Genomic DNA, 144,179 nt, shown 5'->3' with positions numbered 1-144,179 from the left:
TGTCGGACGAATACAGTACCTCAAAGTCCAAATATGGTCAAATATTTTTTTTCCCGCAAATCGATACTAATGGTCTGTCCCTACTTCTGTCTGTATTTTTTATGTAAGGCAGTGGAATTAGCAAATACTCAAATAATGTCATTACAGTACATATATACACTTTTTGTGATGAAAAAAATACATACACTAACAGTTACAATTGTTGCTAACTAACTATTAAAACTCTTTTTGTAATGAAATACAGTAACTTTAAAGTCTTTTTTAAAAACACGTTTTAGGCATTGAAATCTATGAATGTTCAACAGCATATTGTAACGAATTGGGTTATTTGTGTTGTGGTCGGATTTGTGTTTTGCTGAGTAGTGATGTTTGCGAGGTTCATGAATGCATCATACGGAAAGCAAGAGGAGCAGGGGAGAACGAAGAAGAGCGCGAGCAGTAGTACTTGGATTAAGAAAAACATGACAATTAAACTACGTCTGACAGCGTGTTCCTGGAAGACGCTACAATATGATAAATCTCGCTATTTACGTTTGACCTTTTTTGGCTAAAAAGACTGCTTTCTTCCTCGTCTAAGAAACATTCAAAGTCGGATGATGCCGTGCATGTTAGACGTGCTACCTGAAACATAGCCACCGATCTCATGTAGTAATGTTGGCACACAACTTTCGGACTAACCCACGTACCTTTCCCCATCGGTGATTTTAACAGGAAGGACAGAATGTTCCCAAACAGGAGACCGCAGTGTACGGGGACCTTGGAGCTCTGGCTTGTTTGCGTATGCCATAATAAGCCATTTATCCATGCATATATGATTTATCACGGCATCTTCATTTCAGATTTCAAAAAGTGTTTGCGGCTCCCAGTGTTTTCTTTTCTGCGGAAACCAGGTAGAAATGGCTCTTTGAGTGTTAAAGGTTGCCCACCCCTGCACTACACACTTTACAATAACCACAACTTGAAACATGAATTGCCAGAGACCATGTTAACTGCTGATAAACTGTGTAAACACGCACGTTCTGATTAGATTAATAGAAAAAAAAATGTAATGTATTTTGTTACCCAGCAACTGTCCAATCTCCCGTATTCCCTGCTTCCGTTGAGTCCTGGGAGTATAGCCTACGAGTGGTGTATGTTAATTAAGCAGCATTTATTCATGAATCTAATGCATTGGCATTGCTGAGATCAGTGGCCTCTATCCGTAGTGATAAACTGCAAAGCTCATGCGGTTGCACGTAAATAAAGTAGAGCAATTTTCTCATTTCCACATGTGAGAGACAGGGGCGGAGCCACATGGCTAATGGGTGGGCCTGGAAAAATCAGTGTGGGCCTGAATATTTCTCTCACTGGGCACAGTCCTCCTGTCCCGACACATCGCATATTAAAAAAAAAAACGACAAACTGAATAATATGAAGTTCGGATATTCCTAAGACAACCACAATTATGCCATTTTTAATAAAATAAAAAATAAATAAATAAATTCAATAAAATAAAAAACACAATGAAACACTCATTCAAAAATAATTCAATAATAATTTACTAACGATTTAAAAGTATATCTTTTTTCATGAATCCCACAGGGTGGGCAGTCTGTCAATTTGTGTGGGCCTGTGCACACCCACGCCCACCCATGGCTCCGCCCCTGGTGAGAGATCAACACAACATCATATTCTTGCATATAAACACACATTTCAAACTTTCATTACGACTAAGATAGAGTTGGTCTGTCAGGGGGATTTCATAATAATGACCTTCGCTTCCCTCAGACTGCCTGTGTGTAAATAAATAGCGTTAATACTACCTAAATAAATTAAGAAGTGCACAACCTTGGCTTTTTAACACTGAATATTTAAAATGTTCTCTGTCAAGCGCTTGGATGAAGTAACCTTGGGATTTCCAACCATAACAATTTGTCCTTGAACAAAATCACCAAGTGCGATGTAAGAGGTAGACAAGCACCATGAAGAGCAACACAACCGCGAATGAAAAGAAACAATGAAACTGTCAAGGAGATTTGTTCTCCATGTGAAGGCCACACTGTCACGTTCCGTCATTGTCGCAATCGTCGGCGGCATTATCGAGATTAAGCTCTTATTTTGCTAACAAGTAATCACTACTACCACATGAAACAATGAAACATTTACATCAACCCGCAATGCTGACATTTGAGACTGAATTGTGGTGTTTTGGTCTGAGTGTTACACAGAATGTCATACTGCTTCAATGTGACACTCTTGTTGAGAAAGCATTTCTTTAATGACATGACAACGCACTAAAAATTGCACTACTTTTCTATTTGGTCAGTGTTTTTACTAGCAAGATGATGTTTGTCATACAATACAATGGTCCACAGACAGAACAGAATTACACGAAGATAAAATTGTTAATGAAGGATTAAAAATAGAGAAACATAGTGATCAGTGAAATAACTGGAAACTCAAAGTTATTGCACACATTGTGTGACGAATTTAGAGATTGCCTCACCTGTTGTAGCGAAACAACAGTTTGACAATGTAATGTGTAAAATACTTTGATATACTGTAACTCAAAAAGAGCTGGATATCAACAATGCGGTCAAATTTGACAAGTGATTGACAAATGATTGTATCTGGATTAAAAAAGTAAACAAAACCGAATTTTGACTGTACTGTTTTACATGCTCTTTGTTCCGATAATCAACAAGAAACTGATTCTGTATTTGAAAGGATCAATCAATCTCATAACCATCAAGGTCATTTCGACCGCAACCCAGCATTTTACATTTTATAGCCAAAGATCTTTGGAATTATATAGTTTACTTGGACACCAAGTGCATCGTAATGCAAATGTGAAGAAAAGAAGATTGACGGAAAGGAAATGTCTTGCATAACAAACAGTGTTTTAAAATTCCGTAGGATGCTTTCAAGATTCATTTGTACACTCAAACAATAATTGCATTGCCTTTTTTTTATTTTGCCATGCATCTCGAGGGTTTTAAGCTTCTGACAAGTGAAGTGAAGTGGCAATAGACATGTCCATCACATATTTGAAAAAGAAGTCCTTGCCACAGCAAATTATGAAACATAAAATGATCACAGCTTGAAAAGCTTGAATTAAAGTATTGATAGAAGTTGCAACCGCTCACAGTATGAGTGTTTCGTTTCTCCAGTGTGGATCAATGAAGACAAAAGAGCCGGGCGAAATGAAGCCCAGAGTCTGAGGTTGGGGGGGGGGGGGGTGGGGTGTGATAGGATCGTTTTTGCTGGGACACGTCCTCGAACGTATACACCCACTACATTTCCAATAAACAACAACCCAATCCACAACAATGACTAATAACTGATTGTGTATGATGGAGTATGAAAGTACCACCAAACGTGATGTGCATTTCGATGAACATCGCTAAATCCCAGCTGCTTTGATTCCTCCAATGCCCCTCAAGGTCCAGCTGACTGATCGTCAACTCTCAGATGCCAGCTCCTTCATTATTATTATTATGCAGCATCTGTGGAAATTTGATGGAAAATGAACCATTGCTTATAAGGTTCCAGGCCAGTCACCCACACTTGAATAAAAATGTCACGCGTGATCATTTTTCACTCCATACAGGAGCTCGTCTCACCTGCAGCTGGCGGCAATGGTTTGTGCCCCATGTGAGGGATTTGATTCAATGTTCCGTGCAGTGGAACTGACCGCTCTGTTCACAGTGGGTAGCGAAAAGGACGACTTTAAATGAAAAATGAATTCTGTGTTGCGATCAGCTCTTCCACCTGGAGTCATGTAGAGACACCCCTGAGCAGTCTGGACAGGTGGCCAGGCATAGGCATGAAGCTTTCATGGGATAGGAAATGCTTAATTTAGTTACTTCTCACAGTGTTTAACTGCGGTCAAGCCATCACACTTGTTTTTCTGTAGTCAAATTTTTAGTATTCTTAACCTGACGGTAAGCAATTTCCCGCATGTCATAACTGTAAAAACTCTGATTACATGAATGAAGATCTAAAAAAAAGTAGAACATATTTCCGATTGATTCGTGTTCCCGGAGAGGAATAGTATCATCGTGTGAAGTTTGTACTCATATTACTCTACAGTTTTTCCAAAAATTAAAGTCAAAGCCTGCGCAAAATACAGTACATCGTTCATAATTTCTTTCATGTGTGAACTGCCATAAGAAAAGATTCCTCAAATAAGTAGAAAATAATGACAATGGCTTATTGTTCCCGAAGAGCAATACTATCTCCATGTGATGTTTGGACTCATATTACTGTACAGTTTTTCAAAAAATTAAAGACAAAGTCTGCGCAAAATACAGTACACCATTCATCATTTCTCTCATGTGTGAACTGCCATAAGGAACATTCCTCAACTAAGTAGAAAATAATCACAATGGCTTATTGTTCCTGAAGAGCAATACTATCATCATGTGATGTTTGGACTCATATTACTGTACAGTTTTCCCAAAAATTAAAGGCAAAGTCCGCACAAAATACAGTACACCATTCATCAATTCCAGAGTTGGGCATTCCCTCCCAGGAACGGAACGGTCCGTCCGCCCGTCCACAAAGTGGGACTCCATCCGGGACGGACGGACGGACCGTTCCGGAGGACAAGAAGTCTTTTAAAAAGGACAGACTAAGCAAGGCCGGAAGTGTTTTTTTTGTCCGTCCCTAACTGGGTCAAGTACCGACAGAACAGGACAGTGTTGTGTTGTTGTTTTTTTTAAAAAAGCAAGATCACTGTTCTCTTCTGCGATACCGTGGAGCCGCCTTCAAAAATTGCCTGCACAACACTTAATGAGCGCTCCCTTCAGTAACATTGCACAGGTGTCATCTGCCCTCTAGTGGTTCAACACATGTAATACCATGGATTATGACACAGGAGTCAGGAGGCCATTTCACTAACTGACAGAGACACGCCCAGCCTGTCATGTGGGTGAAATCCAGGAGAAGGTATGTATAGAGTGTTTTTATGTATGTCCCACGATCCCATGCGATCATCCAATTTGGATGGCCACCCCTCCTTTTCCTTGGGAACGCATATGCTGGTCACTTGGACTGTTTTAGGTGACGTTTTTGTGTATTTAAACCGTCTGTTGCGATGGATAAATAGACAACTTTGAGCGGGCAAGCGAGTGTGCGGTATGCCGACAACTTACGTTTTTCTGCGATTTTGACCCATACAAACGTTAGAGGTTGCTATAATCTGTGAGTCTGGCTCTCAGGTATAATGTTCAATGTTTATTCATATCCCCTGGCAAAATTCCCATAACTACACTGCTTTAAATAAAACTGGAATTGTGGCTTGTCAAGAGTTTACTGTGCATCACAAATCAAGGTCATCACAAATGAATAGCTTTTTATTTGAATGTTTGTGAGGGTTTCAGTGATTTTATAGAGTTGCCTCAAGCAATGTGTAAAAAAAATAATCTTATAAATCATGTTCGACAACATGATTTGCATTTATGGGTGCTGTCTTATTTTGTAACTGAGAAATTACACAAGATCTTATTCAATATCAATGAATAACATGCCACATACACATACACATACATACATGTGCACTCGTATCTGAAATTGTGCTCGTATCGCGAGGAAAAATAAATAGTCAAGAGATGGCTTGTATCGAAAACGTTGTAGGTCGAGGCATTTTTATCTCAAGGCACCGCTCTAGCAAATATAATAAATAACTTGAAATTAATTTGCCCAATGCTGATAAGATGGCACAGTCCTGCAATTCCAATGATATTAGCAAGTGTTGCCATACCGTACTGCACTTCCCTCAGTACTAATTAGTATCAGAGTTGAGCAGGTTTACTGTCTGGCCCTGACAGCGTCAAGCCTGTCTGTGTAAGTAACTGGGACAAGACGGAATGGTTCATCGGCCTTCCGCTACCCCTGAGACACCATGTAACATCTGCTGCCCCGAGCTGAAGCACTCATAACACACAACTCGAGTGCGTGTGGCAGCATGAGCAATGTAGATGCGTACATATCTGGGAATAAAAGAACCGGCAGGTTTAGGTTTTGTTGGCGGAGTGTGGAGAGATGTGTCAGATTGCTTGTTAATGTCATTTTACACAAATCGAAAAAAGCTCATCATTGTACCTTAAAGGCGGAGATTTCTGTGTTAAAACTGTCAACAAGTTTTGAATGTAGACTCACTTAACCAATCCTTGCCTCACTAAAAAACAAGTGTAAATAGTCCGTGTTACGCCTCTCTGGGCATTCTGGCGCACAGAGTTGCTTCGCCCCCGACTCATCCAACAATTTGATAACAGAGAGTAGTCTGCACTCTGCATAAAAACGAGTGCATTGTCATTTTCGTGCCGGGGCAATGGTCTAGTTCAGCATGTTTGTGAATTTGGTAGATGCACTACACCTCACTGGGCGTTCCTGCCTCACCCCCCTGTGCATCTGCAAATTTGATTACAAAGAGTAGACAAAATTTCAAACTGGTTAAAAGGAAGTCTATTTTGCGTCGCAGGTGGTCTAATGCGATTTTGGTGTATTTGATCGAGGCGCAAACATACAAATTCGGCAACTCACTGACGTGGATGGTGGGCGTCATGGTCTGGCCAAAAGCAGCAGACGTGCAAACAACTTCTTCTATCCCACCATTAACTCCCTTAACAGTTGACACAAACTCTACAGTGGCACTTTGCAATGTTTGCCAATTTTGCACAGCCCTGTGGGACAGTATTACCGCACGGATCATTGTAGCTTCAGCTCTCTACATACTTGAACAATTGTCATTGACCAATATTCCACAGCACAAGACACTTTAAAGCACTCAAGGACATTCTGCATAATTGCAAACCAAAGTTGCATTACGTGTTCTGCTTCTGGTCACTTAAAAATGGTGCAAACATCTGCATCATCTGCACAACCGTCATAGTAATGTAAGCACCGCACCAGTGATCACATTATCTCTGCTCTTATGACTCTTCACTAGTCCCGACTAGTCGAAATAGTCGACCTCACAGATGACATAAATACATTGGCCCGCACAACATACTGTCGACGTCGAGTGTCGATGACGTAAATACGCCGGCGCGCACATACCGTCGAGTGTCAATGACGTAAATGCGTCAACACGTGCGAACAAATGGCTGTGTTCCGGGCGGGTAAGAGGAGAGCGGTACTATGAATCAATTAAAAAAGCGGACAAGAAAGTCCAAAGTATGGACATATTTCAAGAAAAAGTCAAACGAGTTGGTCGTCTGTAGCCTTTGTAAAGCCAAGTTGGTGTACCACATTCGCGATGAACGAACACCTGAAGCAACGTCACCCAGGTGCTGCTGGAAGACGACAGAATGCAAAAAGATGAAGGATCGTAAGTCCATCTAACTAACTACTAATATTACCTGGTTTTACTGAAGTTGCTGTTATGTGCGACATTTTAACGTGCATCGTTAAGTTTCAGAGCTGAGTCAAATATAACACAGAGATCTTTTGTTAAATCACTTTGAGTAATAGCACATTTATCGAGTGGTGTCCTTAAATAGGTGCCGATGACGAGCAGGGCCAATAATCAACATCTCGGTTTTATCTGAGTTAAAACTAAAAATAAATTGAGGGACATCCATTGTTTGATCTCAGCAAGGCACGTCTCTAGATTACAGCAATTAGCCGGGTTTGTTATCTCCAGCGGCATATGTAATTGAGTACTATCAGCATAACAATGAAAACTAATGTTATATTTACGTATAATACAACCAAGCGGAAGCATGTAGACGCTAAATAATAGGGGTCCAAGTACGGATCCCTGCGGGACTCCATATGTAACATTACAAAACTCAGAAGTCGTATTACCATGAATTACACGGTTCGTCCTCTCTGAGAGGTAAGAGTTAAACCAAGAAAGTGCTAAACCTGAGATACCAACACACGCTTCAAGGCGTTCGAATAGTATGTTATGATCGATGGTGTCAAAAGCAGCGCTAAGATCGAGTAAGAGTACTACTCGATGAGGTGTCGGCATCCATAGCTAGGAGAAGATCATTAGTCACTTAAACAAGGGCTGTCTGAGTAGAGTGATCGGCTTTAAATCCTGACTGAAGAGTTTTGAATTCATGGTGATGGCATATCCGCTGTTGTTTAACAGTGACCACTCCAGCTGCACGTCTCTCCTGCATATGAATTACTAAAGCAGAAATTGTCTGCATTCCCCATGTGGCTGATTTGCATTTGATATTGTCGGCTGGATATATTGGCAGTGTTTTGAATTCAGCGCCATCAATGAGACCTCTTTCACATGAGCGCGCACACAGTGATGATGATGATCACACTGTAACTACAGCTCATTCACACACTAATGGCAGAGCATGGGAAGCAATTAGGGGATTCCATATGCGGCTTGGAGACATTTGGAAATTTGAAGTCACTAGAGGATCAAACCAGAAATCTTTTAATTGCAAGACCGCTGCTACATCAAGGCTTTTGCTTTCCTAACTACTCGTTCTACTGAGCCGATTTCAGATGAAGTGAATTGCGATCAATATCTGTATTATGACGGACGACATTCTCATTCCTCCAGGCACAGAATTTTCAGTGGTACCAACAAGTACCCCACCCTTTGAACTGGTATTTGCATCACACAAAGTAGACAGCACAGGATCATTATCAGGTTTCTGCAAAGCTTGCAGATGAGCTGAACATTTGACTCAGGTGTGTTGGAGGAGGGGAAACATCTCAAACATGCAGGATAGTGGCCCTTGAGGACCGGAGTTTGATACCTGTGAGGTAGAAGCTGCCTAGAACTGAAGGAATTTACAGTATTCATTCAGGGCAAGGTATCGTGTCAAATAATCCACCCTGAATTTATGCATTGCAAAACTATCCTGAAGTTTGGACATGATAATGGCTGTTTCTCTTTTTCATGTGTGTGCGTGTGCCTGTGTGCGTGTGTGTGTCACGGGCTGATAAGAGTTGCTTGGACGTGTCCTCTGAATGTCACAATACCCTGTGGGAGAAGGTGTCACAGAGGGGGATATCAGGCAGGACAAGGACGGCTCCGCTCTGTGATTGGTGTGGGGGGCCTTTCCCTTCCCCACTCCGCTGTTTATTACAGTGCCCCAGAACTGACAGTACACATTACTTGCATTGGTTTCTATTTCATTCATATTTACATGTTTGGTATGTTATGGTCATTTATTTACTGTACTCTGAGTTTCGAATTAAATTTTAATTTCTTCAGTCGCGTTATATGATATGAACAATATTGATCTTAATTACACACGTTTTACCGGTTTAAAAAAACACATTTTATTTTAACATCTCACCAATGTTAAAATGTTCATTAGTGTTCTTGCACTGCCATTCAATCAGCCAAACTCGTTTCCACAAAATTAGTAGTGAAGAAATGATTCATCCAATCACATGCATAAACTTGCTCATCCAATCACATTCAAACACCTACACTGCCTCACAGACGGAAATGGTAAAAAAGTAACACCCATTTAAGTACAGTAATCCCTCGCCACTTCGCGGCACGAGCTTCGCGGCCTCCGTGCATGGCGGTTTTTCAAAAAATATTCATTCTGGTCAACATTAACTGCGATGATTGAGGGATCACTGAAATACAACTGCAGAGTCACTACTCTCTACAGTACTAAAATGACAGGAGGAGACAATGCTTTGTATTAATGTATTGTAGTGACACAGCTACGGACAGTGTTGCATTGATTCTTATCAGAGTTATATAAATGAATACTGTGTGGCATTAAAGCTGTCCGTACCGCATTTGTGATTGGATGAGTCAGTCTGGGAATGGGTGACTGGAAGGAGGAAGACGAGCATGTGTGTCTGCAGGGTGAAGGCTTGAGTGAAACACTAATGTTTTGTTTTTGCCGTACTTAGAGCCAACGTTCACCATTCAATCGATCAATCAATCAAATTGTATTCATGTAGCACTTTTCATACAAACAAATGCAACCCAAAGTGCTGTGCAATATAGACATCCAAAATACAATATAAAAAGAAGACCTGCTCCCTCCCTCCCAACATACACAAAGACACATATCCACCAGCACACTTGCACTCTCACACACACAAAACACACACGTACACTCAACCTGATAAACGATGCTAAACAAGACATGGCAAGGCACAGAGAAACCATATGAGGAAAGAGTAGCCAAGGGGAGCTCATCCACGCTGAGAGGAATGACAGTCCACAGCCACAGGGTGCGCCACTATCCCAGAGACCCCCGGCTTAGATTAACCGGGGTAGACCCTACACATTCTGCCGAGGCCCCCGGTCACCCGGGCCTAATGAGTCTCCAGGAGGATGGCCCTCATGGGAAGGCCAGCCACACCTCCCAGCCCCCAGGCCCCTCATGAGGAAACACTGGAGCTAAAAGCTGAAAAAGTGAAAACAACAGAAGACAATGAAGTTAAAAGACAAAACCATAAAAGAAGCTAAGAACTAAAAAACAGTAAGATTGGATTAAAAAATAAATAAATAAATAGATAAATAAAACGAATAAGAACAATTGTTTAAAAGCCAAACTAAAAAGGTATGTCTTGAGCCTCACTTTAAAAATATCAATGGTCTCTGCGGAGCTGATGTCCTCTGGCAGACTATTCACAGGCCAGGGACCACAAAGGCTGAATGCAGACTAACCGTGTGTTCTGGTTCTCACCCTAGGAATAATAAAAGGCCGGTGCCAGAGGACCTCAGGTTCCGTGAGGGATGATATGACAAAAGCAGGTCTGATAAATAAGATGGCCCAAGACTTTTAAGACATTTAAAAGCTAATAAAAACACCTTAAAATCAATCCTCACTTGACCCGGTTAGGGACAAATAGACGGACGGACGAAAACCCACTTCCGTCCTTGCTTTTTAAAAGACTTCTCGACCTCTGAGAGTTCCGTACCTGGGAGGGGATGCCCATCTCTGATCATTTGTCATAGCTTTATGGCATTTAAATAAAAAATACATATTATATCTCTATACCTTCCCCCAGTATTTTTCCCAGTGATGTATTTTTGAATCAAACCATACATGAAAAAAAGCAGCATGTGAATCTCTCGTAATTTCTCAGCCCATCACCAAGCTCCCCTACTTTCATCTCCTCCCCTTCCCCTGATGAAGGACTAGTGATTTTCACCTCATGCTACAGTATAAGAAATCCCCTCAAGGCTGTGTTCAAAGACTTTAGAGAGGGAGAAAAATATATAGATACTGTAAATGTAACAGGAAGGAGGATAAAAACGGGATAAAAATGACCAAGCCATTAATCTGTTGAGTAACCTCTGAAATGTTTCTCCAAATGTTGTTTTCCTCTGATGTCATTTTTTTACGTTTTCTAATTGGTCCATGTGCTTCTTTGAAGAACATCAGGGGTTGCCCTTCACTGATTGAGTCGAGGGAAAACGATGGATCAGTTAGTTTTCTCAAGGATAAAAAAGGAATTTATAAATACAAGTGAGAATAATTCTGTTCAAGTGTGATTTGAATATATCAATTGCAACAAGTGTCTTTCAACCACACTGCAGTAAGGCCGTAACTTCAGCTGATCCAGCTTTTAAACGGCACGACAGCACTAGGAAGCTCAAACTTCCAAAGACGTGCTGCCAAGTTCATATCCTCGTAAAAAAAGTTACATTAAAAGTTCTTTTCACTTTATGTACTGTTTACACGAAGTGCTTTTAAGCACACTTACAAAGGTTCAAAGGAGGTAATACTTTGTGGACTATGCATCGCCGTATGTTGCCTGAAAAGGTTCTAATTTCACCAAATACGTTTGAGATTTTCCATTAAATGTCAAAGACAGCTTTACCGGTAAGTAGATGTTGAGCTGTTAGAAATGCATGTAGGTCAAGTTCACACATTTGAGAAAAAAAGTAATTGAAAGAAGACATCGCACATGCAAAAAGCAAAATATGTGAGCTTGCTGACACGGTGGAGAAATTTCAAGGTGGACATTTTTGGCTACTGTTAGGATTTAATAAGCACATTATGGACCTTCACTAAGTGGCATTATTTAGTTAGCAAGCAGACAGTAATCTAATGTACTGGGTTTAAAATACAAACTTCAAATTTCTGAAAGGTCGTTATATCAATTTATAATTTACCATGACAGAGTGGAAATGTTAAGCTTGACAACATCCAACTACACACAGTGTCATGAAAAATATGAAATGCAGATGTAGAATGCATTTATTCTATAACCATCCACTGTTTCAGCCTCACTGAAGAAAGACAAAATGGTCGTAATGTCACTGGAAGGAATGGAGTGCGGCCGCTGTATTGGTGCCGCCAGAACAGGAAATGAGGGCGGCTGCCGAGAAGTAGTCGGAGGGCAGCTGCAGCTGTCGAGGAGCCAACAGAAGACCACATCAGCGGCCAAGGAGCAGCCAGAAAGAATGGAGGGCGGCCGCTGCGCTGGCTCTGCCGGAACAGGAACGGAGGGTAGCTACTGCGCTGGTGCTGCCGGAACAGGAACGGAGGGCAGCTGCTGCGCTGGCGCCGCTGGAACAGGAACGGAAGGCAGCTGCTGAGAAGTTGTCGGAGGACGGCTGCAGCTGTCAAGGAGCTGCCGGAAAACCGCATCAGCGGCCGAGGAACCGCCGGAAGGAACGGAGGGCGACCACTGCTGTGGCGCCGCCGAGACAGAAACGGAGGACAGCTGCTGAGAAGTTGTCATAGAGTGGCGGTAGCTGTCGAGGAGTCTTTGGTAGGCGGCTTCAGCTGCTGCGGAGTCATCAGGGGACCGGTGGTAGCGGTTGAGGAGTAGTTGGAGGGCCAATTCATCTGTCGAGGAGTTGTCGTAGGTCTGCAGCCGACAAGAATCCGGCTGAGACAGGGACTACAGCCGACAAGGATCCGTTACCGCGGGGGACTGCAGCTGACAAGAATCTGGCTCGGACGGGTCTGCAGCCGACAATATACCACCTTCGCTGCCTTAATCTTCTTTCAAGTACAAGAGCGAGGCTTGACATTTTAAGTATTTCACAATACCGTGTCAAGAGCGTAAGGGTTTCCCTCGTGTGGGGAGTTCATCGTGAGCGAAGAATATAGCTGAATGCATTGTTTACGTTTTTATAATCCACCCCCGGCCAATAGCTTTCTGGTTGGATTTTTCTCACAATGAGAAATAGTGACCACTGCCGCCGATGGTATGGAAGGTTATTACATATCACGCATGCGCAGAAGGTACTTAAATAGTCAGTGTCGCTGTCTGACGCGGTGTATTTTTCCAACGTGACGTGCCAACAGCCGGCCCGACGCTAAAGGGGGTAAGCGTCTGTCACTGTTGGCCAACGTCGGATTGGTCTATTTATTCTAGGCCTTTATTACTCCATATATACTCCATTAATGGAATGTTCATTGAGTAACACTGTACAGCTGGCAACATCTTGCAGCCTATAAACAGTACTTTCCATGCAAGCCTGACTATTACTATAAAGTAATCCCTCATTAATTTGCGGTTCAAGTTTCGGGGCCTCAATGCATCGCGGGTTTTCAAAAAGTACTCATCAAAAAATAAAAATGAAAAAATACAGCCATATTGGCAGCCATATTGTTGTTTCAAATACATAGTTGACTGAGACTTTCTGCATACCCACGGGCAGTACAAGGCACGTGATTAGTTCCCGGCACGAGAGTGACGAGAGCACGGGTGGATTTATCCTGAGCTGGTTGGCTGCGCATCATTGCAGCCTCACCCGGGATTTCCCTTGTTGTGTCTCGCCAGTCTCGTCCACGCTGAATAAACAAACTGCATTTGTTTTAACAACGCTCTATTTGAAAACTCATAACGTTATTCAAATGTGCAATTTAGTTAGAGTAAAGCCGGATAAGCGGATAGTAAAAAGCTGTGTTGTTGTGAGCAGAGCACGCTCAGTCACCGACAAGCATGAGGATGACAAAACTTCGGCAAATTAAATGTTCAAGTGTTTGTTCAAATTTGTTTTAAAACATCAACATCAACAAGGGAGAAGTCAAGTCTGTAAACCAAACAGTCTGTCAGCAAGTCATTTTACCAACCAGCTAGTGACTAGCCTTTCACCTTTCGCCCTGGTATTACTTAAACATAAATCAATAATTAGTGCAAAACTGTCACTCTATAATACATTGCACTGTCAAGCTTAAGTACGAATGCATAGTCCAGCTGGACCAGTGGTCCGTTGTAGAGGAGAAAAAAAAGGGACGACTTTAAGACGTTGCTCACGGGTTGACGGCATTATCGCATGCCATTATGAATGGCCATGTTTTAGAATCATGATCATGCAGGTTAGTGAGGGGGCGTGGCATTGGTTAAAGACACAAGGGGGGAGTTATTAATGAAGTTACATAATGTAAATGACATTCAAATCTTGCTAGCAGTTTTAACACAGCAGTTTGAATAATAATAATACAAACAGGAATCTGTCGTTTGTTTATTATGTTGCCCTTGTGAGAACTTGCCAATCAGTCCATGGAAGACGAAGAAGGGCTACAATCCCTCCAGAGAGATTGCTGACCACCTCCCGTCGCAGCCTTTCAGAGGGGAGAAACTTGCTGATTGCACTGCTTGTAGTGTGTTCCCGGACTCATTTTGTTAAGTGAACCAAGTGAATAAAATGCTGAGTGGTTTCGCTGCAAACTGTGTAAAAATAAACCTGAAACTAACAGAGCCTTAAGAGACTGTTGAATGGATGATATGCTTCATTATATTCCAAGCACAACTTTGCTCAATGTTAGATGAATTCAAATGAAGGTGAAACAAAAGTCCATAAAAGTATTTCGTATTTGTGTATTTAACCAAACAAACTTCATAGCTTCAATTTGAGTAGATCAGATGGCCTGTCCATTGGTGCGCATCCCCCGTGGGTTTCACTGTAATGACTGCATTCTGTCCTGTATCTATGTAATTAACATAGGCCTATCATAATTACATGCACACACAAGATGTAGTGTGAGATGTAACTTGTAACTACTGCACTCCCAGATCAGCAAATGTAAATTTGAGTTAATCAGATTATTATTTGCATAAATAATATCATGTCCTTTCCACGTCACACTGCAACCGTTGAGGCGTAAAGCTGCCTTGAACCTTGATCTTGGAAGGATTCTGTTCGACCTGCCCGGAAACAGACCAGATGTTCCGGAAAATCAACAAATTTTTCTGAAATTGACGATGGCCAGCTCGCTGCCCCTGGCTAGAATATCCTCAGAGTGGTTCTGGAAACGTCACTACTTCATGATCGGATGGAAGGACCGCTATGTTTTACCGTAAACATGCGTCAGTTCATATTGTCTTCAATGTACAGCTGGTGTTGTACAGACATGGTACAACTAATGAGTGGGAAGTGTACTATATTTAAAAAATGGAGTGCTCTGAGAAGAGGCATTTGATACAATCCAAGAATGTTTTGTAGACGTTGTGCTGTCATTGACTGTCTCCTCGCAGTGATTGGCCTCCCAGCATAGATTGCCTGACAAGATTCTATTGGGGCTGCGGGCGATAACCATGCAGGCGGAATTAGTATGCATGCTGAGTGCAAAGGGGTAATCGAGATGGAGAAAATAAAGTAAAGAAAACGTGTGAGGGTCGTATGCAGACATTCCATAAGTGATGGTACGAGAGTTGATGAAAAACATTTTGTAGATTAAGGTTCAGTGGCCTCTTTTTCTTTTGTGTAAAAACATTTTGTGTTGAATACGAGGATTGGTGATATGGCTACTTCATAACTCCCCTCCAAGCATGATACAGTAGCTATTTCTTTCCTTTCACTTTAGAAACGGCCTACCTTGTCCACTGAGTGACCTCCCGTCTGAAGTGAAGGTTTCAAGTAATACTAAGATATGTGGTTGAAATACCATGTTTCATTTGAGACTCCAGACGCCCTAGGCCCAATTGAATAATACGCTCTTTTAATTAACACCATCCGCTTCTGTACTCAAATGCACACCAAAGTCACATTGATGATATCACTCCCCATCCTTGCAAAGACATCTCTTTAAAGGGTTGGAAATCATTTTTGTTTTTGTAAAATTGCTTGTATAGATTCTTTCCACATTCATATTTTTAAGGTAGTAATATAATGTACAAGAATGGATGCTTCGTTATTAGGCGGAAACAACAGGGAAAACATTTTTATGTATTACCATTTTCTTGAATTAGCCTACTGAAAATACTTTTTACCCACTGTATGTGTACGTGTATGTCAATATGCACATTAAAAGATAGACTATTGTTAATTATATTTTTGATGGCTGTGCTCTCAGGTTGTGTTTGTGTCTTTTCAGAACCAGAGAGAGTGTTGGTGGTACACTTCCGTCCTCATCCCTCTGTCCTTCATGAAAATAATCGTCCTCCAACCCTCTCCGTCCTCATCCTTTCAAAGTGCTTCCGTCCTTACATTCCGTCAATCCGTCCCACAAAAACAAAAAGCGTCCATGCATGATGCCGTGGGAGAGATGCTAACGGTAGAAGTTTCATAATTCATAAACATATTTAAAGATCATTAGCTGGTTTATTTCCTATTCACATCCATTTACCAGCTGGGAGTATCATGGATGGATTGAATTGTTTACAACTGTTTAAGTGTCAACCAACATAGCATTTAGCTGCCAGCACAACCACCGTCGGTCAACAGACTACGAAGCCCATACTTCTAGTAGCAGCCCATACTGCGAGTATCAGCCCATACTTTTACCTTTCCTATCCTGAAATTTCTAGAGGCAATATTTTCCTGTTGATACGTTTCATAACTTGAAAAGTTCGTATGAAGAGACATTTGTAAGTAGAGGTACCACTGTATAGAGATATATGTCAGTCTTTTTTTTTTTTTTTGATAATTAGATGTCGTGAATTGGGGTGCATATTCACTTGAATTCAGCACAGAATCCCCTACAACCTCACCACATGCATGCAGTGCAAAAACGAGGCTTTCTGTAATTAATTATTGATTTTTTAAAAATTATTACCAATTTTTCCCATTATGTTAAACAGCAGCATACTGTAGATGATGTGGGACTGGTGGGTTTTGTAAATCCATGGGCCCCCCTGGTAAAACGTTATTAATTCATTGCTCTTTCTTTCGTGAAACTAAAATGCAGTTGATAGACTGTAACAAATGTTTTTAATCATCCTCGATATTTTGGTCGTGTCAAATATCCAGGTCAGTATCAGGTTTATTTAATTATTTCTGTATTTATCTACAATTTATAAAAAAATGTGCACCCAGTTGTTCTGCAGCGTAGCCTCAATCCTCGTGAGAAGTACTGTACCAATTCTGCAGCATACGTAAATACTGTAAAATAGTTTACAAGCTAGAGTGCCAAAATTAAATAAACATGTCATTGAGTATTTAATTGATTTGCGTGCGAGAGAGAGGGAGAGCGGAGCATACAGTATAGCATCGATCCACAGTGATGTGAACAACATAAAAGTTAGTTTCTACATGAGGTGGTGTTTTGATTTTTTAATTAAAAAGAAAGTCACAAATATAAAAAGCTCTGGTAAGTGACACCAGACATGGGAATTGAACCAAGGTGCCCACGTCGGAAGCGCAAAGCGCTAAACAGTGAGCTAAAAGTGTCGGATAATGCCATTACTCAACACAGTATTACCTTACCATACCTTAGTCCTTCCAGCATCTGGCTCATTGGGCAGCTCGTTTTCTCCATTCCATCCTAATTATTGCAACAGATTGCATGTCATCCCAACACAGTATTGAAAGGTATGGAAAGTGGACATTATACAGGTCTGCCTTTTGCTGCAAGCCGCAGTCAGCCACATCGAGAAAGCTGCGAAATTCACGAGCAGCTGTGTGCTTTTCGAGGGTCTGGTATAGCTGGTGGGACTTCTGGGACAACACGAATAAAGCAGCCACAGCTGCTATGTTGTCCATAGTGCTTAGGAAATGAAGAAAGTAGTTATTATCCACTTATTTTAATGCCACGTCTGTTCTCTGATACATGTGGTGCAAGGGACATGCGAATGCACAAATGAACACCCACGATCAGTCTCGCGTGAGGCACGCCACGTCACAGGTCATGTGGCGGCCAGTGTTAACATATCGTTGGCGGTAAACGGGTACTTCAGAAGAAAACTGAAGGTGAGCTATGAACACACTGAACAAGACATCTGTGTGGTGAACAATTGATCAATATCCCTGTTAGGGCTTCCAGCCATTAAAGCTTTGACTCTTGTGAAGCGAATGCACACAGTTCAAGTGGGAGATGTCATAAAGTGTTACCCCACAGTGTTCAAAGGACTGGGGAAACTGACAACTCCATACAAGAACTAAGAGCAGATGCCACACCAGATGCTTTGTCCCCATGTCGAGTTCCCCTCCCCTTGCGTGATAAGGTGAAGGCAGAACTGGACCGGATGGAGGACATGGGAGTGATATCAAAGATCACACAACCCACTTCATGGTGCGCTGGCCTGGTCGTGGTGCCAAAACAAAGGTTAAAAGAAAGACTGTGTGCGGACATGACACACCTGAATGAGTGGGTGCAAAGGGAGAGACATATTATGAAAAACATGGATCACTCATGGCGATGATGACGGGAGCAAAAACCTTCACGAAATTGGATGCCACGTCAGGTTTTTGGCAGATTCCACTGACTGAAGACAGCGCTCTCCTGACAACTTTCATCACTTCATTCGGTCGCTATTTTTTTCAACAGGCTGCCGTTTGGAATATCCTCAGCCCCAGTACATTTCCCTCGAAGGATGACACAAATTCTGATGGGCTGTGACGGCGTGGTGTGCCATGCTGACAACATCTTAGTGTATGGGAAAGACCAGGCTGAACATGATACCAGACTACACCGGGTGCTGAGGAGGCGCTAACTTTGAAGAAGGACAAGTGTGAATTTGCCAAAAGCAAACAAAGGTTTCTTTGACACAGCCTCTTGACAGAAGGTGGTAAGCCCGACCCAGGCAAAATCAAAGCCATAACGGCGATGCCAGAGCCCATCTGCTAATGTCAGGCGAGTGATGGGCATGGCTAACTACCTGGGCAAGTTCCTGTTTAACCTCTCTTCATGTGCACCGCCCCTAACAGTCCTTCAGTCAGAGAAGAGAGAATGGTGCTGGGGTACATCACAGAAAGAAGCTTTTCGGAAGCTAAAATCAGAACTGACTTCACCCAGAGTCCTGGCTGTATGCTCGCCTGATGCAGAGACGCGTGTATCAGCTGATGTATCATTGTTCGGAATTAGAGCAGTCCTGATCCTGAAACAGCTATAGAATGAGGACTGGAAACCAGTTGTGTCCATCTACAGAAAGCTATCTGATGCTGAGAATCAAGAAGGAGGTGCTAGCTGATACTCAAATAAAGAAGGAGGTGCTAGCGGGCATGTGAACGCCTGCAGTCATACTTGTTAGGGATTAACTTCACAATTGGGACTGATAACAAACCGTTGGTCCCTTTGCTGGGTTCCAAAGTGCTGGATAAACTTCCTCACCGGGTCTTGAGATTTTGACTGTTAAAGTTCACCAACAACATTGTCTGCGTGCCAGGAAAGCAACTCACCATGGTAGACACACTGTCACGAGCGCCAGTGAGTCACTTAGCCACACAGGAAGAGAATGATCTGGAGGCCAGATCCAGTCTGCAGTACATTGAGACAGTACAGTCAAAGTGGCCAGACAGAGCTCACTTGCCAGTTGATATCAAGCTGGTAAGCGAGAAATTACCTTTCCATGTCAGGGGACCTGCTCCTGAATGAACTAAGGATTGTTATTACCAGCTCCTTGAGAGATGACATGCTTGACATCATCCATCAGTTTCATCAAGGGGTAGGAAAGTGCAGAGCCAGGGCCCGTCAGTCAGTCTGGTGGCCAGGGCTCTCACCTGAAATTAAAAACAAAGTGGGAAACTGTCCCACATGTATCAAACACAGCCCCACACAGTGGGAGCTCTTGTTAACCCCTATACCTGAGAGACCGAGACAAGGTGTTGGAGCTGATCTGTTCATATGGAAAGAGAAAACCTATGTGGTAGTGATAGATTATTTCTCTCGCTACCTTGAAGTGGCACACATCCATGTCGCATCGGCTGAAATGGTCACTGCAGCTCTAAAGAACATCTTTGCTCGGCATGGAGTTCCTGTGGTCCTCATGTCGGACAAAGGGCCGCAGTTTGCTGCTTCCCTCTTTAAGGATTTTGGAAGAGAGTACGGCTTTACTCACATGACCAGCAGCTCATGACACCCACAAGCCGAAGGTGAGGCTGAGTGGGCGGTGGCCACTGTCAAAGGATTATGGACAAAAGGAAGAGACTATGCAAAAGCGTTGCTTATTTATGAGCTACCGCTCTAGGTAACTGTTACTGTTACTCTCCAGCCCACCTACTCATGGGAAGACAGGACCAAACTCCCACAAGTGCCCAAAACACTGTGTCCACGCTGGCCAAACATCAAACAGTTCAAGAGCACAGCGACACAAGGAAAATGAAAACAAGTTAAATATTACAACAGACGCCACAGAACACACAGTCAAGCGGAGTTGCATCCAGAGCATATGGATCACTACAGAGAGCACTCATGGGACAGTTGAACGGCAGACAGATACCCCCAGATCATACCTCGTCACAACAAAGGATGGACTGTTGAGGAGAAACCGTGCAAACTTGCGAGCAACTCAGCGTTTACCATCTGTTCTGACCAACAGGGAGGGAACTGACTTACATAACGTGAATCAACTAGCAGCAGAGCCATATGCTGCTTATTTTACAAGCTCAGGCAGTCATTAACATCTGCCTAAAAGACGTATGATTTGACTGTATTAAAACAGTTCCATTGGCTGGCAAACAATTCGGGGTGTCCCCCGCCTATTGCCCAAAGACAGCTGGGATAGGCTCCAGCACGCCCTTGTGAGGATAAGCGGATTGGATAATGGATGGATAAAACAGTTCCTGACTGTCAATATCAATGTTTTGTTTGTTGTTTAACGAAATAATTATGTGTCTTACTTAAAAGGGTATGTAAATTTTAATCTAACCTATTACATGTATTGATTGATGTTGATATCTCAGGCAATCAGATGGCTAGTTGGAGAGATGTCCTCAGTGGTGTTCTGGTGCGAGTCTTATAACTGTCTAGTAAAATTTCTAAGCAAGTCACTCCCTCTCTTTCGTTATTTCCTGATAGAATAATGTAACAAGTACGAGCTGGCATCCGTTAGAGACGTGTAAATTGCGCTAACTTTAAATTAGGAAACTATGTTCCCAGGTTGGGTTTTCCTGGAATAGTCCTTAAATTGGCTAACTAGCAAGCTAATTGGCTGACAAATTAGCCAATAAGCTAACAAACTAAACCAGCTAGCTAGCTTGGAAGCTCAAATCTAACATGACCATTGTCCGCAGACATTGTAAACAAGTTTCATTAATTGCTTCAGTGAATGGCAGAGAAAAAAAAACAAAAAAAATGAAAATCTGTATCAGTGTGTTTCAGTGATAATAGCTAAATGGCTAGCTACATTGTTAGTCCAATTTACCAACGAGACGCGACAATATAAGATACTTCGATAGCTAATGAAAAACAGAATATGTAAATTAGATGCATGGTGTTCACCAGAGGTGGGTAGTAACGAGTTACATTTACTTGAGTAAGTTTTGGGAAATTTTGTACTTCTAGGAGTAGTTTTAAATCACTATACGTTTTACTTTTACTTGAGAAGATTCGCGAAGAAGAAACGGTACTCTTACTCCGCTACATTAGGTTACATTGAACCCGTTACTTAAATCCCCTCCCCGTACATCTCTCTCTCTCTCTATCTCTCTCTCTCTCTCTCTCTCTCTCTCTCTCTCTCTCTCTCAGAGAAAGGCACATTTATTTTGTCAGAGACCTGCGCCAGGCTCCAGTCCATGTAACTGTGTTTCACCAATCAAAGGTAGCCGTATGGCCGTATAGCCCTGCAGTTTTGTCACGTGACCATATTCTGGGGGAAAGAATTGTTTTCGGATGAAACGGATGGAAAAATGTCATGCAGCAATGCTGACTAACCAGACACAGAAGAGGAGATTCTTTGGGAAAAATGTTTGTTTTTGCATGTTTTGTCACATACTGAAACACACACTTAAACAGGCTGAAGCGGACAAGAGCATGAATGCGCACACGAACCCTGACTTGTTATATTTCGGACATTTAGCGACGCTAAACTCGTGTCAACTGTCAGGAGGCAGACGGCGACTGGCAGCGGGCAAGCAATCAGGCAAGCATGGATCTTTATTTTCCCACACCTCATCCAAATAAATGTGCACGTCCACTCATTCCCACTTCAGTCTCTGTAAATATCCTGACTGGCGTTAAATGCCTCGGCCGTCCTAAGGGTAAAGTTATCCTAGTGGTAACGTGCCCTCACGGAGGCTGGGCTGGCCAGGTGTTGAGATTTAACTTGACCGGATGGATGGAAGTCTGTCGGTGTTATTTGAAGCAAAACAACCCATCTGCTGAGTCACTGCCAGATACAAATAACCCACACAGTTTAAAACATGTTATGCCCCAGTGGTTGAGTAGATCAAATAATTCATGTTGGATTGAGAGCTATTGCCCGAACTAAAAAATAACCCCAAATGGATAAACATTTCATAACCCTGCAGTTAGGTAGATAAAACAACCCAGCAGCTTTTAGTGTGTGTTAGCTTTCAGATTGATCATCGTTGATCATCTACATAGATGAATCTACTTTGATACCTAATCAGGTAACGTTGTTGCGTAAAATGTGCAACAGTTAAGGTCCTAGAAGATGAAGCATTTGATCTATCAAAGTGACCGCATTATAATGATGTGTTTAATCTTGGTGAAGGCTAATGCATGTTGATCAATGAATAATTATCATGTGCTGGCTCATATCTCGTGATTCCATTCACTCTGTTACTCACACACTCCGGAGCTGCCCATGCTGTATTTTTACATTTCGTATCTTGAAATTTCTTTCAATATTTTCCTGTTGAGGTGTTTCGTAACTTGAACATTTTGTATGAAGAGACGTTCGTAAGTAGAGGTACCACTGTATTGATAAAGGTAGAGTGGTATGCCTTCTTTGTAATAAGGACTTTGCTTTCCAAAGGAGCATCAAGCTTACCACATAAATGGTAAAAGCCGCAACTAAATGCACAGCTAACAATTGCAATGAAGATGCTAATGTAGCGAGCCACAGCAAAGCTCTTCGCCAAGCTAAACATGAGAACAGCCTGCATAGTTGAAGACAAGGGATGATTGAGGTGTTTCAAACAGCGTCTAATGACCCATCATACAAACCACCGCGCAGGGCTGCAGTGATGACTAAAATCAGCAAGATGTATGACAGTGAAAAGAAAAGCAAACTTGACGTTTTGGTGGCCGATTCGGACAAATGCATTGCTGTAACCGCAGGTCACTGGACCCTAACTGGCAACCGTGGTTTTTTGGGGGTGACCGGACACTTTATTGATGGCGAGTGAAACTTCAACTCATTGCACTGATCTTCTGAAAGCAGAAACCAGGCGCTTGGCTGATAAATGTGCTGACAGTTAAGGTGGCAAATGATTGGGTAATTGAACACAAGATATCCACCGATATAGATAGATAGATACATACATGCATACATACATAGATACATACATACACACATATATACATACATACATACATACATACATACATACATACATATGGGGACTTTGGGACTTTTCGCAGCAATTTTTAAGTGAGATTAAACAGATTAATTAGATCAATTAATCATTCCTCATTTTTTAAATCTCTTGACAGCACTACTAAATATATTACATATTATATTGTTGTTATTATTATTATTAAAACCTGATGTGTTAGAAAAAAAACAAGGACAGATTCAGAATCAGTGCAAATAACGTAATCTAGAAAAGGTTGCATGCATCTCTGATTAAAAAAAAAATTGTAAAAATGTGTGGATCAGTGTAATCTATCAGATAGTCACTAAGAATTAGTGATATACTGCCCCACTCCAAGGCCACTTTGGTCCTGTGACCTCTCCGCTGAGCGAGAAGGCCATAGAGTTTCTGGAACACATTTATCAAATCTTTCACCATGACCTGTAGTCGGCTGGCTCACTGCTGTGTGGCTTATTTCTTCAATTCATTTATATCACTGACACCCACACACGCTTGAACTCCCAAGCATGAACCCACGTGCTGCTTCTAAGCGTGGCTAGACAACTGCGTGAGTCCATCTGAGGGAGTATGGAGGGCAGGCAAGCGGAGGTGACGATGCCTAAAAATGCCATGAACCAATGGTGAAACTTGACAAAGGACAAGGCTAATGCTTTAGCATAAAAAGCACCTCACCATTTTTTATCTGGCTGTGATATGACAGGCAGGTGCATTGCGTGACTGATTGGATGGTCGATTCTCCAATGAGGGTGACCAATCACAAACAAGCAGTGCAAGTGAGAGCACTATATAAGCAGTGTGTAAGTGCTCCCAGTCAGACAAGCGGTTCATCGAAGGCACACAACAATATTTCCATATTCCAGTCAGACAAGTGGAGCGCTTGTTGAAGACACACAACTACATTTCCAGATTGTGGTACACGGTGCACACATCTTGCGTGGAGGGAGGGGTTTGATTATTATTATAATTATTATTATTATTTTTCATAGTTAAGAAACGCTGTGGGAAGCCCATTTAAAATCACAGGCGGACTGGCCTATTGGTGAGTCCTATTTTTCCCCCCGGAAAAAAATGCGATTGACGGACGACCAAAGGGTACCCACGCTGCAGACGGATGACGAATAACGGATGCTCGTTTTTTAGTAAAATGCTCAGCTCTGCAGTTTTCATAATATTTTGCAAATGCCTGTGATATTCCTTGTGGATGTATCTCCATTTGATTATTTTCTAAGAGTCTGATTTTAGGGACTATCCAATTAGATTGCGCCTTTCAAAGTTGGAAGGTCCAATAATCTACTTGCCTTAATTCCCATTTTATAATATTTTATATTTGAAAACCTGAGGGCCCCCTCGGCTTTATATGTCAACTAGGGCAGTCAGTTTAGCGCGCTATTCTCTGCGTTAATCCAACCCCCTTTTGACGCCGTAAATTTTTTTGATCGCGTTATTAAGGTTTCCATAGCAACCAGCGGCTGCATTGATCAAGGCTGCTGGTCACGACGATCTCTACAGGTATATTAAAAAAGAAAAGGCTTTAGAGTAGAGGAGGTGTTACACGTGCTTCAAAATATTGACGATGATGATGAATTGCTCGGCAGACACATGCACGGCTGTGTCCCCCCTTAGGGGGGGCACCCGAAAACACGGAATCGAGTGGAATCGGTTCCATCATTACGGTTCGCCCGGAACCGTTCACATTTTAGAATGTCGGTGCAAAATTTCGATTCCTAGTTAGCCGTGTGGAAGAGTTACTAACGAAGTACGACCGATTTAAAAAAAAAAAAAAGTGTGTGCGCAGCCTCGGGCTCCTGCCACCGAAGCTGCGTAGCAATAGCACGTTAGCTCATCCCCACTCACGCTCAGCTCCTCGGGTCGCTTCGTCCCGGCCGGCAAGCGTGGGCAGGGGCGGCGACTCTGAGCGTGCGCCGGGCCCTTCCCACGGATTTCAACAGCTGCAGCAGCCGCTGGACATTGGGGTGGCAGCAGTCGCCTTTCACGGGGTCGGTGATCCGGCCCGGCCGGCTCATTCGGCCGATGTCGAGCCATAGAATGACGCGATGCAGCTCATGACCCAAAGTCATAATCGGCTAAGTACGTCTAATTGCAACATTGTACCAACAAGTTCAACACACAAATGCACATATCCAGCTAATATTTAGCTTACGTAGCTGCAGCATATACAGTACATAAATACTGTACATGCAGATACATCCTATGGTTACATAGACATCTTAGATTGGATAGACTTTCCTTGCTTGCCCTTAAAATGCAAGGTTGTGTTATGTCATATATATTTTCTTTCTAAAGCAAGACAAGGTTAGCCAATCAATTGGTGTTCAGTAGCATGCTTTTAGTAACAGCTGAAAGACGCGCGTATGCGTGTGTGTGAGTGTATGTGTGTGTGTGTGTGTTTGAAAAGGGCTGAGGGGCTGTTTGCGTGAGTTGAATCCAATGCTTGTTTTTTCAACTGAAGAGAAAGTCAACCCAAACATTTTTTTCTTTCAAGAATATGTTCTATTCTAGTTCAAACAAGGCATTCTCCAGGCATTACCCCTCCAAGGCACTCTGACAGCACTCCACAGCTCCTTCAGTGACAAACTGTTACACCCTCGCTGTGCAAAGGAGAGATTCCGCCACTCCTTCTTTCCTGCTGCTGTCAGACTGTTTAACAAGAACATCGGGTAGTCTCTATAATCTGGCGGACATTAGTGCAGTTGGGCAGTCCTGCACCTGACCTTATATTGCGCAATACTCAACATTCCCCACTACTGTATTTTTATTCTTATCCAATGCTGTTCCTTATATTTCACTGCAGCACTGTCACTTAAAGTATTTTTTTCCTCTGCCCTATGTACAGGCTAAATAAGTGTTTTTTTATACTTTATATGTAGATGTATGTTGGTGTGTATATACTTGTGTAAATACACATGGTTACTGCATATATTTACATTGGTTTTTGATTGATTAACTACGATTACAATTTTTAACTGCTTGACAACACTGTCAACATCTCATCCAACTTCAACCAAGCCTCTTTCAACTTTTTCTCCTCCGTCTCCTCTTTGTTTTTCCTTTTGTGTTCTTTCCCCAATTGCTAAAATTAATTGTACAATTCAAGTTGTTTAACTAGCTTCTGTTGCTTGAGTCGGGATCCCAGTGGTATAATCTTCCCTCTCATGGCCTTTCCCACATCCCATAGCACTGAGGTGGAAACAGTATCATTGTCATTTATGGCAATATACTCAGCCAGGGCCAATCGAATTTCCTGTTTTATAGGAATATCTGTTAGCAAAGAAACATTAAGTCTCCAATATTTAAAAGTACTATCAGCATTTAAATTAATTTCCATAATAAGTGGGCTATAATCTGAATTTGTTTTTGATCCAATTGTACTGCTTCTTACCCTGTATGTATGGGGTTTTGAAGTAGTCCATTCGTGAGTAACTTGTGACATGAATGTGAAATCTTTATCACTTGAATGGAAATCCAACTTTCCCATAACATTTAAACATTTTTTTGGACATTCTAGATTGGGTTTTTGTCATTGAAGGTAATCTGTCTAATGTGTTATTTAGTGTACAAATTGAAATCTCCTCCAATAAGAATGATAACATCTCCTTCTGCCAAAAAGGGATAAAGTGTGGGCAATCTTCATTTGGTCCGCATACATTAAGGATAGTTATTTTCTGTCCTGCAATTGTTCCAACCACCATCGCATAACAGCCCTCTGTGTCTCAAAAGATTTTTTCATAAGTACAATATACAGATTTGGCGGCACGGTGGTCGACTGGTTAGCACGTCCGCCTCACAGTTTAGAGGTTGTGGGTTCGATCCCGGCCCCGGCCTCCCTGTGTGGAGTTTGCATGTTCTCCCCGTGCCTGCGTGGGTTTTCTCCGGGTACTCCAGTTTCCTCCCACATTCCAAAAACATGCATGCATGGTGAATTGATTGGACACTCTAAATTGCCCCTGGGTGTGATTGTGAGTGCGGTCGTTTGTTTGTCTCTGTGTGCCCTGCAATTGGCTGGCAACCAAAGCTAACGCTGGCTGGATTCGGTGGTCTCCGTTGTTTGTCGTATTTTTCTTTTAAGACCTCTTGTTGGCTTGAGCCTCTGAGTCTCGTAGACTGCATTGTGTATTTCATAGAAATGGTCGGCAGAAATCAATATCACTGACTTTTTATGTATGATCTGCCTGACGGAGCTTGGCGGCTATGCTGCTGTTCCCCTCATGACTTCACCGGAAGTCCGATTTGAGTCATTTTTGACAGATAAACGTTGGTTTTCATCAATAAAGTCATAACTTTTCCAGAAGATAATATAATTGTTGATGATCAAAAATGTTTACCACTGTAAATTGCATTGACTATTTATAAAAATGAACGAAAATGCATGAGCTAAATATTTTAGGACATGGTATAGTGATACATTAGTAGTGTTTGATTACCTAAAAATGCAGTGCAATTAACCACTGCTGTAAAGGATCACTGCACATGACCATTATCTTTTGTAACACTTAACAAACCTAAGAAAACAGAGGATGCCAATGATATGATCAATGAACACATTTCCCCTTAAAACAGTTTGAAAATAATTTGGATGGTGTATGCATTGCCCTTACAAATCTGCTAGCATTGCTAACATAATAGTTCAAAGTTGAATGAGGTGATTATGATTGAACACTTTGATAAACAGTGTAATGCCAGCAAATTCCTATAGTTCAAGCCTTTTGACTCTCACATTGAAGTCATCAGTCAATTTACTAAAATTTCCGTCCATTTATCGCCTTCCGCCTGGGTAACCTACCCCATCTATCCGCCTTTTTGTCAGGCCGGACCAAATAGTAATCACCTATAGGCCGGTCTGCCTATTATTTTAAGTGGGCGTCCATTAGCGTTTTACCAACTTCAACCAACTTCCACTAGTTTTGTCAAATTTGTCGAGTTTTTTTTCTTAGTTGTAATTAATTGAATAATCATGTTTTTAAACAATATTAATAATTTCCATTCCTTTGCTGAAGCAGACTGTTTCCTGGTTTACCTTTCTCACCTCTCAAATGAAATGTGTCTCTGGTGGACAACAGCCACATGTGGCACAGGTATATTTAGGTAACTGTTGTTGTTGATGTCACATTTTGACTGATACATTCCATGAAGCGTGAATTCAGTTTATGCAGCATTACATTTTCTTAGGGGAAAAATAGCTGGTCTAAACTGAAGCTTATAACGCTGAGTAGAGCTGTGTTGAGCCATTTCGTTATTGTGCAGTAGGAAAGTGACATAGATGTGTACACAGTAATCCACACAGTAGGTGGAAAAAATAAAATAAGTCGAGTCGCCACCAAATTTCAAGCAAGTTAAGTTGTTACTTGGCTCAAACAAGTCCTAAATCAAGTCATAAATTCTTGCTCAGTCACAACATATGTTGGAATGATTTTTTTTCACTAATCATACTTCAAAAGTACATTATCTCTAAAAAACAAATGAACATTTACATTACTAAAAATGAAATGGAAAAAAAAACTTATAAAGCTTATAAAATGAATGTCTCTACCTAAATTATTTAGAAGAATGCATGTTATTATTTCATACTAATGTTTATCTGCGTGATAACGTATAATCATCAGATTTAAAAACTACATACAGGTATGTTTTTTTGTGGTCTGTTACCCAAATCTAATTATTGTGTGTAAATGGGTGAACGAAAAAGGCATTCACTTTGTGCACTTTGTAGGTTGTCACTTTTTGAAGTTGAGTGGAGTTGATGTTTTGTTTAGGGGGGGAGCTGCCAAATCAAAAATGGTGGACACGCTCACGACCAGAAAAGTACTCTGCATGGACTCTATTTAATGATATAGTGCTCTATCAATGTCTAAAACAGCCTGTGGCTGTTTCCTCATGATGAGGCGACAGATAGTAGGGGGTGGCTGCCCTTCCTGCGGGGGGCGTCATCGCAGGGGCTCCTTAGGCCCGGGTGACCGGGGGCCTCTGCACTATGCGCAGGGCCTACCCAGTTAATCTGGGCCGGGGGTCTCTGTGATGGTGGCGCTCCCTGTGGTTGTGGGATGTCATTCCTCTCAGCGTAGATGAGCTCCCCTTGAGGACCCTTTCCTCATATGGTTTCTCTGTGCCTTGTCATGTCTTCTTAACACAGTTTATCAGGTTGTGTGCATGTGTGTGTTTGTGTGTGTGAATGCTGATGTGCTTGTGGGTGTATGTATTTGTGTATGTTTGGGAGGGAGGGAGCGGGTCTTCTTTTTATGTTGTATTTTGGATGTTTTTACTGAACAGCGCTTCCAGATGCATTTTCATGTATGAAAAGTGCCATATAAATAAAATGTGATTGATTGATTGATTGATTGATTGATTGATTGATTGATAGTAGCGTAAGTCCGAGGGTTATTGAGTGCATGTAAACATAGTTGCTGGGGAAATACCATTATTTTGAGGGTAATGGCTCGCAGCAAAAAAAAACCCCAACAACTATGAACTAGTTCCTTGTAGAATTTATGAACTGAACTTTCAATTAGTTTGCGTAGAAAATGACCTTTCCCAACACTGGCTGCGCGAATGCCGTTATTTCACGCTACAGTCTAGAGCAAGGGTGGGTATTTGATTTTGCAAAGGGGCCACACTACATGAGCAACTCGAACAACAGGGCCGAGCCAACTTGCTAACCTCAACTTCGTCTATATTATTTCTTATGTATTCAGAAAAAAAGCATATTGTCTTGTTTCAGAAAAATATTGCATGTTTAGATATAGTATATTGTTATAATTAGGAAATCATTAGGCAGTCATTAAATTACATCTTTACATATTGTGAGCATCAACTGCTAACTCATATTAGCCGTTCCTAGTAAGGACTCCCAAATCTATAGATAAGTGGGCGGTATACAGCAATATTATTGACAGTGATGAATAATAATACAGTGATGACTGACAATGCACTCAGTACATACAGCATGAAACTGTATAATTGCGCAGAGTCCCTCTTCCCCCCACTGTGCAAGAAATAAAAATGGTGCTACCATAAGGACTGTTATAATTTTTGCTCGTCTAAATTATGAAAAAATAGTTGCTAGGGGGGTCAGAAAAGTCGCTAAATAAAGCGAAAACATAGCCTCACTGCAGAAGTAAATTGTATCTCTTGCTTGCTATCTCATTTGTAGTAGTGCCCACACAAAAAAAGCACAACTTTCAAAATAAAAGCACCACATATTTTACGTTTTATTTTGACTTTGCTAGAGGGCCATTACGTAACTAAAGAAAAACAAACAAAAACAATTCTATTTGGTTTTGTAACTTTAGAAAGTCACCTGCAGCCACATTGGCTGATGATCAAAAAAGTGCATTTAGAATCTTGCTTGCAAAATGTATGATGACGGACCTACCACCCAAATGGGCTCAGCAGCTGTTGGTTCAGGCACAGCAACAGCATGATGGCTAAACAGGCCGCAGGATGTACAGCAGGTCTCGGCGTGTTGACCCCTGCCATTCAAAAATGGCTTCATGGCTGAATGGCTAACACCCAGGTGGGGAAGCAGCCTGAGACAGAGAGTGGGTACCAATTAAACAAGATTCGCTTTCCCTATCCACTGTAATTGCTGTTGAATCAAACACCTTAGGCGGAACTGCGCCACGTTTCCATCATAATTGAATGAAGCTGCTGTACTGACCACTTTAGCTGCAAGGACTGAAACTCTCTATTTTTACATAGCTGCTCTCTTTTTCTTTTTCTCTTGGTCCAGCTACACAACCGCCAGGCATGAATTTGACAAAAATTACAGAGGATTGGTTAAGAAAATAAATAAATAAATAAATACAACATCTTCTTGAGGCAATGTGGTAGGAACACACAAACAGACATTTATTTTAGGTAACACAATACCTAAAATCAATACCAATAGAGCAAAAAGTTTCAACCACACCTTGTCTCAGAAGGCATGGACATAATTGGAAAAACTTTGCATAATTAAATGAAGAATTCATCATCAAAGCTGTGATAAAGCACGGCAAGACAAGGCAAGGCAGCTTTATATATATTGCGCATTTCATAGACAAGGTAACTCGATGCGCTTCACATAATTAAAAGGATGTTATATAGTGCCCATGACTATTTGCAGTTCTTGTTTCCACAAAGTGAAAGTCCTCTCACCTTCTGCAGTATCTGCTGGTGATCGTGGCATCAGACGTCACATTTGCACCCAAACTGCGAATGTAAAAGTTCTGAAAAAACAACCAATGGAACAGCAACACAAACAACGTGATCAGGTCATTTGATTTGCATGATGCTCATGACTTGTCCCTCTGAGGGCATGTAGATCTGATGATTAATCTAATAAATTAGGCCCTGCAGGCATCCTGGCGTAATGGCTCTGCTGTTCATTTTCCTTGAAAAATGGTCAATGATGATGACAAGCTTTATTCTTAAAAACAAGAGAATGGAGAGTACTGTTTGTCCTTTTTGCACTGTGCAACATAAGTTGCAAGTGTACATATGGCGCATAATAACTTGGCTGTAAGTGTCATCGTGTGCTTGTGAATCTGTTTATTGTTTTCCTAAGGAGTGAGCCTGGGATTTTCTTTTTCCATGTAATCACACTGGCTTGCAAGACACAGCGAGATGGCTAGAGGGGTGTGTGAACAGTATGGTCCGTCTCAGTTGGATTCCTCTTCACAGTGCTCTTCACAGTGCTCAAAGGTACGCAGCAAAGCCACAACATCGGTATGTGAAGGCAAACAAGCAGATCTGGGCATTCCGTTTATCCGTTTGGTTTTTGACCCGTTTTGCCGTTGGTTGACGAATGACGGGAAACATTTTAAAATAGATGGACTAAGCATAGTTGGAAGCCCATATTTAATCCATCTTTCGTCTATTTTTCGCTTAGAGGTTTCGATGGCCGCGGCGAGCGCGGCCATAGGAACAATGGTGAGTTGTTGTTGCTTGGGGGACAGATTTGAGGGACCCTGCTGTGAATCGGCTTCCATGGCGCAGTGAGTCACTTTCTTTTCAAATATGGGGCAGCGGAGGGGGTGCTATTGAAGTTTACAATTGGAATTGTTGATGGAAGTCCGTTTAAAATCAGAGGCGGACCGGCCTATAGGTGGGTACTATTTTTTCCCCCCTGAAAAAAAAGGTGAATGATCGACCACCCAATCAGTGCGCACTGTGTGCGGAAGCCCTCCCATCAGCGCACTGATTGGATGGCCTATTCTACAACGAGGGCCACCAATCAGGAACACGGTGAGAGCTCTATATAAGCAGCATGTCGGCATGAAGTGCTCCCAGTCAGACAAGTGGCTCATGGAAGGCACACAACATTTCCAGAGTCCAGTCAGACAAGCGGAGCGCTTATTGAATTTGAACAGAAAGAGTGACAAGTGAAAGTTTAGTCAGACTCGCCAATGGATGGCCATTTAAAATTAGAGCCTATAGATGGGTACTATTTTTTCCTCCCCAGAAAAAAAAGATGGAAGACGGAAGGGTACTCACACTGCAGACAGATGACGGATAACGTACACTCAATTTTTAGTAAAATGCCCAGCTCTGTTTATTTATATAGCGCGTTTCATAACAGCTGCAGCTGTAACAGAGCACTTTAAATTCAACAAAAAAAGCAATGACACAACAACAAAGACATTAAAATACATTAAAACACCAATTAATGATACTATAACATATACAGTATACACCGGAAAGCAGCAGAAAAGTGTCAGTCTCACATCGGGTCAAAAATGGAAGAATAAAAATGTGTCTTCAAATGAGTTTTAAAAATGGACAGAGAGGGACTAAACCGACATAGGAGGTCATGAAGCGTTGTGGCGTCTGAATGCGCCGTCTGATTGCTGTAGTGGCCACCGTCGTAGTGTCGTAACAGTAAGCGTCTGGAGGGCGTTTACGCATGTTGAATCGGTGTTGCCAGTCGTGACATTTGATCACTCTGATTGGCTGTTAGCTAGCAAATCAGCACTCTGAGCACAAACGGGAAGTGACAAATGTGGATAAACAGTGAGAACGCCTTCGCTGCCTTAATCTTCTTACAAGTGCAAGAGCGGGGGTTGACAATTTAAGTATTTCAGAATACCGTGTCAAGAACATGAGGATTTACTTCATGTGGGAGTTCATCGTGAGCGAAGAATACAGCTGAATGCATTGTTTACATTTTTATAATTCGCCCCCGGCCAACAGCTTTCCGGTTGGATTTTTGTAACAATGAGAACTAGTGACTACCGCCGCCGATGGTATGGAAGGGTATTACATCTTATGCATGCACAGAAGGTACTTTAACGGTCAGCTTTGCTGTTTGTCGTTGGTGTGTATTTTTCCAGCGTGACACAGGGGGTAAGCGTCTGTCACTGTTGGCCAATGTCGTTTTGGTCTATCTAGGCCTTTAGTTGCTGTCTGCTAGCATAATCTTGAGTAAAGGCCAGCACATGATTGATGTAGTTTCTCCAAGTCTGGCCCTGTGGAATTTGCATCATGATTGTTGAGAGATACTGTGCAAAGCTTTTGACTGCAGCCTCCTGACTCGATAGTCTTGGGTTTTGTGAGATTCTCTGCTCAATCAGCCTTGGTCAAAAGTTATAACACAGACAATTTTAAGAAATGGCTGGACTAAGCATGGCCGGAAGTGGATTTTAGTCCGGCCCACTAATCGGCCCTCATACGTTTGACGTGGTCGCAGGGCGGCCAAATTTAATCTCAGCCTACTCAGTGAAAGGCTTGTTTTTAGCCTTCTTTCTACTCCCGCGTCGGCGCGAGAGACAACTGCCGCATTGATTCACGTGGCCGACGCATTGTGCTGTTGGTGACAGGTCTGCAATACATGCCACGCACGGAATTGTTGCTGCTCTAATCGATCCATTATGTCACATGTTGCGATGGCATACAGTTTCCCACACGGAGAGGAGGGAGGATGCAGTACGCAGCTTGTTGCTGCTGCAAAAGCAAACTAGTTTGTGAATAAAATTAAATGCATAGTCTAGTCATCATGGTCCCTTTATGGTTGTAGCAGGTACGATATCCATTGTTGTCGCTGTCTTTTTGAAGCGACGCCCCCCGACTTGGAACTTAACGGTTTCAAAACAACTTGTGTCCGGGAGTATATTAAGCTGCGCACAGCACTCAAGTATGACGCTGCCACATCAAGGTAGAGTTCATGCACTTCTTCTGGCGTCTTCTACTTCCGGAAATACGCCGTAGCAAACCTGCTGTGTATAGTGGTTTTCTGGTATGCTTTTATTTTGAAGGCCGTGAACGAAGGGAAGAGTGGAAAATAAATAACTTGTTGAATGTGACTTCTGGCCGTAATAATTATACAATACGACAAAACCAACCCCGGGGCTCACAATGGAAGTAAGTTGGGTAAGTAGTCAAGTACTAGTGGCGCATTTTGAAGCTTGTCCACAGCGGGTTCGAATAGTAAATTAGCCAGCTAATGATCCTTATAAAGCTTCTGCCGTTAGCATCCCTACCGCGGCGGTGTCAATCATGGACACTTTTTGGGGGGGGTGCAGGGGGCGGATCGGGGCGGGCATCGACAATGTTTATGAATAAGGGCGGGGGGTCGCGGTCGGAAGGGTACCCAGGTCAAGGGTGGAGGGTCACGGCCGGACCGGCAAAAAAGGTTCAAGTGCCCAGCTCTGGAATTCAGCACTTAGGTACAGTATTTTGCAGGTATTTTTTGTTGTTCTGGACTTTTGTTTTTCATCAACTTCCAAGTGAAAATAACAATTGATCTTATCTTATTCATTAGGTGTTTTCAACCACTGGAGCCACGCTGACGACATATGTAGCAAAACGGAAAAAGACTGTCTACATTCTTAGCAGCATTGACAGCGTGACTGAGACATACGAGACCACTAAGAAGCCAAGCACAGTCACCCAATACAACACAACACAACGCAATACAGCTAGTGTACTTTGTGTTGCATGTTATAAATACACATGTGGCCAATGCAGACAGATGCCATGGCAATGTCAGATATGTTGTGATCATGCAAATGCTGAGTGAGGGTCCCTGAAATGCCAGTGACACAAAGAAGGGCATGCCACAATCTCAACACAGATTTAGGGACGCTGATACATTGTTTTTTGCACCCATTGAGCCATTTTTCACACATTCTGTATATTTTGTATGTATGATACAATGCCTGTACTTGTAATTCTGTTCTTAGTGTATTCACAAAAAGAAATAAAAATGTAATTGATGCTCTTCAATCTCCTTTCCTTTGTATATTCTGTACCTGTCAGTCACAGGTGCTTTTAGCTCATAAATAAATATAAACTAAACAAGAATAAAAAAATACGTGTTGATCTCATCTAATTTACTCAGTGGCTCAATTCATGTCGTGATTCATAACACAACAGTTTCTTCCAAATGGGTGTGTCTGTGCCCCCCCCCCCCCAACCACACCCCCGACGGTGCACCACATTTTTAGAACAAAAGCGTCTGAGCACCCTCCTATGTAGATTGTTAAGTAAAAGCCTTGTGTAAATTGGAGACCCTGTGGGGGTCTGTGTGTGTGGGGGGGAAACGTAAATTGGTGGAACCTTGGTACATGGCTGCCTGCACCCAGCAAATTAGTCATTAACCAAATCAATTGACCAAACAAACTAGCTTGAAAGATCCTATTCTTTTTAAAGTACCCAAGAACTTTACATTCAACAACATTTTCAAGACGTGATTTTATTGATTTATAAAATAAGCTACATACCAATTGCTTTCAGAGGAGATGGCAGCATATTATTTCTTCAGAAGAATGTAATTGTGGTTTGATGAATCTGCTGTACATTATATACTGTAGTATTCAATGAAGCTATCTAATATTTATTTATTTATTAACTATATCTTTAAAGCTTTAGCCTGCAACAAAAGTAGTTTTCTTCTGGGCGCTGAGGTATTCATGTAAGCAGAAAGCTAGCCATCCGAGACATGAGCAGATGGGGCAGTGCAAGCAAAGGATGCCACACAATAGCAGCGCAGAGAGAGAATTCAAAGGAAGAATTTGATTCATCATATCGTCGCTGTCCTGTGAAAAACACGTGTCCATTTTTTTTTCATTTTTCACCTTAATGCGATGTCTGTAACGCAGAAACACTTCACATAAAAAAAAAGAAAAATGAAAAAATGGACATAAGTGTTTTTCACAGGACAGCGACGATATGCTTCTCACATACGTTTAGATTGTCCAGAGAGGGGGAGAAAAACAAAAGATGTGCTGAAACGTGATTTGATTTGATTAAATTCTTATTGGAGAGCTCCAAAACTCTAAGGATGATTTAACTTGCCATGAGCTACAAAAGCATCATGTACAATTATTGAATTTATTACATTTGAAAGTATTGTGGAAAATTGAGGAAAATAAAGGAAATTGCTTAGAGATTAATTTGATCTCTGGGTTTATTTTGCACAATACCACCCCGACTTGAGTTTTTCTGCCAATTCTGTCATTTTTCTTTAACTGTGAAAAAGCATATGTCTCCATTAAATAAATATGCAACTAAAAGGTGCATCAACAAAAACTTGACATGGTAAAAAAAATACTGCAGATGTTAAAATAAAACTAAAGATACTAACAATACGTTAGAAAAGAAAGTAAAAAAAAGATGAATGAAGTACTTATATTCAGAAACAGACAAACAAATGAAAAGCACAACAGGACAGGAGTTGCTCTAGCCATTGAGAAAGGCAAATGGAACAAGCAATAAAACAATCAAGCACCATCCTCCTGCCTCTGCTGCACCTTAAAGTGACACTTGGGTGATCTTAACATTGGCACTTATATAATAGGTTTGCATGTAAAAATGACATCAGTACTAAAGTGCCCCCCTAAAAGACTGTCGTGATTTAATGTATTTTTTTTTTGTCATTAGATTTACGACAAATTGCCCCGCCCCCTTTTGGGGCGTGGCTTATGTTATGTTTTCGGTCTCAGCGGTCTACGTCACGGGAGGGAGCCAAGAGTGGTAATATTGCTCACGGCGACTGGCAGTGGGCAAGCAATCAGGCAAGCATGGATCTTTATTTCTCCACCCCCCTTTCCCTCCCCGGCTAACAGTAGAATAACGGTACAGCTAATAGCAACAACTAGCTTCAGGCCGTTAAAACAAAAGGCGTTAGCACAACAACATCTTACTGTCCGCGCAGCGTGTGGAAGTGATCATGAGCCTGCGTCTTCATGTCGCGGGGTTGCCTCCCAAGCAGTCACGTGCGTTGTCCGACACCGCTTGCAGCTGCGAGAGTGAAGCGGCGTCACAGTGAGCGTCATCGAACACCAGGAGTGTCTTGAACGTTCGAATCCGACTCCACAGTCAAGTGTGGCATGCACCATTTCGGCTGTTACGTTCCATTGTACGGCGTGTTGTTGGTCGAAAAACTGGGGGCATTCCTCATCCAAATAAATGTGCGCATCCACTCAATCCCACTTCAGTCTCTGTAAATATCCTGACTGGCGTTAAATGCCTCGGCCGTCCTAACTGTGATCAGCAAAGAAGCAGTGTTTTTTTTTGTTTTTTGTTTTTTTAGCAAAGAAGCAGTGTGCGCTCGTCACAGCATAAATATAGCTCTGCTCACTTCCACATTTCCTCATCCTCATATAAATCAGCCACGGCGAGGTTAATCCTTTTGATATGTTGAAGTGGTCATTATTAGGATCCATCCATCCATTATCTATACCGCTTATCCCCACAAGGGTCGCGGGCGTGCTGGAGCCTATCCCAGCTGTCATAAGGCAGTAGGCAGGGGACACCCCGAACTGGTTGCCAGCTAATCACAGGGCACACAGAGACAAAGAAACACACACACTCACAATCACACCTAGGGGCAATTTAGAGTGTCCAATCAACTTACCATGCATGGTTTTGGAATCTGGGAGGAAACTGGAGTACCCAGAGAAAACCCACGCAGGCACGGGGAGAACATGCAAACTCCACACAGGGAGGCCGGGATCGAACCCACTACCTCTGAACTGTGAGGCGGACGTGCTAACCAGTTGATCACCGTGCCGTGCCGCTCGATTAGTAAGGATGTCCAAATAAATTTTGGTGCCAATTGATCACCGTTTTTGGACGTTATAAGCAATGAACGTACAATGATTTCCAATGGAGAATTTGTAATCGGTTCCCCCAGTGACTCAGACCGAACAAGGATAGAACGGTAGGTGGCGCGGACATTCTCCTCATTAACAAGAGGCGTTATTCATGGAGTCACTTATTTCCTAATCCCTCCCAATTTATTGATAAAATAGAGAATGACAACTGTTTTCATTTTCCTGATCAAAACATATATAAAATGAACTTGTTAGTGAAAACATGGCCATCCCGGCCCCACCGTCCCTTTAATCCTCAATCAATTCTCATAGACCGCAGGTGTGATGCAGGAGGCTCTGCCCGTCAACGATCACAAAGCAACTGTGGAAAAATAGAACCTATGGCTTCAGAAAAGGACCATAAATCACCTTCACTGTTATGAGTTTGGCTTAGGACCTAAGCCTTAGGGTAACTTAACCCATAAATTATTCAGCATAAAAATCTATTTACAAATATGACAAATTGCAATAATTTGGATTTTAATGACTTTAAATGTGACAATATCAAATATTTTACATCTGTGATACTGTCAGTTAGTCTTTAAAATACGGTCTGAATGATTTTAATTCTGTGAAATGTACCATTTCTTTTCCTACACATCTTACGCTCATGATTCATCAATTAATTCCCTTTGACATACTGTATATTGCAACAGCTTGACTCATTCACTGCCATGAACGTTTCAGTTTGTCAACTGGAATTGTAACCGTCCACTGACAAAAATTCCCAGTCTGTTTATCGCCTTCCGCCTACAGCTGGGGTACACTTCCGCCGTCCGTTTATTCATCATTTTGTCCGGCCGGACCAAATTAATAAACGCCTATAGGCCAGTCCGATTATCATTTTAAACGGGCTTCCGTTAGTGTTTCCATCTTCGACAAACTACGACTACCACATTTTTTCAACGGGTAGGCGTGGGAAAGTGTCTCACACGGTCTGTGGAATTCAGGTTTGGTGTGTTGACTCACAGTTCACTGTAAATAACAATATTGCACCACTGAGATCAGCACTGCTTTTGAGTGGAAGATAAAGATTAGGTGGTGCTGAATCTCGGCTTGTCACATCAAAAAGATGACCCAGTTCATGGAGGGAATTGTGAAGACAATGTAAAAGAGCCACTAACAGTCCACATAAGCCATGCAATGAATCAGCATTGCTCATAGTGCAATTCGTAGTCATATATCTGTAAAAAACAATAATAATATTAATTTGCCATCAAAACCCATTTCTCTCGTTTTTGATGTTTTATAGTTTGAGGTGTCACAAAAGCGAAACATAATTGGTGACAGCTAGCAAAGTCACTATTCAGCTTGACGTGTATCCATATTATAGTGTTTTACTGTTGTTTACTAACAAACGTGTTGCAACTCCGAGACACTTAGAGCTGCAGTGTTGCCTTTTACACAGAACTTTTATTTTCCAAACTCACAAGCAATGTCTTTCTTCCACACCGTGCCTCCACTGCTCGAGAGCAGTTGAAAGCCCACCTCAGCAAAATATAAATCAGTGAAAAGCCAGTAAAGAATTAGATAAATAAATTACATGGGAGTATTTGTGAACCAATAGCAAAGCAATCAATTATTTTAACATCATCATGAACACAATTCTGAACCAATCTAGTCTCCCACAAACCAAAAAAAACACCTTTCTGGTGAATGGAAAAGAGTCTCTTTCTCTTTCTTTTGGTAGTTTGGTGCTTATATTGCCGCAGGACACAATCTTGTGTGGGTCTTGAAAGATCAGCCAACCTGCTCTTAGTACCTGGTAATATGGGGACCTCTGCTTTGAATGTATTTTAATGTATGTTAATGAGGTCCTCCTGGAAAACAGAGAATTGTTGTGCATTCAAAGACATGTACCGGTATGCATTGGGCTTTATATTATCTCAAATGAATTTTAGCCTTAAAGGTCACACAGTCATTCACTTTCCTCCTTGCAGCACGGGAACAAGTCTTTTGTTTCGCTTTTTCTTTTATGAATTGTGCTCGCAGTCAGGTCCTCTGGAGTTTTCAAAAATTGCATTTGAATCCAGAATGGCACATGCGAATGTAGAAACACACACAAGCGTGCCATCGCCACTGGCAACTAGTATCTGGGCTCACTAGCTAACATGCATGACATTTCACTTGCACATCAAAGCAAAGCCGTGTCACCCACCCTGCAGGAACCCTCATGCGAGCAGGTTGGGAATTTTGTCATCATCCTGTATCTCTTTTGTGTTATCTCTTTGAGTAGTCCTTGGATTTTCCCATGTGTAAAATTTGAACATAATAACAGAACATATATTTTTTTTAATCGATAAACTCTGGATGTGATATCGGACTCCAATGAAAGACAATTGCGATCGCGGGCAAAGCATCCTCAGTAAGAGGAGTGTGTGTGTGCACGTGAGCCAGAAAGAGAGAGGGAGTGGAGATGCAGTGTTGGAAATCCATGTGTGTACAAGGAAGGGCTTTAAGTAGAGAGGGGGAAAGCAGAGCAGCAGAGATCCGGAGAGTCAGTGCGAGCTGCAGGATCGAGGAGAGAGAGCAGCAGCAGCCCGTCTCTTTCCTTCTGCCGCTTCTCGGATCTCCCCGAGCTGAGCGCAGCTGTGGAGCTGCTGCTGCTGCTGCTGCTGCTGCTGCTGCTGCTGTTGCTTGCTGACGGCGGGTGGATTCTGTGGCTCAGCCCACTTTGCCTAGTGTCTCTGTACACAGAGTCCAGAGATCCTCTTCTCATCTGCTTCCTTTACTGCCACACAAGGTTGAAGGTTTGATGCGTTTGCTCTCGACTTGAAAAACCAATGATCCCTAGGCAGCGCACCCTCTCACTAAGGTAGGCACACAGTGCTTTGTCAATCAACTTTGTCTTAGAAGTGACTGTTTGACTTGCCTTGCATGTCTGTTTCAATCTTCACTGTTTTTACAAACCCCTTCTATCTTAATTAAAGGCCAATGTGATTTAAACCATTTAAACTTACGCTGAATATTTTTGCCTCACTCTGCCTCTACAACTCTGTGGCGTGTTCCCAAGGATTAACATGACGAGGTATCATGGTACCTCAAGTTCTGTCGATTAAATAAACATTCTATGAAATGGGAGGGGGGACGCTTTGCCACGTGAGCACTGCACAGCATAAGTGACGAGGTGACAGCCATTTGGAATTTGTCATGTTGAGCCTCGGATCTCTTAATGTTCTCTTAGTAGCATGTTGAGGTGGCTGTTGAACACATTTGTGATGCCCAGCGAATAGTCGCGCTCAGCTTGTACACATTCCTTAAGGTGGAGATCAACGGACAACAACGTGCTATGCGACTGCTGTTCCGCTTGTAATTGAGACGCACTCCCACAAATACGGACAATCTTAAACGGACATGTTGGCTTTTGAAAACTGAACTATTACATTTCACCTGGATTTGTACTGCAAACACATTTGTCTTGTATGTGTGTGGCCAAAATGGGGCTTCCTTTTCCATCCAAGTTATAATGAATTTGAGAAGCACGCATGACTTCTGACACCGCCTTGTATTTGTGTGTGTTAATATGAAGGTTGGCACAGCATTGCCAGTCTTGGAGGGCTTCTTAGTCTCAATGCTTGCCACTATTTCAACAGACATAAAAGCAAACACAAACGCATAGTTCCTCACATACCTCTGGTGCTAATTTATTTCCACTGAGGCCAAAGATCACAGATTTGTACAGGTCCAGAACAGATTTGGTACAAACATACAGACACGATGGAATGACAACACCAGTCAACAAAGAGCATCAGGTCTATCATTATTTTGAAAGGGTATTTGTCTCTATAGGTTGAGAAAGACACACTCAAGCATTTTACAAGCCGCAGTATAATGATGAAAGCCCATACCGAATATTCCTCATGAAAGACAAAAAAATTGTCAGTCACGCTGCCAGTATAAAAATATGTGCGCTGCCAACTTTTGTTTGCCAAATGTAGTCTCAATTCCCATAATGAAGACCACAAAAGCCCCTTATACTAAAAGTGCTAACTGGACTTCAATTGCATATTTCTCAGCAAAGTAGGCTTCAGAGTTCTTTGTTGGCACTGGAAACCACACACAAGACAAGCAAAATCTCTCTGAGTACATTCCAAGAATGGACATTGGATCTTTGTACATACATTTAAAAATAAGACATTTCCAAGTTTCGAAGATACACTGTTTGAAAAGATCTACAACTTCTTCTTACTACTAGAAATAATAATTCAGTCACGGGTAAAGGATGGAGTGCCCTTTCCGAATCAGGGAGGAAATCCTGCTACAAAAGAGGAGATCAATTATCTTGGGGTCTTATTCATGAGTGAGGTGAGAATGGAGCGGAATACCGACAGGCGGATCGGCGAAGCGTCTGCAGTGATGTTGACTCTGTATCGGTCTGTTATGGTGAAGAGGGAGTTGTACCGAAAGGCGGTACACTTTATGAATGATGTTCCCACCTTCATCTATGGCCACAAGCTGTGTGTCCTGAGCGAAAAAATAAAATCGCAGAAACAAGCGAATCGACCAAAAGTGAGTGAGTCATTTAGAGATGGGGAAGAAGCTGGGTCATCCAACAGGGGCTTAGATTAGAGTCGCTGCTCCTTTGCATCGAGACAAGCCAGATGAGGTGGGTCGGGCATCTGGTAAGGTTGCTGCCTGAACAATTGCGTGGTCAGGTATTTCTGGCACACTCCACATTCCCTACTGGCCCTTGACCCAACCTGATAAGTGGAAGAAAATGGATGGATGGATAGATTGATGGATGGATCATGGATAGTGGAGTTAGAAAAAAGCAAACAATTTGATAACATCCAATTACACAATTTTCTGCAGATGTTTTGTGTGTGTGTGTGTGTGGGGGGGGGTGAATCAACCAAATGATAATGCAATTGGTGGTGACACAATTCATTTCGCAAGTCTACACCTGTGCACTCTTGTTACGCTTCAACTGCATCTGGCTGTGTTACATTTATGCAACCTAGTTATTACTACTGTGCAAATGCATTGGCAACAGTTTCCACATCTGTGTGGCAGAGATGACAAAGCAAGGTCACGCTTCTGTGCATGTGCTGCTTTCTGGCTCTCTAGTGGTCGTATTTCCCTGGACAAAACGCCTTCGCCTGCTCCCTGTTAAGGCACTTGCTGTGTTGATGTCATGTTTCAAAGAAAGGTTGAAGATCAAGGCAGGTGCGATTAATCTTCATGTGCAGTTACAGAATTCAACAACCTGATAAGACGTTTCTATCCAATTGTTTCACCTCTTAGCTTGCTCAGCATCAACAGCAACAAAGGCATGGGTTTTAATATTTATCTACAATAGATTATGGTCTTTTATGGAGCTTTGGGCTACTCTGGCCAATGTTATAAACAATTTGCAGGAACATGTCACAAGCGCGTCTCCCTCTCTACCTCTCTTTTGACTCTCCTCCGTGTTTGTGTACTCAAACGGCATACATGTGCAATTAAGTAGCCCAACGCTACGCATTAATTTCTGATGTCAGTCTGTCAAAAGGTCATCAAAGCAGAATGGGGGTAATTGGTGTCAAATGTTGCACTAAACAGCATTATTGGATAAATTGGCAGCTCAGTATCAAGGTGTCTCTTTTCACTTGGATGAATGCACTTAACCCTTTTTTGCCGGTCAGTTCCCCGCCCTCCGGTCGCGACCTGGGTAGCACCCTTCCGGCCTCGACCCACTGGCCTTCCTCGCATGACGCCGTGGGAGAGATAATTGTATGTGTGTAAGGAGACGAAGTGAGCGAGTCGAGAGCTGTAAAGTAACTGCTTGCTTTACTTGACAGTGCCCATTATTTATATGTCAATGCAGCGGATGTGAAATAGGTCAGTGTTAAGACTTCTGAATTAATGAACAAATGTATGTAGCTGTTGGGCAAAATAATTTGACGTATCCTCAACGTGATCAATTATTTGCTATTCTTTTATATGGCTCTGTGAATGTCCGTGGTTTCGGTGCAAAGGTTACAAATACCAGCTGATTGTCATCTGTCATTTTACCTGAACCGTCCATCAGGAGGAGCACACAGTCCGTTGGTATGTCGCGATCTTGTAAGCAGCGTATTGTTATTATATTGTTATTATTGTAGTTGTTGACAGACGGCAGAGAGCCGGTGTGCGCAGGAGCCAGTAGCAATATGCATTATGAGTGATGTAGTTGCCCAGAAGTCAGGACAAACACTTTTTTATTCTGTGATGGAGCAAGAGAAAACATGTCACATTCACACTGGTAATGGAGCATTCTCCCCCCGTACAGAAGCTGTCTCTGCTTTGCCGGGAAAGCGCAGCTACGTCACACAAGTGTGTCTCATTAATAAATGTCCTCCTTGTTACAACAGACAATGCAGAACCAACAAGCATCTTTTTTATTTGTATTATTTTTGAGAACGTTCACAAAATTAAAATAGCAAAATTGTTTAATGTTTAAAACAAAATATTCACTGGGCTACATATGACGCGGCCAGCTACAAATACTGGTACAAGAAAAAAAGAGACCGGGCTTGGAGAACCATGAGCGAGGATCTTATACCTGCACTGTAAAAAATGTTTATGAAATTAACATTAATATGCTGTAAAATCATGACATCAAAAAATCTGTAATATGAATAACAATGAATCGGTGTGTATTTTAAGGCAACATATGGTAGAAAAACAGAAAAATTATTAAGTGTTAATTTTACACTTAATATTTGTGGAAAGGAACATATTTCATTGTAGAATTGGTATATTACTTTATTTTAAACATTGAAAATGTGTTTTACTTGAACCAATGCAATACAGTTAAAAATACAATATTGCTTGGTTTAAAGAGCTGAAATAAATGAAAATAAACACCATTTTACAAATTCATCTAGCTCATGCACTGATTTGCATTTCCTGGCTGACAGCCAATCAGAGTGATTGTCACTGACACCACTTTGCAGACGGACGTTGCTGACTTATTAATTTAATTCATATCTAAAAAGCACCATGACACAAAATATATGAATTTGCCACAATTCTAAACACTACTTTTTTAATTTTGATTTGTTCCCACTTCCACTATGAATATGGTGAGCAAAATTCTGGACACATATGCGTTCTACTTTATGAAACCATGGCTGAGGACTGCACAACAAACAATGACCTCCCTGCCTTGTTAACATATGCATGTAAAGGTAAAGCTTTTGTCATGTTGTGAAGAAGGGTTATTGTAATCTTGGAGTGTAGCAGGAAAACTGACACCGCAACTATATGTCCTTTAAAGTTTGGTGTGCAGTTGGATAATTAATGATTAGTTTGAAATGTTCAAATGGATTTTTTATTGTTTGCCTATATCACCGAGTAGGTTGACATGAACTTTGGTCGCCTTGCGACCATGTCACAAGCGCGCGGGGCGATTAGTGGGCCGGACTAAAATCGACCTCTGTCCTTGCTTAGTCCGCCCCTTTTTTGAAACGGGTCACCTTCCGCACCAAAAATGGGTGTCCGGCCGGAGTGTTCCAGCCCCGGGACGGACTGCCCAGCTCTGGAAACCAGAATTAAAAAAAAAAAAAAAAGTTATGGACTGATATAAGAGGATTAGAGCATTTACAAGTAGGCCCACAGTGAATGCTGGTGCAGAGCATTATACGCATTCTCATTTCAATGCTTTCCTCAATTTAATTCTTTCAGCTGGCAGCTCTGCAATTTCTATCGTGGGTCAAGTTACCATATGTCAGATGGAAGTGATGGGGATGCCAAAGGAAGGATTTCACCCTGGCTAATCAGCTTTACCTTATTTTGATTATGGCGATAAATAAGTACTGATGATTTACCAGGTCAAGTTCCTTTCAAATCTAGCCCCATCGTCCCCTAGACTTATCTCATACTACTCACACCGATATGGGCATGTAAATTAAGAGATGACATCAGTGGTATGTCTAGCAATAATGACATTGACCTCACTGGCATGGGATTCATGCGGCCAGCATAATGTTCTAGTATGAAAAAGGCTAAAAATAGAGGAGTTAACAAGTTAGCATTTGTATGGGCATACAGTATAAATTCAAAGTAATGCAGTATAAACAATTAGAAATGTTGAAAGAATAAAGGTTTTTATGGGGTTTGTTTATACATACAGTATCTAAATGTTTCGTACTATTTCGTGCATAACAAAAGCAAGACCACTTAAAGAGATGTGGACAGACAAAACTAACAGTATGGTCATTATTATCTTAATCAGGAATCATTGCTGTCCACTTATTATACATTTGAACAAGGTTAAGATCTTAATGCTCATGTCAGTGTTCTTCCAGGTATGGTACCACCTTAGGTTTACTGAAGAAATGACACATAAACTAACAAAAGAGAAACACACATTGAGATAAATACAGAACAATAAAATCAGAGGTGAGTAAATAATGTAAGCTATCTTAACTTGGCTGTGTTGTGACACAGCCATATCACCCACCACTCATATGCACTCCAGTTTTCTTTTGGTCTGGTTTAAAAATATCAAAGTGATTACAGCAGGAAGCCACACGGGCAGCTGCCACCTACTTGTGACTGTGAAGTTCTCATACTGTGATGCACTTTGTGTTGTATTGTGTGCCATGCTCACCCGTTTTTGTAGTGTATATCTATCAGTTTATGGTGGGGGTAGTTGCTAGGTATAAAGCTCTACTGGGTCACAGCCTCCCTACTACAATGGTCCACCAACCACCAGTCAGGAGCACGGTTAAGGTTTGCGATCCACACAGATATATTAACCCATTAAAGTCTAACGCGCCTGGCTCAACAGCTCCCCAAAACCTAAGGTCGTCTTTGGAATTACCCTTGAAAAACCCGGAAATTCAACAAATATTATATTATTAATATTCAACAAAATAATTAATATCTCAGCCCCTGTAGCAGATAGAAACATAATTCCAATAGAATTTGAGACCTTAGATATGAGGCTTTCACACTGGCCCGAGTTTATTAATCTTTACTGTTTCATTCGATCGGGGAAACCTTCAAAATAAGGCTCCCCGACCTGATCAAGGCTGCGCTCCAACCCCCTGCCGCCATTGGATGATGTTGTCCCAGGTGTGTGGGAGCATGGAGGCCTCTTCGTCTCTGTTGATGGTTCCATCTCCACGTCTCCTTAGTTCAATAGCCTCCTTGATCCATCTTTTCAATTTATTGGTTTCCGATGTTATAACTCTGCCCTTACCCCAGTCCATGGTCTGTTTATTTCTTCTGCAGTGGTCTGTTATGGCTGATTTCTTGTTTTCTTGTTCAGCTTTTTGTTTTGGGGTTCTGGTGTAATGTCCTGTTGTTTCTTTTTCACATTCTGTTTGATGTTCTTTTTTGCGGGTGCTGAAATTCCGACCAGTTCCTCCAATGTATGTTTTATTGCATGATTTGCATGGAATTTCGTAAATTATGTTGCATTTTTTGTCGGGTGTTATGGTATGTTTTGCTCGCACAAGTTGTTGTCGTAGCTTTTGATGTGGTTTTTCTGCAGTATGTATTTGTTGTTTTCTCATGATGCGTTGGATGGGTTCTGTAATTCCTCTGACATATGGAAGTGTTAATGATGTCCTTATTTTCACTGTCAATGCAGTTTTGTCTTTCTTGCTTTTTTTCGCTGTTGGTTCAGTCTGGCTTATGTTTTCCTTTGTTGATGGCCTATTTGGGGTATGGCAGAGTGTGAGTGCGTTTTATATGTGGTTTTCTTCCATCATAACAGTCTTTATTGTCTGTTATGATGCTAATTCTTACTACAGAGAGTTTGTGTGCTGTGGGATGTTCTGATGTCCAGAGGAGGTGTTGGTCCCTATGTGTGGCGTTCCTGTATATTGTGATTTTTATACTGCCGCCTTCCTTGTGGTGAATATTTGAGTCCAGAAATGATATGGTCCGGTGTGATTCTTCTTCATGTGTAAATTGTATGTTTCCGGTGTTGTCAATGGTGTTGAGATGATATCGGAATTCTTGTGCGTGTCCCGTCTTTGTTATTTCCAATATGTTGTCAAGGTATGGCTTCCAGAGTGTGGGTTTGTATTGTAGCGTTACAGTTTGAATGGCTTTGGTTTCCAGATCCTCCATGAAGAAACTGCTCACAATTGCAGATAGTGGGTCTCCCATTGTGAAGCCTTCTTTTTGTTTCTCGAATCTTGTCCTGTATTGAAAGTAGGTGGATTTGGCAACTAAATGTAATAGTGCTGAAATGTCGGTGACGGTCAGGTTTGTGCGTGCTTTGAGTGCTTGATTATTTTGAAAGTTCCCCCGACCTGGTCAGATGTTTTTAGACATGTCACGAGAAAGCAGTGACATCTCAGGGCAAAGCTGCAGTGACAGCCGGAACTGTCAGCTACTTAAGAGAGTTTTCTCTTCACTACAATAAGAAGATCATTGTCGGAAAGAAAGAACCTCAAACCTACCCTCCATTGTCTGTATACATATATATGTATTTATGGTGTTTATCTTTTTTTCAATTAACCATTCATTTGCCACCTTGGGCAACTGTTTTTCGCAATTATCAGCCAATTGCCTGTTTTTGTTTTCACAACGATCAATGTAAAATGAGTTGAAGTTCCACTCACAATCAATAAAGTGTCAAGTCAGCCTCCAAATAACCGTGGTTGCAAGTTGAGGGCCAGTGATCTGCAGTTATAGCAAATTTGTCAGAATCCCCCATCAAAACATCAAGCTTGCTTTTCTTTTCACCGTATTTTTTCTTCTAGTTGAATTTAGTCATCACTGCAGTCCTGCACTGTGGTTTGTATGACGGGTCATTGGGCGCTGTTTGAAACACCTCAATAAATCCCTTGTCCTCAACTATGTTCATCGGCCTGCAGTTCATCGCTATTCACTTGGCAAGAACATTTGTCACTCCGTCGGTGGCGGACTTGCTCATACGCGGCTGTTCTTGAGTTTAGTTTGGTGAAGAGAGTTGCAATGGCTCGCTACATTAACATCTTCGTTGCTATCATTAGCTGTGGCTTTAGTCGCGGCTGGTTACTTTGCATATACGTATGTGGTAGGCTTGGACTGCTTCTTTGGTAAGCAAAGCCCTTTTTACAAAGAAGGCATATCACTCTGCCTATTAAAAATTAGATTAATGCGATTAAAAAATTAACGCTTTAACTGTGGCTGTAATTAATTGAACGCAATTAATGCACTAATTTGACACCTCTAGTTACGACGGTGTTCGCTACATCAATCTGACGGCGTAATCTGACGCTTCCCGACGTCCGACATCAGTTTGGTCTATCCAGGCCTTAACGGCACTGTCTATTTTGGGCACTGACTAATTCCCGGAATTTTGACGACGCAAACACGGCAATACTCACGAAGAAAGTTGCATGAACACATACTCGTAATAGACAGCTGGGCTTACCGCCTATGTGATGGACTGGTCCGCCTATCCGTCCGTCTATGGCGGACGCCCATTTAGTTTGTATGCATTTTACAAAACATGTTTGAAAAAGCATCAGATATTTACAAATGTGTATATTCTTTATTGAAAAAGGATGTTTAGCACACACCTCCTCTCAGCCCCTGGAATTAAATCAAATATGATGGCAACAGTCTTTTTCTCAATGTGGATCCTCAGTGCTTCTTCTTTCTGGTGGACTGCAGCTACATAATATTTATTTTGAAGCTGACAATAACCAGCTCCTCCATTGACTTTCTCTCTCGGTGATCTTCTCATAGCTGGATGGTCACTAACAGACAGTGGTACGTTGATAGCTTCACAGATCTGACAAGAAAGTGAAAACTTTTAGCACTCTTAAAACTTTTTCCCCCCAACCGCGTGCCTTGATAAAATGTAATATCACATCATCAGCCTGTACTGTGAAATAACTACAGGTGGGCAAAAAATCTAAATTTCAAAACAATTTGTGAATTTTGTTAGGAGCATGTGAAAACATGTCATTTTACAATCATTTTTAGTGTGATTATAATAATTTAAGGTTTTGTACACAAGTTACATTTGTACACAAGGGAGTATGTGATACTTTTTCACTATTTCAAATTTATCTGATGATTAAACTTCAACTAACACATTTAAAGACAGGATTAATGATTGATTTACATCAACATATTGCCAACTCTATATAACTACGTTTCTCACCTTAATTTGTTTGCTTCCATTGACTCCGTGAGGATTTCTAGAGAGTGCATGTTTCTTTCAAAACTTCTCACATATAATTAGATACAGTTGTGAAGTGCTTGTCGATGGATGACTTTCTTTTATAATCTAATTTTACATTACACTAATTTAGAACAAAGTAGTTTACCCCTGTTTTCGTGCACGAGGTCCAAATATTGGTTTATACGGTCCAATGCCGTGTTTTTAGTTGGTAAATGCTTTATGCTTGTCAAGATACACTAATATTAAACCCCAAAGCTACCAAGTGAGTAAAAGAAAAACACAAGCAAACAAAAACAAAAACAGACATACTTGGAAAGAGCCTAAGCCCAAGATGAAAAAGAAAGGTGCATTTCACAGACAATATCACCAGGTCAAATATGGATTAATCACGACAGGTGATTCTCACGCACCAACCCCGCTCTTCACAATATGCAGCCAGCAGCTTCTCGAATGAATCAATGACACTCAACAAAACTCGTTTGTCAACAAATGTCATACTTGGTGGCTAACTGAATTGCTAAGGCTAAAACGTCATTCAATATTGGTGGAAAAAAATAACGTGGGTTTTATTGTTGTAGCATTGCATTTTTGTGCACAAAGAAGTACATTTATCATGTACCGCTTCAACTCGTGTTGAAATTTGTTTTCAAACTTTCTTTTGATACTGTAGTGTGGAGGCGGTGATTTCATGAAACACGTCATTCAGCATCTAAATGAAACAAGGTCATGTCATCTTCCAAACCGCTTATCCTATATAGGGTATGAAACAAGGTGAAGTGCAACATTTCTTTATGGCTGTGCCATACTTAAAGTAAAAGATTATTATGAGAACTGTGCTTTAGCTGGAGCAGGCTGCTTTGCATGGAACAATGATGTCTCTTCAGAAGTGGACCACACAGCTCGGTCTGGTTTGATGAGTGAGTCAGGCTAATTGTGTAGGACTGATGCTGGGAGTTGGGCATCATTTGAAAGCGTGTGTTTCTACACACTCTCACTGTAATTACAATGTCTAAACTCATCAAAGATCCGCTTTCCCTCCTACTTTAAAGTCTAACAATTACTGACATTTCAGCTCCTGTTAGTTTCTAAAATGATTAAGATTGAGTATACTTTATTCCCAGGGGCCTTTCTCACACACCAAAAAGCCAATTTATATCCTAAATTTCCACCCTAAAAATGACCTAATTCTTTACTATTTTAACGAAATAAAGACAAGCACTGGATGGAATCCTGTAGACGTTTTGGTGAAGTACAGTGGTGTGTTGAGGTCAGAGGTGTATTTGTTCTTTGACCACGTGAGTAACTAAAAAAACACTTGGATCCCAAATCATCTTTCATTGGAACGAATGCATATGCCATTAATCCGCTTTACCCACCACTCAAAAATCAACCCAAAAATTCTAGTGTTTTTAAATGAGAAAAATAGCATTCTATAATGTTATTCTTATATAATAAATATACATTAATGACATATTTAAATATAATTAAAAAGAATTACGGAGTTTTTGTAATATGTTCTCCTAGACTTGTGCTGCTCATTCTGGCGTGCACGTCTTGGCCACCTTGGGGCAGTATAAAACATACAAATGGATATATTGTACTGGAGGCTCAGCTCCTTTCTCGGCCTCTCAGTATAGCAATCATAGTTGTTCTTCACAGAGGATAAATAATTTAAAACCCGTGGGTATTGTTAAATGGTCTGTCAACATGTGTTACAATATTGCTTGTGTTCAGAAATCCATTGCTTTAAAGCAGGGGTCACCAAGTCCAGTCCTCAAGGGCACCTATCCTGCATGTTTTCCATCTCTCCCTGATGCAACACACCTGTTTCAAATGATCTGTATCATTATCAGGCTTCGGAAAAGCTTGCTGATGAGCTGACCATTTCAATGTCCCCTGAAAAAAGAGGCTTTCACAGAGGAGCACAACTTTACACCAGCTTTGCTCCATTCAAACTCCGTGTGGCCATTAACAGTGGCTAGGGATGGGCGATACCACAATTTACAGATTCGATACGATACCAATAGTTTTTCTGGCAATACAATCAATACCGATATGATACGTTTGCCATGCCTTACACGTCTCTTCTCTGTATATGAAACCGCCTTAGTGAAACATGTCATGTCATGTCATCTTCCAAACCGCTTATCCTATACAGGGTCGCGGGGAATTGCTGGAGCCTATCCCAGCCGTCAATGGGCGAAGGCAGACTACACCCCGAACTGGTCGCCAGCCAGTCGCAGGGCACACATAGACACTGTCACTGAGCGGGAATCGATCCCACGCTGCCCGCACACAACTCAGGCGTGTGTACCACTACACTATCAGTGGACTAGTGAAACATATGTTGTTTATCAATGAGTCGCATTTGCATAGAGGTGGGCAAATTCTTTTTAGGTTAGCGCCACGCAAAAGGCACGCAATCCTTTACAGAATTTGGCCCTGAGTGCTTGTAGTGAGATTGCTATGCAATGGGTTGGAGACCAGTCCATGATGTGTCCATGTATTTCTCCCGAGAATACAGCCACAAGTCTGCTGCCATCTGGTGGATAAACATTTTTTTTTTTACAAGTGTATTTTGTACTGTGGTCAACACCACTGTCGGGCCACTCGTTATTCATTTTATGCCAAAGGCTGCGGGCCGGTAGAAATATGAACACGGGCCACATTTGGCCCCCGGGCTAGACTTTGGACACACCTCATGTAGAGTAATTATTATTGTTGTCTATAGTGTTGTTATTAATTAATGTACTATTACCTTTTTTTTAGGGCTGGGGGGGTGCAAGTGTTTTAATGCATTGAAGTCAAATGTGATATTATAATGATATATGATGTAAAATGTGTTTGGGCAATGCAGAGATAGTGTTTATAGATAGTGTAAATTTCAATGAAGTGACAGTAGCTTTATAATGTAATGTATAACACATCCTTTTTATTATTCTGTTAGCCCAAATATAAAAATAGTCCAACCTGCCTGCCTGATCATCTCGCTGCACAGATGTTTTGCAGTAATTATATTGATATTGATGTCACAACAACAGTTGAAAGCCCATATATTCTAACAACTCCAAAGGCAGTATGGCAGTTCGGGAGGAGCAGTTGGTGAATTTATTAAAAGTAAAAGCTGGCTAAAGCTCCCTGTACATCAGAAGACTTGGGAATATATCATCTCACACCTGCTCATATTTTAATACAAGTTGAAACATGAAACATGTTTGTTATTGTCATAAGGCCAAGCCTAAGAAAAGACTGATAGACTAAGACAAACAAAAATTGGAGACCGCCTTGCACCGACAATTGTGCGTCTGTGTGTGACACCACCCAATCCCCGCAATAGCGATGGGGGTGCTATCAAAATATTTTTGTAAACAATAATGACTATAATCCATTTCAACTAATCGATTTCTATGATGATTCAGATGGACTGTACACCAGTGTCATATTTAGGAATGAAGTCCGATGAAAGCAACCACGCATGTCCATGGAGTGCCAAATTTGTCTGCACCTTGATACCAAATAAACCAAAATCGTGTTACACCACCTGCACACAGAGTTAGACATGCTTTCATAGGTTGACCCGCGAAAATCTATTCTACTTTTTGATGCCAAGTGTAGATTACTTTCTTTTACCAAATTATCGGCTCAGTCGGTAGCGAAGCAACTCCGTGCGCAACACGACCCCAAACTTGGTAGGCTAGACTTGCACTAACACGAAAATGAAGTTTTATGTATATATAAGCGCACATGCACTAGGCTTCCAAAATAGGGCTTGTAGAGTTTAACCCATCAAGGCCTAAAGCGCCTGGCTCAACAGCTCCCCAAAATCTGAGGTCGCCTTTGGAATTACCCTTGAAAACCTGAAGTTTTCTCAGAAATTCAACACTTAGAAAATAATTAATATCTCAGCCCCTGTAGCAGACAGAAACATTATTCCAAAAGAATTACAGAGCTTAGATATGTGGCTTTCACACAGGCAGAGTTTATTATTATTTATTGTTTCAATCAAAGATGTAAAAATAACGTGTCAGTACAAGAGAAGCACGATTTTAATTTAAAAAAAATTACCATCCTCTATTCTGTTCCAAAGACCTCACTATCGTCATTGTCTACAAACCATATCATATCACGTTCGACTGGTTCCACTGGTTCGAAGTCCACAAGCGCGTCTGTATATAACTGCCGTTATTTATTTCAGAGCTCCTGGCGATCGACGGCGTCCGCCATTAGCCTACGGCTCCAAAAAAATTTGCGACATCCTCCACGGTCTCGCGACACCCTCACGTGTATATTCTGATGCATTAAATTGGCTAAAACACGGAGGATTGGCTTAAAAAAAGACACAGACGTATCCGCGCTCCCGGCTTTAAAGGTAGAAAGACACAACAGCGCTCCCGGCTCTAGTGGTAGAAACGCGGTTATGCTTATCCTTAATGGGTTGAACCAGCATGATATTTCTATTCACATCCCTCCTAAATCATAATATATTTTAATAATATTGTCACTGTCCTGTGAACACCTACGTTCAATTTTGGAATTTTTAAAAATGTTCACATTAATGCAATGTCTGTAACGCGGAAACACCATTCATGTAAAAACAAGAAAAATGACAAAAATTGACATGTGTGTTTTTCACGACAGCAACGATATCAAACACTATATTATTAAACAAAATGCCCCATGCTGTCTGAGTGTTTAAAATTTACATGACCTTGAAGCATGTTTTACAATACTGCTCTAATCATATATCCATGCAATTATAGTGTGAAAACAAGCAATAACTAAGAACACATTCAAGAGAAGTGCTGCTTTGATTTTTATTAGGTGAAGGAGGGGAACACTGCTGCACTGCACAAATGCATAAAAGTGGCCGTTATGCTCCCTTTGAACAGAACTGTGCAAGTGTAGGGCCATATAATAACACTAATTAGTGCCTTAGCACTTCAAAAGCTGGAAAATTTGCTTAACCACTCCATCTTTAAGAGTTCAATATGTCTTTGTTGTTGTTTTCTGGCACTGCGACAATCAGGTAGAATAATTTTGAGTGTGTCATGCATTTATGCAGTTTCTATATTTTCGCATGACACAAGAAACTTTTGTCTTTCTCATTTTATTGTTGGACTGGTAAAATGTATTTCCTCATAAAAGAGACATTAGGATGAAGTGATCTGTGTTGAAGGGAATGTTGTGCTAAGGAAGGCATCTCACAAATTGAAGATTCCTGGAAGATCGCTAAACAGTGCCTTGGACGTCGCTGCCATTGATGATCAACTGATTGTAATTGTAATTGCAATATTGGGCTTGAGTACTGTTAAATTGGAGTAGAAAACATACAGTACATGCGATGAACTCATTTCCATGCCAGGTGCTATAATGATGAGTTTCTTCTTTGTGAAACATAGGGCTCTTTTTTCAGAGACAGTGGATTTATGCCATGGCGCAAATGCTGTTGCATCCTGATTTTTGCATCAGCATAAGGCTTGCTGTGCATATTTACCAATTCGTCTGAGTGGTATTCGCCAAGCTACAGAAAGAAGGTGAAATGGTCCCAGCTGAATGACTGTTTTCGAGAAGAAAGTGAATTTAAATGTAATCAAGCCCACCTCATGCTCACACCATGTCTAAGTGGCCAGCGCAGGGTAGACAACTGGTCTAACCCAATGTATTTCATTCACAAATATTACAAATCTTCTGAATCATTGTATTGTTATTTTTTTGTCATTCCACCACTGGGAGGCACAGCTATGGGGGGGACACACACAATCTTGGGGCGGGTCTTGGAGGCGTAGTCCCCAAGGACCCACTTGACAGCGCGTATGTGCTTCCACAATCTCAAGATAATAGTGCACGAATAGAATGGAATCCATTAAGGACGGGAGTGCGTAACCGCGTTCCTACCACTAAAGCCGGGAGCGCTGTTGCGCGTTTCTCCCTTTAAAGTCGGAGAGTGTATACATCATTTTCTTTTTTTAATCCAATTCTCGGTCTCTTAGCCAATGAAATGCATCAGAATATACCTGTGACGGTGTCGTGAGTTATCGGAGGATATCCGGAATTTTTTTGAGGAGTGATGTCGATCGTGGGACCTCTGATGTCACGGCAGTGATATAGACGACACGCTCGTGGACTTTAAAGCCATGAAACCATCCAAACGTGATGTATGGTTAAGATATATGTTGGAAGACAATGACGATTTCAACGTCTTTGTAAGAGAATGCAGCATGGTAATTACCACTCGATTTTTAAAAAATTAAAAATAGTGCTTCACTTCCATCTTCGGTTGAAACAGTAAAGATGAATAAACTCGGGCCTGTGTGAAAGCCACATCTAAGCTCTCAAATTCTTTTGGAATTATGTTTCTATCTGCTACAGGGGGTGGGATATTAATTATTTTCTAGGCGGCGAAAATGTCAGGTTTTCAAGGGTGACTCCAAAGACGACCGTAGGTTTTAGAGAGATATCTCACGAGGGGCTTCAGGCTTTAATTGGTTAAAGGAAATTAAAGGAGTCGCTCTAATTGGCGTCGATTGTCGGCTGTGACCACTTCGACAGTCGTTGCTACAGAGATCTGTCAGATGAGTAAATAATGTGGCCCAGTCTGAACAGGATGCCAAATGTGATTTGGCCACTTGCTAAAAACACTGTGAGCCCTAAAATCGGAGTTGAGGAGGAATGAATGCGATTTGAATCAGATATGCCTGCAGTCTGAACGCAGCCTTAGATAAAACAAATCAATTAAATAACTGCGTTTTGTACACTTCCCTGTGATTAGGAGAATGGCATCTCTTTCAGTAGTGGACCATATACTCAAAGGCACCTCTTATAATGTTTGTGCAAGCGTTTGATGTTTTGCTGGGGTCCTCCGTGTCAAGAAACAGTCCACTTTGTATTGTTTTATATCAAGGCTCATAAGTACACATGGGTGTGCTTCCCTCACATGGGTTTATTCAAATGGATTTGACTCCTGCACTCTTAACAATGGTGCCAGAGGCAGTGACCTTAATACCCAGTCTTGTGCATGCTGTGGCGAGGCAGCGCTGTGTTTATCTTCTTGCCACTTCCATGCACTGTATTTGTGCACCATTGTTCCTTAAGTCAAAAGTAATCATCCATCAAATATTTGTTCTGATGTGATCCATTTAGAACTGAAGTATTGGCTTCCTTCTTTTTTAACATGGCTATCATTCCATCAGCTGCATGGTCTTCTGATTCTTTTTGCAGCTGAATACTTTACAAATTAAGCATCATCTGAAACTCAGTCATCTCTCTGCTGTGAATTCTGAAGCTCATTGCCCTCAATGTAACCTTATGCTGCAAGTATGAAACCTGAAACTACATGACTTATGACTTCTTTGCAGCTGGTGTGGGATTTAATATTCCAAATTTAAGGCCGTGCGATTAATGGTCAATCTCTACAGCGTATGGTCCATTCTAAGTGAGATAGTCTACTCCAGTCCCAGCTGTGATCATGTACAGGTTCAACAGAGTAGAAAATGGAGAGACGGACACCTCTTAGAAGATTAACAATGGACAGCAGTAGGTGAGATTGTAAGGACTTGGCTTTTGGACAGGGGGGCAGTTGGTTCAAATGTCTCTTTGGGTAGTCATAGGAGAGTCGTGCACCATCGACAAGCCCAGAGGTGGGCAATCCGTTTGACCGACAGACTGGTCCGTCTGTCCGTCACTGAAGAAAATGGACTAAGCACAGACAGAAGGGGATTTTCGTCCGTCAGTGTAATCATCACTTACCTGGTCAAGTCCGAATGGACCGCACAGTCCATTATTGACGAACACTTGTTTTGCTGACGAGAGACGGAAACGTGACCAAGACTGCATTGAATGTACAGGTACAGCACGTGGTGGTATGCTCCAAAGACAGAATCGTGAGTTCCTCAGGCTGACTTAGAAGTAATATATGTGCTTTGAATACAAAGACAGTTTTACAGAGAAGTTCTTGTGAGTTAAGTTTTACATTTCTATCTTTATTTTTGGAAAGAGTGGTGTTACGATTTTGTGAAATGGATTTTTTCTTTATATGCCTTTCAATAAGTTTGATTAGCACTTAGAGTGCATGAGTGAAGGCATTACTTTCAATACTTAAAAAAAAAAAAAAAAGACCTCCACAGACTGTTGGATTAATTGTTCTTATGGGAATCCAGGAGTGCTTCATGGGGGCTTGACGCTCACATGACTTAAACCTCACTTACACTACATTGGAGTATTTTATGCATACATTGGAGTATTTTATGCAACTTTTGAGGCATTCGATTTCCATGTAGTTGAAATTATTTGAACAAAGGTGCAAAGTAATAGCATGCAAGACATAATGAAATATAATTACATGCGGACAGCCTCACGACCCTGAAAAGGATAAGCAGTATTGAAATTGGACAGATTGTTATGACTGGTTGTTACGTGATGTATCAGTTGCTATACAGTTGCTATGGTCCTTTTATGTTTTGTCCTTTATGATTTGAGTTACTTAGGGACACATTGTCAGTACGTCAAACCTTTTTTGAGCGAGGATGCAAACTCTCTTCCAGTGCTGATCTCTGTTGTTACTCCGTATTTTTGTTGATAAAAATTTTTTACTCTTCGACTTCAGTGTCATGTCTGCATATTGGTCCAAATCCGATCCTCACGTGACACGGATGGTGTACGAACAGTTGGGTATGAAGCAAGAATCGGCAAAATAATGCCTGGCTCAGACTACAAGACACATTACACACACAATAACTCAAAAGTCAGACTACTGCCATGAAATCCTGCCGTGTCTCTATCAGAATGTCAACAATGTAACATGACATATTAAGATCATGGCCCGTCATTTACAATCTTTGGGCTAATCTTGGAAGTCAAGCTGTCGGGGTAGGTGAGACCAGAAAAACGTGTCAACGCTAATAGACATGACCGTTATCATAACAGAAACAATAACAATCATGGAGGAGGAGGTGCTAGTTTTTACTGTGGCAATGTTTTGCTTTGGGGGGAAAAAAAAGAAGAAATCACGTGTGCATAGTCCTCCCTGTGCGTGCTGGGGAGGACTGTTTGAGTTGCCCATTCTTCAAGGAGAGCCTGAGGTAGTGTTCACATTTGGCATGGGCTGATATTAGATGCTGACACTATGATAAAAGTGAGCAAAAATATTGCGGGACTATGGTATTAAAATTACAGCTCTAAAATGATATATTTTTTAAATATTTGGGTAAGTAAAAAAATAGACATTTTTTCCCCATTCAACGCTATTTTATTTTTTAAGCAAAATGTGAAAAGGATACTGATTGGTTGTTACCGGAGCCCTGACCACATATGATGTCATTTTCAAAAATGTGTTTTTTAAGGTGTTAATTGCACATGAAAAATAATGAAGCTATCAAATTCATTCTAACAAAATATTAACTTTTCACTGCTGAAAATTGAACAATTAATAAAGTCTCACTTTAAGTTTAAATAAATAAATGTTAACCTTCTTCTGTTTTAATTCTTAGTAAGTCACAGAGTCCCATCACCGGTGAGCTAATTTTAGAACTGTCCCGTCGGCTACTCGTGTTGTCCTTGAGGCTAAATAGTATCCACTGGCACCCTTTTTTTTTTAAATACAATGCAGATGAAAAAGGCATCCGAGCTTGCAGTGTCCCTTCCGCCTTGATTCCTCCTCATCAGTACATAATTTACTCTGTGAGAAGGAGACAAAAACTGAATTGGAGGCAATTAAGTTCAAAGACACAACTCATCTACTGAACTCTGCAAGCAGCCAATCATGTTGTGCCCTGCTTAGGCTGTCCCCTCAAAAAAGAAAAGAAGAGGTCTTTGAAACTTTGACTTTTTCATCATATTGTGCCCTGCTTAGCCTGTCCCCTCAAAAAAGAAAAGAAGAGGTCTTTGAAACCTTGACTTTTTTAAACCAAGGTAAACTGTCAAATTGGTAATCGTCCTATGCCTAGTTCACATACATTTAATATTGCCAGCAAGCAGCAACATTATGTTATGTGGTTATAATAATCGTCACCTGACATCAAAAGCGCATCGGTGCTGCTGGTGAAGGTCAACCCGCTTTTCTTAATTTTGTTTGTTCCGCTCACCCATCTGTCTCTTCTCCATGATGCATCCAAATGAATGTTGACAATGGCGACCAAGGGAGGCGAAACGCCATTGCAAGACGCATTCCTATTAGTTAACCATACGGTGCTATATTTCTCATTTGATGTCACACTACACAGGATATCCAAAATATCAAACATGCATCGGAATTATCTGATGCTAAATCGTTGATCGGGGATTATGTCCCACTACAAAATGTTTTGTGGTTCCCGACAAAATATGTCGGACCCCTTCTGGAAAATGGTTTGCAATACCGAATTGGGCCAATAACAGGTCTAACGTCTTGGAGTCTGGTCCAGGTCCGCAAACACTGAGAGAAATGTAGAACAGCGACGAGAGGTTTTCTCCAACACAAACTTGACTCACATGGAGTGTGAATCAAAAGAAATACTCAAGAGTCATTCTCAATTCCACTTCAAAATCCTTTTTGCTAGAACAATACAATGAATGTGTTTGGGTAGAGAGACAAACACTGCTGTCAGTAAAGAGAGAAAAGATCCAAATCGAGGACAACAGATATACAGTATGTTGAGTAATGTTTGCAACGCTCCATGAACTAAAGCTGAAGGTCTTCGAACCAAGTTAAAGTGCGGAGCTGCGGGCCTCCCTGAGGCAAAACATCATCTCAGTGACAGAGCACATTGAGACCCATGTGAGAGACAGAGGAAGGTGGCAGCGGGGACAGCAAGGAACATCGTTTTTAATGAAATGTCTGCTCAAGCCACACATGTACGCCACATGATTGAGTGCCACTGCTCTAATCAGCATGACGTGGAAACAGTGGAGCAAAGGCCTTTTGACATTGCAGAATCAGCTGCCGGCCAACAAAATGGAGACATTCTCTCCGGCATGCTCTGAAGATTTTTGAAAGGTATGATATAAAAGTAGCACTAATTTGCCTTCACTACCCTGTCATGAAATTTAGCGCCTATAAAGCCCCCCCCCCCCAAAAGTTTTTACTCACAGACAAAGCAAAATATTGGCGGGTTATAGCTAAAATAAACTAGCATTGTTTTTTTGAAGGTCTGTTGTCTGTTTGGGGCAAGAACATTGCAAACAATGGTCACCTGAGCTTTTTTCACATTCCTCCATTTCCTTTCTGTCCTGCAAGGTGATTATCACCTTTCTGGCATCTTTTGTGTGTTTGCTATGCAGATGAAAACATATGCCTGCAACACCCATTTTCTTGTCAAATTTGATTCTGACAGTTGGAGGACAGTAAAGGGATAACACAATGAGAAGCCAAACATGTTTGAATGCCACTACAGACTGGTGACTGGCACGAGCACAGCACCGGTGATTTGACTGCCGCATTTGGGCCACAGAAATGACGGAATTTGTTGTGGGGCCAAAAAGTAAATGAGGGAACTGACAGTCATGCATAATTAGACACTGTTGGTTAACGGTGGTTTTGTTTCACCTCAACAACAGTTAAACCAAGACCACACATAAGGATTTTGAATTTTTATTTTGAATCGTAAAATATATTTTTTTATCTTCCACACATAAAGATTAAAAAATAGCCATTTAAAAGTATTGGTCGTATTGTGTGTGAGTGCTCAGCCTGAACACAGCTCCCCACACACATAAAGATTCTCTTCCACCACCGGGCAAGAATCCAGTACCCAGGTCCGGACGGAGGACGGATCGGCAAAAAAGGTTGAAGTGCCCAGCTCTGCTAATTTGCATGGACTACATCTATTTTGCCCCCAAAAAGGGACATCCATGCCAATGCGTGGAAGTTTAAAAAAAAATAAAAATAGCTGTGAGAGACGTTCATAACTTTCTCAGTCAAGGTTCGTATCACCGGAAAGCATGCTGAAACACAGAACTTGACAATATGTAACAGTTATGTCAGTCATTTTAAATGAATTCCGAACTTAAATTACACCTTACGGCCACAGCCGCCTCAACAATGCAGGCACGGAACATGGTCCACTCTGTATCAATGTTTGCCACCTCCCACAGGACGTGGGCGAAGATCTGCCGGAGGTGGGAGGTGAATCTCTTTGTGACAGGGGATTCTGCCAGACGTTCCTAGCAAACCCTCAGAATAGGTTTGGGACTGCCAGGCCGGACCAGCATCTTCCCTACCATTGGAGCCCGAGCTCACTGTCATTGCCCACGTAAGCATTGAAATCACCCGGCAAAAGAAGAATGACTACTCTAGCACTCATTCCACGGACTCCAAAAAGGGTGGGTACTCTGAACTGCTGTTTGGTGCACAAGCACAATAGTTGGGACCTGCACCGCTACTCTCTCATTCACTGGGGTGAACCCCAATGTACAGGCGCCAAGCTGGGGGGCAACAGGTATACCCACACCTGCTCTACATCTCTCACCGTGGGCCACTCCAGAGCGAAGAGAATACAACCCCTATCCAGAGGACCGGTATTAGAGCCCAAGCTGTGTGTGGCAGTGACTACATCCAGTCGGAACTTATCTGCCTCGAACACCAGCTCAGGCTCATTCCCTGCCAAAGAGGTGACATCACACGTTCCCAGAGCCAGCTACTGTAGTTTGAGATCGGACCACCAAGTACCCCGCTTTTGGCAGGTGCCCAACTCTCGGTGCATCCGATCCCTTTGGCCCCTCCCACAGGTGGTGAGCCCATGGGAAGGGGGAGCCACGTTGTCCTTTCAGGCTGAGCCCGGCCGGGCCCCATACTGGGCCCCATGCGTGCAGGCCGGACCACCAGACGCTGGCCTTCGAGCCCCAACTCCAGGCCTAGCTCCTGACCTTACTGTCCACATTGGGCATCTGATGTCAATTCAACGTCAATATAACATCAAACACTGATAACAAATTCTCATCATAATTCAGTGAAAAAGATAAATCAGCATGACATTTGTTGACACATATGTTGTTTCCAGACATCAAATCAATGTCAATTTGATGTCAAGTTTTGTGCAGGAACGTTGTTTGGATGTTAAATATATTGATTTACAATGTATGATGCAATAATGTGATGTGAGATTGATCCTTTGGTTGGACCTTTTTACAACCATAACGAGGTCAAGCTTTTGTACGCTATTTATCATGATAGTCAAAATCTTGGCAAATCTTCAACATCAAATTGATGTCACAGTGCACTAATGCTCCAAACATGGATTGAAATATATTATGTAATATGGATGATGTTGCCCCAATAATCTTTCAAAGTAAACCGTAACACTATCTTACTTCACTACTTAAGTATCTTACTTCAAATATGATTTCCATCAGTGTTTGTTGTTACATAAGTCACAGAAAGACATCTTTCTCTCTGGAAATGTCTTGAGTCCGTGTTTGAATCAGGAAGTAGGCAGATGGAGTGTTGGAAAGAAGCATAATTGCTCTAGATATTAAAGGGATGGAAAAAAAACCCTCCAGAGAATCAAAATTTTTGAGCATAGTGCTGTTTGAAGCTCGTTTGTTCAGTGCTGAAGCTCGTTTGTCAGTGGCAAGCAGAGAGGTGAGCAGATGGACATAGAAGTGATTTGGTGGGTCCTCAAATTCAAACACAATCTGTTGTTCCACCTTGGATTTGCTCAGATATTGCTTTAATTTTGCCCATGAGAGATATCTATGCATCCATTTCCTGTACTTCTCCTGCCACTACTACTGTAAGTGACTCAATAAGGTGCTGTAACAAAAAATAAATAAAACTCAGTAATACATAAAAATAAATGGGTAAATAAAAGGGTTAGGACAATGGATGGATGAATATATGGCTGTGAGTGTTGTTATAGTCTGCCTGAATGTGTTGCTTCACCATTTGCATCCAATTATCCGTTGTGTTGTGACTAGTTTTTCCTTGATGTATCAGTTGCTATGCAGTTGCTAAGGTCCTTTTATGCATTGTCCTTTATTATGTCATACAGGCCTGATGCCTTACAATTTATAAGCTTGGGTTACTGAGTGACACGATGCCAGTAAGTCAAACTTTCTTCAAGTAAGGATGGAATCTTTCCCTCAGTCAGAATTCCTTCAGTCCCAGAATTCCTTCAGACCCACTCACTGTAGTTACTTTGTATTTTCGTTGATAAAGACTTTTACTTTTCAACTTCCGTGTCATGTATGCTATTGGGTCCAAATCCTGCTTGTCACGTGGCAAGTTGCTTCTAAAACCATAACTGTTGATGTTAACCATTAGCATTGGTGTTTGGCATTGTTTGTTAGCGTAAGGCAAAGCGAGTGTATGTTAGGGATGGGCGATACCACACTTTACAGATTCGATACTGATACTTTTTCTTTCAATATAATCAGTATCAGTATCGATTTTTGTGTATATGTGATGTGCAATACATTATAAAACTAAAGTAAATCAAACAATATATAAACTTCATAACTAAATGAGTAAATCAATTAAATGATAAATAAACGGGATAAAAATAATGCACATTTGCACATTCCGAGTTTGTGATACACAAATGAAGTAAATGTGAAAATCATTTCTTTAAAATTAAATCATTGAAAGTGACGAAGATGACATGTTTTTCATATCACCGTAACTCATGTACCGTTTGTGCAAGCAATGTAATTCGGATTCTGAAAGCAGAGAAGCGGAGGTTTGCATTGATACTACGCAAGGGGGTGGGGGGCCGCGAAAATAGACAATTACATAGACGGGAATAAATGGGCTTCCGACTATGCCTAGTCCGACTACTTTTTTTAAGTTTCGCGTTTATCGTTTATCGCCTACAAAATGGGCGTCCCTCATAGGCGGATAGGCGGACTGGTCGGTCACATAAGCGGAATGCCCAACTCTGCTGATTTCACCCTGACACACACTCAATTAAATGTAAAAACATAGGTAGGTAAATACATCGCCACCTGATCTTAACATTGTACAAAATTGCAGAGCATTATACTTAGGAATGTCAACATCGATGTTTGCTCATCAGTCAACCAGGTTTCAGAAAGTGCTAAAACAGAAAATGTAGGATTTAACAAGGACAAACCGTGACACACAGAATGATAATCATTTTTAGGAAGACTGTGAATATTTAAATGGAAAGTTAAAAGCTGTATTGATTGAGTTTTTGACATATTAGTTAACAAATGAATCAATATAGAAATATATTGTGACTCAGGAGTTGAACATTTTTTGAAAATGTTTACCACCAGGGTCCAAGGGTTCCATGAATCTAGCATTAGTGTGCATTTTAAAGAAATCTGACTGATCAAGAGGCACATGATTTAGAGTAGATGGAATACTGTACTTACAATTTTTATCCTGAAGCAGCATATCATCAAAACCACGATAAGGAAAAATGGAGACATATTCAGAGCAAATCCATGACTTCCATTCATTGATTTCTTGTTCCGTACCAGGTGTGTGTCTCAGATAACCGATAACAACACACCATTGGAAAAGCTATTCACAGATCTGTCAGTGTTTTATATGTTTTTTTTTAACTTCTTTTTAACTAAGTGGACTCAACCAATGTTCATACATATTCAGTAATGTAAGACTTGTCATTCTGTATCTTTTCTACCCTTTCAACATACGAGACAAGACTTGCTTTTTTAGTATTCAGTAAATTGGCAGGAAGCGTAAAGCACCTTCTTTGCTTAAGATGAATTACAGAAGGTCTGTCAATCAAAATTGGCATAGAGAAGAAACCAACATTTTTAATTAATTCTGAACTGATGCCATGGAAACAGATTTTGCTACTAACTTGTTAATGTAAAGCTGGGAGGGGTTTCAAAACTTGTGGCTGAGGATGATATTTGATATTCAGCCAATTTCAAGAACAACAGGAGACTGAATGTTTAGTTCTTGGGCACAGGGGCACCCAGACATGTCTTGAATGCTCAGTGAAAGTTGCAGTGCTCAAGACATTAGTCATTATTACTCAACTAGACATGCTGAGGAGTATGCAAAGTACCACAAAGATGAGAAAGAGCGATGGGTCAGCAGCCTGGTTCTGACCTGTTATTAATAAAGATTGAGAAGATTGTGTAAGTTATCCTCTTTTGGAACATTTGAATCCGTTTGTGGAATATTTGATGCGGTCCAGACACACCAAGTGGAATTTATCCGCTGGCTCTTTTTAAAATAACTATGTTGTCAAGACGGTCACGAACAAACTCTCTATGTAGTTTTTGCTAATGAAAATGAAATTGGCATTCTTTTTTTAATATCGATCCATTTTGGAGTAATCCATAAATAATTACGTGCACCTGGAACACCCCCTTTTTTAATGGCAAAAATTCATTCAATGCGGGCACTCCTGAGGAGGTCGCGTCGTGGTCACGCTCTCCAGACCTCCTCGGCGCGATTGCACGCCGTCCATGCACCTGTAGCGGGGCGAATGCGTTAATTCTGTCCTGCCAGAGATACAGCGGCATCGCTGTAACTCTTAATTTCAAGTCAAAAGGTAAGAAGAGTACATTGAAACTGACATAAACAATTAAGTAAGCAAAGGGTAAATTCATTTCAAATTAGCATTGCTGCCCAGGCAGAGTGGTACAAACTGTGCGTCACCTGAATTGAATTAACAATTGAGTGCCCAGGTTAGTGATTTCTAAATTTATGGCGGTAGTTGCACTTTAAATGGTATATGAAAATAAAATGATTCCGTGATTGTGTAACAATTTGAAATGATCACATTTTTAGCCAAAAATATTCCACATTAAAGAGGAATTACAACATCCTTCCATCCATCCATTATCCAAGCCGCTTATCCTCACGGGGGTCGTGGGCATGCTGGAGCCTATCCCAGCTGTCTATGAGCAGTTGGCGGGGTACACCCTGAATCGGTTGCCAGCCAATCGAATCGTACGGCACACAGAGACAAACAAACGTTCACGATAGGTAGCAATATAGAATGTCCAATTAACCTACCATGCATGTTCCAATCGAAGGCACACAGACAACCATTCACACTCGAAATCACACTTAGGGATGTAACTACATTAATTATTTAATGTCAAACTAAAAAGTTCAAACAGTGACAGCCTCATTTTTTTGTGGAGAATAGTGAAACATGAATAAATGTACGGATGTCATAGAAATTTAACACTTTCACTTATTTCCAATAACATTTTCTCATGTTAATTTGTAGATTTTTCTAACAATCTAGAATTTCATTGAATTGCCAATGCACTTCATGCACTTCATTGCCAGTGACTAATAAAAAAAGGATAAAACAAAAACTTTGCTTGATCATTCTAGGTAATCTAGATCAGGGGTCCCTAACCACTAGGCCGATTTGGACAGGACCGCGGCAACGCCCTCACAATACTTCATTTTCAGTCTGAATCTGAACCTAGAATTAGAGTATTAAACATAACCCTTGGATGTAGAGCATCCGGTGTTGTAGAGCATTTGGTTTTGTGTATGTGTGTTTAGGTAGGTAGGTAGGTAGGTAGGTAGGTAGGTAGGTAGGTAGGTAGGTAGGTAGGCAGGTAGATAGATAGATAGATAGATAGATAGATAGATAGATAGATAGATAGATAGATAGATAGATAGATAGATAGATAGATAGATAGATAGATAGATAGATAGATAGGATAGATTTAAATCTAACTTAAACAAGAAGGAAAAGAAACATAAGATTAAGGTGTTGCACGTTGGTCTATGTAACTATAGTCCAGCCATGCTTCAGCAATGTTGTACAATTTGTGCAAAATGAGAAGTGTAATATTGACAGTGATATATAAATGACATATTGTTTAATTATAATAGCCTACGCTTAGGATGCACATCATAAGACAAAACTGTTGATATGAATAATATGTATGCATAATGTTGCACATTGGAAATCATATTTGAAGAAATTGTGAGGCATAAATATGGGTAATAGTATAAACCCTGCATAGTGTGTATGTTCATATGCTTTATATTGTATTATGTAGACATTATTGCAAAGTGCCCAAAAGCATTTCTCTCACACACAATAGGGAATTGATACATAAATGAATAGTGCACCCTATCAAATTTAATCTAAAGAGTTGTTTCCGGCAGTGAAGCTGAGTAAGTCCTTTGGAGAAAGCTCCCCTACTTCATCATCAAAAATTGACAGAGAGCGTTACTGATGATGAGGCCCATCAGACTTACTACTTGCCAAGTTTGAGATTTGACCCACCACCAACACATACAACAGCACACATTTGCTAGCTTGAAAAGAAGTTCATTGAGTGCATGCTCCAAGTCTCACTCCCGCACTTGTGTTCCTCATATTGTGACAGGTTTTTGGTGGCAACGGTGGGGATTACCCATCCAATCTGAACGTTTGTCGCATCTTTTACTGCAAAGGAAGTATTAGTAGCCTACGTGTTGCTGCTTCTTCTAAAACCGTGACAGTGAGAAAACATGCATTTACCGGTCACAGAGTGAAGAATGAGTGGATTTGTCAGGCTAAGTGATAGTTCTTCAAAAAATTGTGAGCAGTTGTTGGTTTGTGTTGGGAAAAAAGCTCGAGGGTGTCTGTATCTATTATTAAATGATCAGTCACGTCCTCTTTACATAATCTTACCATTGTACACAACTCCAAGTGTATCTTTTTCTGCTCTTGGAGATACAGTCTTTGCCAATTAGCGGTCCTTTTGTTCTTGCATTTTGCTTGCTTGTCTTTCTAGCTCACAGAATAACACAACCCTATTTCATCTCTTTTATCTTTTATATCAGGCCAATGAATGGAGAGGAAATGCCAAACAACAGCACTTTTAAAAAGATTAGTGCGTTGGCCGATTTGGAGGGTAATGCTTGATCAAGCTGACAGGAAAATGGACGTTGTTCATTCTACGACGAATTGTTGATGAGTCTAACAAGACTTGAAATTGCAAGCATGCAAATTACATAACTGTAAAAACCCAACTGTATAGCAAGAACTGAGTGTGTGTTTTGTGTGTGTGTTTTGTGTATGTGGCACACATTTCTTATGCAATCAACTTACAGTATGTTGCACACAGACAGGAAAAATAAAATCTCCTATTATTTTTCATCCCAAGAAATACACAGAATTCATTTCCCATCTCCAGCTATAACTGAATGCAGCTGCTTTGCTCACACACACAAAACACACCCACACCCGCACACACACACACACACACCGCCGCACACCCCCACACCCACACCCACACACACCCACACACACATGCACACACACACACACACAAACACACGTACACACCCCATCTTACAGTCTCAGTGATATCGCCCATGGCCAGTTGGAGGCTAGAACTAATGTCATTAACTGTCATAATAAATTTAACGGGTTAATGTAGTCTTACAATTGTTTGACCTGAAATTGATGTTAAACAACCACCGCCTCCTGATAAATGACAGGCAGGCTTGCTATTTGGATCTTGTTCACCCAAACATATTTGAGGTCAATTCTAAGGGTTTAACAAACATGCATTAATCAGCAGAGTGAAGATTTGTTTATAACATCTGTATGAAGATTTGCTTTTCCTTATTCCCCCTCACCCATGGTTTCTTCAAACCTAAATGAAATATTTCCTTAAAAGACAGGCACAATTTTAATAAAAGCAAGGGTGGCCAGTATTTGAGTGTATTTATCTGACATTGTCCAGTGTTCTGCAATAACATCTGCCAGATGGTTTGTGCGGTAACGTTTGTTTCACATATCCATCTAGCATGAAAGCCATCTACAAGTAGTCATGTGTTCCCACTGAACAGAAAACATCTAATGTACAGCGATTATTAGTTATACTGATTATGCAGGTTGTGAGGAAGCTGGAGTCAACCACAACTGAGTTTTAGGATGAAAGGCAAACTACTCATTGGTCACCACAGTCAATCACAGGGTGTCAGGGCTGGCAAAAGTGCCTAAACATGGACATCGAGGAAGACTAAATAAAAGTAGAGCAATCAAAAAGGATTTATTGAAACAGGGGTGCACGTAAAAGTGAAAAACCGATACTAGATACAAAATGAACATGGGTGGAATTTTCTTTCTTTAGGTATTTTTGTTGACGGACGCAGTCCATTATATAATAATGATGCTGGTAGAAACCGACGAAAGGATTTTTGGGCCCATTTCACTTTCGAGGATGAAGAATGTCAGGTTCACACCACTTAGGACCATAAATAACACACAATGAGGAGAGAAGACACTCAACACAATATTGTCTTTTTACTCGCGAGGAGAGCAAAGGAGACTGTTAAATTACAATTCTCACAGCGCTCTGAAACAGCCCCTCCGCCTCCTCTCTTTTTATTTTTTTGGGTGGTTCCTAATTGAATACAAAGAAATTGCTACTCTAAAGGGTAGGGGGAACATGTAGCACCGCAACAAACAATTCAAAGACAGTGTTCGAGTGAAAGTTCGTTGTTATTGTTATATTCTGTCCCAAGGACAGGACGTCTACCTACGGGATGCTTTTCGATAAGAGCGTCGTTGCTATTTTGCGGCTGCGTCCTTCTCACATTCCACTTTCTTCACAAACAACTTCGACTCACATGATCAAACAAGTATATAATGCTGAATAAATGCCTTACAATACTTATAAGAGTAAATGTGGGATAACCTATGTTCAATTATTCTAACAAAGAAAAAAGAGTGTAAAGTGTAAATAATGTGAAATGGTCATTCATGGGAAGAATACAACGAATTTGAACTGAAGCAACATCAACAGAATGTACATCCCTAGACATGTACATCCCGAGATGTTCTCCGAGGTAAATCTGTTGCCGTTGCTAAAGTTGTTATAGCATTAAACTCTGGAGAACTGAAAATAATTGTGTGCATATGACACTGTGATAAATCACAGCAATTTGACACCATTAGCATTGGATCTGTTGACAATGCTAGCTTTCCAAGCCCTTTTTTTAATGTATTTATTTTTTACATTTATTTAGTCAAAAATGATGTTTCAAGTTTTAAGATGGCATAGTATTGTCATTTCAACAATTTTCATTGAAAAAAGTTTAATAATGACACAGCTGTGTTAAATGTGTGTTTTGCGTGTTAAACTACAGTTACAAAAAGGTGTGTTATACTTTCTGTATACAAGGTGAAATATATACTGAAGGAAACTAAAATTAATTATTAATTTGGTCAACTAAAATTGCTCTTTATTTTTGTCAAGTAAAATCTAACAAAAATAAAATCAGATAAAATCAGATGACTAATTTATGACTAAAACTTTGATTAATTTTAGTCCAAAAAATATAACTAAAATTAAATTAAAATATCTTGTCAAAATTAACCCTGGTCAGCAGATGCGGAGCAGCAAACTCTGCCCACTAAAGCTTATCAAGATGGTGACTAGGGAAAAGGGAGAGAAAAAGGAACATAACATGCGGCATTTGTGAATGAGTTCATGACCAGGAATCTGTTTTACCCACATACATATTTAAAATGAACCCCAAAACCGCACGTACATGACATAAATTGACAGAGACAAAAACAAACAACATTTTTGATCTAATTATAGTTAGTTTCAGTTTTATAAAGGCAACATAGTACACGTAAAATGTAGATTATATTTTTGTTGTTGTATTTTTATAAGCATTTGTTTTTTTTTTAATTTCATTAAAAGAATGATTTTTCAGTTTAGGAATTTTGTTTTCATGGATCGTTAACTACAATAACTTCTGCTGTCGCATAGAACTTCCATCCATTATCTATATCGCTTATCCTCACAAGGGTCACATGAGAGTGGATTTAAGGAGTAGTGTTTGAATTTCATCATGTCTGTAAATTAAAAACTTGGATGAGTCACAAAATTGCAAAAGGTGGAATACCTCAAAGACAGTTTATATCATCATCATTATTACGCATAATAGTGTTGTCACAATACCAACATTTTGACTTCAATACTATACCTGCATAAACTACCTATACCGGCAACGAAACGGGATCTCAACAAAAATCTAAAAGCAGCAAAAGCAGAAAAATTAAAACTGACAAAAGAACAAATTATTTTTATTTTTTATTATGTAACACATTATTTTTTATTTTCTATTCATTCAACATATTAGGATTTGCTTGATAAGAAAATAACATGTCGAACATTGTTAACATTTATTCACTATAAGCTTTTACATTACATGCCATGTTCTTGACCTATTTGACTGCATGTCATGTCATCCATTGTTGATATTGACAATACATTTGCACCGTTACGGTCAAGGAAATATGTTCATTTAATTGATAATGACTCAACGTAATGTTGCTTTGAGTGTGTGTGTGCATGCATTTGTGGGGGTGTGCATGCGTGTGTGTGTGGTATCGCGTGCAACACTAATACATATTATACATCATCATAATTATCTGAAATGTTTTTCCAAACCCACTGAAACAGGAACACTCGTGCAAATCTGCAGTCTGACTTGAAGGTTAATGTGTATCATCACAACATCTAACCACTAAACCCGTATTTATTGCTTATCCTGGAACTGCGGTCTGATCCAGCTGACTGTGACACTGATGGACTACATCCTGGACTGGTCACAGGGACACACAGAAACAGACAACTGTTCACACTCACAATCATGCCAATGGTCACGTTGGCTGCATGAAAGAGTGATGATAGGGCGGTAGTGTGAAGCCTCCCTCTCTGGAGATACACTCGGGCTTCTCCAAGGGCACCCTCGGGTGTTGGTGAGCAAGATGAGCTATATAAGCCTCCTATGCATACGGTGAACATGTTGGATCAGTAATCTTGGTCATTCTCCTTTCAATCATGCACCTCTGACAGGTTCAGTTGTGGGATATTGCTCATCCCTCATTTGTCCTCCCACATTTGTTCAAGCCTGCCATTCTTTTATAGTAATAGTCTTCACCCACTGTCCTTGACAGGAGGCCCCGCTGTGTTTACACCGTCGGTAAATTTGTATACCAGTGAAGCTTGGTCTGTCACAGGGGTCTCTTGCGATCATTCATGACTGCAAAATTTTCTCAAAAAGAATGTGGTAAATTCCTCAGCTTTCATTATGCAAACTGGCAATCAAGTGTTTATTTATGTTTCGTTTCTAATTCATTAGTTGATTTTAGCATACCAATTTAGGGTGACTTGTCTTTTTCTGTCAAAAGAAAAAAAAAATCATTGATTGGGATGTCAAATTTCATTTAAAAGATTACAGGAAGTCCTCAAATTATGACGTACGCGACCTACGACGTTTCGACTTTACGACGCCCGTCCCTGCTCCTTCATTTTGTCCCCAGCACCATAGTGACTACGTTTACATGCAGTCAATATTCAGGTCAAGGTCAAAATTCCAATTTCTGAAACATTCTGAATAACACGTTTACATGATTGAGCGGACAGAGTTGCCCGGCATTTGAATAACCCACTGTGTACGACGACACACAGCGTCATGACTCAAACGGATGTCATTTCCGCTTGTTACTTTCACCTGTCAATAAAACACTTTATATTCATGTCACTCACCATATGAATGAAGCAGCCGGTTTCCTCCTCGCTCCAAACGTGTGCTTTTGTGCTGCATCTCTGAGCTTGTTTACCTCTGCTTGTGTATTTGTGATGGGTTTCGTGCCAAACAACAAACTTCCGCATACAAGCACTTCCTTTACTACAAAGACCTTAATTTCTTGTGGTTGAGCATGCGCAATAACTCGATCGTGTCTCTTTGCACGCCGGTAGTATCTCTGCCTTTTTCGCCCTCCTCTCCTCTTTCTCCATCCATTTCTCAGCAGTAATGCTAAGTACAACATCTTATGCTATTTATTTTAATGTATTTTTGTTTTTTTTATACAAAGTATTTTGACGTAAATTTCGACTTTAACGGTGAAATCCGACATACGCGGAAATTCGTGTTACATTGCCGGTGTAGGTACGGAACTCATTCGAAAAATGAGGACTTTCTGTAATTCTCTACAAATCTTTTTTGATCATTTTTATAATCTTTTGGATTGCCTCGCTCACGCTATCACCAGCAAGTGCTTTCGTATTTGTCCGGCTAATAGTTTCCCTTTTCTTACGGGCCCTTGGGATTGTTTAGCACTTAGAAGATTTTAAATCTTAAATCTTTGGAAAAAGTTCAACATGTCTGTCATCACAGGACCGGCTGCCGTATTCATTCAACGCGACCTCTGACTGGAGGAATGTACTGTACACCGGTGGAACTTCCGCCTCGCGACAGCATGCAGGGATGGCTATATGACGTGATTACACCGACAATAATCATTCACTCTCTTAATTATAAACAACGCTACATTTTATTAAATAACATACACACTTTAAATAGATTTTGGGCGGGGACGAAAATTAAATGATTTGCCGATGTTGCAAACACATCAGCGATTTGAAATTGACCATGACAATGACCATGAATACAGAGGCGGGATTCCCGCCTACATTTGCAACAGCTTTCCCCTTCAGCCGTGGAGGGATATCAATAGTTTTCAGATCACAGCAATGCGTTATGAATATTGCCATTGATGGGCGCCAGAAGAATTACAACATAGATCCATCCGCTCGTCCATGCCAAGAACGTTCGTGGATTGGAACTATTACATGAATAGAAGTAATTTTTCACCGAAAATTTTGTACGTAACACGAATTGTACGTAAAAAGGAGCATTGTAAGTCGAGGTTCTTATGTACATATACATACATGCATCTACTCAACCGCCCAATAGAAGCACCTGTTGCTAAAGCCAAATTATGGCAGGGTTTTTACTTTATGGACCTAGATTTGTGTAACAGAAAGTGGGGCATGCGGGGCAAAATGAATGGTGCCACAGTCTTCAGCGTGAAAAACCGATCCAGAAAATATTCATGTCACTGTTGTTTATTTTTTTATGCAGACCAGTGTAATCTTTGTATCTAACCAATGTGACTTTGAAATCTCCCCTCAGGGTTTAATAAAGTTCCATCACATCACATCCAATCCAATTCATCTCTTCAGTAGGCATTACACAACACTACAAACCGAGAAGAATCGTGGGAACCTTTTGGCAAAGAAACGCTAAAGTATGCATCATGATCCCAAGACACTCTTTGGCACATAATACAGTAAATGAATACAAACTGTGGGCACAAAACTATCACTTTTATGATGAAGTAGTAAGCAGATAGTGCTATAAGGCAATTGTTTATTATATACAGAGTATGTTAGTACAAGCCAGTACTTGTAAATATGTGTTCTAACCTGTTTTGGGTTGTACTTACAAGCCATTTTATGTGCACAGGCTTAGAACGAAAAGCATGGTTCTCTTCGAAGATAATCCACTGAGTGCACGGTCATAGAAAAGTCCCACATTCAAAAGGGTATGACAGTCCATATTTCACAACCAGTGTTGGGTATGATTTTTTTAAAAAGTAATTAGTTGTTTACAAACTACTTCTTCCAAAAAGTAAATGAGTTACTAACTCAGGTACTGCCCTGTAAAAGTAATTAGTTACTCAGCAAATGATTATATTTTTCCATTATGTTCTATCTATTGTGTAAAATCTGTTTATAATAGCTGAATGGAGAATAAAAACAATATATTTTAGAACACTTGGTTATTTATTTGAAACTCAACAGATTGCAACTTGCCACATGCACTGAAATAAAATTGTCTAAAAATTAAATATCGAAAATAAATACTATTCACACACTGCATTGAAGTGCAAAATTAAGTCACTGTGAGTCACACTTTCTAATATCAGGCAGCGGGGGCGGATGGTGCTATTGAAGCAAGTTTTTAGTAAAATGCCCAGCTCTGTAGGTTTGTTCCCGCCTCCACCATGTCCTGTGTGAGTTGAGCAAGATTCTGGACACGTATGCATTCCACTTTATGAAAATATGACTAAAGACCACACAGTAAACAATGACCTCCCAGCTATGTTGCTTACTTGTTATGGTGTGAAGGCAATGATATTGTTAACCATTACCTGAAAGAAACAAGTTCATATCTAAATGTGGCTAAGAAGCTAGAAGAATCTAATGTGGCACAGTACATTGTCAATACTGTAATAGCAACGGCATTGACACAATTAATAAAGTAATCAATTACTTTGTTACTCAAATATTAACGCCGATATACATAAATGCCGTTATTCCCAACACTGCTCACACCCGGCAGCCAGTCACGCTCCCCCTTGTAGGCCTCTGCGATGATGACCCACTTATTGCGAGATTGTTTTTCAATACACATCAATGCAAGGATCGGCCATCATATCTGCATGGACCTTTCTTCTGCTGCCGACCAGGTCAGAAACTGCCTACCTTGATGTCATACTGGGAATCCCCCTCAGTCTTCTGCCTGCAGCCATGAGTTCTGCCTTAGCATGTTTTCTTGTTTTTGGGCGACAAGACTTGGCAAGAAAACCCTTCCCCAATTTTCCAAAGACTTTCTATCTGGACTTTAAAGTTTACTGCTCCGTATCAGAACTGTGAAATTATCTGCAAGACTACTCACTCATTTGTCATTGAAAAAGTCAGAGTTGATATTTGGGGCCAATTTTTGTGCACAGTGAAAGTCTAACACAAAGTGCTGTCTCACTCTCTGCCCGTGGGTGGAGTCTTCTTTCTTTTGGTATTTTCATAGACTCGCATAGGTGGAAGAGGGCATTTGCGCCGTTGTGGGATGGAATGCAGCCGACTCCCAATCAATCGAAGCATTTCCTCTCATTCCCTTTAAAATCACGGCGGTTGAGGTCCACACAGTGCTTGACATTGCGGAAGCAGAAATTGACTCGCAGGTGTCAATCACGGCAACATATTTAAGACACTGCCGATGACTCACTCATTGCGAGATTGTTTCGATATGCGTCCACGCAAAACTCTCTCAACCCTTGTCCCTGCATCGATCTTCCATTGCCAACCCGGTCAGCCCCTGACAAACATTTGTGCTTTCTGAGAATATTGAAGGTATGTTGCCCATAGATTCATGAAGAAAATCTGATCTGTCATAGAGGTTATAGCTCCGAACGACTTAGGTATCAGCAGAGCTGGGCACTTGACCCTTTTTTGCCCGTCCGGCCGCAACCCTCCACCCTTGACCTGGGTACCCTTCCGGCCGCGACCCCCCGGCCATATTGATAAACATTGTCGGCCCCCGCCCTGTTACGACCCCCCCACCCAAAAAAAGACAAATACGTGAATGATGCCACGAATGGGAGGGATGCTAACGAAAGAGGTTTATTTAAACACAGTTAACTTGTCCAACAGACGACAAGTCTGCAAGCATTCAACAAGTTACTTATTTTCCACACTTCCCCTCCTTCACACTTCCCGGCCTTCAAAATAAAAGCATGCCAGCAAACCACTACACAGCAGTTTTGCTACGGCGTATTTCCGGAAGTACTAAAGTGCATGATGTGCCATACTTGAGTGCTGCGCGCAGCTTGAATATACTCCCGGACACAAGTTGTTTTGAAAGACGCCTAAAAAGAAGCCTTTTCGCCTGCCGAGCATGTCACACGCATGAAGGCCGAGTAGTGGGCCGGACTAAAATCCACTTCCGGCCATGCTTAGTCCAGCCATTTTTTACAATTTCACCCGCCTACCCCCCGCCCCCAAAATGGGCATCCGGCCGGGCCAGAGGGACCGACTGGCCCGGCTCAGGGACGGACTGCCCAGCTCTGGGTATCAGTGTGTATTGTAAATTCCTCAGGGAAGTTGCTTGCTTTTGCAAATTGCCAGGGGGTGAAAATGTATTTATTATTTTATGCATCATTTTGTGTGTTCTCCCATTTTCTTTCAGATGGGAAATGCCTCTGAAACGTATCTGTATGTGTCCAGAATATCAAAAGACAATGACTTCCTCATGGGGACGCTGTATACAATCTTTGGTAAGGGTTTTGTTCTTTTCCTTCATTGAATACTATGAAGGACTTTCAGGGCCACAATGAAAAAAGGAAATTGCTGCAACTACTGTTCTTTTACTACCCTTAGAATAAATCAATATTGAAGCGAAAAAATGTCATAATATTACAAGAACAAATGTATCCATCCATCCATCCATTATCCGTGCCGCTTATCTTCACGAGGGTCAATTGCGTGTCAGAGCCTATCCCAGCTGTCTTCGAGCAGTAGGCTGTGTACACCCTGAACTGGTGGCCGGCCAATCGCAGGGCACACAGACAAATAACCATTCACACTCACAATCACACCTAGGGACAATTCAGAGTGTCCAATTGGCCTACCATGCATGGATTGGGAATGTGAAAGGAAACCGAGTACCTACAGAAAATCCATGAAGGCACTGGGAGAAAATGCAAACGCCACACAGGAAGACCAGAGCCTGGAATCGACCCCCAGATTTCTGCAATTTCAGGCGGATGTGCCAACCAGCCAACCACCGTGCCGACCAGAACAAATGTTCTTTTATCATATAAATAAAATAAATATAAATAAAGTCAGAGTATCATAAAATACCAATACACTGTGGTCTCTCATATATTGTGCAGGTTACATTCCAAAAGTAAAATAAACAAAGTAGAAACCTATTTTTTTGTAATTATTATACTGTGTTTGCAAACCTCACCATTAACATTTCTCTCTTGTTTAAACATGCTCAAAGTTTAAACCTAAGTAATAAAAAGAAGTTGTTTTAACTAAATGTGACTTGAGACTTAGATTTGCAAGTAAAAAAATTGTGAACCTAAAGACTTGCACTTGACTTGGACTTGTGGTCCGGGCCTTGAGACTTGACTTGGTCCTTTGGCTCAAAGACTTGAGACTTGACTTGGACTTGTCCTCAGTGACTTATGCCCATCTCTGGATGTAAGTGTGATAGAAGACTTCCGTAAAAAGTATACAGTGGTCCCTTGCTATATCGCGGTTCACCTTTCGCGGATTCGCTACATTACAGATTTTTTACAGTGTTATCTTGTATGCTGTTTTTTTAGAGCGTAGGCCTACAAACGTGTGTTGTGTCCTAAATGACTACCTGTATTTTTTACAGTGGGATTCAGCATGCTGTTTTTTACAGCATACAAAACTCGCATTGTATTCTGTCTCCTGATTGGCTAAAGTACTGTTGACCAATTTGAATACATCTCATGATAAACGGACTGGGACATTTTGTGTAAAATGCTCGGCTCTGGATACTACTAGATGGCTTTACAGTATATGGCAGGTCTCATACAGCTGTAGGAATTAAAAATTGTCTTTATTCACATACACTGGGAGTGTTTTTTTTTTTTTGCAAAAAAGCTTTACGCTTGTCATATTACATTTTGTCAACAAACTTATATATTCTATTTTTTCACTGAGGCTCTAATCATCCTTCATAGAGAACTGTTAAGCTTCAGGAGAATTAAGATCAAATATTGTATAACTCTGCCTGGCAGGTGTGCTCTCGGTGCTGGGAAACGGGATCCTGCTGTCCGTGGCCTATCGAAAAAAGTCCTCCTTGAAGCCAGCAGAGTACTTTGTAGTCAACCTGGCTATCAGTGACCTGATGATGACTGTCTCCCTCTTCCCTATTGCCATACCATCAGCCTACACTCATAAGTAAGTCTCCTTTCATCTACTGTATTACATCATTAGGTCTCATTCACCTGTCAAGGCCTACTTTCGGTGAATTGGAAGGATATGACAATCTTGTACAGCGGGGGATCCTGGAGGTAAAAGTAAGTAAGTATGTATTTTAAACTAAAGGTTGATGCTGCATTGCCGTTAGCGCACATGTACGCAAGATAGGTTTTCAAAAAAGAGAATTTGAAGCTTGGCAAAGTGCTTTGGACAATATGTATATGGTGTAGATAAAGCACTATAAAAGTGTACTTCATTTACCATTCTGATAAAAAAATGGATGACTCATGTTTTGGGAAAAGTACAATTAGTAATCCACTGAAATCTGGGGCGGCATGGCTCAGTGATAGAGTGGTTGTTTCCCAACCTGGAGGTTGTGGGATCGATCCCCGGCCATTGTGACCATGTCGAAGTATACTTGAGCAAGATACTGAACCCCCAGTTGCTCCTGATGCTGCGTCATCAGTAGGTAGATGAGGCACAGTGTAAAGCGATTTGAATACCCAAGGTAGAAAAGCGCTATATAAGTGACAGCCCATTTACCATTTACCATTTGAAATGGGTTAAGGATTCTGTGGTTAAAGCGGAAGTCAACCCAAACATATTTTCTTAAGAACATACCTTATGCAGGCCCACTAGTTGAAACCAGGCATTCTGATAAATATTGCATTTATGGAATAAATTAATCCACCCGTTTTAAGCCATATCTCGGATCGGCCATTTTGCCACTTCTGTTGACTGAAAATGACATCACACTTGCTCAGGGCTCAGGTAACGACCAATCACGGCTGACTTGTTTTATGAAGATGAGCCGTGATTGGTCGTTACCTAAGCCCTTAGCATTTGTGATGTCATTTTCAGTCGACAGAAGTGACAAAATGGCCACCCCTGAGATGGCTAAAAACGGGTGGATTTTGCAGGTTAACTCATATTCCACAAACGCAATATGAATCAGAATGCCGTGTTTCAAATAGTGGGCCTGCATAGAACATATACTTGAAAAAATAAGTCTGGGTTGTTTTCCACTTTAAATGGTAAACGATTGCCGATTTGAGGGACGAGTCCAGCCCCTACTGCTAATGCTTCTTTTATCCTTTTTTTCCCCCTCCACATCCAGGTGGCTGTTGAATAAGACCACTTGCACCATTTATGCCTTCTGTGGCGTCTTATTTGGCCTGTGCAGTCTGACTAACCTAACGGTACTTTCCTCTGTCTGCTGGCTCAAGGTCTGCTGCCCAAACTATGGTAAGGTGACTCCCTGCACATTTTGGTTTTAAAGCTCTCTCAATCACGTTTAAAGATTACATTTTGTTGAGTTGTCACACTGGTAAGATGCTATGACTTCGGCCTGACCGATAGGTTGATTCCAATATTTGTGAGAATAAAATTCAGATAACGATTAATCAGCCGAGTAATTGAAAAAAACATATATAACATTGTTTTTGGTCCATTAAGGCTGACAAGAAAATTGATTTCTTCTTATATGACTGCATGCGCCCTGTGATTGGCTGGCAACTAGTTCAGGGTGTACCCCGCCTGCTGCTCAAAGATAGCTGGGATAGGCTGCAGCACGCCCGCGACCCTCGTGAGGATAAGCGGATCGGATAATGAATGGATGGGTGGATGGATGGCTGCATGCAGTATGCGTGAACCCACACACAGAAGTAACATTTTCAAAGTGACTAGTTTACGTGAAGCATGACAAAAATATCGATTTACCCCAGGCACTGTTGAGATTTCAGCCAACAAGAACTCCACTTGTAACTTGTGAAGCATACAAAAGGCTGTCTCAGTCTGCGTTTGCAAAATGAATGCTCTGCAGAATACTATAAGACCCAGAGGTCAACCACAGCACGCAAATACAAACTGCAGTTTGTCTGGCGCTGGAGCTCTCTTCCTCATTTGCATAGCACTGAAGATAAAGGTGTAAGTTGGCAGGAATCACGTTCCTTTCAGTAATGAAGCAGATGTCAGAATTACTTACAACTGTGTGTGAATCCACCTCTTGAAATTAACTATAATCAAATTAGGTTACAATCATCTCTGCCCGGTGAGTAGGGCTGGACCGATAATTCAACATCAATATGTATTGCGATTGACACGTGATCGATATCAATAGGAAATGCCTTCGATAAAACGTTTGATAGAAACAAATTTGAACACAAACCCAATCGCGGCGTAGTGTTTGCTCGTTCGCTGTGATTGTTTGTTACCTGTGCATCTGTGATGTCATTTTCAATCGACAAGTGACAAAATGGTCAGTGCCTGGATGATAATGAAGGATGAAATGTGATTGTTTTGATGTCTCTATTTACTCACACTTACCCCTACGGTGGAGGAAATGTAGTAACACTTGAGTAATGCACCCATTCATCTTCGATAGTGCTGTGCCCAACTAGGGAGTGTACTGGAGCCTATCCTAGCGGATTTGGGGTGGGATGCAGGGTACACTCTGGACTAGGCATGGGGCGATATCAGATTCTGACAGTATGATAACCTTAAAAAGCGAAAATATTGCAGTATCGCTGTATCGAAAGTGTAAGTCTAAAATATAGATTTTTTCAATATTTAGCTAAATAAAAACAGCATGTTTTTCCCTTTGAGCACAATCTGTTTTATTTTATTTTATCATAACTAAATATAGCGTATTTGGTATATTAAGAAACGTCTACCATGTATTATTTTGAAAGATTTGAGTAAATAATTTCCCCCCGTTCAATTAGCTAGTTAGCTACCTTATCAACCTTAATAATAAACTTGGTGTACTATTTATTCAGTATAATAAATCCTTCGAAGCAGGAAGTTGGCTGCTGCAGCGAAGGGAGGACTCACTTGGGATTCACAATGACACTAGGCTGCACACTGCCAGTGCCATATTAGACTTATGACTCGGGGTCTGTAGAGGAAATACAATTTATCGGTTTTGCCAAGTTTGGCCGGTTTAAAAAAAAAAAACTTGACTTTTAAAATTGTGGGATACCGTCATAACGGTAACATCCTGCCTACTCTGGACTGGTTGCCAGTAGATTGTGACACGGGAGTGAATTTTCACTCCCACAGAAAAAATGCCATCCCGTCCCAGACCCTTGCCATAGTAAATGTTTTTTTTTTTTAATTGTCCCCCGTCCTGCTCGTGGTGAAAACGACTCCCACTCCCATCGTGCTCCCATTCAGAATGACTCCCACCCCCATGATTAGGATCATTATCTGGCTTCTACTTGCTGATGAGTTGATCATTTGAATCAGGTGTGTTGGAGGAGGGAGACATCTAATATATGCAGAATAGCGGCCCTGGAAGACCTGAGTTGATGACTGCTGCTGTAAAGCATATTAGACATAGAATGTAATTGCAAAAAGTACTATGTCCTTCTTAAAGGTCTTAGTGTGGTCAAGGTGAATAGTTTTGATTAAATGATTTTACACAGAGCTACTATTCTACATTAATCATAGGTGAATACAGACAGTATGTGAGCATCATCACGAATGTCTTTACTGCCTTGCAGTGAAAATTGCAATGGGTTGTGGCGTGACATATTGCGCTATCTATAGCTCTAAGGCCAGGCAAGCAACTTTGAGATCATACCACTTTAGCGGTCTAGTTGTCTTGGAGCAAGATGGTATGATGTCGTAATTTTTACAACAAAGGTTTAATGTGTTAATTGTTTTATTTTTGTATGATGTATGTGTGGCAATAAAACTGTTACAGAGGTATGAGTGAAAGAGGCTGTAAAAGAGAGAACATTCAATCCTTGCTATTTTAATGAGCCCATTTCATATGTTTTGGTGGAACAAACACGTCCCACATATTGTTTCATGCTGAGGGTTGGTGTATTTGTGCTGCCTTGCGAGTCTGGGTGGGCTATTGCATGTTCAGTTCTGTTTTCGGCCTTGCTATCAAATGATCTGCACATCCGTCTGCTTAGCTTCTAATTCTGTCGACACTGTGGGAAAGCTCACCTCTGTAGACACTACTCAAGGATATTGTTTTTGTTCTTAGAGGAATGTTAATTTGTTGCACCTGAAACAATGATCATAAGTGATGTTCTAAGTACAACAACAGACACCTATCAGTTGTATCAGTTGTTGAGTAAGTTAAAACAAGACAACTGCTTGTGCCTATTGTACATTTCAAAGGGACTTTGTACAAACTTGCAGGGATCACTGCTATATTCCAGCAAACTATTAGTTTTAGTTTACCCTTCTTCACTCCAGGCAATTTTCACGTTTGCAAGCATGAAAGTGTTCAAACATTCTCACAATGCCCAACTAAAATGTGACAAGTGTGAGTTTTAGACCAAGCGCTGAGCCTTACCCAAGTCTGCCTCTGGTAAATGATTGATTTAGACTCACTCACCACAAAAACGATAAAATGTTGATTCAAAATAAAACTGACATACTGAAGCAGGTATAAAAGTTTAACACTGCACTGAAACAAAACACATTCATCCAGAATCGAGTCGCAGACGAAAGGCCATTTAAAATTATAGGCGAACCGGCCTATAAACGGGTACAATCTATTGTTTTCCCCCCAGAATGCTGCAGACAGATGACGATTAACGGACGCTCAATTTTTATTAAAAAGGCCTAGCTCTGCATATTTAAACAGTCCTCGTCATCATGTTGTTCAATTTACAACTTAGAGGCTTCCCACAGAGGATGTTCTCACAGGGAAGTTGTCACTGAGTTTAGAGTGTCGCTGAGTGTCATCAGCAGGTTGCAACTGAGAAAGAGAGACTGGAAGCGTCACAGAAAGGCATACAAGTGAATGCACTTGGAATTTTCATGAATCAAAGACGTGCTGTGTATGTTTTCTGTTCAGCTCCTTGTTAAATAAAGTAACTTTTATAACGTACTGAAACTTTGAACAGTTGCACATGTGCATTCAGAAATTCAGAGAAGGTCAAATTAAATTCACCTATAAAGGTTATAGTGTATTTGAAGTTCTTCCCGACGTTTGAAAACCAAATTTCAAAAGTCTAATACCCCCAACTTTTTGTGAGTAGTGTACTGCATTTTAAAAGTGACATCATAAAAGTGAAAGTCTGAAATAAAAGTGTGCCTGTTTATCTGATGATCAAGTTCATCAAGTGTAATAATATTTATTATTATGGCCATAACAATGTAAACAATGTCTGCCAACGTATATTTGAGAAAAAGGTTTTGGCTCAAAAATTGAATCTTGAATAATGGCAATAAGTGGTTGGGATCTTGAGTGAGTACTGACCCGCAGGAGGAGAATGTGAAGACCTAATCAACAGATTCAGGCTTTACTGTACATGTTCACATAGCGCTGCAGTGACTTTTGAAAAGCTGGGGAATTTGCCTCCAACTAGATTCTGGGGTCCCTTTCAGCTCCAGTTCTGTCATTGAAGTCAAGGCTACATTTTAGGAGGTCTCTTTTTGAAGCTTGTTTCCCCCCTCAGAAACACATCTATAATGCAGAACACGTGATTCCAGACCCTACAAGACTCACAAATAAAACAGCCTGAAATGTAAATGAGCACAAGCAATTATGCCCTCATGACTAACCCAGCAAGAACCAAGTACAAAGAGAAAGTTGCTTCCAAACATCCGCTAAGCAAAGCTGCCCTTTTGTTCCGACATGACTTACACTGCACTTAACAAGCAGCTTCACTAACACCCACAAAATACTGAGTTGCAAAACAGGGTCAGGCCCATAGATAAATTAATCCTGCTTCAGATCTACTCTGAAGCATTTTGTGCTCACTCTATGTCACTGGTTATGGTTCCATACATGTCAGTATTGTGGCAGAAATGAAGAAAGAAGGCAATATTTAAAATTAGAGAAATAGTCCATAGAGCGATGGAGCCTATCCTATTTAATTATAGAGATGCTACATTTCAATAAATTAACCCATTTTAGATATGTACTGTACTATATATATATATATATATATATATATATATATATATATATATATATATATATATAAATATAAAATATATAAAAATATATATATATTTTTTTTTTATGTAGGCGGAACGGTGGTCGTTACCACAGGGGTGTCAAACTAATTTTTCAAACCCAAATTTTGTACGCAACCTCAATTGTTTGTAAAAAGGGACGTTCGTAACTCGAGGTTCCACTGTATAAAAATCTTGATTATTTTATATCTAATCTGTTTTGCCATTAGTGACTGACATGTTAGACACAAACAATCTGGTTGTTATTGAACGGCAAGTGCCGGCTTCTGATTTAATCAATTTGTTGTTTTCTCTTGTATTTTTACTTAAAGCTGCATGTGATTAGTCAAGATGTGTGACGGCGCAGGTATTACATTTAAGGCCCGGGGGCCTTCGACACCCTTTTTTGTGACCCGCAAAGGCAAATCATGTGTGCCAACTTCCAGTTTCTTTCAAATTGTCTTCACTCTAACAAAACTGAGATACAGTATGCAATATTGCAAGAGTTTTGTTGACATCATAAGTTACAGTCATAATGACCCTCCAAGTGAATCTGTAAGTAATACGTGGCCGCGACAAAAATGAGTCTGACACCCCTGTGTTACAGTGTCTGCGGTTTCACTTTAAAGAGAAGGGGGAAGGGGGAGGTCAGAATCAAACATCACAGTGAACACACAAACTGGAGTGAGGGAGACATATGAAAGGTTGCATTGCAATAGAGTGAGAAGCGACACAGCAGTTACCGTGAAAAAAGGATGAGCATCGCAAAAAACTAATCCAATTTTAGGCACATTCCAGATTTCAAATGTTGGGCTTCAGTCAACTGTTGGGGAAATTCAAAAAAATGCGCAAATGATTTGCCTTGTACTGGAGCTAAACTTTCTCCATACTAATTCCATCTGTCAACAGGCCACATCAATATCCATCATCAAAGTGTTTGTAGTGACGTATTGACCAAGCAATCCAAGGATAAAGGCAGATAAAAGGAGATTTCCGCTGGCTTTACTTCGCCCCACATCAGACGCTTCGAAGTGCTTCTGATAAGCCAACGAAATATGCAGAGACTTCCAAGAGTACATTCACCATTTAAATCCATTTAAGTTTGCATTATTTGATGTGATTGCAGTTATACATGACGTTGTTGGTTAACCATTTTTTCCCCAGTTTATTTACTTATTTTATGTTGCATTGCAATGACTTGACGCACCTTGTATCATCCAGTTACATTGCGGTGAGCTACTATTGCATTTATAATTCAAGATGTAATGAGGATTGAGGGGAAGAGAAATACGTCTGCCTCAACTTTTATGACTTCTTTTATCAAGGCCAGAAAAGCTGCCTTACTCTAGTTTTGTTATTGTTAATAGACACCTAATGATGAACAGAATAGTTCACATCCAAACACATCTGCTTTCCATTAGATCTAATCTGCAGCCGCCCGTGACTGCTGATTGACTTGTGAGCGCTGGATCGAAGTCCATAAAACAAAAGATTTCAGAGGGATGAGTCAGAGGCCTCCCTTCTTGGTGGACTCATCCCGCCACGTCTTTCATTTAAGGGGCTCAAATGAAAACGTGGGGATGAAAATAGCAGTGACCAAAGAGGAGTTTGCAGCTTGCTGACAACATAATCGATACAGAATTTCTTTTCTGATGCAAAGTGCATCTGGCTGGGAAAGTATAGGTCAGGCTACTTTTCATTTAAAGAGAACTCAATCGGAGACAACTCCAACATGTACTGTATGCTGCATAAAGTGTACTTAACTCCATTTATAGAGCACTTTAAAAACAAAGCAACAAAAAAAGCACTGGCGATAAATAAAACTCAAACACAAAACAAAGACAATTCAACATGATTTAAAAACCAAACAAAAAAGTTAAAAACAATAAAAACAAATAAAACACTAAAATAAAGGATATGTCATGAGAGTCTATGAGCTCTCTTTTTGTAGACAGACGCACGTGTGCTCGGTGTTAAAACTGAGGACTGACTTAATTTTGGGGCTGGGCAAGTCTAGGATGCCATGTTTGGGAATTTGACAGACCGCGCCACGTCTTGCTGGGGTGTTCTGGTAGACCAAGGGCATTTTCTACAACACGCCCCTGGCACACTTGACAATTTGGTGACAGGAAGTAGACTGCGACCAGACCAGCTAAAAGGAAGTCTAAGTTGTGGTGCAGGTGGTGTAATTCTGTTGGATTTGGTGGAGCAGCTGGTGCTGAAAAGCAAAGTGAAGTGAGACAGTTGACTAAATGGGACTGAAGAATCGAACAATTTCTTTATGTGTTATTCGCCAGCTTGCTTACTTTCAAATTTAGCTTGTAGCAAACATGAGTGTCATGCATGCTGTGATTGTGACATCTATGATACTGACGCCCTCATACTTGTCATAAAAGAGTTCAATATTTCCTCTATCACACACTAACAGCTATGCTTCGAAAGAATTTGTCAGTGGCATCAGGTTGAAGCCTGCTGTCCAAATTTGTTATTTATTTTTATTTTTCTTCAGAAATCGTTACTATGGGGCGGCACGGTGGTCGACTGGTTAGCACGTCCGCCTCACAGTTCAGAGGTCGCGGGTTCGATCCCGGCTCCGGCCTCCCTGTGTGGAGTTTGCATGTTCTCCCCGTGCCTGCGTGGGTTTTCTCCGGGCACTCCGGTTTCCTCCCACATTCCAAAAACATGCATGGTAAGTTGATTGGAAACTCTAAATTGGCCCTAAGTGTGATTGTGAGTGCGGATGTTTGTCTCTGTGTGCCCTGCGATTGGCTGGCAACCAGTTCAGGGTGTCCCCCGCCTACTGCCCAAAGACAGCTGGGATAGGCTCCAGCACGCCCCGCGACCCTTGTGAGGAGAAGCGGTACAGATAATGGATGGATGGATGGATCGTTACTATGGGTCAGTCACCCATGGGTATGTTATTATTATTTTACATTATTGACATATGTAGGGCGGCATGGTGGCTGACTGGGTAGCACGTATGCCTCACAGTGAAGTGGTTGTGCGTTCGAATCCGGCCCCGGCCTTCCTGTGTGGAATTTGCATGTTCTCCCCGTGCCTGCGTGGGTTTTCTCCAGGTACTCTGGTTTCCTCCCACATTCCAAAAAAACATGCATGTTAAGTTAATTGGGCACTCTAAATTGCCCCTAAGTGAGTGCGAATGTTTGTTTGTCTCTGTGTGCCCTGAGATTGGCTGGCAACCAGTAGGCGGGTGTACCCCGCTGGAATAGGCTAAAGCATGCCCGCGACCCCCGTGAGGATAAGCGGATTGGATAATCGATGGATGACATAAAAGGAATGAAGAATGATAAAGTGACACCATGTACTTTTTTTGTTTCTTGAAAAGAGATGGCTTTTGGAGATACAAGATTTTTGCCCGATGCCAGCAATGTGCAACAAGAGGGAATAAAACTTTGCGCCTCCTGTATATCAAGTTCCAGTGTGAAAGGTGCTATGCTGTATTTTATTGTATTAGTGGCGGGGTTACAAATCATTTTAACTAGTATAACATCTCTGTGCTCAATTAAACAGGCCCATATTTCACACTGAGTAAGTCACTTTCAAAGTAAATTGAGACGAGAGCGTCATTATTTCATTAGTTATACTTTTGTGGCATTTTTGTTAGGTGGGCGCAGACAAATTTGTCTCATGTAAAAACGGGACCATGGCTCAATAAAGGTTGGGAGACAATGCTATGAATGCGTAATTGTGTGTTAGCATAAGGACTTTCATTGAGAAAACATATTGGTACATTCTTGCTTAAAACGTGTGCACGCTTGAGGATTTTCTTTTTGTTTGTTGAAATCAGCTCTCTGTGTAAAACAAGCTCAGGTTGAAATATTAATGTGCTGCCGCTGAGATGATTTAATCAGTGAAAGGATGCTTCACATCAGATAAAAGTTATGTATTAGGACAAGCAAACACAAACACCCACACGCACACAGCCCGACACACACTCCATAATACGACAGCGCATTGTACGCCGCAGGGATTAACCAGCCGCCTCCACCCTCAGTTTGGAGCATAAGAGGGGCTGACATTCAGCTGAAGAAGCTTGGTGGTGGTGTTGCAGATAAGGCTCGCAGTGTTCCTCTCTGCAGTGATGCTGTAATCGCCAGAATCAATTACCAGTGCTCATTGGCTATGGGTAAGGGCTTCTCTGGTATTTCTCATGGATCATTTCACACCCGTGACTGTCACCACACTGATGTAATAATGAATAAAAGTGTAACAAAACTATATAATAGGGCTCAGTTTGAAGACCAAATGTCAAGTAATTTCAGAAAATTCCAAATGAAATTGAAGTAATTAAATTATGCAAAAAAAGTGTACACATAGTTGAAGAGGGTGCAGGTTACAAGTGTACAAAAGTTGCAGATTTGGGGCAGTGTGTGTGACGTAACGTCATCGATTTATGGAGCTGCGTCAGCGAGCATGGCGGCAAGGGTTCTTTTTTTTGGGCAATTTTGCAGTTTAGAATTATATTAAAACATTAGTAAAGTAATAGTAAAGTAAAACTCAGGCTCGGTCTTCCAGTTGATGGGAGCTATGGCTCCATTGTTTGGATTATTTGCGGCTCTTGCATATATGGTGCAAGTACGGCAGCTACACAAGGACAAAATACTTAGGTAAACACGATTTTAAAACATCGATTGAAATTACACGTATACAAATGATAAGCTTTGGAGTAATTCGATATTTACACTTGAAGAGACATTTTTTTCAACACAGGTACAGGAATTCTACCGAATGTCGTCAGTTTCCCGCTATTTTGGTCAAATCCGCAATGAATTGTGGGTAATATGCTTTGGCTGAGGGGCTATGGATGTGGGCTCAGCCAAAGTGCAGAACAAGGGCGCGACGCCGGTGGGGCGACAGAGCACTTCGCAGAATTGGGACACCCTACACATGCGGGAACACGCAAGTGAGGGGCACAAGGGTGCAATTGTGGGTATTGGGATTTGGTTTACTAACCACTCGGTCACCATGGTGCCTGGTTTAGGCATGCATTTAAGTGAATTAAGGTTTTTAAAGTCCCTGCAAAGTGGAAATAAAAATGTCTTGTACATTTGACACACCACAGAGAATTGTTGTACACAGGTCTGCAAAATTTGATTCAATAAAAAATGCCAACTATATAAAACGAGGCTTCAAAATCCTGAAATGTTAAGCCCTTGTATCAGCTTTCAGATGTTCTGGGCATGTCCACTGACTCAATTTGCTGAAACCACGCCATGCAGTTTGTCAGCTGTCAATCAAATGTGTCCATATGGCTAGCATTTTCCGTATACCTACACATACCGTACACGTGTAAGCCGCAAGAATACCATCATTGCGGGGCTTTCCACACCCTAACGAGATGCACTAGCAAACAGATAGCTCGCAAGCTAACAGGCTTCCAGAGTTCTTCACGGCTGGCAAACAGGCAGCAGGCTCTTTTGCTGTGTCACCTCCTGGCTTGGTGTTGGGTCAGTGTGTGGGTCCACACAACAGAGACACTTCAGGGAAACTCAACTGTTTATCAAACATGACTTATTCAGCCCGTGGCTCACACTACATGACAGACATTGGAGCACATATTTTCTGCTAGTGACATACCCGCAGTGCTTTGCGTTCCACCATATTACAGTAGTCCGAATAACACAAAGTACCAAAGGACAATGAATTGTTCTGCAAATTGCGGCATCCAGGGGAGATGCATTTTTGAGATGTAGGCATAGCTACAGGGCCGGGTCCAGGCAGGGGCAAGAGGGGGCCTAGCACCCTCACATAAATGTTGTGCCCGCACAAACTAAATGGGCAAAAAAATCTGATCTGGGTTGCATTTGCCTGCGGTGTGAACCTAGCCTAAGTAGCTCACAATTGCGCATTTATGCAAACAAAGGCGTTCAATTCGTATAAAGTGAGAGAGGGGTGACTCATGCGTGTCATAGAGTGTTGTTTTAGCTGTTGGATCCATTAAAGTGTTACATCATCTAATAAAAGAAAAGTTTCTTTGCATTTTTCAGTTCTTGTCTATTTATTCCCTTTATCTTCTTTTATAAAAATATTAGGTTGAACTGTACTTGATCCAGTATGTTTTGAATGAGCTTTGCCTTTATTTATCTTCCTCTGTCAATCATCCTTCCGACCGTAACGCTTGATATACTAATAAGAAGTAATTATTTGCGCTTTGCTGAGCTTTAAATGACGAGTTTGTTATGATGTCCTCCCCACATCCTGTCATACATGTCCCCATAAGCACACGCTGTTCCCCATGTGTGTGAGAACACAGCTGACAAGACTGGGTACTGTGCTATGTTCGTCTGACCGTGAGACTTGTTTTTTTCAATCAGACTCTGTTTTGCTTTTCCTCAGGCAACAAGTTCTCCTACTGCCATGCCTGCTTTCTGGTCGCCGGGGTCTGGTGCTACGCGGCCGTGTTTGCTGTGGGGCCACTGTTGGGCTGGGGAGAGTACGGGCCCGAGCCGTACGGTACGGCATGCTGCATCAACTGGCACGCGCCCAGCGAGAACTCTTCGGCTATGAGCTACATCATCTGCCTCTTCTTCTTCTGCTACATTGTTCCCTGCACTGTCATCTTTCTGTCCTATCTGTTCATCTTGTTGACCGTCCGCGGCTCCCGCCAGGCAGTGCAGCAGCACATGTCCCCTCAGAACAAGATCACCAATGCACATGCACTTATTATTAAGGTACGTTTCCAACATTCATTACACAATGTGCTCTCACACTGCACATGCAGTACTCATAAAAAGTCTGGGATTCTGGTCTTTGAAATTATTGGATGACATCCGACCCCCTAACACGCCACCCCCACCCAAGTAAAATGCACTATAACCAGGGGTGCACATACAAATTTGGGCATGGTTTTCAAATGAGCACCAGAGATTGTTGTTAGGGGCTCATTTCTTTCCATATCCACCGACTTCAAGGATGAATTTAGAGACTTATGTTATATCTGGGCAAGGTTTATGATTGATATGTGTAGACATTACGTCATTTTAATGTAACTGAATAAACGTTTTTGTTTTTGTTTTTATTTCCTAATTACAACAACATGTATCAAGGCTACACAATGGCAGCATATTAAAGCAATATAATTTACTGTTTAATAAAAAGACATTAACTTCATACTTAACACAATTGAGGTGTATGGCCTGTTCGAAAATTCAGAATTGCCCACCTCTGATTTGCAGTATGGGACCCTGTGGTTGGCTAATTTACTTTGCACAATTCTCTTGGGGTGCCGTCCGGTGTCCACTCTTTTTTTTGCCCCACGGACACCTTTTGCCATTTGGACATATTTTGACTGCGACATGGAGATAACCGTCTCGCCGGTGGCCCTCCTGCAATCCATTCGGCCACCATCTCTCCACAAATGTAGCCGTTAACGGGGAGCCAGCCGAGTGAAGCGGCCACAACGGTTGTTCATAGTCTACTATGTAATGCGCCGTGAGGTTAACATCAAAATAAAATGAAAGGTGTAATTTTGTACATGGATATCAATGCCATACATAGCTTTTATTTTGACTGACTTGACTTCAAATTGAGGCTTGCCTGACCTATTAGTGTGCAAAAGCGTGACGACAGACTTGAACTGGATTGCAATATTCAATTCCCAGTGCTCATGCATACCGGTTATGTGCACCACCGACTATAACCCTTTCAGGTGACTTAATTTGAACTGTAAATCTTCGAATGCACATATACTATATTTATATTCCAGCCAGTAAACTGCTGGCTGAATCCTCCTATGTCAATTTCATATTGCTTGCTCTCTTTGATGATGCAATGTTAATGGTTGAACAAACATTTGTTTTGTGGGTTCTCCTGAAATGACGATGACTTTGGACATGTGAGAATTCCGCCCGACACCAGCGAGAGGCTTTAGATGGATACATTTTTGCGGCTCAAACAAGTAGAGATGTTTATGCCTAAGAAAGATGTGTGGTATTTGACTGACAGTTGACAGTTGAGCGGGGCACTGAGTAGACACGCCCACATTGGCTATGTTTACATGGACAAAATTATTCGGATTAAATGCCTGATCGGAATAAAAATGCTTCATGTACACACCCCATTCGGAATATTCTGATCCGATCAAGCCCATTCTGATCAAGATTGTATCTCGAAGGAGAATTCATGTCGATTGTTAATCCGATTGGCGCGCATGAAAACACTTTTTCTGACATTTCGGAACAAGCCGCCTTTACCGCGCATGTCTGTGATGTCAGTAAACACATTTCTGTTATTCCCGGAAGCTAGTAGAAGCAGAGCAGAGAGAAAGACATGGCAGGCGCAAGACTGAAATGGTACATTTGCAGCTCCATTAGGAAGTGTTAACTCTACGTAACAGCACAAAAATATGCAAAATAATGCAATTGTTTAAAGGTCAGGTTGCAAACATTGAAAACTTTTCTGTAGCCCTCTAGAACCCCCTTTACAATGCATAACTGTCATGAAAATGTGATTAGGTCGTTGGTAGACAGCAGTTTAATCACTAAATACAATTCAGAATGCGTCGTCTGCCGTTTGAATCTTGCGCCCCCTCATCTTCGGCTTTTTCTGGAGATGTGACATCACAGTAGCCGGAGGATTCACTGACTACTAATTATGAACGGTCTAATAACGCCCCCTTCTGTCAGCTGGTGTGTTTCAAAATCCTCTCATTCCAAAACATCGCTCGCCATTGAATGTGCTGTGTTTGTAGCGCATGGAAATTGTACAGTCTATGGTGTAGCGAGCGGTTTAGCTATATCTACGTCACTCCCAGTGGCTAGAGCCACGATTCCTCGAGCTTCCATGAGGTTCGGAAACACTCGGAATGAGTAAGTAACAGCTATTTTATAATTGATCTGTGGTTGACAACTTGCAGGAAGTGACTTGTATGTATTATAAAACCTATTACCAATGAGAATATGAATTTTAACAGACTCTGAAAAATGTTTGCACCCTGACCTTTAAAGTAGAAATAGACAGAGCGATATTTTGTTGACACGGAAGTCGCTACGGCTTCTTCTTCTTCTACCATTTCCGGTAAATTTGGTCAATCTGCGCATGTCAAATTTTTTTCGATCGAAATTGTGATGCATGAACGTGCAAGTCCTAATCAAATCAATATTTTTAGTGTCCATGAAAACAGTGCAATTTGAATCGGAACTCTGATCGGATTAAAGACATTTTGTCCATGTAAACATAGCCAGTGTTCGAGAGCTGAAATGGTTATGGTTATTTTAGATACTTTGTGATTGGTTTAATAATTCAAATTTGGCTGGGTTGTTAATTACACTCTTGTCTGCGGTGTGTACATTTTACAAGACACATTTAGGTTCACTTTAGAGGAACCCTTTACTGTAGGACATGTGCATTCAAGTTTAGAGACAGCCAAATTAAGTTTACCTGTAAACGTTTTAGGTTCATCCAGAGATTTCATTTGAAAGTCAAAATCCCTAACATTTTGTGAGTAGTTTATGTAAATTTCTGTTAACTTGCATGTTTTTTTTTTGCTTTGGTTTTAGCTGTCTGTGGCAGTTTGCATTGGCTTCCTGACAGCATGGAGTCCATATGCGATTGTGTCCATGTGGGCAGCGTTTGGTAACCCCTCAAGCGTACCACCTATGGCTTTCGCAGTGGCCGCTATCTTTGCCAAGTCCTCCACACTTTACAACCCTATTGTCTACCTGGTTTTCAAGCCCAACTTCCGCAAGTCTCTTTGTCGGGACGTAGCCCTGTGCCGAAGGTCACTCTGCGGCTCTTTGTGTCAGCACAACTCCACTCAGAAGGGAACATGCCGGCAACCTCATCACAAAGAAGAGTGTAACTCTACGCAGTTTTCCAACGGGCTACTGGAGAACCACGGCACATGCAGACACTGTCCTTGCCCTGAGATTACGACTCCAAGGGAAAACAGTATCGACTATGGCCCTCAGCAGACTGCCGCGATGCTCCAGGGGTCGCAACATAGCGAAGTGGCTGTCAGCCAACTATCCAATGAGCAGCAGAGTGACTTCCTCTAGGCTGAACTCGCACATTGGAAGCAACTGCGAAGGAAGAGTGGGAAGAAAAGACACTGGAAGAGAGACACTTCCCACAGGCGCGCACAGTTGGCAACAAACATTCGTTGATGAGAAAAACAGGTCAGGGCTTTAAAGGCCAAAGTTTAAGAACTTATCTAACGCCTCAAATATGTGATACAGTACTGCCAAACACAGCTCCAGTCATGCAACAACCAACATGCAAGTGGATCAAAGTTAAATCAGGTAATGTAAACATGCAACGATCTGATCAGATTCCAGATCAACTTTAGGAGGACTTGTGAAATGGTTTAGAGCGAAGAGCTCTCCATGAAACTACCTTTAATGTAATTAGAATAATGTATTTGGTGCTGTGTTTGGTTTATATATTTATTGATGCATGCCTCAAATGTATGTAAAAAGGAGGATTTTCCTTTGTGCTGCATTGGTTTCGAGATGTCAGCCAAAGTCATTTGAGGGAAGCAACCGAGCACCCGTCAGCACCTGTCAGTCAGCCGTCGCCAGGAAAACACTGTGACACAACATCCGTTCTATTCTCTATGTACTCAATCGGAAAACCTCAGGACAAAAGATAGCAACAATCAGATTCCTTAGTCAAACCTTAGTCATCTATTTAAATAAGCTACAAATCTTGAATTGTAATAAAGATTAATTGCACTGTGACAAAAAGTAGTGAAATAGCAACATTCTGACAGACTTAGGGATTTGCTTTTCTTGGAAAAATCACAATTTTGAATGAAAAGGAAAATAATACAAACTTAATAACAGTCTTAGTAATATTCATTCAATAGCAATGCAATGTAGCAATGTATCCACTGTAATTTAATTTTTTTTAAATGGGCTTTCGGTTATTTAAATATTATGTTATGCTTTGAAAGTGTTAAAGTGTTCATAAAAGAGAGAGCTGGCTCTTATTAGCTATGCCCAACAAGTATTCAGAGGGAGTCATGCCAACATATTTTGGCCTCAAACAAATCAGGTAGCTATCCCATCCAAAAACAGCAACTCTGCAGCTGTGCGAAGTTTTTAAGATGAGTTTGTGTATGTGGTGGGTGTTCTGGGTGAGGTGGGCAGTTTGTATCTTTGTTTGGTTTTTGCAAAGATGTTGTTTTTCATACCTTTGGTGATGTTTTGTTTTTAATTTTTAAAAAAAAAATGTATTCATTATTCTTAGACTTGTTAAAATGGAGATAATTAACCAGACAATCAAACATAATGGACAAAAACAACAAATGAGAAGGTGCCAGTGCATCGCCAGTATTACTTTTCATGAAATGCCTCAGTAAGAACCAAAACAAATGAAGAAATGTACAGACCTGTCAAGACTAAGAATTTAAAAAAATGTATCCTGCAAACTATTAAAAAGTAAAATTATTTGCTGGCTGTCTATCTTTGCTGCCAGATCTAAAATTAACCTTGTTGCACTAAAATGGTTATAATCTAAACAGAATTATTTTAAGACTAAGAGACCAGCTGACTTTGACAGACACAATACAGTACCTTGCAAAAGTTTTTATCCCACTTGGCTATCTCCTGATTTTGTTACATTCCAACCTCTAATTGAAATTATCTATATTTGTATATTAGGGGTGGGACTTGAATACATTAATTACGATTAAATCAAGCAGATCATTTGTCAGTGCATCCATTCCCAGTTACACCCATTACACTGAGCTCGTCTAATAGAGAGGAGTAAGGGTTCAAAATAGAGGAATCACTATCACTGTGTTGCTATGACTGACAAGGAATATTTCATTAAAAAAAACTACCTGATGAAAGTCTTGTTAAAAGCGTGGTTTTGTGCCAATAGTCCAAAAAGGCGCTTGCATCCCACCTAAGCTCTCCCATAGATATGAATAGGTAGATACAAATAAACATGCCTTTTTTCAGCAGTGTGCCTATGCACAGCCTTCGGTGGGGGCAAAGTCTCAGCACATTTCATGCAGGTGGACATCACGAAAATCAAAATAACTCCTATCCTGCTGAGGGGCGAACGAGTGCGAAGGTAACAAAATGCGCGCTAACGTCACGGTTCGTTGAAGATCGCAAACGTTCGCCAAACTTTCTCCAGACATTCGCCAACAGTTTTAATGTTTTTTCTTGTCGACAAGGACAGCAGAGGCGAATGTATGGGAAATGTGTGTACGTGAGTATACAGGGAGTCCTCATTTTACGAACGCGTTCCGTTCCTACACTGGCGATGTAAAACGCGTGCTAGGCTGTAATCAGCGCAGGTTATGTCACGCGATTTCGTCCCAAATCGTGTTTAACCTTCAACTATGTTTTAACTGACTAAAACCAAGATTGGATTATGTGATCTAATCCAATTTCAGAATCCATTTTCAAGATTTGATCCAATCCATTATCCTAAATTCCGATCAAACTACCTTTGAACAACTAGGTTCTGGGATCATCAAAGATTGTATGGATTTATTCATTCATTCATTTACATCTTTGACTCCTTTGATGAGTTCCTTGGTCTTCATGGCTATGTTCGGTTAGTGGTGCCTATTACTTAGATGTTGCAGCCTCTGGGGCCAAAATAAAAGTTGTGTATGTACATTCAAAGATTGTGTAACATTTTTATTATTATTATTATTATTTATTATATGACTTTTAAAGGTAATTGGTTGCATCAGAGCTTATTCGGGGGGCTTCATAACAAAGGGAGTGAACACATATGCCCATGCCAATAATGTTTGTTTTCATTTATTTTCAAAAAAACATTTTCACATATATGTATTTTTAATTTCACTTCCGGGCTATGCAGAGCCATCGAATGAAATTCAGATTAAAAGACGTTTACATTTGAGGTTGTCAATGGGTATAAAAAAAAGCCAAGTGGGTGTATACTTTTGCAAGGCTGTACTAGAAGTGTTCTTAAATATATATTACATATACTAGAGAGATTTCCTTTTTATGAATGCATACAGGTGACTTGCAGTAACTCATCTTAAGAGTGGAACAGCTGCTAAGTGATTATCATAAGAAACACGAGAATTACAACTCCGAACATAGCAGCTCAAAAAGATGTGTAATGGAGGAGAACACTTGCAAGACCACTTCCCACGCCAACACAAATCCCATCTTGTTTTCAGGGCAGATTGCACTTTTGTGATGTTTCCGCTGGGTTTGGACGTGAACTTGAGAAGCACTTGACATTTTCTCTCTCTCAGCTCGTAATTGAATCGTTTGTTTTATTGACTGCTCTCTCTGAACTAACTGTTCAGGAAGAGAGGCTGAACATAACTGCTTTTATCAGATGTCTACAAACTATGGCTTTTCAAATAGGCCAACTGTACTTTCCTGCTTGGGTGTCACACCAGTTCACATTTATGGTAGAGTACTTTTTAATCTAAATACAGTATATGATATATTTTTTGTATTTTTCCTTTGACATAACAATAGCACAAAATATGTTTTTTAATCTAAACTGGCTGCCCTCCATTGCATTTGCTTGTTATACACGTCTTGTTTATTTGGTCATGTATATATTCTACAAAGCAAATTAGTTCAACAGAGTGGAAAGAGATGGGGTTGAATCAAATGAAACCAATCAGGGGAACGAATCTGAAATCATTCAGATCTATTGTACGGTGAGATCAAGGTATGTCGTTGACTGTGACCTGTACATGTGAACGATTTCACACTTGCAAATATAAAAACGTACGTGCTATTTGATATGCATTGAAGCTGATGCTAACCAGAATGTCGGATAAAAAAAAAAGGGTCCCTATTTGTTCTACTGCGAGCCTGCAGTAGAACGTGTAGTATGCTTTCATATGGAAATTAACACGTTTATCAGTACAAAATTGACAGTTTGAGGAATACTTTATGGAAAGCTAGGTTTGAAATGAAAAGACTATAGTAGACTGACTAATGTTCGTTTTCTTTTGTTCATTTTGTCTGCACAACCCTAATCAGTTAATAACAGCTATTTTATAAATTTTCCAATAGGCATAGATGGGCTAAGATGGTCTAGAAAGTTGAGTATAGAAAAATGACAAATGTTCATGTCTTCTCGCCCTGACTTCACATGAGAAATGAAACCCCTTCTCTCGCCAACCAACCACCGCACAGTAGTTTGCAGTTTTTCCTACGTTGGCTATTCAAACACTCAATAAGCACAGGAACAAATTGATGTGGGCGTGTCCAGAGGTGCATGAGGTTGTGGGAAAACTAGAACACTTGTTGTTTTCACAACATACATATCAGGACTTGGGTTGTATGCATATAAAAACCACAAAACAGGATTTTAATATACAGAATCAAGTATTCTTATATTATGATTCCCTTAATTAACTAGTCAGAATGTGAAGAGAATTACACTACGGGAGGATTTGTCTACAATGTGATTGCAGCGTGTGTTATTTCATTGTTGTTTCTTTTTTACTTCTGACGCTTGACAAAGAATGTATCCGTGTAAAACAAGCGTTTTCTCATGTCAATATTGTGCTGAAATGTTCATGATGCAAAAAGCATGAGCCAGTTATCATGTGGCCCAGCATCAAGTTGTCGCACAAACAAGCAGGGTACAGTATTATCAAAAATGTTCTGTGATATATTACATAATACCATCCAAATCATTTCTGGCAAAAAAAAAGAAAGAAAAAGAAAGAACGGTCTGGAGCACTTCATCCAATTTGAGATGTAAAATTAAAATGTGCTCCGATTTTCAATGCAATGACTCAACTTTATGCTAAGTATTGTGATGTGAGTATGCCAAAAATGTAGTAAACGTACTGCACTGTACATGTACTGCATATGTAAATTCAAATACAGTACACAGGCGTTTGGAAAATTGCTGTCCTTAATTTTCCAAGGCACAAACAAGGCAGAATGTGATGAATGTGGTGCATTGTAAAACATGTATATGTTTGTATATGGAAAAAAACTATATGAAAATATTTATCATATTAAGATTATTGTATTTATTGTTGTGAATAAGTGAAAATTTAGTTGCATTGTGGGAAAAATACTTTTAATTCATGCATTTAAAAAACAACATTGTCAAATGGATGTAGTGTTGTGCTCATAGGTTTACATACCCTGGCAGAATTTGTCAGATGGTTGTACCATTCTTGAACAAAAACATGAGTGATCAAGAGGACACATTTTATTATTAATGGGATTTCAAATGAAACTATGTGGCATTTTAAAATAGCACAATCATGATACAAAATATAGCAAAAAAGCAAATAATTAAATAGTCCACATTCATTCATTCATTATAATATTTGTCATATTTTCTATAGAAAGAATGCCAATATTTGACCAAGTCTGCCAGGAAATGTAAACTTTGGAGCACAACATTATCCAAAGCCAAGACAATTTCTCCTTTGTCTAGGGTGCAACTGAATGATAAATAAATTTCATAAAGAATACCTTGAATTTCATGACTTGGTTTTCAAGAAAAGTGATGGTATGTTCTATTGTAGTCTTTAAGTCAGCCACAGTTTTTTGGACATAATGGAAAGAACACCACATCTTTGCCTGGAGAAGATGCAACAATGCGGACTCTGCAGCATAATCAGGAGGCTGCCCACCACTCACTGAAGATGCCTTTAAACATGGGAGGGTTGTCTCTGAGGATAGGATGATTCAGAATGCTTCAAACAAACGTTTTTTGATCATTTCAAATTGTGTACGCCGTATAACAATTTTTGTACGGGAAAAAAAAAAAATTATAAACTCGTTTTTTGTTAGACCGATCTCGTCTTGCTCATTTCGGCTGTAATCCGGAGCGTCCATTAGCAATTCCGACTGCAAACTTTGGCCGACTTTCACGAGCAAAGCTTCCCCCTAAATACCCCTCCTGTTGACCGATAAACACTTTGTAAGATTATATATAGAAATATCCGTTCCATTTCCCCCACCTCTCCCACTGAGCCATAAATAGGTTAAAAATAGATATTGTGTATATACAGAAATGTACGGGCAAATTACAACTTTTGTAAGATTCAGCACAGCCCGGGGTTGACAAGTATGGGGACACCTTAACAACCACAACAATCATTTCCTGTTTTGCGGTGTGTGTAGCATTATTTTGTTATTTCGTATAAATTTCTCTCCAGACACTTATGATATTGTCTGTTCAAAGTTGGACACGTTCCACTTTAGCACGGTTCCAGCGAGAGCTCTGTGCAGTGTACTCGGTCAGCCAAGCACGTACAGTAATTCCCATCTTTCATGATAATATTTAGCTTAGCAATTAAGATGACATCTCCGTCTTTCCCTCTGTTAATTAAACCTCGTAATCCTTTCGTGATACATGTAAGAAAGGTGTCTTGTTTGCCGCCATGCAGACTATGATTACTGACATAGGAGTGAAATCGCAACGTGTTTATGAGCAGTATTAGGCAGCCGAAGCTCATTGAGAGCTAGCTGCTGCGGCCTGAGTAGCAATGATCTCGCCTTGACCTGCAGACCACCCCGTACGACCATCTCCGCGATTCAATTGTAGGAAAAATTTTAAATTCTGTTTTTCTCAGTTATGCGTTTCTTTGTGTTTTGTGGAGGCACAAAATGCAATTTTAAACAGATATGTAAAACCCTTTATTTCGAGCCTTGTGTAGTTGGAAGTAGTACCCAGCATGCCGTTTTTTTCATAAAAAATTGTTAATAGTTATGTTTTTTTTTGTAGTTTGTTAATTCGTTCACAAAGAACTACAATTCATTATTTAGATTCACCCACCTAGAAATGGCAACAAGTTGAAACGGATCACTTCCCACCCAAAACAAACAAAAAAACAAGTATGGACTAGTTCATTTTTGTAACGATGAACTTAGTTTAAAAAAAAGTTTAATCATAAACTATGAACTGAACAACTTAAAAACTGTGAGCTGAACTTTGACCTAGTTCCCATAGAAAAGGAGCTTTCCCAACGCTGATCAGGTGATCATATGCTTATTATTGCAGTGCTTGTAGTCCACAGCGGTGTACAGTGTTCCTCAAAGCTGCGTGCATGCACAATCGCACACTGTTCTCACCCCTTCTGCTCACAGCAAACGTACCGGTATACCGATTCAAACTTGAGCTGCATTGGTCTTTTGCATTTTCACATTCGCCTCATACAAAAAAGAAACGTTGATTTGGCAACTGTACAGTAGTTGACGGAGCGGGAAAGAAAAATGACTAAAAAAGACAATAATTAAAGAAAATAATTAAAGTGTGGGAGCATTTCAGACTGAAATGGGCACCGATGCCTTGTAATCATTGTCACACTGTTAATTATATGACTACCATCAATACAATACGATACAATTTTATTTATACAGCACATTTCAGAACAGCTAGAGCTGTAACAGAGCACTTTACATACAAACAACAAAATAGCCATAATACAACAAAATGGAATCAATAAAACACTATATACAATAGACAGGAAAACAGCCTCAGGTCTGCGGACCAGGCGCTGCTCGAGGTGCCGAGGACCAAGCGGACCCTCAGAGGGGATGGAGCCTTTTCTGTCGCTGGTCCTTCCCTCTGGAATGACCTCCCATTGGTTGTTAGGCAAGCCCCCTCTCTGTCCATTTTTAAAACCCGGTTGAAGACACATTTCTTTTCTCTGGCTTTGGATCAGACCTGAAATTTTCGGCTCTTTTCTGGTGTCAATTGTATACAGTGTTTTGTGTTCATTTATTGGCTTTATTTATATTTTTATCTATATTTCATATTATTTATATCCATATTTATTAATACGTGTATCACAGCCTTTTATTGTTCTTTTATTTATTGTATTGTTTGTAAAGTGCTTTGTTACAGCTCTAGCTGTTATGAAATGTGCTATATATATGAAATTGTATTGTATTGTATTGTAAAAATCTACACTTTCCTAATCAACTGTGCCTGATTTACCCAAATAGACCCAAATAGTATGTTTGCTACGACAGCGTTGTTGCCAGTGGGTGTAAAAGTGGTGGAAACTGCCAGATTTAAAAGTAGGTTTTACATTTAAGGTAGCTCTGCAGGCAGTTGTCACCATGGAAAATTTGAGAGAGCATCGCAAGCATAAAATTAGGTTTGAAGTGATGGAATTGGAAGTGTTAGTACAAGACGTAAACCTAAATATTACTGAGTTACAGAAAATAAATCCGTCCCGTGTGTGTGCCCAGTGGATGTACAGGTATGTGGCCATCCTGTGTAACATTGCATTTAAAACTTTTCATAAATTGCGATGGTTAATCTTTAAGAGACGATTTGCTGAGGTCAACTGTAAGAGAAGGAAAACGCTTTTGACCCGTTTGTCAGTCTGTGTGTATCCCACATCAGCATGGACTGTCTGTCTGTGATTTTTTTTTGCTTGTTACAATTGCTGTTGATCTTTTTCCTCTGGCTCCAGGTACAACTAGCCGCTGGCTGTCCATCACACCTTGTCTCAATCACATTTCTTAATCATATACAAAACCCACAAAACTGCTCTGGGAGGGCAAGCACCACTTATCAGTGTGCTGAAATGACCCAGATACATGGAAAAGCAGACTTAAAAGGAGTTTTGTCAGGAATGACATGGTATAACTACTTTTTGTAACTAGCTCCAAGTCAGCCCTTAGATCATATGTGTCACACTGTCACCACCCAATTACATTCGGCTCGCAGAACCGTTTGATTAAATGGCCTGCACAGGTTGTAAACACTTACAATGTAAAAGCATGACACTGCAAGAGACCATAGTGCCCTTCAAGGGGAAGTCAGCAGCTATGAACAGAAATGTGTCTTACAATTAAAACGTATCTAGACATAAAATAAGACAACAGTCACATTAGCATTTTAGCACATGTTCCAACACTGGAACACGTAAATGACTGACAGCCAAACGTCAGCCATGTTGAAGAGCGCGACGTCAAACGTATATTAAATATACTGTATATATATCATCAATGTTATTTGCACTGTTTTGCAACACAGACTACTGAGTTTTGAAATCTACACAATAACAGGTCTTAAAATTATAATTTTGAATCAATTTAGCTTTGCCAAGGGACAAAGATTTCTTGCTAAATAGATTTCATTACTTTAAAGGAAAACAAGCAGACACGTTTACATGAAAATGCAAAATTTGAATGACACGAAGCAGAGAGAAGAATGAATATGATACTTTCTGACCCATTTTAACAGGAAATATTTACATTATCACATTTAAAAAACACAAATACCCCTTTATGATTTTTACACCCACCATTACTGTTAGGACCAAAAGATTCAATTAATACCATGATATCAATTTGAGGACATATTCCAGATCTCTCAGTCCCTGTTAAGTCTCTTTTGGGTTAAAAACATTTTTAAATACCGGTACACAATTACACATGAATTCCCTTACACATATACTTGACGGCAAGTAGTAGATTAGGTCTTGACTTATATGAACCATTTTTAAAAACTTGAAAAATGACTGCCTCACTCACAAAACCTCCTTGTGTCCTTGTATTATTAGAGTACTAGCTGTCATGTTTGGAAATGTTACTGTACATTGTGAATTGCACTGAAGCTTTATTTCAAGAAAATCGCAAATCAAATCGAAATTGCAATATCAGTCAGAAAAATCGCAATACAATTTTTTCCTAAAATCGTTCAGTCCCAGGCCTGGATATGCGTCTGAGGGGGGTTGTATGCTGGGCTGAGCAGCAGGGTGATGTGGTCTGACTGGCCGAGGTAGGGGAGGGGCATGGCTCCGCACCTGTGCTTAATGTTCGAGTACTCGTGATAAAGAGTGTTTCCTCTTCTTGTTGGGCACTTAAAGAGGAAAACTCAAACTTTGTGAACATTGTATTTGCATTTATAAGAAAATAGCAATATGAAATAACACAACCACAACAGTTACAACTTTGGAAGTTTTCTCAGCTCAGAGAACTTGGCACATATGGGGGTTCAGTCTGTTAGGACTTTGCTTTAAATATTTGGCTGCTTTGGCTCCAAAAACCATATAAATTTGGATTTTTTCTGGTTGGCTGTTGAGATGCCAATGTCCTTTCAAGCAGTACTGAGGTAAGCAAGTCACGTCCCTGTGTAAAGCCGCCTCACTATGACTTAATTCTTCACATATATTAATTTCTTTCACGAATATAGCATGTTATGGAAGATGTACATGTTTTCATTTCATTATAATGGTGGAGTTTGCAGTGATATTAAAAATAAAAAAAAAACACTTTGTATCATGTGTTCAAATTGTATGACCTGACAGTAGAATATTATTAAAATAAAATGTTTTTGCGGGGGGGAAATCATCCCTCTTTGGTCCCATTTTATGCCTCCAGAGCTAGACTGGCCATCTAGCATAGAGGGCAGATGCTTGGTGAGCCGATGTCTTTCGGGGCTGATGCGGTGCAATTTAGTTAATATTTTCCTCCATTTTTCCTCAAGAGACCGACCCACAATTTAAAGGGAGCAACCCCATAATACATTTGTAATATAGACAGCAAACTGAACAATCAACATCAGTGACAGAGCTATGTGGTAGCCAGCGGTGTTCAGGAGTCGTGAATACAAATTTTATAAGAATCTGTCTTCAGAATAGAACATTTGATTCTCATAGTCAATTTTCACACCATAACAAGCAAACAACGTTGAGAAGTTATAGTTCATCATACCATCCAGGGTCACATTTATCTTCTCATAGGCCCTGGGGCTAAGCATTAAATATAGTATAGTATAGCAGTATGGTAATATTTCTGATAGGCCCGCCCCTGGCTCACACTAGAATTATGGCCATGGCGCTGCACAGAATTGCCTGCAGGTTGGTCAACTCATGCCAAAAAGGTAAAAAAGTGATGGAGAGAAAAATCTTTTTTTTTTTTTTTTTTAAATCTGGTAGACCCTTGACTCATGTAGGCCCTTGGAGTCCAGCCCAGGCAAGCCGAATGGTGAAGGCGGGCCTGATATCACCATCCATATCCATAGTTGTACGCGCATACGTGCCAAAATGCCAGGGACAATATTTTTATGTGCCAGTCCAGCCCTGTATGCCTCTGATTTAATTGTTGATTATTCTTTCTTAACTTATCAAGTCAAGAATAAAACTAGCCAATCAGAGATAGTATGGACAGAATGCATGACTGGGGGGTGCATCAATCAAGCGTGTGGCAGCTCACAGAGGCTCATGGGGACACACAGAGGCTCTGGCAAAGGCCAGTTATAAAAGTTAATTAGAAAGAAATGGAAAGCTCTCTACTTCATGTCAAGTGATATGATGTTTTGATACATCTTTTCTCATGAATTGATATGACACCGGGCATCACGCAAGATCTTATCGCTACTTGAGAGTAGCGTATCAAAACAACATGGTGGAAGCATTGAAATCAGCGCCAACAAGCTTGAAGGCAGAGTTCTAAAAGTTTTTTGTTTCTAAAAAACACAAATTGTAAATCGAACCGGGCCCTTGTGAATCAAATCAAATCGATTTTGGAAATCCGAATCGATCCCCAGCCCTAATCATAAATAAGTCGTGCTAGCAATGTACCTGCCTTACAGTGGCATCATGCACACACATTATTGGACTGGTGGCTATTCTACAGGCAAAGATGCGAAGGCGGGGAACAATTGATGTGTGGCTACATGCAAAACATGCTAGCAGCTTCAGTACTACATACTCCAGCTTCAATGCCAATGTGTTTCAATTACAATGTGATTGTCTGCGAAATTGAGTAGTATGATAATATAATAATTTTGATATTGCATTAGCTCTCTTCACTAAATTAGGGGTGAGGACTGATTAAATGATAGTATCAGAAAGCTCTGTCAGTGCCTGGTAGGTGTTGAATCTTTAAAGTGAAGATGTCACGTGAGGATTGGGATTTGGACCCATATCCAGACATGACACAGAAGTAGGGTAAAAAGTCTTTGCCAGCGAAAATACAAAGTAACAACAAAGAGCTGGACTGGAAGAAGTTTGCATTCTCACTCAAAGGTTTGATGTACTGACGTGATGTGTCACTCAGTAAATCAAGCTTATGAACTGTCAGACATCAGGCCTATATGACATGAAGTACAAAGCATAAAAGGACTATAGCAACTGTGTAGCAACTGATGCATCACGTAACAACCAATCCTAACCGGCTACTGGCACCTTTGTCCCTGAAGTGGATCTGGCCCATTCCAGACCAAGTTCTCTTCGTCTTCAATTATCCAATCGTATGGCCAATGCTATGAGATCTTCTAGGTTAGCGGACTCATCGTGCACAGCCAACTCGTCGGCGGAACTCAATATGTGGCGGAAAATACTGCGCAGCGCCCAGTCATCAAATCCGCTTTCTGTTTGCTGATCAAAAATCAGAGCACACTGATGGATAAAGTGACTGCAACTTCCAGGTTCCCTGTCATAGCGCAACGGGTGAGGCAGAATGGGTTCCCGTGGAATACCCGGGGGTGGAGGTACCCCGACGGTGGTCGGACGAGGATCAGAGGGAGACCTCCTCTGGGTGCACATGATTACTATTATTGCCTGCCTATACTCCATACTGTAGACAACTACTATTATTGAGTAACGCGTTACTGACATAAGTGTATATGACAGACAGTAGTGACATTCACGTATAATTGGTGCAAATACCTGTTGTGCAGTTGTACAGTACAGTATTAGGCAAGATCACGGCAGTTACATTATTAGGGGCTGGACACATTTTATGCTCTCTTCTGAATGTGAGTCATCTGCCCGCTACTGGGGTTTTTGTAGTTTATTCTTAGTGAATGACATTTATAAGGGTAAGTAACTACATAGAAAAATTGACCTTTGATAAATCCCCCAAGATATCAAGTAGTTCATGGTGTGCTAGCAGACGGCCTGTTCCATCTCCATATTAATAAATATTCCCATATGACCGTTTAATGTAAATGTTCTCCTCATTAATTGGGGAGAATTTAAATTCAGCTGCCCGTCTGTATACAGCTCACAGCTAGGATTTGTGCAATAAGCACGCCCTAAAAGTGAGTGTGCTTCCTTCAGACTTATGCCACTTGGATAACTGGACAGAGAAAAGCATAATTTGACCTAGAAAAATGATTTAATTAAAATCCATGTCAAAAGAATGTAAAGTTAAGTCAGCGTCAGGCTTCTTGCAAGCCAACTAGGATTTGGCATGGCACACTTGTTAAAACCTCTGCATCAGGTTGCACTTAACATTCTGTCAGTCAAGCAACTATATAGAAAAATAGTGAATTCATGGAATATTTGTCCTCCGCCTTGCCTAATTTGGGGATTTGCAAAATCATTTGGAAAATCCGCAAACACAGAGATTTTACAAGCGATGCACCACATACATAATTTTCTATGAAGTATTGGCAGTTAGGAACTGCCACTCTCCTGTGTGTGTTCTTCTCTCAGCAAAGTATTTTGGCTAACATCTAATAATTACTTGTCAGCCTTGGTTTCTCAGACTCCGTTCAGCAAAGTTACACATTTGTTTTTGTCAATCATGAGTTTATAACATTAGTAAATTAGATTAGTTTATTATGATCATCATCCAAAATTGGAGCAATCCAGTCTTTGTGATCTACATCTGGCTAGGGGGGTAGCCATACAATTTTCTGTGGGGTGGCCAGGGTGACACAACACCTCAGTGAGGGGTGGCCGTGCGTGCATCCGTCACCCTTTATCATATCATCCACAGTCAGGGTTTCATGAAATAAAATTAACATCTACTCAGAAGAATCCCCATCACTCTCATAATCAAGCAGGAGTATCTTAATTCTTTACAATTATGCATGCTGCTTTTTCCTCAGGTTTGTTCCTGCTTGTATTATGAGTTTGTGTGGAAGAGTGTGCGTTTTGTTTCATGAAACCATGACTGTGGTTTGTATGATAAACAATTACTTCTCGGCCATGTTACTTCAACGCTTGCATACTTTGAAAGTAATGATTTTGACTGATGTTGACTATAAGGATTAAATGTCCTTACTTAAAACTGATTATTTTAGAGTTTGCATTTAGATCACTACATTTATTCTTTTAAATATGCAGTTAATATAAAATAATAATAATAATGAATTATGGCAGAGTATCAGGTAACTTTTTTTTTTTCCACTAACAGAATAATCTCATTATTTTTTTCCATAGTTGAAACACTGTTGTCTTTTATTATACGTTAAATGTGATGCGTTACAATTAATTTATTAGTTTACGACTATTGCGTAGTCGTAACGCATTCTGGCTCCACAAAAAGGGTTCATATCATCTCTCTTAAAGGGATACTTTACTAATTTGTCAATTTTCAGAGTTTCAGGGTAAAGGGTTAACATTTTTCTTATAATGAATTTGATAACTTCCTTTATTCATTTATTATAGCTAAAAAAACACACTTTTCCACTTGCTTTCGACTGAAATTACATGTTAACACGTGATGTCATTTTCAGTCGAGTATCAAAATGTGTTTTTAAAGGTGTTAATTGTCTGTGAAAAACAAGTTATCAAATTCATTATAGACCAAATATATGAAGTATCCCTTTAATAGGGCTCGTTTTCATGCGAGGAGCAAAATTTCGACCCGGAAGCAGACAGGACACAGAAGTGGAAAAACAGAGTCTTTATATGCAAAAATACAGTGCTGCAAGGTTTGTGCCGCCGGAGAAGGGTTGGAGGGCAGCCGCAGGCCTTGCGCCACTGGAGCATGGTCCAAGGGTGGCCGCAGGGCTTGCGCGGCCGGATCGGGGTCGGAGCAAATGTAGCATATTAAATAAACTTCCACAACCTGCGGCAAAAGGATTTCAAACGTTTAGCTGGCAAAAGTACAATTAACCTGTGTATCCATCTGTTGCCATTCGTACAACAGAATAATAGCGTTGCATTCAACTGAAGAGGCCCACATTCCACACTGAGTAAATACAAATTACTAAGTAACTTGAGACCCTGTCATCATTAGTTCAGTATATTGCTGGCGCTGGGCCAAAACTTTGTACCTCCAAAATAGTCACTTTTCGGGAGACCCCAAAAACAGCCAGTTTGTTCTACCATTAGCATTGACTCGTGAAAGAGAGCAAGCCATTTTCACCACTTTAGATTGGTCAGTAATGTGTAAAAATAACACCCACGCATGTGGACTAACCAATAATACAGATTTTTGAAAAAATATGAAATTCACCAAAATGTGATGGCTTTGGCCTGACGCCAGCGATATATACTTTTTGTGACATTTTTGTTAAGTGGTGTGCCATGAGATTGGCACTTACTTTTGGTCGGCAGACTCTCAAGTGATGAGCAGGTGGAAGGAACTTTGACTTGTTTGTAGACAAAGAAAATAAAAATAAAAAGGAGGCAGCTGGAAGCAAGAAAACAAAAGCTTGGTAGGGTTTTCGTGGCTCGGACGCCGTGCGGTCTTGGAGCTTCGTCAGAACCACCCTGTGTGGTTCTCCTGGCCTTCTGGCAAGGAGCAGAGCCGGCTTATTGCTTCTGCAGAGCCGGCTTGTTACAGCAGGTTATGCCATGTGCGTGGTGATCGGATGGTTGAGAACCCAATATTCAAGCTAGTTATAAATCCGCCGCCGGTGGTTTCTGGCGGAAATTAGCACTGGTGGGAGCACAACAACAACAAAAAGTCACAAAAGCAAAAATTAAGTCTTTCAGCAGCGAGTGTGGTCAGAGAAAACATGGAAAGTAGTGCTGAGATTTTTTTGGAGAGTGATTTTTGAGAGCGAGTAAGAGAACAAAAAGGGAGCCTGTTCATCTACTCAAAACAGGCAGATGTGCGAAGTATACATCCCTCAGCTCGAATTTCAGATGAGACTCAATTCATTAACTTGAAGTTAGATTTGAGCCAAGTGTCTTTTTAAAACCTTTGTGTATTTCACAATTTCTAACGTGCTTTAATTTTAATGCCTCAACTGGAAACATGATTTTGAACCCATCGGAAGTTTATGCAACAACGATATAAGTTTTGACAATATACCTACACTGTCATGTCATAACATGACCAGGAAAATTAGCAAATTCAGTTATCAGGATAAGCACACATCAGGATAAGCACAGTAAACAATATGCAAGTATACATGCAGTATATTTTGCATTTCAAGGAAATGTTTTACAGCTACAACTGCATAGAAAGCTTGTAGCTGCAGTTCCCATGTCCATCACTGGTTGGTTACGTGAATGACCCACATATACAATATCTTTTACACTTACACTTGACTCTGGTTGATTGACTGGATGTGTGTATATATATATATATATATATATATATATATATATATATATATATATATATATATATATATATATAATTGGCCAAAATAGCCCATGATTAAAATTGGTTGTAATCATGGGTCCTCTTCCAGTCCTCTTCCAGTACACACAAGTTTACAATCTACTGTATATCTACTTTCAGACAGATAAATGTGCCCACCAAATTGCATGTCACTCTGTAAATGAATCTTGAAATTAACCAATTTATAGAGCTTTATTGTCAAGCCTTGTTATTAACATGTCAGTGGGAATATGCCTGCTTGTCTGTTAGACCCATGGAACAAATGTGTTTTACTGTACTCTGGTGAGAAACAATGCTGTGCACTTGCCATTTTAAATTTTGCCACAATTTTATTTTTTTCTTTTAAAATACAACCCTTTAGGTTGGCCATGTTTGGCAAGTTCATTGTAGCAGAACCTGCCAATGTTTGGAACTTCTCTGTTGAAAATAGATTTTCTTTCATTCTGTTATCTGTAGTGGTTTTATTGTTTCCTTTATTTTTTTTGTCATTGTCTTTTACTTTGTAAAGCTTCTTTGAGTGTCCAAAAAAAGCGCTATATAAATCAAAGCACAATATTAAAACCAGTCTCTATACTGTAGATACACTTAACGATTCCATTTACGGGTAGCTGTTTTTTTTTGCCGATTTCAATTGAGCCACATTCCAACACATTATCAAATGCTGTTGTCATGTTGGGTATCACTTGAAATTTTGATTCCCCCCACACTTCCATAGCCACTCCCCCACCACTTTTGTTTTTTTTCTGCTCATATACCTCATCTTATAACACTATAGCTTAAAGTGCTTCCATCATTCTATATTCAACCAAGTATCAGATATGAAGTTACACCGAATTAATGATTGAGAAAAATATAATGGATTCTCCTTGATATGACAGAAATTTCTGTTTAGGATTCTGCTACTAAAATGGATAATTTCATATTCCAAATACTGCATGTTATGATGTTTTGTATACTGAAATGTTTTCAGTTCCAGGCCTTCTTGTTCATCATCCTGCCAAGAATACTGTTATCGCCTGTGTTAGGTCAAAGTTCATATTTACCTCTTTTTTACATCCTGACTCTTTTTACATCCTGTTAACTTCTCGTCGTGGGTGACATTGAAAGAGGCGAAGCAACATACTCAGCAACATGTTTATTTATCTGTTTTTATGCTTTATGACTCAGCTGCAAGTCCAACCGGAGAGACCGCCGCAAGGTTTAGCTTTGTCAACCCTCCCCCTTTCTGTCTTTTTCCTTGTCCACCTACTTGCCCCCCGCCAATATCCCCATTCTCTCAGTCACTCTGCCCCAACCGCTGTCACAGCTCATCTCACTCACTGCCACCAGATGTGTCTGATTCGCAGTCTGCTTGTGTGCTTCAATCAGCCCTTTAAGCTGCCCAATTTGATTGATCTTCATCTCTACGTTTGTCCTCATTTCCCAAACTTATTTCTCAAAACGTCATTCCCTCTGTTGCATCACTACATTCTTCATCATTTCTCATTGCCGCATTGTATCATCAAGTCAGTCAAAACCCAACACTGGCTCACAGATCACCACGTCTCTTGTACACACATGTACTGGTCTTCTAATGCCCCGACACTTTCAGTTCTGATGTCAAGGAGAATGCCAACATGTAACATGTGTGTTACAGCAGCGCTTACATAATCCTCCCGTTATATAACCACCTACAAAAAATTACTTTTGTTGTCTTTGTATTGGTTATCACAATCAGTGCAGTATAGTCATGGAACCAACCCATGGCATGATGTGGAATGAACATGTTCATATTATGTCACTGTAATTTGCCAAGCTCATGTTCCTGCTGTTGTGACTTCATGCAACAGCAGCCTGAACAAAGCGCAACAATGATTTCATTATGTATGATGTGTTCAAGCAAAAGGATGAAGGCAACAAGGCTTACTTGCGGCATAAATCACTCAGTCTTTGTCTTGACACTATCAGTGTACACACCACTTGTGGCCTCATGTATTTTCTCAGTAATTGTGTCCTCTCAAAGATAACATGTACTCTGGTGTGCGTGCGTGCGCGTGTACGTATTTGCATTCCTGCGTAGCAGTTAGTTTCTGGTTGCAAAACAAAAGGCCTGATTTACTAAGGGTTTGTGCATGCAAAAACGGGGGCAAACTTGATTGCTCATGCAAACAGATGTGGAAGCTGACCCCCATCCAAGGTTACGTCTGCCAAATGTGCAAAAACACGCTGAATGTGATTAATCAGACCTGAGACGAATTGCAATGGCTGATTTTGCATCTTTAAATACCACATCTAAAAGGCAGACGCAAATAGCACCGCTGTGCGCAACCATGGAAGTGCAAGCTAAATGAGAGGTTACAATGAGAAGGATCTTTTCTGCTTGTGTAAACATTTTTGAAATGCCAGAAACCAAAAATATCACGACATAGGCCTATGGTCTATTTTGTCATGTTATGGTTTGAGTTTGTGTGTTTCCAGTTGTGTTTCCAGTTTGTGTATCGGTCCATTTTTTTTTACCCCTAATAGTGTTCTTTTTAACCCAACTGTTTTTAGAGTGTACGATTTATTTTGTTATTTAAGTGTCCTGATCGTCATTATAAGTAATAGCCATTCTAACAAATGCAGCACTGCGATTTTGGACCTTCTCAATTATCTAAGCTTGAACTGGAGCCAGTGGCCTATGATAAAATTCCTTTAAAGTCTCCATTTTCTTATGTCTGCCTCATTTCAACGCGATGAGACAATTGTCTGGTGCTGGCTTCACACTTAGTATAATTGAATTCATCTCAATGTGTTTTTATGGTCTAGATGTGTTTAATCGATGGATTGAACCAGTTTGGTTATGATCGTTACTCCTGAGTTGCACTCAAAGCTACTCAGCAAACACAAATTCTTCATGCAGATTTCTGAACAAAAGCATTGAATAGCCTACTGCTGGATGGAAATGCAAAGGCACATTCTGGAAGGTTGTTGATTAAAACCCTAATTAGGATGAATATTACTGCGGTAAATGCTTCTGCTTCATTTATAAAGGTGCCTCTTGAAAACACAGTTTAAATTGCATTTAAAAAAGAAGCAAACTAAAGCACAAAGCATGACTGCAATGCAAGCAATTTCCGGTCACCATCAGCAGGAGTCAAAATTTGAAGAAAAATAAAAAATAATTTTGGTATAATTCAGATTGTTACCATACCATTATGAACAATTTGTGTCACTACTTTATACAATAATTTAACTTTGACTGGTGCTCTGACTAAGGAAGCAGCGACGTGCTAATAAACTACAGGCAGAGCCAACAATGCAGACATTCAATCAAGCATCTTTAAATTCATTTCAAGTGACCACTGAAAGTCAACAGTGAATAAGAGAAATTTACAAGGGTGACTGACGGTAACTGCAGGAAATTTCACCATTTAATCATAAAGCTGAAAATGACATCACATCTGCTCACAATGACCAATCACGGCTGACCTGTTTACTGAATCTGAGCCGTGATTGGTTGTTGTGAGCAGTTGTAATGTAATTTTCAGTCGACAGAAGACAAAATGGCCGCCCCCGGAGATAGCTAAAAACAGGTGGATTAACTCTTATTCCACAAACACAATATTTATCAGAATTCCATGTTTCAACTAGTGGGCTTGCATAGAACATATTCTTGAAAAAAAAATGATTGCGTTGACTTCCGCTTGATTTAGGGCTCTAAATTGAGTTGATTCGATGGCCACTTTCAATGAAAAACACAACTCAAACACGCAATTGTAGTCAAAATTCTTGAAAGGTTTTAACCACCTCAAAAATGGACACTTACAAAATAATTTACTGTGTTGGCATACCCTGGAATAGACATCATCTAATTTAGAGTGATGCTTTCAAAGTTTAGGTAGGGATTACAAGAGGCCCTTTCAGCTATGCTCAAATCCATACTTTGAATATGCACTAGGTTTGACTTTGCAGGCTCATCAATAAAGCAGCAGATGGTTGAGCTGTAATACTCCACTGAGCTCTTTCAAGTAAACCAGCAGTGGTCTTCAAAATCAAATCAATTGAAACTTGAGACAAAATGCCTCAAGATGTTATTCTGCTGCTTACTGAGTGGCCTTCGTAATGACCCAAGATTTGCTTTCAGTGGAACCCTCTTCTTTTTTTTTTTTTTTTCTTCCTGTCAGTCACATCACGCTTCAACAGCGGCTTAGTATGCTGGAGTGTACTTGTTACTGCAATTGTAAATCCTTTGCCCCAACTTTTAATTACTGTATGCCAGATATCGCATTCATTCATCACTCAACTGGGATTCTGGTCATATGCAAATTAATTTCTTGTACTCTGATCCATCTTTCTGGAAGCTTTTGGTGTGCGATTAAACATTAAGCATCAAAAAAATGTATCCATCCATTTATCTATCTCTCTATCTATCTATCTATCTATCTATCTATCTATCTATCTATCTATCTATCTATCTATCTATCTATCTATCTATCTATCTATCTATCTATCTATCTATCTATCGATCTATCTATCTAGTCACGCACCTCTGTTTGCACTGAAATAAAAAAAAAAACATTCTCACTAAAATATTTTGGGGAAAGATGAGCACTTATGTGGATGCAGTGAAGTCTGCATGGTACAGTTCACCCCCATTAGTTTGAGCTTATCAAATACAGACATACAATATATGTAATTTGTTCATTTCAGTGATGTAAATGTCATGAGGGGGAGGAAAGACGTCGCTGGAAGTGTGCTGAAACAGCGACTCTAATGAAAGATTTCAAAATCTTTCAGTCTGTGGGTGTTAAATTCGGCAAACTCAACAATCTCAACCTTGATAAAACTTGAATTAACATAGCATATTCACTTGCAGGGAATGTCAAATGCTAAATTTCCATTCATTATCCACACCGCTTATCCTCACAAGGGTTGCGGGCGTGCTGGAGCCTATCCCAGCTGTCTTCGGGCAGTAGGCGCCAGCCAATCGCAGGGCACACAGAGACAAACATCTGCACTAACAATCACACCTAGGGGCAATTTAGAGTGTCCAATCAACTTACCACGCATGTTTTTGGAATGTGGGAGGAATCCGTAGTACTCAGCGAAAGGCCACGTAGGCACGGGGAGAACATGCAAACGCCACACAGGGAGGCCCAGAGCCGGGATCGAATCCACGACCCCTGAACTGTGAGGCGGACGTGCTAACCAGGACGTGCTAACCAGTCAAATTATCGTTTTTTATTTGGAAGAAATGCTAAGAGAGACTTTATACAAAGTAAATTATATGAGATTAAACACTGACTTTCTCTTTGTAGTCTTTTGTCAGAATGTCAAGTTCAGGATTAGGTCAATCGTAGATATGAAACAGTCAATTCCATCACCACAAAACAAATGACAAGATCAAGTGATGGCAAGAAATGAGCAATGTAGAACTCTAATAACGCCCCCTTCTGTCGGCTCGTGTGTTTCAAAATCCTCTCATTCCAAAGCATCGCTCGCCATTGAATGTGCTGTGTTTGTAGCGCATGGAAATTGTACAGTCTATGGTGTAGCGAGCGATTTAGCTATATCTACGTCACTTCCGGTGGCTAGAGCCACGATTCCTCGAGCTTCCATGAGGTTCGGAAACACTCGGAATGAGTAAGTAAAAGCTATTTTCTAATCGATCTGTGGTTGACAACTTGCAGGAAGTGACTTGTATGTATTATAAAACCAATTACCAATGAGAATATGAATTTTAACAAACTCAGAAAAATGTTTGCACCCTTACGTTTAAGGTCACAGCATTTTAACGAAGATGTATAGTTTCACGCTTATTAGCGCATCAGTCTAAAATTGCTTGCCATTTCACCTAAAATCAATATTTATTTTGATCAAAAATATAAATGACAACTCCATGCCTTACTAGATCACAACCAGTGTTTATTTGAAAAATTATGAGAACATAAAGTGAACATCACTAAACAAATTTATTTGACCACCTGTCATATTCTCCGGTCAGAAATTAAACAAGCATAACATGCACTTACAATTTTTAATATAATATAATGACATCTATGGGCATGGTGGTTGACTGGTCACAGTGCAGAGGTCGTGGGTTCGAATCTGGCCCCGGCCTTCCTGTGTGGAGTTTGCATGTTCTTCTCGTGCCTGCGTGGGTTTTCTCCGGGTTCTCTGGTTTCCTTCCACATTCCAAAAACATGCATGGTAGGTAATTGAGGTGTGATTGTGAGTGTGCATGTTTGTTTGTCTCTGTGTGCTGTTGTGGTTTTATAACCTTTTAGACAGACAATATAACTTAATATTACTCACAGGCATATATTCTTTATCCTCTGCAAAAATACAAGTAACATTACTGCATCTTACGGAGCAGTTGTGACTGTCTTCTTCGTGTATGTCTGTACTATACTGCCCACTGGTGGCCAAGACACACACACAATTAATTTAAGCATACAGTAAAATTATGATGTACTAACTTTTTAATTTACTTTAAGTTACTAGTACTTTGTTTTTATAAAGTTTAATACAACACTTTGTATCTAAGAGTTCATTTTTTTCTCATTAAAATCATGTTACAGAAATGTTTGTTGCTGCATAATGGGTGCATGGATTATTGGCAGGGAAAGATAACTTCAGGTGTGACAGTTAATACGAGAGTGGCCATAGAATAAATTAAACGTCTGCTTCATGTGCTTATCGGGCATAATGGGAATAGGATGAGTCACTTTTAATGAATGCATTAAAAGTCCAAGCAATGTGCCACCAGTTATTATATCTCTTTCCAGCTCTACAGTATTTTTGTCCCCTTCTGTTGGATGGCTCAGGCTCCCTCTGGGCTGTTTGTCAGCACAGTTGCGACTTGACCCTGAGGTGAGGTTTATGCAGGGCATTCAGACTGGCACTCACGCAGCATTTCCATCATTGCAGCAATCGTTCTTATGCCCATCTCTTTGAGGCCCTCCTTGCAGATAATTATAGCTGCATCAGGCCCCAACGTTGTAGGGGTAGCGCTTTGATCTTCAGGCTTGTGGTGTGGGGGTTGGGGTCAACTGTAAAATGTTTCAGCACTGATTAGCAGTGTTTGTTCCATGATGCATTTCCCACCCCCCAACAATATCTTTTTATAAGCGCCCTCCTGGTAAACTTCTACAAATCCTGTATGGAAATAAAGCTGACTTGGCAGAGATAATTATTCTCTTGGCAGCAGACAAGGGTTCAGCTTATGACCTAGTTTTTTGGTATATAAAATATATTTACAGTTCATGAGTGGTATCTTCAAGCATCTAATTTGCTTAGACACAGTCATCTTAAAACAAGCAGCTACATGTTTCTCCTGAGCAGCTGCCAATTTCAAAATGAACATTTTGTGCTATACGGTGCGCTGGCATGCAAATCCGCCACACAGCCAATGAGGACTCACCAATTAGAAATTTTAATCATAGTCGCTTTGACTCTAATTCACTCATAGTAGTATTTATGCGTTTATATTTTCAGGCCTGAGCCTGTGGATATTTAGCGCCATCTGATGGTGTTATGGAAAAGGTACAGTAATCCCTAATGTATTTTAACAACTAAAGGGGCAACATCTGAAATGAGTGAATTCAATTTAAACATTGCTCTGCATATATTTCATTCAAGCTCAGAAAAACAGAGAAACATGTTTTTTCCCCATTTTTTTTTATTCCTTAAATTATCTTATAAAATATCATTTACATTTGTTTTAGTCATTTACATATATTTTCACCAGTTAACAATTTTGGCTATTTTCCCTTTCCATCCCCAAGCATGGTCACACATTGATCGTAGAAGGTCCATCACCTTCACCAAGACATTGTGCAATGATCTCCAGTGCCAAAGTGTGTGTGTGTGTGTGTTGGGGGGTGGGGGGTTGTGAGTGGTATCCCACTTATCTTTAAGTCAACCACACACAGAGGTAAAGGGAGCGTTGACCTCCAACCATTAGCATTCAAAAGGCCCAATGCAATATTCCACACCACAAAACAACAAAGATCTTGTTTGTCCAACATCAGCAATCCGTGTCCTGTGATAAGTGCAACAGATCTTTTCCATTATCAAACCCAGCACAGCAGCAGCCCTGAAAACGGTTTAGCCCTTTAGTGACCTAAATGATCAGTCTTGCTGTTCAGAATCGGGGTCCCTTAGGGACATTGATTGGTTCTCTAAGAAAAGGTTTAAGGTCTACAGACACGTCTACGTATACTTTAGCAAAACCATATAATTTACTGAATAGAACAATGACAATACATACAGGATAGACCACGGGATTCCATCCTTTTATCATTTGTTCTTCATTTGGCAATTTCACGTTTGCAATACTTCAAAAAGTCACCTCTGCTGCTGGTATGACTCACAATGACAAGAGTTGGACAACTAAATGTGTGTGTGTGTGTACACCTATAATAAATAGATGAAAAAAAATATTGCACATCTAATGTGATTGGAGACGGTGATACACAATATCCCTCAGTTGATAACTGGAGATTTGTTTTGAAATAAATTTCAAAAGACCCCAGCGGAGACAGAGCATCTCCTATAAATTGTTTTTATAGGAAAAGTGACACAACAGAAAACTCATGTTTTTAAATGGAAGAAGCAAAGTATGTTAGCTCAAACATGCCCCAAAACCAAACTATGGTCTTTTGGTAAACAAAGACTTCATAAAGAAAACTTGATTTCTTGGTGACATCAAGAGTGAACGACGACCAATAGCCTTCTCAGGAACGCTGTGCTGATGAATCCACACTTGCGGGCGTTCCCGTTGCAGTACAGAACAGGCAGTAATTAGTTTATGGGAATAGCTGATACGATTGTAAGGCAATGAGAGTTAACCAACTTAACAGAACATAATGGCCAATGTGGGGTGCCAAAATAAACTCTCAACATATGAACTGCCATTACCACTGAAAAGACTGCATTAAGTGTGGAAACTAAACTCTAAATATATGATGCAAACAGGGTTTTTTTGGGGGGAAGGAAATCAGTTCATTGGAATCGCCTCGGTGGGTGCGTGGTATATGACGTGCAACACCAAATCCAAGCTGGTGCGTCAGAGCACAAATCATACCACTAAACTACTTGCACTTGCAATGGCAGGCAGAACCACACAACCGTTACAACACGTTTGTGATGATATAATGTGCTTAGATTTCCTGCTCAAATGTTAATAGTATGTACTATTTTGTATGGACGAGGGATGTTACACAGGCTGGGGGGAGGAAGTCAGGTAAGTGTAACCACCATATACAAAATTTATATTTCACATTAGTATGGGTGTATGTTGCCATGTCAGCAGCGCATCAAACCGTAGACTCCCCATGACTAAGATTCCACATGGAGTAAAAGATAGCATTCTGGAGTTTCCTTCACCATCAACTGTAAACAACCCCAAATGTCCCTCAAGTGACAGTTTCTCCAGTGTAGCACAGAAGCAATTAAATGTCAGTTAATATGTAGTGCTAGTCAACGGTATATCAGTTAAACAGAATTCCAGGGAAGGGGTTGTCATTGTTACACACCACATCTTTTAAAACTAAACAAGTTCCTACATGTGACCATCTCCTCTTCAGATTTGGATTTGATAAGAGCCTTCATGTCCTCCAAGTCATCACAATAAAAACAAAACAAAAAAACATGCACTGAACGGTTTTAGTCACATTTAGCTAACCATGGCATCAGTGGTGGTTTGTTGTCAAGTGCACAATGTTCTGGGCAAAAATGGATACAAAACATCCATCGAACCCTACTCGAAAAACGATAATCTTTAAACTTTCCAACACGTGACATCTTAAGCATCACAAAGCCTCTGCAGCATTATACAGTACTGCATTGCATTTACAGGGGCTTGTTCACATGCGCTGTTTTGAATGTGACCGGGACAGATGCCAGAAGTACGGTGGATCGGAATGAACAAAAATTGCACTATTTTTAATGATCTCCTATTGGACAGTTTGCTTGGGATATGTGGAGAAACAACAAACCCAACATTTCAGGAGGTTAAAAGTCTGGAAAGTCACACTGGCTGGAGCGCTTTGAGGTAGACAGAAAGCATGACAGAACACTTTCACATTATATACTCTTTAAAACAACAAGGTTCATATGCTTTTAGAGAATCTGCATGCATTTGATTTGTGGCCCAGACACTTGCTGTGACTCCACCTGAGACTTAACAGGGAACATCTGATCTAGCGAGTGGGGGGCTGCAGCATCCTGGACCACAAAGGTTCTGAGATTTGAAACACGACTTGAATGGGTTCGAAGCATACACGCACACGCACACACAAATGAGCTATTCACTAGAAAGGAGTCAACATCTCACAAGTCAACCTCCCAAGTCAACAGCAGCATCAAAACATCAGCCAGCTGGAAACCATGGAGGGGCGTGGCAGGGCTCATTTACAAGGCATGATTTTATAAATAGAATATGGCATCTGATCATTGTCTCAATAAGTCCCTTTGAGATACAGTACTTCCCACCTTGCCTTCATGGCATATTTTTTTTTAAATCTATTTAAAAGTCTCACATTGTTCTACAGAATTGAGATTTAAAAATATATAACTTTATGTTAATAATGTCCAGTGTGTCTTTTCTCACTATTTTTCAAGTTTAAAAAAAAAGTTGTTTTTTTTTTCATGCTGCAAGATCAGGTCTTTTCAGCACACACACACACACCCACACACGCACCCACACACACACAGACACACACACGATATATTCTCTCTCTCTATATATATATATGTATATATATAATATTTGATCTTTTTTTTTGTTTTGCTTTGTTTTGTTTTGTTTTAGCTTACAAGTAGATATTCTGGACTTCATTTTAAATGAGAAGTAATTCAACTTTTTAACTCCAGGTTTTCCTCATAGGGGGCAAAAGTGGAGGAACTGGGTAAGCACTACATTATCACATGACTAGTCAAGAGCTGGTAGCAAGGCAAAATGTAGTAGTAGTAGTAGTAGTAGTAGTAGTAGTAAGTAGTACATTAGATAAAAGGCCGAAACTGAAAGCAGACAATGTGACCCTACCAACAGTGATGGAAAATGTACTATTCGTGGAGTTCAAAAAGATTTGTCAGTTTACGGGCAGTGGCGCTTAAGCGATAGTGCGCGGCGATGCTGCCCTTTAAAGGTGGGGACAAAAAATGGAAAAGCAAAATCCTCCGTCTACCTGGATCATCGGTACACCATGTGCGATATGGTGCCGGATTTGAAATTGAGCTGATGGTTGGGCACAAACATGTGCTGTGGATTCTTTCGCGTGCACATGTCTTTGCCATACAAGCCCATGCATGAGTCACATGACACCTTGGAGCAGTTGACGCAGGTGTGGGATGCGCCCGGCTTGTTGCAAAAGCCGCATCGCGATCCTCCCATGCTCATGCGCTCACTGTTGCCTCCTTTTGGCGTCGTCAAAGCAACGGACTTGCTTGGGAACAGCTTGGTGGACAACAAAGGTTTGTCCACCATGTGGGGGTGAGGGTGGGAGTGAGTGTGTGAGTGGGTCAGCGCCAGGGGGTGGGGATGGAGATGCGAGTGGGAGTGCGTGTTCGAGTAGACGGAGAGCTTCTCCTTGACGGGAATGTAGCCGTCGATTGGCCGCGTGGATTTCGGGTGGTAGTCCTGCAGGCTACAGCACGGGGAGGGCTCGACGTCGTGACAAGCGGAGCACAGGATCATGTCGCACCTCTGGCAGGAGGCCATCGTTGAGCAACCCAGTCCACAGCCCTGACACTTCATGCTGCCGTGGGATTTGAGCGGCCAGCCGTCTCGTGCATCTCTCGGATCACGGGAAGGAGGCCGCGAGGGCGTTTGCCTCCCGCCGGTGCCACCCCCGCCCCTCTCTGTGTACAAGTCAATCTCATCCAGCGACGAAAGGTGGTAGGACGTGTACGCATCAGCCGGGGGAGGCGACTGTGTGGGGAAGAAATCGGCAATTGGGCTATAGGAAGGAGGTGCCGCCACAGAGAAAAGAGAGATCGAGGTGTTGGGTCTGATGATCTCATCCTTCATATCCTCCTCGGCGTCCACGAATAGAGGTTCCTTCCTCAGACTCAATGAGGCTTTCAGCATCGGTTTGCTAACCGCCGCGTGCCAGTGACCCGCCCCATCTGTCACGTCGACAGACTTCGACGGTCGGCTACCTCGCCTCAGATGGTGAGCGTGAGGCCTCTCCATATCCAGAGGCTGCACGGACAGGCGAGCCATATCCGCCCCTAGGCTATCGCGCCTGCGTAGCGCCTCGGCGCAGCCGGCGGCGTCATCTCTGCAGCCCCTGCGGAGTTCCAGGGCCTCCAACTCCGAAGCCGAACCGCGGGCCAGGGCCACGACCTCTCCCAGAAGACGACACTCCGCTTGGGCCAGGAAAAGCTCGAAAGCCAACTGGCGCAGATGAGCCGAGCCTCCCGGATGCTCTTGGAAATAAAAATGGGAGTCGTGGTCACAAGTGTAGCCGATTGTGCGCATCAGAGATCGAAGCTCGGCATCAGAAATGGCGGACTTCAGATGGTACACATACGGGCCAGTGAAAGTCTGAAATGAGGAGAAGGGGGGGGGGGGGGGAGATTCCAAAATTACAATTGGCATGGACATTTCAATATTTTTAGAATTAATTATTCTATCAACTATTTCATCAATTAATTCATTCCAAGTTCATTTTGTATTTAAATTTATTTCAAAATACTTTTATAACCAATTACGGTGTATTAATTAATTATTATTTTTTATTTGGAAGTGCTTGAATAAAAATAACTTGCGCAATATCATATGAGAGGAAGTGGTGGTGCACTCACCAACATTTTTAAAACAGAGCTACGTATTGGCTACTGATTTATGCGAAGGGCTACTGCTTGTACTTTGACCTACACTTCTGAAGCTCCTTCAGGTAACTGCATATCTATTACAAGTTAGACATACTACTGCTGGAAATAATGATTATTTTCATTATAGATTAAATTGAGAATTGATTTTCCCATTTTCAAATGTGTTAATTTGTTTCAACACCAAAGATAGCAGTCTGCTTTCATGAAGGTCTACAGCAATCAGAGACTATTTACTGTTGAACGGCTGAAATAAGCAAATTTGGACAATTTTTAAGAAAAATAATGTCTCTTTACAATATATCTATCAATCAAATTCATTCAAAATTAATTTAATGACCGATTAGTTGTTGATTAATCCGTTCATTGTGACAACTCTAGAAATAAGTTATTAATTTAAAAATACATGATATGGACTTAGTTACCTTAATACATTTGAACTCTTTCTTCCAGGGGAAGAGTAATAGATTGGTGCATATGGTTTCCAGAGTGTGGAAAGCTCTCTCCAGGCTCCTGAGGTTGCCTCCTCTTTGGCAGCGAAGCGACCCTTCAACCACTTCATAAAAGCGCACCATGCGGAAACGCTGCCCTGGATCTGGCTGGTAGGCCCCGAGGAGCGCCGTGGCTGTAGAAAGTAGGGCCTCGCTGTCCTTGTGCCTCCCGTTGTCCCCTTCATGCGAGTTTGCCATCCCATATTTTTCCCCTCCATTTTGAAGGCGCCGCTCCAGTGCCCCCACATATCTCCGGAATAGGTCTTCTTTCAACTTTGCATCCATTATATGCAGCAGACTAACAGTCAGCTGGTTTGCTTTTTGGAGCGTGCATCACTCCCTTTGCATAAACTGCACAAGGATGTCACATTGAAGCATCATTTTGGCGCCCAAAATTCACTGTGTTGATAACATGGTGGGGGGAGTAGAGGAGAAACAAGACTCAGCAGCACATCCTCTATATGAGAAATGGCGCTTTCAATTGCTGTAGCTCAGCTGCAGGCTGCACGGATGTCTTCTTACGGACATCTCAGACCGTGGCTCACAGCCCAACTTGACACACAAGCCAACGTTGTTTTCGATGAGGTCTGAACGGGATTTTTCTTTACTGCCTGTTAAAGAAACATTGTGGTCCATCTGTTGGAAGCCGCATGTGTAGTGATGCAAGGTTACTGCGACTCATCAAGTCAAAAGTCCCAATAGTGTGATTGTCCGGAGCCAGCGCCCAGCTGTAATGATACAAGGCAACATTTCAATGACACACAAACACACTAAAGACAACATGACATTCGCAATTATTTGAACTGTTGCGATAAGTGTCAATCTAGTCGTAAGGGAAATAAATGCATAATAAGATATTCATTGAGCTGTAAGCATGCATTTTTGCTTCACAGAAGATGTCCAAGTGGCAGCAAAACAAAACAGAACTGCGTGAGCCATAAACTAGATGTTTTCACATGATTCTAACGAATACATTTCTTGTAAGCACATAAGGCTGCATGGTCAATTGCAGTTTGTTACAAGAATGAACGGCACGCTTGGCCTTCTTGCGCCAGTGGGAATGTTATCTGTAATGACTGTAAACAATGTTCAGCAGTAACAGACAGCACCAGTCTCCCTTTGCTAGATTAAAGAGATGGTGTTTAGACGCAATTTCCGTCTGAATAATACAACGCAACCGTCCAAAGGTTTGGAATTCTGGTTATTACAGTCCACACGCACACACACACTAAACCGACCGAAGAAACTGACATGAGATAGCGAGAGAAAGAAAAATCGCAAGCTAGCGTACTACGCCTGAGGATTCCATACCACTGGCAATAACCATTCTGACAACAATGACGAATAAATTAAAATGCCCTGCCCACCACCATCAATTTAGCTCAAACTCGAAATGACCACGTACAGTGGCAAGGGCCCCCCCAAATGAGCAAAATCAGTGAACGCCCATTTCACCGTAGCTGCTTAGCGTTAGCTACTAGGGTAATATTCACATCCAAATAAATAGCTTTTTATTTTATTAAAGTCGCGGAACAATTTAGCATCACTAAATATCAGCACTTGTATGATCACACAGAATTCGGCCTCAGTTGACGCTCGTAACGTTTCATTACGGTGGAGACCTCCAGCAGCCCGTCTTACCTTTAACAAGTGCTAGCCGTAGCTAGCGAAGCCTGCTCAACTGTTGGAAATTCCCATCAGCTCAGTGCGCATGCGTTCAACTGGAACACGTCATAGTCACGTGCTGTTTCGAGGACAGGAGGGAGAGGAGTATAATACATGAATTAATACAAACTTATTAAAGATATATTGAATTGACAAATAGTCCTTTTATATATTGAATAGAATATATAATAGAAATGTCGAACAGTAATGGTTCATTCCAGGATTGGAGGGCATTTGGCTTCTAATTCTTGAAAAATAAACCTTCCCTTTTCTGATTTTCTGCTAATTATTCATCAGTAGTAATACTACTAATAAATAAAAAAACAGTTTCTAACGTCTGAGTACATTGTAGGAGATGCAACCCTGTTAATGTAGTGCAACCCTGTCACTTTAATCACAGCAACAAGGTTGCAGGTAACAGGGTAGCAAATGGTAAGAGCGTTGCGTACATATTGTGGAACAAACATTACATGAATAATAATTGTTTGAAATATTATCTCAATTAAAACAAATCTTTCCACAGTTACAAGAGACAGCAATGAAACAAATGAGAGAGAGAAATAAAACGAAATTTCAATTTCATTTGAACTGTTTTATTTGAGATTAATATTCAGTATTTTAGGCGGGAGGGACAAGAAAAAAATGTTTTTTAGGGGATACTCCAGACTTGGTATTTTTAAAACTATTAAAACTATTTTCAAGCATTATTATTATTATTATTATTATTATTATTATTATTATTATTATTATTATTATTATTATTATTATTATTACTATTATTATTGTATATTTTTCAAGATTTGGTAAATTTACAAGTAAATTTACTCAGAAACTGCATGTTTTAGAGTATTTTGTATGTAAATTAAATGTCCTTCAATTCTGGAATGACCCTACGTGAGAGCTTTTACAGATATAATAAACAAAAAAGGATCGCAAAAAAATACTACTGCTTGATGAGTGATTCATACAATGTATGGAGGGGATCTATATCAAAGTATGTACATACACATGTATGTAGATATACAATATATAAAATATACTGTTTTCACCTATTATCTGATAAAACAATTGCAATTGTTGACGAAGGCAGTAGGCTCCGCCTCCGCACAGGAGCGCATATGACGGGATCACGTGGTTGGTTGCAACCGAACACAGTCGAGAGAAAAGAAATGGCGATGCTCGGAGGTTTCAGCGCGACACAGCACCAGAAAAACGTCTCTGACGCGAACAGCGACGTGTCAGAGTTTCTCTGTCCTGTTTGTCTCGAGATATTCGACAGTCCTGTCACAACACAATGCGGCCACACGTAAGTACTTATGTCCCCATTTGACAGCGATTCCCCTTGACATCGTCTACCATTCTTGATGCGACGTTTTAGGAAACCGATTTGAACAGAAATTGTTGTTTAATCATTTCATAAGCTCGTCTTGCCCACACTCTTGTGGAACCTTGTTGGAACCTAACCTTCTATTTGTCTTTGAAGGCCTTTGTGCACAATGCTGACGTGCGTGACTGTTGAACGTTTTTCTGTCGTCTTTTTTTTTTAAACCCACGCCTATATATGCTACGGAGTAAACAATGAGGGAAATAACAAATTTCATGCTGTGGCTTTATAACCTTTCTTGGGACAAGAGTTAGAACACGTCAACTTATGCCCATGTTTTGTGTGTTACGCCGTCTTGACCATTTGGCAAAATCGCTGCTAGTTTGCTCAGTATCAGTTTTGTTTACATCAAACAGACCTCGCATGGGAGTTGTAGTTCCTATTCGCTATTGTGTAGACTACGTCAACCTTTCAAAAGACTACAAGCCTGTGCCACATAATTGTTTGTGCTGCACTGTAGTTGCAATTTGACCGTGTAACATTATACAATGAAACCTACATTTGTCAATGTGCAAAAACGAAACTGGCCCCAATATGCTTACTGTAAAGTCCGAAGCGTGTGATCACTAGAAGGCGACTTTGATGTCCTATCATCAGAATCACTCAACCATCGTAAACAGAATAGTGAAACTCAGGTCATATTCTAAACCAGGGGTGGGAAATTTCGGCACTCGAGGGCCAGTGTCCTGCCTGCTTTCGATCTGTCCCTGCTGCAACACACCTGATCCCAATGATCATATATCATCAGCATAGGTCTGCAGAAGATGGATTACGATCCTGATCATTTGAATCAGGCGGGTTGTGCCAGGGTGACAAATAAAACATGCAGGATAGGGCCGGATTTGCCCACCCCATTTCTATACTATTGCACACATATCAGTTCAAAGCGTTGTTTTTGGATGTATGAGGTTTTGGCATGTCCCACAGACTGTTCCCCTAACTACAAATTGAAGTTGTTTTCTTTACATTTGTTTTATCGTCCATAATAAGTTACATGATAAAATAAGTCATCTTGAGTATGTATATTCTGTTTCCATGATCCTGTTGACCATTTTGCATACAGTCGTGGAAAAAATTATGATGCCACCCCTGTTACTTGTATTTGTTTGGACAAATACAATGATGACAGCAAAAATAGCTATGTTATAGGAGTTTAATTTAAGAGCTGATATCTAGCCATTTTCCATGGTTTCCCTGATAATAACCACAAATTGCCCCTCCCTGAGCCATCACATTATTGTGATGGAGGGGTTTGTGTGTCCCAGTAGCTACGCTTACATGCAGTCAATAATTGGGTTAAGGTCAAAATTCCAATTTCTGAGTCATTCGGAAAATCCTGTTTACATGCGTAATTGGATAGAGGAAGGCCTGCATTTGAATAAACCGATTGAAATGGTGACGAATGGACGTCGTGACGCAAATAGACTTCATTTCCACTTGTTACTTGCTACCGTCAATAAAACATTATGTTTATGTTAAAGCAGTCGGTTTCCTCCACATTCCAAAATTGTGGCACTGCCTTGCGCCTCTTGAGTTTCGCCATGATTGTTTACCTCTCTGCTTGTGTATTTCTGGCGAGTTGCGTACCAGACCTATGGACTTATACCACGTATGTATGTGTCTGTGTCCACATTGTGTTATTTTTGCCGTAGAGACGGAAATAACAGTGAAAACGCCGCAAAGGAATCACTTATAAGCACTTCCTGTATTACAAAGACCATGAATCAATCCAAGCACTGACTCTACTGCAAAGACGCAAGGTTCCTTGCGGTTGAGCATGATCAGAGTGTCCCGTGCATTCGGGATATTCCGATCGCTGTATACAGCACACATATTCGGGTTGGAAAGGGAGTAACTCAGGCATGATATTTGGAATTTTAAAAACCCGAATAAGGCCATATTCGGGTTATTGCGCGCGTTCACATGGCTTTTAAAAACCTGCATACAGCGAGTATTCCGGTTTTAAAATGTTCATTGGCTGCATGTAAACATAGCCAATGATCCTTGAAGCTAAGTAGTCTGTGGCTTTATGCCCATGGCAGGGTCACCCAAGGAAAATAGGTCATAGGTGAGGGAACAGACAATGCATGACTCAAAAAACCCCTATGATGAGTAATAACATTGCAAAACGTATTCCCTTGCCCGGACGCAGGTCACCATGCCCCCCCTTCTGGAGCCTGGCCTGGAGGTGGGGCTCGAAGGCGAGCACGTAATTTCCCCTTCTCATGGGCTCAATCACCTGTGAGATGGGCCATAGGGTTCAGGTGCAGTGTGAGCTGGGCGGAGCCAGGGACCTTGGCAGTCTGATTCGCCAGCTACAGAAGCTTGATATGGGGATGTGGAATGTCACCTCTCTGACCGGGAAAGAGCCCGAGTTGGTGTGCGACTTTGAGGAGTTCTGACTAAATCCTCCTCTCACTCTGTATGGAAATACATCGCATACTTGGTCCCCGAATCATTTTTATAGCTTATTACAATATTTAGAGATGACGGAACAACATGGAAACTGTTAAGTTTTGCCAGTTAGGACCCTTGTATGCACACAGGTGGTGAGGCATGCATCAGGTGTATGACTGGCTGCACTGTATGGCAATCAAGTGACAAATTTCACAACGGATGATAGGAGGGAGCCTATTTTTTTAAAAACAGGCAGCTATATCAGTAGCATAAAACTGGGAGGGTTGGCAGTGAGTGAGTTAATGCCACATGATTGACCGACACCCTCTTCGCGGGCTACTGGTCGATCGCGATTAACGCATAGGGCATCCTTAATCTACACAAGCAAAATGTGGTATGTACCTGAAATCCTTAAATTGTTTAAGATTAGGAGGAATGTACATTTTTTAGCACTATAAATTTGTATTTTTGTAACGGATTAGGGTATGTGTTTTATTCTTTTTTTGTGTATGTGTTTTAAATTCCAAGGTGTTCTCCAAGTCGAGACGTCAAAATTACTTTGACGTTTCAAACAGCGTTACTTGCCTTAAAGTGGAAGTCAATCCAAACATATTTTTTTCAAGAATATGTTGTATGCAAGTTACTAATGCTGCTAAGTGAAGGTCCACCATGTGCTCTTAAATGCTATATTATTAGACAACAATGTACACCCTCTCAACAAGCTTGGTGAATTGGGCAAGTCTCAGATGCACCTTATGGTGATATTGACTGTTGTTCTCGATAAATTGAACTTGCGAAATAAAAGGACCAGAACAGGTCAGAAAGCTGCACGTTGACTCAGCCAACCTCCAACCCATCTGTTGCTGTTATTGCATTTATGGGATGTATTTAAATAACATGTTCTACGCTGGGTATGGCTTGATAGGTTTTCTAATGATTGGGATACCAGCATATTTCATGATTTTTTTTTTTTTTTTGTTCTATGGCTTCGGTTTCCTAATTATTGGTATATTAGCACATTTCATGAATTTTTGTTCTGTGGCAGTCCTTAGAGGGTAGTTGAGAATCAGTGAATGCAGTAGTGTGCCGAATTGTAACTTGAGAAAGTTCACCCGTGTGTGTGGGCCTGCCAGTGTCTGTCCTCCTTGTTGATCATCTTTTCTTTCCCTCCCCCTCAGGTTCTGCCAGAGCTGTTTGCAAAAATGTTTGCGTCCACAGAAACCCGCATGTGCCGTGTGCCGGGCCGCGCTTGGCCATTGCACTAAAGCTGTGGAACTTGAGGCCCTGATCCAATCATCTGTGGCAGCGTGCAAAGGATGTGGAGCTCAGGTATGCGTTGGTCAAATTAGGGCTAGGTTCACACTGCAGGCAAATGCGACCCAGATCAGATTTTTTTTGCCCATATGCGAACTGTATCAGATTTTTTTATGACAGTCTGAACGGCTCAATTCTGATTTTTTTTCAAATGCGACCTGGGTCGCTTTCGTATGTGGTCCTAGATCGGATACGTATCCGATCTTTTCCAATGTGTTCGCGGTCTGAACGGCCAGGTCACATCTATCCGTCATTGACGTCATCCGGAGCCCAAAATGTGCTGCACGCAGGCGGAGGGAGACCACTGGCAGCGGGGGGATCGAATCTACAGAGTTGTTTTGCGTAACACTATTGACGTTATATTTTACTTTCATTTAATCCCACTTGAAACATGAAGCATAAAGTGGACATTTATGGCGATCGTAGCGGCCACGGCTCAGATCGATTCATTTTTTACGCACGGTTGTGACGTGACGTCATCGTTAGTGACGTCTCCATGAAATCAGATATTAAAGCGTCGCCTTGTGATTTTCCCCCAATACTGTATTTATTTCGACATCATATCCAATTACTTCACTGTATAAATGCCCCGACACGCTGGACCACATTCACTTTCACAAACACAACGTCGGTCAGAAGTGACGTCGTCTCGCATGCAGGTCACTTTCGTGGCGCATGTGTTCATACAGCAGGCAAGGCCGAGGTCACATTTAAAATGTAATATGAACGCTTACACAAAAAAATCTTTTCAAAAAATCCAAATTGAGCATTAAGACCTGCGGTGTGAACCTAGCGTAGGACTTTCAATGTGGCCTTCCTGGTATGCTGTGTACAGTGGCGCCCCTGTTTTGAACAATGAAAGTATAATACCCTTTGATTCTTAACACTTGTTTGACACTTGTTGAGCTGGTCATGAATGGCGATTCTTGATTTCTGAAATTTTCTGACTTTGTGGGGGCAGTGGTTCCCAAATGTGGTTACCCTGGACATCACCGTTTTCCTGTTGTCACCAAGTCATGACCCACTTTTATTTACTGTCAGGTTCATAAATATTTGGACACTGACACAATTGTCAGCATTCCAGCTCTATACAACACCACAATGGCTTTGAAATGAAACCATCAAGATGTGCTTCAAGTGCAGACTCTGAGCTTTAATTAGAGGCTATTTACATCCAAATCAGTTGAACTGTGTAGAAATTGCAACACATTTTATATTGTGACTTTCATATTTTTAGACCAAAACTAATTGGACAAACTAAGCAGTCATAAATCAGATTGTTAATTTTCAATACTTTGTGCCAAATTGTTTGCAATTAAAGACAGCCTGAAGTTTGGAAGCCATGGACATTACCAAACGCTGTGTTTCGTCTCGGGTGATCTGCGTTGTGAAGCGCTGTCCGATGAGTTTTGAAGCATTTGGCCGGACGTGAGCAGATAATATTGCCCGAAACACTTCAGAATACATTCCACTGCCTTTGTCAGCAGTTACATCATCAATGAAGAGATCCAGTTCCACTGGTAGCCATACAGGCCCAGGCTATGACACTACCACCACCATGCTTCACTGATGAGGTGGTATGCTTTGGATCTTCAGCACTTTCTTCCTTTCTCCATACTTCTCTCTTTCTGGTACAAGTGATCTTTGTCTCATCCGTCCATAAGATGTTGTTCCAAAGGCTCTTTTCGATATTTGTTGGCAAACTCGAATCTGGCCTCCTGTTTTGATGCTCACCAATGATTTACATCTTGTGGTGAAACCTCTGGTGAAGTTGTCTCTGAATTGTTGAGTTGGACACAGATACTCCCACCTCCTGGAGAGTGTTCTTGATCTGGCCGACACATTTGTTTTCCGTGGTCTTTTGGGTCTTTTAGTGTTGCTGAGCTTACGAGTGCGTTCTCTTTTTCAGAACCAAACTGTGGCCACACCTAACGTTTTTGCTATCCCTTTGATGGATTTGTTTTGATTTTTGGCATGCTTCACTTAAAGTGACAGCTCTTTGGACTTCATGATCTCACAGATTCCAAATTAATATACCACACTTGAAATGAACTTCAGACCGTGAATCTGCTCACTGTAAGTAAAGCATTTAGGGAATACACGCTTGTCCACGGTACAGCTGAGTAGCCAATTACCTTTGGTCCCTTAAAAAGGCGGGAAGGCACAATATATAAAATGTGACTGTTCATCTGATTTTGATGTAAATAGCCTCAAATTAAAGCTGAGTCTGCACTTAAAGCACATCTCGATTGTTTCATTTCAAATGCATTGTGGTGTTGTACAGAGTTGGAATTGTGTCAATGTCCAAATATTTATGAACCTGACTGGAAGTTAAGAATAAAAAAGATGTATTGTTCAGAATTTGCATTTGAAAACATATATCACAGAGTCCCTTAAGAAAATGAGGATGAACATGATAACTGCATGTACAAGAAATAATTTTGGTCAAATTAAATATCACAATTGCTGAAAATATGAGCACCCTCCAACCACTTGGCACTTTTCTTTGTAGGAAAATGCAACATCAATATTCTGTCTTTTTAGGAAATTAAGAATGTGGTCAGGTTCAGCTGCAACCTCTTCCAAGCCGTCTGTGACGCACTAGTTGCATATTTTCCTGAACGTTTTTTTTTTTTTAAATTTTTTAAGTTGGGTTCTTGATGTGTTGTCTTCCTCTTTAGGTTGGCCTTTCTCAGATGAGACTCCACACAGGTGCTTGCCCGAAATACCAGGAGTATATTGAGGAAGGAGTTAGGACCACTGCCCAGAGCCAGCCTGCTATCATCAGGTCAAGAAATAAAACAGAACTGTCTCAGCTACCACTTGCAGTGTCTTCTGCAAGGTGTACTAAATTAATAAAATGGTGTTTAAGCACAGATGGGGATTAATGAGAGCCTACCATGAACAAATTTGAATCCCCCTCAGGCAAATTAGAGATTTGATACCGCCATCAGGCAAATGCACAGTTATGCAAGGACTTAGTGGGGGAAACAAACCTGCTAGAACAGGAAAGTACAAAAGAACGTAGTGTTGTCATGCTCTTCATGGCGCCGATAACAGTCTCACTGGTGCGTTCTACTGCCGGTAGCGAAAGATAAAAGCAAAAAAAAGAAAAATATGATGCTATAGTACTTCATAAAAATATACAGTAATGACAAATGTAATGTAAAGAAATTTTATTTATTGTATGTAATATTGTATTTAAAAATAAAATTACCTACAGTTTTACATTAGCATACTTCAAAGTTATGTGGTGGTTTTAAATACATATGTAATTGTAATTGCTTTATGTGTAGTTTGGCAGCAAACCTCATTTGGGAGTGGCAATGAAAACTTTGAATTGTCTTAATGAATCATTCACTATGTGCTAGGGGTGTAATGGTACACGTGGGTGTATTAATACGTTTCGGTATGGCATGTTTGTTTCAGTCCCACTTGCGTTCGGTTCGGTCCACTAATTAGCGTGTGTTTACGCTCGGGCGCTACTGACAGTTGCACGCGAGAGAGGAGCCAGAGCTCGAAGGTCCCCCCCATACTCTGCGGTCTCCTGTTTGGAAACATTCTGGCTTTCCTGTTAAAATCGCCGATGGGGAAAGGTATGTGGAGGAGTCCCAAAGTTGTGTGCCGACATTGCTACATGAGATTGGCGGCTATTTTGCAAATACTGTAGCACGTCTAATTAAATTAAATAAATAACATTTCAATGCCTAAAAAGTGTATACAATTTCATAAAGACTTTTTAACGATACTCTATTTTTTTTATTATAAAAAGAGTTTTAATATAGTTAGCAATAATTGTAACTGTTGTTGTATGTATTTTTTTTATCTCAAAAAGTGTTGTCTGTTTATATGTAGTGTAATGACAGCTTGTCTTTAACTTGAATACTTAGATGTGTCATAGTCATAGGCTGTTGTTGCTGAGTATTTAAAGATTTCAGTGTCTTAATAATTTACAAAATTAAGAGATCTTTATTGTTAGTGTATTTTTAATTCTGGTGTAATTCCTTAGAATATCATCCGAATGGTTCGCTTTCATTTATTTTTTCAAAAAAATTTACCATTTACTTGTCATCTTTTCAAAATAAACATATATTTAAAAAAAACCCGTTTTTTTCCCTAAAATATACCGAACCGAAGTTTCCAAAAAAACGAACCGAAATGTGATTTAGCGTACCGTTACACCCCTACTATGTGCTAAACTGCTGCTTGTTATTAAGTGGATTGAGTTCACTGCCACCATAGAAAGTTTCTATTTTACATTTTTGCTCGCAAGCCAAAGTAAAACAAACAACCAAAATGTGTTTTTAATTGCCCGAACTGGTAAGTCTGGTCACATGCATTTCAAGAGACCATTGTAATTCTTTCATCAATAGGTGGTGGCTCAATGCTGTATCTATTAAGGTCCAGCTTGATGGAAACCACACTTCTGAGAAACAGCATTGTGATCCAAGACAAACAAACAAAAATTTAGGAACAAGCTGCGTGACCTAGATAGTTGTTTGTGTCATTACAGTCCAGTGCCAAATCGTTACACTTTCACCTGCCCTTACTGCAACTGCCAGAACCTCGATCAAGACGGCCTGGTTGAGCACTGCACTACCCAGCATGCCCGCGATGCACGGCAAGTGGTGAGAAGTCCTTTTCACGCTGCCACGTCAACTGCATCTTAGGCACGGCTGAAACGTGATTTATCCTTCATGTCTATCTAGGTTTGCCCCATATGTGCCTCCATGCCGTGGGGGGACCCAAACTACCGGAGTACTGACTTCTTCCAGCACCTCAAGATTAGACACACTTTTTCATATGATACCTTTGTTGTAAGTTGGTGCTTTCACCATGACACTGTCATCCCGTCGATTCCAATCAAAATAACATGCTTATTCATGTTTTGCGCAGGATTACTCTACAGATGAGCACACAATGATCCAGGAGGCTTTACAGCGCTCCCTTCTGGACAACTGAAGTGTGAAGAAAGAGGAAAGCGACAAAAGGGAGGCTGGGGGATGTGATGTCTTCAAAAGGCAAAGCAGCACGCTTGTTTGGTCATTGAAATGGTGGATGGTTAATGAGTTTCACAAAAGATTGTACTCTTGACTTTAGAGGTTTGTTATGACAGAAATAAACCATGCAACACACTTGAAGAGCATATTGTCTGATGTAGGTGTGTTGCTGGTGGCATCGTCTCATTATCTTTCTATCCAGTGCAGCCTATTGAATATTTACTAACCAATAGAGCAGTTCACTAGTTAATGGCATAGTGTCATTAAACCTCTGATTTGCAAACCACATTCCTTGTCAGTACAAGGGCAGGGTACTACCAATAGATGGCTAACTTGCCAGCAAACCTGACTTCACTGAAGAGTTAACATTAATAATTTATGGGAATTTCACAATGAGCGTGGTTCATACGATAGGAGGAGGGTCTTATTTTCTTTATATTTTATGTATGTATGTATTTTTTTTTTTTTTTTTATAAACACATTTTGTGTAGTGTGTGTGTTCTGGAAAGAAATATGAGAGGGTCAAACTCACTGATGTTTTCTCTGAATATTTCCCCCTTGTCATTGTGCCTGTTGGTAGATGTTTTTCCACAGTTCCAAAATCATAGGGCTAATGGTTCACTCAACCAACTTAATGCAAGTGTGCCGTACTGGCAGCCACCTTGGTTATTTACATGTGGCGAATATTTGTGCATGTATTTTGGCCACTGGAGGGCAGTAGCATTCCACTCCTACAGGCCAGTGGACAGTTGATACCGTACTTCCGTACTTAAATGTGCTCTACTGCTGCTCTTCAAAAGATTTATCTTGAAGTAGTCTGACTACAACATACATACACGTGCAGTTCTTGGTCCAGCAAAAATAACAGTCGCTTCACTTGTACTATACAGGAACTCAAAATGTATCTTACTTGTTCGATTTGTTTTGTCATGTTTACCACTAAAGTTGCTCGGTTCATACTTCATTACTGCTGAGTATTCTGGAAATTTGAAAATAAACAATAGGCCAGTCTTGTGCTTCCCTCTAAGTGGCAGCAGATTGTTAAACGACTATTTCAATTTAATATCACCCGATGTCAATGTTATGTATCTAACGTCCAACGTGTTTTTCTTTTCTTTGCTATACACCATTATTTTCCAATTGTATTATGAACAAATTATCAATAGTCACACTGCACAATAAACCCAGATGAAGTAGCTGTACAGCTTTTGATTATTCAATGATTTGAGTAGTTGGCAGTTTCCATTCAATTGTGGATTAATTTGGTTTCACACTGTGTAATCAGCAACCACAACATGACCGGTATGACTGTTGGCATACTTTTATTAGACCCTCCCACACGCACACCAAAAACATATAGAGTACAAGCATATTTAACGCTTTGGTTTGAAGCTATCAGTGAGGCATTCATTTAACTTGCTAAAATGTCTTTCGTAATACCTGAGTAATTTTGAAGTACTGTAGAATTTTATTAGTCAGTGTTTTTCAAAATTTTTTGAGTCAAGGCACATTTATTTCATTGAAAAAATCCCACGACAAAAAACAAACAAACTTATTTTAACAATATAAATGTTACATTGTTTATGTAAGCATTTTTTAACATTGAAGAATGACGTTATATGATAACGTCTTCAATAGGAACTAAATTAACACAAAGAAAAAAGTATTTTATAATGTTTCATATTTTGATATTTGTTTGGATAAACATGCAACACTAATTTGCTTGTCTCTAAACAAAGACAATTAGCTACCTGCTGCTGTTGCCACCTGCTGGTATGGAAGAGTACTAATATATATATATATCGTAACAGCTAACTTGACTTTCGATTTCGACGTCTCAGCTTTCCACATACATCAACACAACGCTATCCCGAAGTCATATTCAGTCGCTAATTTAGGACACTAACAAACCGCTAGTTAATTACGCTCATTAATCATTGTATGATATGGCACAAGTTTCCGGCGTATATCATTATCAACAAGTGCCTGGCTGGTAGTTCAACAGCTCCTTGGCTTACTTTTTCAATTTTATTGTGGAGATTTTTTTATAATGCGCTGTCCATATGTAAAGGAAGGTGCCTTAATTTTTACTTCAAGGTCTTTTTTATTCTGAAAAAAAAAATAAAATCTTGTCTTCATTTATTTTATAAATACACTTTTGCTCGTTAAATAATTTAAAGAAAACATTCAGCTCAAAATGTCTGGCAGAATACCATGTTATTTTATACGCGAGTGATGCATAAAATAAGATATCCTGCCTGATATTGTGTTCTTAAATCCTAAATGGCCATATTAGACATTACGAGTTTTTTTTTTAATGAGCAAAAGTGTTTTATAAAATAAATGAAGTCAAAGTTCTAATTATCTTTTTTCTTTTTTTGCTGATCCGAAACACAATCCGATACGTGACTCAAAATCCCTGACCGATCTGAACCGTGACTAATGTGATCTGTTGAATCACTAGTGAGTACCAAAGTCAATCTCCTGGTACTCATGTGAGTAACCCATGAAACAAATTATGTTTACACACACAAGACAGGCTGGGCATGTTTCTGTCAGTCAGTGAAATGGCGTCCTTGACTCCGGTGGCATTATCCATGGTATTACATGTGCTGAACCACTAGAGGGCAGAATATAAATGTGCAGTGTGATTACTGGAAAGCACATGAAAAGCATTGTGCAGGCAATTAATGAAGGTGGCTCCTTAAAAGTGAACATGCAGTGGTCTTGCTTTTTAAAAGAACCCAACACAAGAACCCACTTCCATCCATGCTTAGTCCGTCCTTCTTGTAAAAAAAAAAACAACTTCTCGTTCTCCGTCCGTCTATCCACAATATGTGCGTCCGTCCAACCTGTATGAACGGGCAGCTCCGTTGGAATGCTTAGCTCTGTTGTTTATGTACTGTTACTCCAAGAACCCCAGGAATTGATGCAGTACTTGACAAGTTGCATAATCATAAAGTCTTAGTTTCAGTCTTGATTGTTGTATTTCAAATCCACTGCACCAGGGTAAAAAGTCAAAATCATAAAAATTCAGCCTTCGAGACCTTACTGCATCAGATAAGAAAGTAGCATTCAGGGCAGTGCTGTCACACCAACAAATATGTTGCATTGATTGTATTTATTGCACGCAGTTGTGCTAAACTTATGATGCAACTTAAGCCCTTCGGTGTGTGTTGTCTATGGGGAGAGGAAACCCTCTCATCTCTATTCTATTCTATGCAATTATCTTAGCTAAATGATATTACAGTTTCTCACCTAGCTCTGCAGAGAGTCTCACCCGGCAAACTTCTTGATGTAGCCCCCCTTTCTAATTTTGCTCTTGGCAGATCGAGGGGAGACGTTAGCTGTGAGAGAACTAACGAGATACTCCAGTGCTCCTGGGCAGGAAGGAAGTGGAGCCGAAAAACACGGCAGCGAGAAGTCTTTCTTGTCTGTTTGGTGGTGGAGCTAAAAATGGAGAAGGGGGGCAAGGTAGGGAATAGGAAGAAAGACAGGAAAAAAGGAAGAGAAGTGAACACATTGAATAAAAATTTCATAAAGTTCAGCGTGCGGTGTCTTTGATGCAAGCCTTCGCTACTGTGTGGAGTCTGCAGGCTCTGTGGAGGCAGCAATTAATGCTACATGTAGCCAGAGGCCTGCTGCAAGAGGTGTGCCGACCCCAGTTCCCCCCCCCCCGACCCCCCGCCCGTGTCGCACCGTCACTCTACATCTAAACACCATGCCTGCACCAACCTTTTGTGTTAAACACACCACATTTCATCCACCTTTTCTCCACACTTGTATGTGATATCAATTGTTCTGCAGTTTTACTTTTGTGGAGTTACACTATAATGGCGTAACACAGTTGTGGCATACTTGAAGTTACAACTGACCCGGCGTTTTTTTAAGAACCGTGTCGTCATTCAGACATTTTTTTGCTTTGACTTTCAAGAGGAAACTTGGAAATATGAGCGTGAAATGGTGGCAGTGAACTTAGTTAAACTCTTTTCACAATAAGAAGCAGTCTGATGAATAGTGAACAATCCATCAAAAAAGAGGCTTCAAGCTATGTTTACTGTCACACTCAACAAAAACAAAGAATTAGAAGACATATTTAGCGCAATCACATAACACTGCCTTTGGAAAGTGCTTAGCATAATGCCAACAATGCAAAACGATATGCTAGCAGTTAGCATCAAGTTATGTTTTTAGAAGCAACGGATATTTGAACACAATCGAGGAACACATGTAGATAGATCATATAACAATATTCACTGGTGCGGCGTAATTATAGCACAGAGCTTGCCTCAAACACAGACTACCCATGGTAGGTGATGTGAGCAACGCGCTTGCATCCAACTCAGCGAAACTTTTTGGGACCGTCTCGGGAGATGATTCTCAGTATTGCTATTCAATGTTTTTAATGGGACGCAAAATGCAAACTATGCCTCACAGACTGTGATGCAACACCGCCTGATACAAGCCTTGCTGTATTACATTGCCTCCCGGTGGCCAAGGTGGGGACACCAATAAGATCAGCAATAATGAACAGTGGTGCGCATAACTGGTACGCAGGTACGCATGCGCACCAGAAATCACGAATGCGTACCGTCCTTTGCGTCACGACGCGCATTTGCGTACCTGTATTGGTAACGATCCGCAGAATGGTTGGTGAAAAAAACAAAAGAAGGCTAACTTCAAAATAAAGCTTACCAAATAATACATGGAGTCATTAATGCCAATGCAATAGCCTTAGTAAACTTTTACTTTGATGTTGGCCCGCGCGGTGGCGTAACGGCTAACTTGACTTCCGTTTTCGACGTATCAGCAGTTTCGCCGCTTTCTACCAACACTAACACAACGCTGTCTCGAAATCATATTCAGTCGCTAATTTAGGACAAAAACAAACCGCTGGTTAATTACGCTGTCATTGTACGATACGGCACAAGTCTCCGGCGTTAGTGGGTACCAGCTGTTATCATTAGCTGGTAGTTCAACAGCTGCTTCTTAATGGCTTGCTTTTTGTTGTTGTTGGCGTTTTTAAACTTCTTTTTCTATATTGTGGCCCTAGATTACTTTGTAATGTGCTGTTCATGTTTTAAGAAAGGTGCCTTAAATTGCACTTCAATTATTCTTCTACCTTGAAATGTATACACTGTACCACTTACAACATTGTTAAATTATGTTCTTAAATTTCTTAAATCCTAAACAGCCATATTAGACATTAGGAGTTGATTTTTTTATTTTTTATTTTATTTTTTTTATCAATTTTTTTTTTTTTATGAGCAAAAGCGCTTTATAAAATAGATGAAGACAAAGTTCTATTTAGCTTTTTTTTTTTTTTTCTCATACAAAAAACGATCCGATCCGCGACTCAAAATCCATGACCAATCCGAACCGTGACTTATGTGATCCGGTGGCCCACTAGTGAGTACCAAAGACAATCTCCTGGTACCAGGGGCGGAGCCATGGGTGGGCCTGGGTGTGCATAGGCCCACCCATATTGACAGACACCCAGTGAGACTCATGAAAAAAAATATATACTTTTGAATTTTTAGTCAATTATCAAATTATTTTTGAATTTGTGTTTGGTTGTTTTTTATTTTTTATTTTATTAAATATTAAGAATGGTATAATTGTGCTTGTTTAAGGAAGATCTGAACTTCATGTTATTCAGAATGTTAAAATGTTATTCATTTTACTTGAATATACGATGTGTCGGGACAGTGAGAGAAATATTCAGGCCCACCCTGATTTTTCAAGGCCCACCCATTAGCCACATTCTGGCTCCACCCCTGCCTGGTACTCATGCGAGTAACGCATGAAAAAAAAAAATTGCACCCCTTATAATGATGTTGGTCATCATGTTGGTTTAAATCATGCTGGACAAACTGTTTCATTCTTTTTACATTTTTTTTTTTAACAATCACATTTTTGAGGGGGACACAAAAGGATTGGTGAGATTTCCATTCATTTTAATCGGGAAATATGAATGAGGTCAGAGTGTTGGGTTGAGTGAGCATGGTCACGGAATAAATTAAAGTTATATTTCAAGGTACCACATAGTCCACCTTGGTATATGTTAAAAGAGTTGACTCCTCACTCGTTAAGATTGTTGTGCTTCAACTGAATGACAATACTCTAGTGAGATGCAGCACAGTGCAAGTCCCTATTTTTGTAAAAGGTTCCACAAGGTACAGCTACTACGCTCTATTGTTGTACAGTAAATTCACTTCTTTTGTCTTTTTAAATGCATATTATTTGATACACAACAATCATCGATCCATCTATTTTCCGTAGTGCTTTTCTTCATTAGGGTTGAGGGAGAGCTGGAGTCTATACCAGCTGACGTTGGCCAAGAGGCATATATACCCTGGACCGGTCACCATTCAATTGCAGGACACGCATCGACGAACAACCATGAACATTCTCATTCACACCTATCTGCAATTCAGAGCAGGAGTAATTACATGTGTTTACATTTTCAAATGATCACTTCAACAACATTCCTAGGAAATCACATTGTCCCATCACTGATGAGCTATTTTTTGAAGGGATACCTGGTGCTTGCTGGCACCATGCGTGATCCTGGATTTCGAATCAATGGGCGGATATGAAAACCATTTGACCAACTTTAACTCTTAATAAAATCATTTACAATCAACACATTAACCGATTATTAGCTGAATGAATGAATAATAAACACAAGGGTTCAGTCCGCACGCAGTGACACTGTGAATGTGAAAGTGAATGGTTGTCTTT

At 40.7% G+C, this 144,179-nt stretch overlaps 3 protein-coding genes across 7 annotated transcripts; 2 read left to right on the top strand and 1 right to left on the bottom strand.

Moving 5' to 3' along the window:
* The first annotated feature begins 40,808 nt into the window (after positions 1–40,808).
* On the top strand, positions 40,809–101,535 carry opn7b (opsin 7, group member b). 4 transcript variants are annotated; one of them, XM_086030551.1, is made up of 6 exons: positions 40,809–40,829; positions 78,459–78,546; positions 80,050–80,212; positions 81,351–81,478; positions 92,516–92,850; positions 95,677–101,535. In XM_086030551.1, the coding sequence occupies exons 2-6, from the start codon at positions 78,459–78,461 to the stop codon at positions 96,172–96,174; spliced, it is 1,212 nt and encodes a 403-aa protein (XP_085886677.1). In that variant the 5' UTR covers positions 40,809–40,829; the 3' UTR covers positions 96,175–101,535. The 4 variants fall into 4 exon arrangements, with proteins under 4 accessions (XP_085886677.1, XP_085886670.1, XP_085886695.1 ...); XM_086030544.1 differs by lacking the exon at positions 40,809–40,829 and adding an exon at positions 41,121–41,461; XM_086030561.1 differs by lacking the exon at positions 40,809–40,829 and adding an exon at positions 58,366–58,590.
* A 19,361-nt stretch (positions 101,536–120,896) lies between these two features.
* Positions 120,897–127,410, bottom strand: spata2 (spermatogenesis associated 2). 2 transcript variants are annotated; one of them, XM_086030509.1, is made up of 3 exons: positions 127,317–127,410; positions 125,610–126,403; positions 120,897–124,897 (listed from the first exon to the last, which is right to left on the bottom strand). In XM_086030509.1, exons 2-3 carry the CDS (start codon positions 125,958–125,960, stop codon positions 123,542–123,544), a joined length of 1,707 nt encoding a protein of 568 aa, XP_085886635.1. In that variant the 5' UTR covers positions 125,961–126,403; positions 127,317–127,410; the 3' UTR covers positions 120,897–123,541. The 2 variants fall into 2 exon arrangements, with proteins under 2 accessions (XP_085886635.1, XP_085886642.1); XM_086030516.1 differs by lacking the exon at positions 127,317–127,410 and adding an exon at positions 127,236–127,260.
* Positions 127,411–128,456: 1,046 nt separating this feature from the next.
* On the top strand, positions 128,457–138,637 carry rnf114 (ring finger protein 114). The gene is made up of 6 exons (XM_086030531.1): positions 128,457–128,646; positions 132,300–132,450; positions 135,117–135,223; positions 136,949–137,063; positions 137,145–137,252; positions 137,332–138,637. The coding sequence occupies exons 1-6, from the start codon at positions 128,459–128,461 to the stop codon at positions 137,395–137,397; spliced, it is 735 nt and encodes a 244-aa protein (XP_085886657.1). The 5' UTR covers positions 128,457–128,458; the 3' UTR covers positions 137,398–138,637.
* Positions 138,638–144,179: the final 5,542 nt, after the last annotated feature.

Source organism: Filicampus tigris, chromosome 1 (genome assembly GCF_054856515.1).
Source record: "Filicampus tigris isolate MCC_2025a chromosome 1, RoL_Ftig_1.0, whole genome shotgun sequence".
Lineage (NCBI taxonomy): Eukaryota > Metazoa > Chordata > Actinopteri > Syngnathiformes > Syngnathidae > Filicampus > Filicampus tigris.
The sequence above is the reverse complement of the archived record's forward strand: the minus strand, read 5'-3'. Positions and strand labels throughout refer to the sequence as shown.

What these genes read in the sequence shown, in the direction of transcription:
- opn7b (XM_086030551.1), top strand. Translation starts at nt 78,459, where the DNA reads ATGGGAAATGCCTCTGAAACGTATCTGTATGTGTCCAGAATATCAAAA. An exon ending in GACGCTGTATACAATCTTTG is followed by an intron (nt 78,547 to 80,049) that starts GTAAGGGTTTTG and finishes TCTGCCTGGCAG; the next exon opens with GTGTGCTCTCGGTGCTGGGA. An exon ending in GGTCTGCTGCCCAAACTATG is followed by an intron (nt 81,479 to 92,515) that starts GTAAGGTGACTC and finishes GCTTTTCCTCAG; the next exon opens with GCAACAAGTTCTCCTACTGC.
- spata2 (XM_086030509.1), bottom strand. Translation starts at nt 125,960, where the DNA reads ATGGATGCAAAGTTGAAAGAAGACCTATTCCGGAGATATGTGGGGGCA. An exon ending in AAGAGTTCAAATGTATTAAG is followed by an intron (nt 124,898 to 125,609) that starts GTAACTAAGTCC and finishes TCCTCATTTCAG; the next exon opens with ACTTTCACTGGCCCGTATGT.
- rnf114 (XM_086030531.1), top strand. Translation starts at nt 128,459, where the DNA reads ATGACGGGATCACGTGGTTGGTTGCAACCGAACACAGTCGAGAGAAAA. An exon ending in GCAAAGGATGTGGAGCTCAG is followed by an intron (nt 132,451 to 135,116) that starts GTATGCGTTGGT and finishes CTTCCTCTTTAG; the next exon opens with GTTGGCCTTTCTCAGATGAG. An exon ending in CCCGCGATGCACGGCAAGTG is followed by an intron (nt 137,064 to 137,144) that starts GTGAGAAGTCCT and finishes ATGTCTATCTAG; the next exon opens with GTTTGCCCCATATGTGCCTC.